Here is a 129,004-nt window from a genome sequence, read left to right on the forward strand (position 1 = left end):
TAATTATTTAGTTGATTTCTTGGCTAATTGTTTACTTGTTTAATTGATTTAATTATTTGTTAAATATGTTAATTGATTTAATTGTTTAAATAAAATTGTGTGTGATGATGTGTATTTATTTAGGAATTTAATTGTTTTATTTTAATATTTTTAGGGAATTGGATATGGATAGTAGTAATGGACCAACTAATTGGGCTCCATGGACTACTTGGATAAGGGGTTTAATGGGTACGGATAATTACCCATGTATATGTATATTTAATAAATAAATATATATATATATATATATATATATATATATATATATATATATATATATAAGGAAAGTCATATATATTTATATATTACATATAAAAAGGATTACACATAGATTATACGTACCATATATTTTAGTTACCTTTTTAGTATTTAGATTTTATTTTATTTTTATTATTAGTTTGGCTTGGATTGGAAAAAGGATTAGTGTTATTTTATTTGACTATAAATATATAATTATAGGGTTGTGAAAGAGGTTAGAAAATATATTACGTACTATATTTTAGAGAGAGAAAGAAGGAAGATGAAGGAAGAGAAAAGGAAGAAGGAGGTTAGGGTTTTTTATCTAATCCCTAAAGACAAGTTTTAATTCTTCTCTTCTCCTTTGATTCATACCTTATGCATGCTAGATTAATTCTAGGTTCTTTAAATAAATTAATTGAATCTAATTATATGAATTTATGTGGAAATTTCAGTTCATCTGTTTTAATAATGGGTTTGTATTAAATTTCATATTTTAATAAATTAAATTTGCATGAGTTGTATTATATTATGTGTTCTAATCATGAGTTGTAATATATATTATGGGGTGTTAGTCTGAAACAGTTTTATATTTTTTTGTGAAATCATAATTGTATTTTTCTTCATGTGCGTGGAACGAGGAATGACTTGTAGGATTAACATGAACCAAATTAGCATAAACCCATTTATGACCATGTACGAAATCTGGGAGTGTTTTATTCAATGCTGGGATTTAAACATGAATCCATTATTGTGAGGGAAATCAGAAGATTGTATGTATATGTATAGGCACGCTGAACGAGACAACTTTGTTTCCACGAATCAATTTTAGGAATAAGATGTGTGATGAATTCAAAACTAACTTTTCAGTGTAAAAGGTGCACGCCGAACGAGGCTTTAAGAATGCATTATATAGTTAAATTTGTAATTTAAATTTAGTTTCTTCCTAAGGCATACACAGTTGGTAGGAATAATCTTGTGTACATAAAAAAAAAAAAACAATAGTAATAATAATTAGTTATGCATTAAATATTTTTTAAATATTATTTTGATTAATGCTAGGATATTAAATTGATAATTGTTATTTTTGATTGATGAATCTAAATTTAAATATTTATTTAATTTAAATAGATTCATTAAGAGTTGGAATGCATGATTTAAGTTTACATGCTAAGTATGGAATTTGATTAAACTTTAAAAAAAAAAAAAATTAATTAATTAAATATTGTTGGATTACATTATTTTAATCAATTGTTTAGATTTAAATTAATTTAATCAGAACATGGAGATGTACAATTTAATTGAGATGTATGTTAATTTCTTGTGATGTAAATTAAATGCATGCTACTTAGAATTGATATTTTTGCTCAATTAAATGCAAAGGATGTGTATATGATTTATATCATATTTATTTTGATTGTTAGATGTAAATAACATTTATATTGTCCCTGGATTGGAAACTTTTATTTGATTATGGTATAGATTAATGCACCATTATGGGATGGGGGCATATTAGGGACGGATTAACTTACGAGTTAAGTCCTACCTATTTTTAATAAGGGAACGGATTAACCATAGTGTTAAGTCCTACTTATTCGTGTCAGGTCAACGGAATAGTTGGATGACATAGTATTGAAATAATAATTGGATAGTTTATTTTTGATGGTTGGATAGGACGGATTTTAAATATATAATTATACACCATGATATGAGCTTAAGTCTCAGGATCAGTGGTTAGGGTGCGTATATTGCCAGGGATGTGTAGCTAGATATAGCGTAGTTGTGTACCCTGGTAGGTCTAGGTACTCATGCCCACTATATGTGCGTTTTGCATGTTGCCTACTATTCAGGTTGAGACAACTCTATAGTCTAGTGAGGTTCCTTTAGTGTGTGTATATATCTATATATGGACTATTTAGTTATTGTTGAATTAATTAGGATGTGTACGTGTATCGGGTCTCTATTTGGGATGTAGTAGATTAGAACTTGTATGTGGGCCTGACCCACCATTATTTTTCAGGTGTTCGTCAGTTCCAGTCTTAGAGATTGTTCGTGCCGAGCAGAGACAGTCATTCATTCTTCCGACTCTACGTAGGACTCTTCTTCACTAGTAACTTATTATTTTTTTCGATTCAGTTATGTCAGTTAGGATATTATTAGGGGTCCACAGTATGGATTCCCGAGTTGTAGTTTAATTAATTACTGGTATCAGAAGATTGGAGGATTTTTATTATGGGATTTTAATCATTATTTATTTGAGGATTTTTAAATAAGAATTTATTATTTAGTTTTCCGTTCAGCTTATCTGTTTATTTTTAATTCATCTTGTATTCCAATGCTTGTTTAAATATTAATTGTTTGATATCCCTTGTATTCTGTGCTCGGACTTGATCACCCGTTGCTCTAGAATCGAGGGGTATCACAGTTGGTATCAGAGCACTCCAGGTTCAAGTGTCTCTAGGGATCTATCGTTTTAAGACTTCCGCGTAGCGTATTCTTTTATTTAGAGCCTAAGATTAGGATTCGTTGTATTCTTTACGGTTCGGTTAAATCGTACTAATGTCTGTCTTTCTATGTTAACAGAATGGTTAACGCTAGAAGAAGACGGGACAATCAGAGAAACAGGCAACGAAGGGAGGCGGCTCGTAGGCAGCGTCAGGAGGATGAGGGTCAGTTCTATGAGGAGCATGAGGAAGTTCAGCAGACTCGGGATCAGGGAGGAGATCCAGAGTTTCCTCCTCACATCAATGACCTTATTGCTCGGGCTATAGAAGCAGGGGTAACCGCTGCACTTCGGAATCAGCCTCAAGTACAGCCGGCACCGTTACCGGCACCGGTTGTTCGGATTGATACTTGGGAGAAGGCTAGGAGTTCTTTCACAAAGGGGAGCCCACCTGAGTTCACAGGCTCCACCGATGCGAGAGCAGCTCATCAGTGGAAACAGGACATCGAGCGACATCTTCGCTTGGTTCAGTGCACGGAGGTTCAGAAGCAGATGCTTGCTACTTTCAAGCTAGTTGGGGATGCACTACAGTGGTGGGAGTCAGTTACCACCGCAGCGGAGAGGATGGCATTGACTTACGATCAGTTCAGTGCACGCTTTGATGAAAAGTATTTCCCTTATGCAATCAGGGCAGCCATGAAGACTGAGTTTCTTAATCTGCAGCAGGGGAACATGACAGTAGCGGAGTATGAGCAGCAGTTCACACGCTTGTCTCTCTTTGCACCGGAGGAGGTGGATACAGAGGAGAAGAAGCGCAACAGTTTCGTCAAGGGACTGATGTGGTCTATCAAGAGAGCTATTACGGGTAGTCCAGCCTATACTACTTATGCTCAGGTGGTAGACGCCGCTCTACAGCAGTATCAGTTGACCGTGGATTTTAAACAGGCCAAGGGTGAGAAGCGGGGTGATCGAGACTCTACTAATCAGTCAGCTGAAAAAGGGAATGGGAACGGACACCGACAGAATGACAAGGGTAAATTCCAGGGACATCAGCCTTGGAAGAAGCACAAGGGTGGTTCAGATGCTCAGCAGAATGGGGCACCTATTCAGAGGCAGCAGAATGGGGGACCACAGGCAGGACAGGGTCAGCCACAGGCTAACCGACAGAGGAGGCCATTTGGTACTTTCCAGGGTAGTTGCTATACTTGTGGAGAGTATGGTCACACTTCCAGGCAATGTCCTACAGTAAGACAGGGACAGAGACAGGGACAACATGTGCAGCAGGGGCAGAGGGCACCAGTGCCTTTACCAGCTCCACAGGTTCCACGGATTCAGGGACAGACATATCCAGCTTTACCAGCGCCGCCGCAGCCTCAGGGACAGGCATCGCAGCAGTTACATTATGGCAGGGTGTACAACCTCATGCCACAGGATGTTCGGGCACCTCAGGCTATTGAGGGTAAGTTTCCTATTCATGGTTTACATGGACGTGTTTTATTTGATACGGGTGCTACACACTCATTTGTAGCTAGGACTTTTGTTGCTTTATCTGGGATGAGGACGAGGGTATGCACTAAACCTCAAGGTATTTCTACACCATTGGGCGATACAGCCATTTTATATGAGAGTGATGGGCCTGTGACACTAGATATTGGTAGACTCAGATTTCTAGCCAATCTATTGGTCCTGGACATGCACACTTATGACGTGATACTTGGGATGGATTGGTTATCGCATTACCATGCCCAAGTTAATTGTTATGATAGATCAGTTATTTTCACTATACCTGGTCAGGACATGTACGTCGTCGCTATGCCGCGTTCTAAGGGGATCACTAGCACCTATTTGTTTCATATGGAGGAGGAAACGGATGAGGGGACTACTGTATTATTGGATAACATACCAATTGTACAGGATTACCCGGATGTATTTCAGGAGATTCCAGGGTTGCCGCCTAGTCGCGAGATCGACTTTGTGATAGACTTAGCTCCAGGCACTACGCCTATTGCTAGGGCACCATATAGGATGGCACCAGTGGAGATGCGCGAGCTGAGGGATCAGATTCAGCAGCTACTCAGCCAGGGTTTCATTCGCAGGAGTACTTTACCCTGGGGAGCACCGGTTTTATTTGTGAAGAAGAAGGATGGTTCGCTCCGCTTGTGTATAGATTACAGGGAGTTGAACAAGGTTACTATTCGTAACAAGTATCCTTTGCCCAGGATTGATGACTTGTTTGATCAGTTGAAGGGAGCTACTTATTTCTCTAAGATTGATCTGCGGTCTGGATATCATCAACTTCGGGTTCGGGAGCAGGATGTCCCGAGGACAGCGTTTCTCACTAGATATGGATCTTATGAGTTTCGGGTGATGCCGTTCGGGTTGACTAATGCACCAGCGGTTTTCATGGATTTAATGAATAGAGTCTTCAGAGCTTACTTGGATCAATTTGTCATTGTCTTCATAGATGACATTTTGATTTACTCGAGGTCAGAGGACGATCATGCTAGACATCTTCGGATAGTCTTACAGACGCTTCGTGAGCATCAGTTGTATGCCAAGTTTGAGAAGTGTGAATTTTGGCAGCGGGAAGTGAAATTTCTGGGTCACGTGGTGTCAGAAAGGGGAATAGCGGTGGATCCAGCCAAGGTTTCAGCGGTGGTTGAGTGGGGACAGCCTACATCACCTACCGAGATTCGGAGTTTTCTCGGTTTGGCAGGTTATTATAGAAGGTTCATCCAGGGGTTCTCAAAGATAGCGGGACCACTCACTCATCTGACTAAGAAGGGTGTACAGTTCGTGTGGGATGAACATTGTCAAAAAGCTTTTGATGAACTGAAGACTAAGGTGACTTCTGCACCGGTTTTGTCTACCCCACAGAGCGGGATTGAGTATCTTGTCTACACAGATGCTTCTTTCCAGGGTCTGGGATGTGTCTTGATGCAGGAGAAGCGACCAATTTCGTATGGATCTCGGAAACTTAAGCCTCATGAGCTTAATTATCCAACACATGATTTGGAGTTGGCAGCGGTGGTCTTTGCCTTACGTATTTGGAGGCATTATCTGTCGGGTGAATCCTTCAGATTATTTAGTGATCACAAGAGTCTGCAGTACTTGTTCACTCAACGAGAACTGAATATGAGACAGCGCCGATGGTTGGAGTTTGTGAAAGATTATCATTTCTCTATCCAGTATCATCCAGGGAAAGCGAATGTGGTGGCAGATGCACTCAGTCGTCGACCTGTTGGTAGTCTTTCCACTCTGTTCATTACTGAGTGGAATGCGTTGAAGAGGGTGGATGAATTGTCGGATACTTTCTTGGATTCCATGGTAGTTACACCTTCTATCATTCACAAAGTTTTAAAGGCACAACTCACGGATCAGCAGTGCATTGATAAAGTTGCAGAGATAGCTTCCGGAGAGGTTCCATTCTACTATGTTGGGGCTGATGGAGGTTTGAGGTACAAGGGACGGTTAGTGGTACCTTCTGCTGATGAGTTGAGGAAGGATGTGATGACTGAGACTCACCACTCTGAGTTTTCGGTTCATCCTGGAGGTGACAAAATGTATCAGGATATGAAGCGGCAGTTTTGGTGGGCAGGTATGAAGAGGGACATTGCTCTATTTGTCTCACGATGTAGTACTTGTCAGATGGTCAAGATTGATCATCAGAGGCCGCCAGGAGCTCTACAGCCACTGCCGATACCGGAGTGGAAATGGGAGAGCATTTCTATGGATTTTGTAGAGGGATTACCTAACTCGTTTAAGAATCACAATTCCATTTGGGTCATCGTTGATAGGTTGACTAAATCTGCTCATTTTTTGCCTATTCGCACTGATTACACTTCGGAACAGTTGGCGAAACTTTACATTACAGAGATTGTGAAGTTGCATGGCATTCCGTTATCTATTATATCGGATAGGGATTCGAGCTTTGTATCAGGGTTTTGGAAGAGTTTTCAGCAGGCTTTGGGTACAGAGTTGCATCTTAGCACTGCTTATCATCCTCAAACTGATGGACAGACCGAGAGGGTTAATCAGATACTGGAGGATATGCTTCGTTCTTGTGTCCTTGACTTTAAGGGCCATTGGGAGGAGTATTTGTCACTTGTGGAGTTCGCATATAACAATAGTTTTCAGAAGACTATTGGTATGGCACCGTTTGAGGCATTATATGGACGACCATGTAGATCTCCTGTTTGTTGGATGGAGGTTGGCGAGAGTCGTTTTTTGGGTCCTGAGTTCATTAAGGATACTTCTGAGAAGATTGCTCTTATTAGGGATCGCATGCGCACTGCCCAGAGTAGGCAGAAGAGTTATGCGGATCGTCGTACTCGTGTTTTGGAGTTTCAGGTTGGGGATCAGGTTCTACTCCAAGTGTCTCCTATGAAAGGTTTAATGCGCTTTGGAAAGAAAGGGAAGTTATCACCACGGTTTGTGGGTCCATTCATGATTACCGATCGCGTGGGAGCTGTAGCTTATCGGTTGGCACTTCCGGATCATTTGGATCGCATCCACAACGTGTTTCATGTTTCCATGTTGCGGAAATTTCTGCGTGATGAGGATAGGTATCAGCACATAGATGTAGGTGAGATTGAGTTGCAACCGGATGCAACTTATGTGGAGCCACCGTGTCGCATTATAGACCGTAAGGATCATGTTCTTCGCAATAAAGTCATATCGTTAGTGCGTGTCCAGTGGAGTCACCATAATGAGGCTGAGTCTACTTGGGAGCAAGAGGATGTCGTTCGCTCACAGTTTCCAGATATAATGGAAGAAGGTAAGGGCGAATTCCGAGGACGGAATTCCTTTTGTTAGGGGGGAAGAATGTAATACCCCTGATTTTAAAAGGATAGTCTCGGTATTTTTAAAAAAAATTATTTTAATTGCATTTAATTATTTAGTTGATTTCTTGGCTAATTGTTTACTTGTTTAATTGATTTAATTATTTGTTAAATATGTTAATTGATTTAATTGTTTAAATAAAATTGTGTGTGATGATGTGTATTTATTTAGGAATTTAATTGTTTTATTTTAATATTTTTAGGGAATTGGATATGGATAGTAGTAATGGACCAACTAATTGGGCTCCATGGACTACTTGGATAAGGGGTTTAATGGGTACGGATAATTACCCATGTATATGTATATTTAATAAATAAATATATATATATATATATATATATATATATATATATATATATATATATATATATATATAAGGAAAGTCATATATATTTATATATTACATATAAAAAGGATTACACATAGATTATACGTACCATATATTTTAGTTACCTTTTTAGTATTTAGATTTTATTTTATTTTTATTATTAGTTTGGCTTGGATTGGAAAAAGGATTAGTGTTATTTTATTTGACTATAAATATATAATTATAGGGTTGTGAAAGAGGTTAGAAAATATATTACGTACTATATTTTAGAGAGAGAAAGAAGGAAGATGAAGGAAGAGAAAAGGAAGAAGGAGGTTAGGGTTTTTTATCTAATCCCTAAAGACAAGTTTTAATTCTTCTCTTCTCCTTTGATTCATACCTTATGCATGCTAGATTAATTCTAGGTTCTTTAAATAAATTAATTGAATCTAATTATATGAATTTATGTGGAAATTTCAGTTCATCTGTTTTAATAATGGGTTTGTATTAAATTTCATATTTTAATAAATTAAATTTGCATGAGTTGTATTATATTATGTGTTCTAATCATGAGTTGTAATATATATTATGGGGTGTTAGTCTGAAACAGTTTTATATTTTTTTGTGAAATCATAATTGTATTTTTCTTCATGTGCGTGGAACGAGGAATGACTTGTAGGATTAACATGAACCAAATTAGCATAAACCCATTTATGACCATGTACGAAATCTGGGAGTGTTTTATTCAATGCTGGGATTTAAACATGAATCCATTATTGTGAGGGAAATCAGAAGATTGTATGTATATGTATAGGCACGCTGAACGAGACAACTTTGTTTCCACGAATCAATTTTAGGAATAAGATGTGTGATGAATTCAAAACTAACTTTTCAGTGTAAAAGGTGCACGCCGAACGAGGCTTTAAGAATGCATTATATAGTTAAATTTGTAATTTAAATTTAGTTTCTTCCTAAGGCATACACAGTTGGTAGGAATAATCTTGTGTACATAAAAAAAAAAACAATAGTAATAATAATTAGTTATGCATTAAATATTTTTTAAATATTATTTTGATTAATGCTAGGATATTAAATTGATAATTGTTATTTTTGATTGATGAATCTAAATTTAAATATTTATTTAATTTAAATAGATTCATTAAGAGTTGGAATGCATGATTTAAGTTTACATGCTAAGTATGGAATTTGATTAAACTTTAAAAAAAAAAAAATTTAATTAATTAAATATTGTTGGATTACATTATTTTAATCAATTGTTTAGATTTAAATTAATTTAATCAGAACATGGAGATGTACAATTTAATTGAGATGTATGTTAATTTCTTGTGATGTAAATTAAATGCATGCTACTTAGAATTGATATTTTTGCTCAAGTAAATGCAAAGGATGTGTATATGATTTATATCATATTTATTTTGATTGTTAGATGTAAATAACATTTATATTGTCCCTGGATTGGAAATTTTTATTTGATTATGGTATAGATTAATGCACCATTATGGGATGGGGGCATATTAGGGACGGATTAACTTACGAGTTAAGTCCTACCTATTTTTAATAAGGGAACGGATTAACCATAGTGTTAAGTCCTACTTATTCGTGTCAGGTCAACGGAATAGTTGGATGACATAGTATTGAAATAATAATTGGATAGTTTATTTTTTATGGTTGGATAGGACGGATTTTAAATATATAATTATACACCATGATATGAGCTTAAGTCTCAGGATTAGTGGTTAGGGTGCGTATATTGCCAGGGATGTGTAGCTAGATATAGCGTAATTGTGTACCCTGGTAGGTCTAGGTACTCATGCCCACTATATGTGCGTTTTGCATGTTGCCTACTATTCAGGTTGAGACAACTCTATAGTCTAGTGAGGTTCCTTTAGTGTGTGTATATATCTATATATGGACTATTTAGTTATTGTTGAATTAATTAGGATGTGTACGTGTATCGGGTCTCTATTTGGGATGTAGTAGATTAGAACTTGTATGTGGGCCTGACCCACCATTATTTTTCAGGTATTCGTCAGTTCCAGTCTTAGAGATTGTTCGTGCCGAGCAAAGACAGTCATTCATTCTTCCGACTCTACGTAGGACTCTTCTTCATTAGTAACTTATTATTTTTTTCGATTCAGTTATGTCAGTTAGGATATTATTAGGGGTCCACAGTATGGATTCCCGAGTTGTAGTTTAATTAATTACTGGTATCAGAAGATTGGAGGATTTTTATTATGGGATTTTAATCATTATTTATTTGAGGATTTTTAAATAAGAATTTATTATTTAGTTTTCCTTTCAGCTTATCTGTTTATTTTTAATTCATCTTGTATTCCAATGCTTGTTTAAATATTAATTGTTTGATATCCCTTGTATTCTGTGCTCGGACTTGATCACCCGTGGCTCTAGAATCGAGGGGTATCACAATAATGGATACACACACATGTTCTGGTCTTTGAAGTTCTTGGTTAAAGATGATAACATGGGCTGAATGCATATTATTTTACAGGTTTTATGTTTTTTCTTTTAAAAATCTTTGTAATGACCTTTATCCTAGTTAGACATAATATTATCCATTTTTGGCCTCATTGGACAGTTTACTCTGTCTATTAAAAGAGCTATTATCCCCGGCACCTTGTATCAGAACCTGACTCAGCCAGAAGTGTGGTCAACGAGGACGTTGGCCCCAAAGGGGGTGATTGTGGCGACCTTGTGGGAGGGTGTGTGTGAGCATGTGCAGGTGACACCAGTAGACTATCACACTGGGCAACTTATAGGTGCACAATCCCACATCGTCTGGGTGTGGATGGAACAAGTACTATATGTAGATTTAACACTATTCTGTGACACACCGCATTTTAAAACCGTCATGGCCATGAACCCATCAGAACTCCTAGAATAGGTGACCCCTGGAAGTTTCTAATTCAAAAAGATAAAAACGGACAATATTGTGTCTAAGTAGAATGATGATAGTTGCAATCTTATAACAAATTTTATATTACTGAAAATGCATTCTATCACTGTTAAACACAATCCATAGCAAAAAAATGGAAAAAGGTTGCCAAATAGACACTTAAACAAGTAATAAACTACACTAGAGGATTTGGCAAGTCAAGTAAATTAAAATTTCTCCATTTATACAACATAAGGTTACCGATCAACAACCATATATGACGTGTCTTTAATCTGCAGAGAGTCCCAGTCCACCCCCAGAAAGGAAGAAGTAACAATAAGGTCGCACTTAAATCTTTTCCAGCCCAAGATTGCCTTACTTTATCTCTAATCCATGATACTAAAAAAAATGCCAATGAACATATCAAACATTGGAACAAAATCCATCGGCTGTAGCACTCGCACAAATTATTATCATCATTCTTCACTTCACACTTGTAGCAAAATTTGGTCCCACATCTATATATCATAATATTAAAATTAAAAATAAAAAATCAATTAGATTTGCTTCGCATCTTAATAATTTTCTTTTACTTGTAACAAATGTGGCATTGATTAAGTAGTTTTATACAACTCTTTTATAGGGCGGAAGGGGCGTGAACGGTAACCTTTTTTGAGAGTTAAAAATCAGAAAATAGTACAAAATTTTGTTTTGTTAAAAGTTGTAATACCCCTAATTTTAAAAGGATAGTCCTGGCATTTATTTAATTGTTTAATCTTTTATTTAAATTATTTTAATTGTGTGTTTCTTCCATGGTTATTTAAATTTATTTTTTTTTGTTTTAATTAATTGATTAAATTGTTTGGTTTTCTTTTATTACATTGTTTTAAATTAAATTATTTTATGATGTTTTATTTGACTTAATTGATAATGGGCTTTATTTAATTAAATTGGTTTAAAGTAGGATTGTGTTTTCTGTGTATTCACGTTTTAGCCGACACAGGTTTTAATTAACTTCTATGCGCCGGTTAGGATTTAGTTAGGGCTTGAATTAATTTAGGGTTTGGTAAAACTCTATAAATATATGGGTATACGTCTGCCTAGGGTTTTTGATAAACCCTACTCACCACCTTCAATAACAGAGTCACATAATAGAGTCATTCAGAGAGTTGTGAGGGCAGAGAAACAGAGAGGGAGCTTGTGTGGTTTACTGAAAGAAACTTTAGGAGATTAAGGGAGGGATTCAAGGAGGAGTTCTGGTCCTAACTAAGAGTGGTAGAGGTTGATAACAACAAGTTGACATTGCCGGAATTTATAGAGACGGTGAATTATAGTTTCAAATTTGAAACTGCAGGCAAGTCTCTGTTCTTCTCTCTTCCGTTAATTCGTGTTCTGTGCATGCCTAGTTAGACTCCAGGAATTAATCAAACATTAAAACAGATTCAACGAATGTTATAATTCATCTTGTATGCATGTTGAATCAGTATTTTGTTTCTATTGAGTTAATCTGTTTGATGTTGCTTAAAAGTTTTAACAGAAATCTTGTTGCTGATTATTTTTGCACTTGTGTTAAATTCCTGTTATGATTGGATATCTATATTTTAGTATTAGTTTGAGATATTTAAATGAACCCTATAATAAGTTCTTAAAACAGTAATGAAGATCACCAAATAAATCTGTTGTGGGTTGCTTAAAGTTTCAGACTAAGGTTTTGTAATCGTTGCTTTTAAACCTATGTTTTATGCATGCTATCATTGAATATCAGTGGTTTAATATGTACCTAGGACTGAGATTGAACCTAGAATCAGAATTAAAACACGTTACAGAGGCTCTGGTAATCACCGGAATTGGAGAAGACGAAGCTGGAACGGGCAACGGCGGCTAGGGGAAAAGTGAGCAGGCTCTCAAATATCTTAGAGCCGGCTCCAAACTTATTTGGAGGCGGCTCCAAGTGTCTTTGAGCCGGCTCTAAGTGGTTTAGAGCCGGCTCCAAAAGAAAAATAGAGCAGGCTCCAAATTTTAGAGCCTGCTCAATCTTAAAACGCACAGAATTGAAGTTTTAGGGACTTTTGGCTGAAATTGGTTTTTCTAAAATTATTTAAAGGCTACTGGATGTTGTAATTTAATGTTTAAGACTTGTAAAAATATTGGGAAACATGATTACAAGTAGGAATTGAGGATGGGATTAATCTAAGATTAAACAGTGAACCCGTGGGTGGATGATTTGAAAATTAATTTTTGTTGTCTACTATTTTTGGAACTTTATTTCTCTGCATGATGTGGATTTATAAATCATGTTTTGCAGCTGTGTTATAAGCATACTGTGGTATTGTTATATGTATGCTTAGTTGGGATCAACTGGTGTTAAAATCTGTTTTACATTGCATCAGTTATGGTACTGTTTGGAGAGGTAGACTGTGTAACTCTACTTTATCAATTTAACGGACTGTAATTGGGATTCTAAATCTTATATTGAATGCATAAGTTGGTTATATACATGTTAAACTATATTTATGCTAATTCTGGAGTATGGTTGATAAATACTTATTCCTGTTTTTGTCAACTTCGTTAACTGGAGGATTGAATGTACCGGTATGGGACGGTGACATACTAGGTATGGACTTGTTCAAACACTGAGTTCTACCTAACTTGGATTAAGGTATGGATTAATCATATAGGTTAAGTCCATCACCTACTTGTGTCATATCAATTGAGAATTGAATGACCTACTATGGTTTCAGGATGAATTTGTTATACATATATCAGACCACTACATAGATGGATGGTATTTTGTATTAGGAGGAGTACGAACTTTATATATATATTATATGGTGCCGTGGTATGAGCTTGAGTCTCATGACCATGGTTAGGGTGCGTATATTGCCTAAGATGGATAACTGGACATAGGTGTTGTTCCCTGGTAGGTCTAGGAACTCATGCCCACCTTCGGGTGCGTATTCGCATGTTGCCTTCTATTCAGGCTGAAACAGACCTACTGGACTAGCGAGCGTCCTATAGTGTATACTATATACATATATGGACTACTCTAGATATTATTGAGTCTTCCTAGGATGTATCTGCGTATCGGATTACTGTTTGGATTGTAGTAGATCAGGACTTGCATGTGGGCCTGACTCACTTCTTTATTTTTCAGGTGCTCGTCAGTTCCAGGGTTAGAGTTTGGACGTGCAGAGCAGATACAGCTATTCACTCCTTCGATTATGTAGGAATTTTCTCTATATTAGCTTTGGATTTTGTTTTTATTATTTCAGTATCGTTTGGAGAATTTAAATAAGGGGTCCAATGGATGGATTCCCGAGTTGTAAACTGATGGAGTTTTGGAGTTTGGGTTTAATGGATTTTAATAATTATAATATTTTGCGGATTCTGTTTTTAGTTCTTTTCAGCTTTAATTTCATTTCTTAATTCATTTTGTATTCCGTGTTCATTATAAATACTTTAATTGTTTGATATTCCCTCAGACTCGGGCCTGGGCCTGATCAACCCGTGTCTCGAATCCGAGGGGTATCACAAAAGTTTTGAAAATTATTTTATGAAAACTCGATTAAATATGTATATATATTGGCTCAAGTATAGAAAATACTCCTAAAATATGCTTACAGTGCCTATCACACCTCTCACGTACAAAAAACACCTCTAAAGTTTCAATTTGGTGCAAATAGGTCCCTCTAATAAATTTAAACCCTAAATTGACTAAATTACCCTTAAGAAACCATTTTATAAATATATAAAAATAAATAATTTTGTAAAATTACCGTAAATGACACTATTGGAGTATGCCCCTCTCGTGCAAAAAATACCCCTAAAATTTTAATATGGTGCAAATAGGTCCCTCTGACAAATTTAAATCCTAAGTTGACTATATTACCCGTCCTAAATAGGGACGGCGACGGGGACGGGTTTGGGCGGGTGTACAAGCCCCCGCCCCAGTAACCGTTTAGAAACTCCGCCCCCGTCCCCGCCCAAAACCGCAAAAACGAAGGGACTTTCCACCCCATCCCCGCCCCCATTTAACATTTTTACCCCCGCGGATACCCGCCCCGCCCCGTTTGAGACCAAATTTTCTCCTTCATTTAATTTTTTTATCAACTAAAATTTATATAATTATTGAAAAGATTCATTAAAAAATGGGTAATAAATAGTTACTTCAACATTAAAAACATTCTATAATAGCAATTTCATAAAAAATAACAAACCAAAACCAAAAAAGCCAAATTACATTGTTTCAAATTGGCTTCCAAAAGAGTTTTAATAATAATAATAATAATAATAATAATAATAAGATAGTTCATTACATAGTGGCAAAAAGTAATGAGAAAATTCAAATTTCAAAGCAATCTTCTCATAAATTTCTTCACGAGTCTCCATAGTTGCACAATTTCTTCAACATGGGTAGGCGCCGCTGAGAGTAATGATGTGAATGAGAGAGTTAAGAAAACCTACGGTTTCTAATAGGAAATAATAAATATATATAATAATCAAATAAGGGTAGTTGTGATACCCCTCGGATCCGAGACACGGGTTGATCAGGCCTAGGCCCAAACCCGAGGGATGTCAAATAATTAATATGTAACCGAACACAGAATACAAGATAAAATAAGAATTAAAAATAATAAGCTGAAAGAATCTAGAAATAAAATCCTTTATAATTAAATACTTAAAACCTGATAATCCAAAACTCCATAAGTTTACAACTCGGGAATCCATCTATTGGACCCCTTATTAAAAATCACCAAAAGATACTGAAAAACCATAAATATAAAATCCAAAACTAACATAGAGAAGATTCCTACATAATCGGAGGAATGAATAGCTGTATCTGCTTTGCACGTCCAAACTCTAACCCTGGAACTGACGAGCACCTGAAAAATAAAGAAGTGGGTCAGGCCCACATGCAAGTCCTGATCTACTACAATCCAAACAGTAATCCGATACGCAGATACATTCTAGGAAGACTCAACAATATCTAGAATAGTCCATATATGTATATAATACACACTATAGGACGCTCACTAGTCCAAAAAGGATTGTCTCAGCCTGAATAGAGATACAATGCAAATCGCACATACTGTGGTCATGTGTATCTAGACCTACCAGGGAACAACACCTCTGTCCAGCTATCCATCCTAGGCGATATAAGCACCCTAACCATGGTCATGAGACTCAAGCTCATACTACGGCACCATACAATATATATATAAAGTCCGTACTCCTCCTAATACAAAATACCATCCATCTGTGTAGTGGTCTGATATATGTATAACCAAACCATCCTGAAACCAAAGTAGGTCATTCAATTCTCAATTGATATGACACAAGTAGGTGATGGACTTAACCTATATGATTAATCCATACCTTAATCCATGTTGGATAGGACTTAGTATTTAATCTAGTCCATATCTAGTATGTCACCGTCCCATACCGGTGCATACCATCCTCCAGTTAATACGGTTGATAATACAGTATTAAATAGTCATCAACCAATCCCAAAGCAAGCACATATACAGTTCAACATATATATAACCAATTTATGCATCCAATATAAGAATTTGAATCCCAATTACAGTCCATTAGTATGGCAAAGTAAAACTGTACACTTAACTCCTCCGAACAGTGTCATAATAGATACAATTGATAACAGATTTAATCATCAGTTAATCCCCACTAAGCATGCATATTATTAAACAACAGTATGCTTATAACCCAGCTACAAAACATGATTTATAATTCCAAGACATGCAGAGAAACCAACTTACTAAAACAATGAGCACTTACCAATTTATGTTTAACCTTACTCCATACAGGTTTACTTTGAAACCTAAACTAATTCCATCTAAAATTCCTGGTTATAAGCTTGCTTCCCAATTCATATATAAGTCTTTAAGTAGTGTATTACATCATTCAGTAGCCTTGAAACAGTTTCAGAAACTCAGTCTCAGCCAAACAGTCCATTCCAACTCAGTATGCGCAAAAACTAAAGAGAGAGAAGGCTCTGAAACTTGGAGAGCCTTCTCCATTAAAGGGGAGTCGGCTCCCCACCCTTGGGAGCCGGCTCTAGGCTGTTGAGAGCCGGCTCTCAACCCCAGAGAGCCGGCTCTAGCTTTGTGGGAGGCGGTTCCCTCCTTTTGAGAGCCGTCTCTCACACCCTTAAGAGCCGTTTCCCCTGTATTGCTTGTCTTCTCCGACCCCGGTGGTTTCCAGACATTGAATACAGTTATATTACATGTATTAAGGTTCCATCCTCATCCCAGATTGATCACAAGGTAGAATTATACAACTTAGAATTTAATTAAACATCAACTTTTAAAGCAACGATAACAAGGTTCAACACTGAACTGTTAAAACAACTGAAACTGGATTTATTCAATGCTTCCATATTCTGATTAAACATGTTTAAAAGATGTAATTAAAACTTAGTTTAATCCCTGGAGTCTTCCTAAGCATGCACAGAACACAAATTAAAGGGATAGAGAAGAACAGAGACTTGCCTTTGAATTTCAGATTTGAAATTCTAATTCACCGTCTCTGTGTGATATGTTTGTGTCCTACACTGTAGTTCCCCACTACCACGCTCCTTCCTCCTTGAGTTGCTTTGCTAATCACCCAAGTTCACTCTGTGTTTCCCTTAAATCTTTCTCTCTGTATTCCCCCTATCTCACTGTATAAGTGAATATGGTGAATAGGGTTTTATTTGTAACCCTAAACCAACGTATAACAACATATATATAGACACTACAGAAACCCTAAGTCCATAAAGATATAACTCGGCCCATAGATAAACCTAGGTGATAATCAACGTCGGCTACCTATGTAAATTTAAACCTAACTTATAAACCTAACTTACGATAAGCAAGTAAATTCAAAAATGAAAACAATTAATTAATAACAATTCTATCAGGTAATTAAATCAAATAATACAATTTAAAGAAAATTAAAGCCAAATAAATAATTAAAACAATTAACTCAAATAATCACAATTAATGTAAATAATTCAAATAATTAATTAAATCAAACAAAACAAGTAAACCAAATAATTAATTCAAATAATACAAATAAGTCAAGTAAGTTAAATAATTAAAAAGTCAATTAAAATATAAATTAAATACCAGGACTATCCTTTGAAATTAGGGGTATTACATTCTTCCCCCCTAACAAAAGGAATTCCGTCCTCGGAATTCGCTCTTACTTTCTTCCAATATTTCAGGAAATTGCGAGCGAATGACATCCTCCCGTTCCCAAGTGGACTCAGCCTCATTGTGATGACTCCACTGAACACGTACCAAAGGAATATAGTCAACAATACGACATGGTGGCTCCAAATAAGTTGCATCCGGCTGCAACTCAATCTCCCCAACTTCGATATGCTGATATCGACCCTCATCGCGTTAAAATTTTCTCAACATGGAAACATGAAACACGTTGTGAACGCGATCCAAGTTATCCGGAAGTGCCAACCGATAAGCCACAGCTCCCACTCGATCCGTAATCATGAATGGACCGACAAACCGCGGAGACAACTTCCCTTTCTTCCCAAAGCGCATAACACCTTTCATAGGCAACACTTTGAGTAGAACCTGATATCCAACTCGAAACTCCAAAGCACGAGTACGCCAATCAGCATAACTCTTCTGTCTACTCTGAGCAGTACGCATGTGATCCTTAATAAGAGCAATCTTTTCAGAGGTATCCCTGATGAACTCAGGACCCAAGAATCGATTCTCTCCAACCTCCATCCAACAAACAGGTGATCGACACGGTCGACCGTACAATGCCTCAAATGGTGCCATACCAATAGTCTTCTGGAAACTATTGTTATAAGCAAACTCCACAAGTGGCAAATATTCCTCCCAGTGGCCCTTGAAATCCAGAACACACGACCGAAGCATATCTTCCATAATCTGATTCACCCTCTCAGTCTGTCCGTCAGTCTGAGGATGATAAGCAGTACTAAGGTGTAACTCCGTACCTAAAGCCTGTTAAAAACTCTTCCAAAATCCAGATACAAAGCTCGAATCCCTGTCCGATATAATAGACAATGGAATGCCATGTAGCTTCACAATCTCTAAAATGTAAAGCCTCGCCAACTGTTTCGAAGTGTAGTCAGTGCAAATAGGCAAGAAATGAGCTGACTTGGTCAACCTATCCATAATGACCCATATGGAATTATGCCCCTTGAAAGAATTTGGCAACCCTTCCACATAATCCATAGATATGCTCTCCCATTTCCACTTCGGAATTGGTAGTGACTGTAGAGCTCCTGGCAGCCTCTGATGATCAATCTTAACCATCTGACAAGTACTACATTGAGAAACAAAAAGTGCAATGTCCCTCTTCATACCTGCCCACCAAAACTGCCTCTTCATATCCTGATACATCTTATCGCCTCCTGGATGAACAGAGAACTCAGAGTGATGAGTCTCAGTCATCACATCCTTTCTCAAATTATCAGCAGAAGGTACCACTAACCGTCCCTTGTACCTTAAACCTCCATCAGCCCCAACATAGTAGAATGCAACCTCTCCGGAAACTATCTCTGCAACCTTGTCAATGCACTGCTGATCCGTGAGTTGTGCTTGTAAAACCTTGCGAATGATGGAAGGTGTAACCACCATGCAAGCCATAAAAGCATCCGATAACTCATCCACACTCTTCAAAGCATTCCACTCAGTAATGAATAGAGCAGAAAGACTACCAACAGGTCGGCGACTGAGTGCATCCGCCACCACATTCACTTTCCCTGGATGGTACTGTATAGAAAAATGATAGTCTTTTACAAACTCCAACCACCTGCGCTATTTCATATTCAGCTCCCGCTGAGTGAACAAGTACTACAGACTCTTGTAATCATTGAATAATCTGAAGGACTCACCCAACAGATAATGCCTCCAAATACGCAAGGCAAAGACCACTGCTGCCAACTCCAAATCATGTGTTGGATAATTAAGCTCATGAGGCTTAAGTTTCCGAGATCCATAAGAAATCGGTTGCTCCTCCTGCATCAATACACATCCAAGACCCTGCAACGAAGCATCCGTGTAAATAAAATACTCTATCCCGCTCTGCGGAGTAACCAAAACCGGTGCAGAAGTCAGCTTCCTTTTCAGCTCATCAAAAGCTCGCTGACAGTGTTCATCCCACACGAACTGTACACCCTTCTTGGTCAGATGAGTGAGTGGTCCTGCTATCTTGGAAAACCCCTGGATGAATCTCCTGTAATATCCTGCCAGACCGAGAAAACTCTGAATCTCAGTAGGTGATGTAAGCTGTCCCCACTCAACCACCGCTGAAACCTTGGCCGGATCCACTGCTATCCTCTTTTCTGACACCACGTGACCCAGAAATTTCACCTCCCGCTGCCAATAATACACACTTCTCGAACTTGGCATATAACTGGTGCTCACAAAGCGTCTGCAAGACTATGCGAAGATGTCTAGCATGATCGTCTGCCAACCGAGAATAGATCAAGATATCATCAATAAAGACAATAACAAACTGATCCAAATAAGCCCAGAAGACTTTATTCATTAAGTCCATGAATACTGCAGGTGCATTAGTCGTCCCAAACGGCATAACACGAAACTCATAAGAACCATATCTCGTGAGAAAAGCTGTCTTAGGAACATCCTGCTCCCTAAACCTCAGCTGATGATACCCAGAACGCAGATCAATCTTGGAGAAGTATGTGGCTTCCCTTAACTGATCAAACAAGTCATCAATCTTGGGCAAAGGATACTTGTTACGAATCGTAACCTTGTTCAACTCCCTGTAATCTATACACAGACGAAGCGAACTATCCTTCTTCTTCACAAACAAAACCGGTGCTCCCCAAGGTGATGTACTCCTACGAATAAAACCCTGGCTGAGTAACTGCTGAATTTGATCCCTCAGCTCTCTCATCTCCACCGGTGCCATCCTATAGGGTGCCCTAGCAATAGGCGCAGTGCCTAGAGCTAAGTCTATCACAAATTCAATCTCTCGACTAGGTGGCAACCCTGGAATCTCCTGAAATACATCCGGGAAATCCTGTACCATCGGTATGTTATCCAATGACACAATAATCCTCTTCTCATTTTCCTCCTCCACATGGAACAAATAGGTGCTACCGCCCCCTTACGTGGCATAGCTACTACATACATATCCTGACCAGGTATGGTAAAAATAATAGATCTATCAAAACAATCAACTTGGGCATAGTAGTGAGACAACCAATCCATCCCAAGTATCACATCATAAGTGTGCATGTCCAGGACCAATAGATTGGCTAGAAATCTGAGTCTGCCAATATCTAGTGTCACAGGCCCATCACTCTCATGTATAATAGCTGTATCACCCAATGGTGTAGAAATACCCTGAGGTCTAGTGCATACCCTCGTCATCATCCCAGATAAAGCAACAAAAGTCCTAACTACAAATGAGTGTGTAGCGCCTGTATCAAATAAAACACGTCCATGCAAACCATGAATAGGAAACTTACCCTCAATAGTCTGAGGTGCCTGCACATCCTGTGGCATGGGGTTATACACCCTGCCATAGTGCAACTGCTGTGGTGCCTGTCCCTGAGTCTGCGGCGGTGCCGGTAAAGCCAAATGTATCTGTCCCTGAATCCGTGGAACCTGTGGAGCTGGGAGAGGCACTGGCGCCCTCTGTCCCTACTGCACATACTGTCCCTGTCCCTGTCCTGCTTTAGGACACTGCCTGGTGGTATGACCATACTCTCCACAAGTGTAACAACTACCATGGAAAGTACCAAATGGCCTCCTCTGTCGGTTAGCCTGTGGCTGACCCTGTCCTGCCTGCGGTCCCCCATTCTGTTGACGCTGAATAGGTACCACATCCTTGGAAGCATCTGAACCACCCTTGTGCTTCTTCCAAGGCTGCTGTCCTTGGAATCTGCCCTTGTCGTTCTGTCGGTGTCCATTCCCATTCCTTTTCTCAGTTGACTGGTTAGCATAGTCTCAGTCACCCCGCTTCTTACCCTTGGCCTGTTTAATGTCCACTGTTGACTGGTACTGCTGTAGCGCGGCGTCTACCACCTGAGCATAGGTAGTATAGGCTGGACTACCTGTAATAGCTCTCTTGATAGACCACATCAGCCCCTTGACAAAACTGTTGCGTTTCTTCTCTTCTGTATCCACCTCCTCTGGTGCAAAGAGAGACAAGCGTGTGAACTGCTGCTCATACTCCGCCACTGTCATGTTTCCCTGCTGCAGACTTAGAAACTCGGTCTTCATAGCTGCCCTGATTGCATAGGAAAAATATTTCCCGTCAAAGCGAGCACTGAACTCATCATAAGTCAATGTCATCCTCTCCTCTGAGGTGGTAACTGACTCCCACCACTGTAGTGCATCCCCAACTAGCTTGAAGGTAGTAAGCATTTGCTTCTGCACCTCCGTGCACTGAACCAAACGAAGATGACGCTCAATGTCCTGTTTCTACTAGTGAGCTGCTCTCGCATCGGTGGAGCCTGAGAACACAGGTGGACTCCCCTTTGTGAAAGAGCTCCTAGCCTTTCCCCAAGAATCTGTTTGAACCACTGGTGCTGGTAGTGGTGCCGGCTGTACCTGAGGTTGATTCCGAAGTGCAGCTATTACCCCTGCCTCTATAGCCCGAGCAATAAGGTCATTAAGGTGAGGAGGAAACTTTGGATTTCCTCCCTGATCCCCAGTCTGCTGAACTTCCTCCTGCTTCTCATAAAACTGACCTTCATCCTCCTGACGCTGCCTACGGGCCGCTTCCCTTAGTTGCCGATTGTTCCGTCTGGTTCTTGCGTTAGCCATTCTGTCAACACAGAAAGACAGACATCAGCACGATTAAACCGAACCGTAAAGAATACAATGAATCCTAAACTTAAGCTCTAAACAATAGAGAACGCTACGCGGAAGTCTTATACGATAGAATTCTAGAGACACTTGAACCTGAAGTGCTCTAATACCAACTGTGATACCCCTCGGATCCGAGACACGGGTTGATCAGGCCCAGGCCCAAACCCGAGGGATGTCAAACAATTAATATGTAACCGAACACAGAATACAAGATAAAATAAGAATTAAAAATAATAAGCTAAAAGAATCTAGAAATAAAATCCTTTATAATTAAATACTTAAAACCTGATAATCCAAAACTCCATAAGTTTACAACTCGGGAATCCATCCATTGGACCCCTTATTAAAAATCACCAAAAGATACTGAAAAACCATAAATATAAAATCCAAAACTAACATAGAGAAGATTCCTACATAATCGGAGGAATGAATAACTGTATCTGCTTTGCACGTCCAAACTCTACCCCTGGAACTGACGAGCACTTGAAAAATAAAGAAGTGGGTCAGGCCCACATGCAAGTCCTGATCTACTACAATCCAAACAGTAATCCGATACGCAGATACATTCTAGGAAGACTCAACAATATCTAGAATAGTCCATATATGTATATAGTACACACTATAGGACGCTCACTAGTCCAAAAAGGATTGTCTCAGCCTGAATAGAAATACCATGCAAATCGCACATACTGTGGTCATGTGTATCTAGACCTACCAGGGAACAACACCTCTGTCCAGCTATCCATCCTAGGCGATATACGCACCCTAACCATGGTCATGAGACTCAAGCTCATACCACGGCACCATACAATATATATATAAAGTCCGTACTCCTCCTAATACAAAATACCATCCATCTGTGTAGTGGTCTGATATATGTATAACCAAGCCATCCTGAAACCAAAGTAGGTCATTCAATTCTCAATTGATATGACACAAGTAGGTGATGGACTTAATCCATACCTTAATCCATGTTGGATAGGACTTAGTATTTAATTTAGTTCATATCTAGTATGTCACCGTCCCATACCGGTACATAACATCATCCAGTTAATACGGTTGATAATATAGTATTAAATAGTCATCAACCAATCCCAAAGCAAGCACATATACAGTTCAACATATATATAACCAATTTATGCATCCAATATAAGAATTTGAATCCTAATTACAGTCCATTAGTATGGCAAAGTAAAACTGTACACTTAACTCCTCCGAACAGTGTCATAATAGATACAATTGATAACAGATTTAATCATCAGTTAATCCCCACTAAGCATGCATATTATTAAACAACAGTATGCTTATAACCCAACTACAAAACATGATTTATAATTCCAAGACATGCAGAGAAACCAACTTACTAAAACAATGAGCAATTACCAATTTATGTTTAACCTTACTCCATACAGGTTTACTTTGAAACCTAGACTAATTCCATCCAAAATTCCTGGTTATAAGCTTGCTTCCCAATTCATATATAAGTCTTTAAGTAGTGTATTACATCATTCAGTAGCCTTAAAACAGTTTCAGAAACTCAGTCTCAGCCAAACAGTCCATTCCAACTCAGTATGCGCAAAAACTAAAGAGAGAGAAGGCTCTGAAACTTGGAGAGCCTTCTCCATTAAAGGGGAGCCGGCTCCCCACCCTTGGGAGCCGGCTCTAGGCTGTTGAGAGCCGGCTCTCAACCCCAGAGAGCCGGCTCTAGCTTTGTGGGAGGCGGTTCCCTCCTTTTGAGAGCCGTCTCTCACACCCTTAAGAGCCGTTTCCCCTGTATTGCTTGTCTTCTCCGACCCCGGTGGTTTCCAGACATTGAATACAGTTATATTACATGTATTAAGGTTTCATCCTCATCCCAGATTGATCACAAGGTAGAATTATACAACTTAGAATTTAATTAAACATCAACTTTTAAAGCAACGATAACAAGGTTCAACACTGAACTGTTAAAACAACTGAAACTGGATTTATTCAATGCTTCCATATTCTGATTAAACATGTTTAAAATATGTAATTAAAACTTAGTTTAATCCCTGGAGTCTTCCTAAGCATGCACAGAACACAAATTAAAGGGATAGAGAAGAACAGAGACTTGCCTTTGAATTTCAGATTTGAAATTCTAATTTACCGTCTCTGTGTGATATGTTTGTGTCCTACACTGTAGTTTCCCACTACCACGCTCCTTCCTCCTTGAGTTGCTTTGCTAATCACCCAAGTTCACTCTGTGTTTCCCTTAAATCTTTCTCTCTGTATTCCCCCTATCTCACTGTATAAGTGAATATGGTGAATAGGGTTTTATTTGTAACCCTAAACCAACGTATAACAACATATATATAGACACTACAGAAACCCTAAGTCCATAAAGATATAACTCGGCCCATAGATAAACCTAGGTTATAATCAACGTCGGCTACCCATGTAAATTTAAACCTAACTTATAAACCTAACTTACGATAAGCAAGTAAATTCAAAAATGAAAACAATTAATTAATAACAATTCTATCAGGTAATTAAATCAAATAATACAATTTAAAGAAAATTAAAGCCAAATAAATAATTAAAACAATTAACTCAAATAATCATAATTAATGTAAATAATTCAAATAATTAATTAAATCAAAGAAAACAAGTAAACCAAATAATTAATTCAAATAATACAAATAAGTCAAGTAAGTCAAATAATTAAAAAGTCAATTAAAACATAAATTAAATACCAGGACTATCCTTTTGAAATTAGGGGTATTATAGTAGTTAAGTAATTTTTATATCTAAACAGGGCGAGTCGGGGCGGGGCGACCTCCCTCCGCCCCCGCACCAAACCTGCGCGGGTTTTTGATATATCAAACCATCCCCGCCCAAGTTAGCTAAATGGTCCCCCAAAACTGCCAAAAACGTGCGGGGTGGGGCGGGTAACTGCAGGGGTGGGTCAAATTGACATCCCTATTACTAAATCATTTTATAAAATATATAAAAATAAATAATTTTATAAAATGACCGAAAATGACACTATTAGAGGACGCCGACAATAGACAAGTAAAGATACAAATATAAAATAAAAGTAAAAGTATAAAAATAAGTAAAGATAAAAATAAAAAATAAAAACAAAATGCAAACTAAAGAAAACAAAAAAATTTTCAAACTCCGAAAACCAGTGCACACTGATATTGAGATTTTATTTTATTTTATTTTTTAACAGTGTTGGTACAAAAAAAAAAATTTAATAAAAAAGAGTAAACTGAAATTTCAAAAAATTCAAATCCTTATTATACAAATTCTGAAAGTTTTTGAAAAAAAATGTTTAGAGTTATATATAAAGAAAAAAAATTCAACATATATATATATATAAGGTAATGTGCACATAACATTCTTGTACTATGATATTAGTAGTATATATACTCTCTTGGGCATTTTTTTAAAAGTAAAAGGGCAAAACAGGTATTACAACACTAATTTATGTCAGAGGGGGTATTTTTGCACAATGTGAAAAAATTATGGGTGTTCTTTGCACACTTTTTCAAATAAGGGATAAAAGTGTTATACGGAGTATACTTTAGGGGTGGTTTTTACGCTTGTTCCACATATATGTGTGTGTGTGTTTTTTGAGTGAACAAATTAACCGGGTTCAAAGATGAAACCCTAAATTACTCTAATATTATGTTTGATGACACTAAATTGGATTTTGAAATCGGACAAAATTTAATATAAATTTTGAACTAAATTCTCTTAAATTTCAAGTACAAAGCTGAAACAATACACATTATACATGTAGAGAGAAAGTACCTGCAACAAAGAGTATCGCAACCATAAATACGTGCAACACAATGGCCGCAATGGGGACATCTTTTCCCATTGCTACCCTCCAGAAGCACGCCAAATTGAACATCATTACTATCTCTCAGCTCTAGGCTCTTGTCGCATCGATAGCCAAAGTGCCATGGAATCTTGCAGTGGAAACAAAATAGCCTCTTGCAATTGGGACACTCTGATCTCTCAATAATTCCTCCACACTCGTTCACAACCACAGCCGAGCAATTCGGATTGGGGCAGTAACATCTTTCAAACCCTAGAACCATCGAGTCGCAGAGCATATTGTACCATACTTATCTTTCACGTGTTTAAGGCAATTCAAATAATAATTGTCCATATACCAATGGGCACTAGTCTAAACCAGACAAACTCTCATTCTTAAAAAATAGATTCAGTATTCGAGTCAAATATAATAAGTGTGTACGTGTTTACTTAAACTTTTAAAAAGAAAAATAAAAAATTTACCTTCACACCTTAAGCATGATTCCCCAAATTGCTAAGTAGGAAAAATACCTAACAGTATAACACTAGTTTAGTTAAACACTTCAATGTTCCCGTGTTCTAAATATTTGAACTTTTTATAGAATAATTCACATACTCAATTATGACCATACATTTGTCAAAAAATGAGTCCATCCTATTATTTGGATGACTATGATCATATCACACTTATTCTTGCCCTTAATTCTATTTGTGAGGTTTATGAATTATCCTCCTTTGCTAACGTCTTACAAGATGGTTACTGCAAAAAATAATAATAATAATAATAATAAAAGGGTTAGCTATTTATAGTTGACACTTGAAGATTTTACTGGGCGTGTTTGATCCAGCATTTTAAGAACATGATTGAAATTTTTTATTTAAAAAAATACAAAAATCCGCTTACTTAATATAATGGTGTTACCGTGTTCAACTGCTCCCTATGAGCAAGGACTAGAGAGTAAGTATACTCACTTTTAATTTTAATCTCAGGATTTAATCCTATATCAATTAGTTAATAATATTTTTCTTTTTATATTTTAAGAAACTTACTCTCTCTTTTTTCTTTTCTTTTTTTAACAAAAAAAAAAATGTTTAAGTTAAACTAAATCAATTTACCGTTCCTTCTTTAGAAAAAGAAAAACCTCTCAAACAAATTAATTAAGTCTCATCCTTTCAACCATAGAAGGTTAACAAACAAAATTCACACAAAGTATATTTGGAAAATTTAGGCAACTGATATGAATAAAAGCAATTACATGGAAGGCTTTCGGCCAAACAGCCCAGTGTACTGGGTCATAAAAGAAAGCGATCAAAGGCGTAACAAGGGACAAGCCCAGTCAAAATCAAAACAAATAATCGCAATTGACGACTGATGCACTAATAATGGTATTCATGTCCTTGGTCATTCGAGGTAGAGACTGAAGTTTTATGAGAATGTAATCAAACAAGTATATATTCAATCAACATTACAGACTCCTTATTTATCAAAAATAGAAAAACAGCATAGACTCGTTCTATTCAAGCCAAATAAACATTGTCACACACTTCACAACAACATATACTCAGAAACATGAGTAATGATAGGAGGTTAGACAGTCAGACAAATTTGACTAATTTTACATGAATAGAGGTTGTCGTCAGAAATATTGATGACATTATAATGACATTAGCCCTCACTTGATCACGTAAACCAGCCAGAGTTGTCTGACTTCCAGACTCCAAATCATTATTCTACAAACATAGATCGTCTACTTCTTACATGAATTAAATGAAGTAGTAGGGAGCAATAAACACATTAGCCTTAGTCCCTCTCCCTCCCTTACTCCTGATAAACAGAAACATTTGGCCGTGGTTCAAAATCTTTGACAAATGACTTCTCCTCTTTCAAACCAGCATCATCTTGGTAAACTGAGACATTTGGCCTTGGCTCGAAATTTTTAACAAATGACTTCTCCTCTTTCGAACTAACATGGTAAACTGAGACATTAGGCCTTGGCTCGAAGTCTTTCACGAAAGATTTATCTTCTGTGAGCTTAGTAGCATCATCGCGGTAGACTGTGGCACTTGGTTTTGGTTCAAAGTCTTTAACAAAAGCTGTAAGTTTAGTGTCATCGCGGTAGACTCTGACACTTGGTTGTGGTTCAAAGTCCTTAACAAATGACTCTTCTTTTTCATGACAGTCGACAGTTCTCTGCTTGTTGGAGAGGGGCAAAGCTGAATCCTTAGAGACGAGGCCTTGAATTGTTTCCGGCATTGCCTGGTCTTGCATAACGCTCTGCCAGTATTCACCAAGGTCTTTTCTTGCATCTATAGCCGCGGCAAACTGATCAAGGAGGAAAAAAAAAAATGAATTAGACATTTATACACACACACACACACACATATATATATAATTGATCAGATTAAACCATATTCTAAAGTTGTTCAAGTTCTCCATGTTCATTAATGTGTGACTCAAGACTAGTTGATTAGCCTGAATTCAAGTTGGCTTAGAGGATTTCTTAAAAAAAAAAAAATTGATTAATTTAGTGATAAACAAGAAAAGATATAAACATATATGTGTGTGTATGTATGTGTATATATATATCTGTATATATGAGGTATGCATGTTCTACTTCTGCATAAGAGAAATGGTTACGCTTACGTACCAGAACAAGTGAGAAGAGAATGAAGAAAGCAAAAGATGATTCCATGTCTTAACACTATAGAGAGATACGTACTCTAAACTTGTCAATGCATAGAAGCTCTGTAAACACTTCATATTTATAGTAAATCAGTAGTACACGCTGGTTTTGGACTATGGTCAATAGGAGAAATTATTGGTACCTGACTATACAAATAATATGGCCCCACATCCAACGAGTATTCACAAGAAAAATAATGAATATTTATGGAATGCGACACTATAGTACCCTTGGAATAATCAATATATATATATATATTTTGGATCAATTAATTAGTGTAGATGCTGTCCAATTTTCACAATTTGAATGTTTAAAGAATAAAGTTATAGAGAGTTACTTCACTGATTTTTTCTTTTTTACTGTTACGTTGAAATATTTATTAAATGATTCATAACAACTTTTATTGCAAATTTAAAAATTAGTTTAAAGTTGAAACATCTTTGTAGCTCTGTGCCAACAACTCCTTCAAAATTTTGTGAGACCTATGCCAAATTTTCTAATGCGAGGCCCTTTTGTACATAAAGTTTTATACGATGAAATTAAAAAAAATATATGAGTGTAAAATTTATATTAAAATCAAACGATAAGCACATAAAATATATTAAGGTTGAAAACATACAAAGCAAAAATCGGTCTTGGTGTTTTATAAAAAGCACAAACTAATTTACATTAAAAAATTTTAAAAATATTAAACACTCCTTAGTCACAAAAATCAAAATTTAATTTCGTATCAAAGTAAATGTGACCGTCTTACATTTTGAGATGCAAAATTATAAATTAAAGTTTTCCAATCACGATCATAATTTTGTTGTTTGAACTAAGTTGAGTTAAAGTTTTAATTGTTTGAACTGGACTTAACTATCATGTATCTCAAAACTAATGGTACCCTTGGAATACTCAATAATTTTTTTGATCAATTAAGTGTCGATGCTCTCCAATTTTCACAATTTGAAAGTTTTTATTGAAAGAATTAAACATTATCTAGAGTTACTACACAAAAATTTTCTTAGTATTTAAGTGATTCATTGAAATATTTATTAAATGATTCATAACAACTTTTATTGCAAATTTAAAAATTAGTTTAAAATTGAAGCATCTTTGTAGCTGCCAACAACACCCACTAGATAATATAAAATGATGGTACGAGATCTCATTATAGGAGGCAAAGCTAATCAATTATTTTGTTTTCTAGTATATAATAACAATAATGGCGTGGTCTTGTTCTTGTATTCTTTTATGATATTATTCTTCGAATCTTATTGGAATGCAATCCTTATCCTGCAAAATAAAGCAAGAAACTGCAAGGTTCACGGACCAATAAAATTTGAGATCAAACCCAAAATTATACATGCCTTTTATAATATTTTTTTTTGAATTATTTTTGTTTTTTGATATTTGATAAAGGTTTAGGTTTTTTTTTTTTCTTTAAATGGAGAAAAGTTTTATATAGATATGAAAAATAAAATACAAAAATTCTTAGGGTTATAAAGTTTGATAAAGGTCTAGGTTGATATTGAGTTCGAGTTCGGACGGAGGGTGTAAAATAACTTGTCCAAAATTAATTAATAAGTTATTTTTGTTAAATTTTAATTTATTTTTTTCTTCATAAATATTTTACCACAACTAAAAAATATTTTATAAAAAATATGTTACATTCAAACAAACATAAGCTAAATAAAGAAATAATTAGAACTTCTCACATACGCTCTAACCAATATTAGCATTAAGAGGGGTTTTTTTTTTTTTATTCATGTTAAGCTTTGGGCAACTACCCTAATTTTGTAAAAATGAAGCAGGTTGTCACCTGGTTTTGGTAGAAAAATTGAAAACAATATGCTCGAGTAACTATAGACAAATCTCATCATCTATTTTGATTTCAAGGGTTGTGTACCAAATCTATAATTTTATTCCAAGGTTGTTTTCATCTATTTTGGTGACATTTGTAAGTATGGTTAAATTTAAAGGTTGTGCCTTTAGAGGCATAGCTGTTGGCAAAGATGCGGAATACAAGTCCTTGATGTTTTGCTTTTGAATCGCATTCTTGATTTGAATGATTTGTGTAATGTGTATTGTGAAGTCGATACACGTTCTCTAAACGTAATATTAAAAAAATATATAAAATAAATATAAAAAAAAAGATTCAAAGGCTGCAACATGATGACATTTATGTCATTTCAATCAATGAGAGCAAACTTCCAAATTATAGATTTGGCACAAAAATGCATCAGTAAGTTTTAAAAGCAGTAATTCTCTTGTTTTTTTTTTACTGTGTTTGGTCTAAATAATCATTTTCCTATATATATATTTTTTTTAACAAAGACCAAATTATGATTAGAAGAAACCTACAGTAAAGTTCTATCTGATAATTTTAATTAAAAGTGGTTCTCTATTGAAGTTGTTTTTGTAGGTAGTGAGGAAACGTAACAGTACTTGACAATTGACATGCTTCCAATTGGAAAGCATGAGATGAACATAACAAAGAAATACAAAATAAGAATTATGAGGTAACATAATAATATGTACCCAATTATAAAAGAAAAAAGAAACCTTCTGAAAAAGTTAGGATTAAATGGGACCTCTTGAAGTAGTAGGTCTACATTGAAATGTAGTATTTATTTTTGGTAAAATAGAAATTTTATTTTTTATTTTATTTTTTTATTCCTTGGATTGTCAAAAATCTCCCTGGAATTTACACATATAGAACAGCAACAAAAAAATAATTTTAGAGCTTTGAAAGTTTCTACATACTTTGTCCCCACTAAATTGGTTAATTAGACCTTGTTCTGTATCTGGAGGGAGGAAAGCAGAATCTGAAAGGAGTCTCAAGAAAAAGAAGATGAGTCTTAGATTTGCATCTTGGAGCATCTTCCTTCATATACTGCTTGTGATGGTAATCTCTAATATCTATGACCTCATTGAAATTCATGGTAATGATTTTTATTCATACGTAATAAATATATGTATATATATAGAGAGAGAGAATAATATCAATGAGAGAAAATGGAAAAACTTTAAGAGAGAGAGAGAGAGAATGAAAGAGTAATTGTTTTTTGTTTTTTTTTCCATTCAAGTGTGTTCACGAGTAGGACATAGGCATAGCCTTTTATAGGCTCAAATTTTAGCTTCCTCTGCACGCCACCAAGGATGTCTTCCCGAGTAAGCTTCAAAATGTGATCATATTTGAGGACCCCACACATTTATAAATATACATACATTATAACAGTAGTAGTTGTTATTCTTATTTGATCAAAATTGGATGGGAATGGGATGGTATTGAATTTTAATGAAAATTTGGAAATTCTTTAATCCTTGGTATATAATGGAACTGTCTTAAATTATTCAGCTTTTCGAGCAATATTTTGCAGATTTTTTTATTTTTTTATTTTTTTTATTATTTTTTTTTTTTCGGTTTGTCTTCAAACTTATAAAGAAAAATTAATTCTTTTCCACACTTCATTGGCTAATCACTAACTATTTTGGAGTGTGTTAATGGAAGTGGAGCAAGAGAGGCTTTGAAATATCCCATGGATGATTATGGCATCGCGGAAGGGACTAATTTCTTACAACTCCATAACTTGCTAAGTAGGAAAAATACCTAAGATTATTAAAATAACACTAGTTTAGTTAAACACCTTCAATGTTCCTGTGTTCTTAATATTTGTACTTTTTTATAGAATATTTCGCATTCTCAATTATGACCATACATTTGTCAAGAAATGAGTTCATCGTATTATTTGGATGACTATGATCATATCACACTTATTCTTGCCCTTAATTCTATTTGTGAGGTTTATGAATTATCCTCCTTTGCTAACGTCTAACAAGATGGTTACTGCAAAAAAATAAAAAAAATAATAATAATACAAGAAGGTTACTGCAAAATAATAATAATAATAATAATACAAGAAGGTTACTGCAAAAATAATAATAATAATAATAATAATAGTACAAGAAGGTTAGCTATTTTTTCATTTTTAGTTGACACTAGAGGATTTACCAGGCCTGTTTGATCCAGCATTTTAAGACCGTGATTGAATTTTTTTATTAAAAAAAGTACAAAAATCCATTTACTTAATATAGTGGTATTCTGTGTAAGAGCAGGGATTAGGGAGTAAAAATACTCGTTTTTAATCCTGCATCAATTACAGTAGTTAATAATATTTTTCTTTTTATATTTTAAGTAACTTGCTCTCTCTTTTTTTTTTTTTTTAAAAAAAATGTTAAAGGAAGTTAAACTAAATCAATTTAGATTCTTTAGAAAAAAAACCTCTTCGTTCTACCATACAAGTTAATTTAGAAATTTGCGAAGCATAAAAAATAAAAAATAAAAATAAAAAATAAAATAATAAAAAAAAGGTTCATTCTCATCCGTTCAACCATAGAAGGCTAATGAACAAAAATTCACAGAAAGTATATTTGGAAAATTTAAGCAACTGATATGAATAAAAGCAATTACATGGAGGGCCAAACAGCCCAGTGTACTGGGTCACAAAAGAAAGCCCAATGATCAAAGGCGTAACAAGGGACAAGCCCAGTAAAAATCAAAACAAATAATCGCAATTAACGATTTGATTAACCGATAATGGTAAGTATTAGTGCATCTTCCGATGATAAGCCCTAGCCAGTAAGAAGTACGTTAACTCATAAATGGTACAAACCTTACGAAGCAAGTTTTGAGCTGAATTTCTCTTCCATCATATGCTAATCCACTAGATTAAGGCCTCCCAATTGATAATTGAGGTTGGGTATCCAGTATCCTCTCCTATAATTAGGTCTATTTTGCATTTCATATTTAAATAAATAGAGCACAAGACATCTGTGGCCAAACTATTTATTTACTCACATACCTTTTAGGAGGAGTGTGTGACATATAATTATTATATATTCATTTTTCTGACACAGACATGAAGGATAAGAGTCTTGATGTTATAAATATATACTTGTAAAATATACACTCGATAATAGGAGTCTGAACATTTTATGCTATAAAACAGTTGGTGGTTAACATAGGATTTAAAAAATAAAAGTATAAATTAGAATCAACACTTAATTATTACTACGATTACATTCAAAAACAGATAAAGGTAAGCTATTATGAGGACGTTGTCACTTGAATTCATGTCCTTAGTCAATCGAGGTAGAGACAGAAGTTTTACGAGAATGTAATCAAACAAGTATGTATTCAATCAACATAACAGACTCCTTATTTACCAAAAATTGAAAAACAGCATAGATTCATTTTATTCAAGCCAAATAAACATTGTCACACACTTCACAACAACATATATTCGAAAACATGAGTAATGATAGGGAGTCAGATAGTCGAACAATTTCGATTAATTTTACATGAATAGAGACTGTCGTCAAAAATATTAATGACATCATAATAACATTAGCCCTCACTTGATCAAGTAAACCAACCAGAGTTGTCCGACTTCTGAACTCCAAATCATTATCCCACAAACATAAATCATCTACTTCTTACATGGCTTAAATGAAGTAGTAGGGAGCAATAAACACATTAGCCTTTGTCCCTCTCCCTACCTTACTCCTGATAAACAGAAACATTTGGCCGTGGTTCAAAATCTTTAACAAATGACTTCTCCTCCTCCAAACCAGCATCATCATGATAAACTTAGACATTAGGCCTTGGCTCGAAATCTTTAACAAATGACTTCTCCACTTTCAGACTAACATCATCCTGGTAAATTGAGACATTAGGCCTTGGCTCGAAGTTTTCACGAAAGATTTGTCTTCTGTGAGCTTAGTAGAATCATCGCGGTAGACTGTGGCACTTGGTTGTGGTTCAAAGTTCTTAACAAAAGCTGCAAGTTTAGTGTCATCATGGTAGACTGTGGCACTTGATTTTGGTTCGAAGTCTTTAACAAAAGCTGTAAGTTTAGTGTCGTCGCAGTAGACTGTGGCACTTGGTTGGGATTCAAAGTCCTTAACAAATGACTCTTCTTTTTCATGACAGTCAGTTCTGTGCTTATTGGAGCTAGAGAGGCAACGCTGAATCCTTAGAGATAGGCCTTGAATTGCTTCCGGCATTGCCTGGTCTTGCATAACGCTCTGCCAGTATTCACCAGGGTCTTTTCTTGCATCTATAGCTGCAGCAAACTGATCAAGGAGGGAAAAAAAAAAAAATGAATTAGACATTTATATATACATATATATAATTGATCAGGTTAAACCATATTCTAAAGTTGTTCAAGTTGTTCATGTTCATTAATGTGTGACCCAAGGCTCAAGTTGATTAGCCCGAATTCAAGTTGGCTTAGAGGATTTCTTTAAAAAAAAAAAAGAAAATGATTAATTTAGTGATAAACAAGAAAGAGATATAAACATATATATATTTCGTATGCATGTGTGTATATTAGTATATATATATATATGTATATATGAGCCATGCATGTTCTACTGCATAAGAGAAATGGTTATGCTTACCAGGACAAGTGAGAAGAGAATGAAGAAAGCAAAAGATGATTCCATGTGTTAACACTATAGAGAAACTCTCAACTTGTCAATGCATAGAAGCTCCATACTATTTATAGTAAATTACTAGTACATGTCAAATAAATTTTGTGGTATAATTGAAACCTTAAGATTCACGCTGGTTTTGGATTATGGTCACTAGGAGAAATTATTTGTACCTGACGATACAAATTATTGAGTATTATTGGGTACCCTTGGAATACTCAATAATGTTTTTTGATCAGTTAAGTGTAGGTGCTCTCCAATTTTCACAATTTGAAAGTTTTTTTTTGAAAAGAATACAGTTAAAGAGAGTTATTTCACGGAATTTTTCTTATTTAACTGTTGTGTTGAAATATTTATTAAATGAATTATAACAACACTTTTTGCAAATTTGAAATTTAGTTTACCCTTTATAAATAAGGTTTCACACAAGTAAAAAATGTATATGAGTGCGAAATTTACATTAAAATCAAACGATAAGCACATAAAATATATTGAGGTTGAAAATACACAAAGTATAAAATCAGTCTTGGTGCTTTATAAAGCGTACAAACCAATTTACATTAAAAAAATTTAAAATATTCAACACGACTTAGTCACAAAAATCAAAATTCAATTTCGTATAAAAGTAAATGTAACCATCTTACATTTCACGGTCATAATTTTGTTGTTTGAACTAAGTTGAGTTAAAAATTTAATTGTTACACGTGATCCCAAAACTAATGGTACCCTTAGAGTACCCAATAATTTTTTGATCAATTAAGTGTCATTGCAAAATGAGGACATTTATGTCCTTTCAAACAATGAGGGCACACTTTTAAAAATTAAAAAATTATTGTGAGACCAACGTGGGTCCCACAAAAATGCATCTGATTTATTATTATTATTATTATTTTCACACACATCATACTAGTACACCTGCTTTGCTCTTTTGGATATTTGAACTCTAACTATCCACTTTGAAAGATAAAAGAGATACCATTGAATCACAAGATCTTTGATCATCAATAAGTTATAAAAGCAGTAAATCTCTTGTTTTTAATGTGTTTGGTCTGAATAATCATTTTTCTATATTTTTATTTATTTTTAACAAAGACCAAATTATGATTAGAAACCTACAATAAAGTTCTATCTGATAATTTTAATTAAAAGTGGTTCTATATTGAAGTAGTTTTTGTATGTAGTGAGGAAACTTATCAGTACTTGACAGGCTTCCAATTGGAAAGCATGAGATGAACATAACAAATAAATACAAAATAAGAATTGTGAGGTAACATAATATGTACCCAATTATAAAAGAAAAAAGAAACCTTCTGGAAAAGTTAGGCTGGTCTACATAGAAATGTAGTATTTATTTTTGGCAAAATAGATTTATTTTATTTATTTATTTATTTTTATTCCTTGGAAGGCCTTTTGCTTTTGCTCAATGACCCTTTGAAAGTTTCTATATAGTTGTCAGTTGTCCCCATTAAATTGGTTAATTAGACCTTGTTCTATATCTAGAGGTTGGAAAACAGAACCTGTAATGTTTATATATATATTAAAGTTAAAAGTTTTTTTAAAAGTTGGTGGGCCCCACCAATAAATTAAAACACCACAAAAGGCCATAAGGCCATTTCGCAGATCATTAACTTCTCTCTCTCTGTTGCATCATTCTCACCTCAGCAGTTTTTTTTTTTTTTTTTTACAAGTTCAAGACTTGATCTAGCTTCACTCAATTGGAATTTGGTAGAACATTGTGAAGCAAAGTTGGAGAGCTCATCGAAGCCTTCAATTTGATAGGAGCCAATCATCATTTGGTGCACTCTAGGGAGTTCGAAATTCTAGAGTTCTTGGGCTTAAAATTGGGGGTTTTGCATCTAAGTGAGGTAGGGGTGTTCTAATCTACAATTTCTTGGCCTTTGGTGAATTTTTTTCGTTAAATTTGATCATAAGCATGCTAAATTTTAATTACTTAGCTTGTTGTTGTTGTAGTTATATGTAATTACAATGATAATTGTGTTCCATGTATTATTTGAGTTCATATGCATGTCTATTTTCATTATGGTAAATGAGCATGCTTAGTGTTCGATGTGTTGTATGTTCCATGATTATTTATTTATTATCTTGAAGAAGAAAAAAAATGGGTGCTATGGTTATAAATAAATAAATAAAGGAAATAAATGTTTAGAAATTTTCATTAAATTGTGATAATGATGTAAATGAAAATGTGTGAAAACATATAGTTAAATTGATGATTTGAAGCATGATGCATTCATGCATCTATTGGGAAAGAGAAAGGGGGATAAATATTTGTTGGAACAAATAAAATTGTTTTGGGATTTTTTTTTTCTAAAAGTGTTGCGAAAACCGGACGCCTAGGAGGCGCCTAGTGGTCCGTGATGTTAGTGTAGTCTAGAAAGGAATGTAGTTGAGTTAACTAGGCCGGATGCAACGCCTTGGAGGTGCCTTGTGGTCGTGGATAATTAACCAACCTTCCTTTCGTGACGCCTTAGAGGTGCCTTGGGTCGGATTACATTAACGATTTGGTTGTTGAAACGGAATTGTTTCGGAAATGGGGAGTGGCATAGGCATGACATTGCACTTCATGGTACATGTGAAAAATTTGTGATTGGATGTTATTTATACTATGCTTGTCGTTGTGATTGAGATTATGCTTTCCCCATGGTATGACCCTGTCCCTTTTTATCCATTCTTTGTGTGGGATTCACGGGAATATAAGAAGTGTGTCTTAGACACTTCCTACTGAGCTTATGCTCACCCCATTATTTTTAACATCTTTCAGGACATGGAAAAGATGTGGCGGACGACGATCCACCACGATTTTAGACGAGCGCGGAGACCTATTTTATTTTTGCTATTTTTTGTATTAAAACTCTCTAATATTTTATAAATGTAATATTAACTAACTCGTAAAACTTTAGTTTAATTAGTATAATATTGTAAGTTATGAACTTTTAATTCTAGCTACATTTTATGGACTGTAATGATGCAACTTAAGTGGGTTCCATGTTTGATGAGATGGAAGAACGGGATTTATGCATGTATGTAGTCATTTTAAAAATGTGATATAATATCTGTATTGTGCGTTGGGACATGATATGTTATTTTTGAGGCCCAGTAAGGCTATTGCATCTATTTATGTATTTCAACAGGTTGTAGAGGGACCTTTTCTACAGAGGTCATGCCGAAATTTTTATAGATTTTATTATCATTATTTTGGTATCTTTTCAGGTCGTTACAGAACCTGAAAGGAGTCTTAAGAAAAAGAAGATGTTTCTTAGATTTGCTTCTTGGACCACCTTCCCTCATATACTGTTTGTGATGTGTGATACCCCTCGGATCCCAGACACGGGTTGATCAGGCCCAGGCCTAAACCCAAGGGAATATCAAAGAATTAAAGTATTTTAAAACGAACACAGATGACAAAAAGAACAATAAAGATAGAATAAAATTGAAAGAAACATTAATTATAAAATCCTCCATGTACAACTGAAAATTGAAACTCCAATCCTCCAAAACTTCAAAGTTACAACTTGGGAATCCACTGATGGACCCCTAACTAAAAGTTCAACTGAGAATGAAACTGAAAATAGATAATACTAGAAACATTGAGCGAAGTCCTACGTAATCAGATGAAAGTGAGACTGTCCTCGACAAGCACGATCAAGCTCTAAGGCTGGAACCGTCTTGTACCTGAAAAGAATAATAAAGGAGTGGGTCAGACCCACGAGCAAGTTCTAATCTAACTGCAATCCATACAGTGACCCGATACGCAGATACACCGTAGACACCTCACAATATCTATCTAGTCCATACGTATAAATATATCCACACTAAGGGACATTCACTAGTCTATAATAGGGGTCTCCACCTGAATAGAAGGCAACATGCGAATACGCACCCAAAGGTGGGCATGAATACCTAGACCTAACAGGGTACACCTCAACCTATTATAACCAGCTATGCATCCCCTGCATATACGCACCCTAACCAACGAGTCTGAGACTCAAGCTCAACTCGTGGTACCATAAACATATATATAAAGTCTGTCCAAATCTAGGGTAAGCAGTTCAACTATTTATTAAACTAACCTACAATAAACCAACTAGTTAGTCACTCAACTTATTCAGTGGATATGACTTAACTACCATCCGTTAATCCAGGAAGTCATCCAACTTGGTTACAGCTGATCTGACTTAGCCACAATTAGGATTCGATATCTTTCAATCCATCCCATTAATCCATTAGGTTAGGTTTATGCATTTTGAGCTAAACTGTCCCTAGTATGTCACCGTCCCATACCGGTACATACAATCCTCCATATCCATGTAAATTACAACATATATAATAGTTCAATAATTTACAGTCCAAAAACCACCATCCAATACTTGCAGAAGGAATCTTAACAATCTAGCAAACAAAATCCAGTAATAATCCATGTAATTGCATCGGAGAATAAACTATTCTAACAATTAACATCCAACACATGCATAGTTCAAATTTAATAAAAACAATGACCCTATCATGTATTTAAAATTAGTTTTATAATAATATTATAGTCCAATAAATCGCTAAATTAAACTAAGCGATCTAGTTCCCTCCATCCGGTAACAGAATACTAAGTCATATACTTATACTGTGTTGTAACCTTTAGCACAGAGCCCCCACTATGCCACAAGTCCAATATATTACTTTAAAAGACTTCATCGTGCATCAAAAATAAATTTAAAATCATTTTATAGCACCCTAAACCATCAGATTAAAATTAATCAACAAATCTCCTTCCAGCCGTTAACTGTACGCAAAGTTGTCAAATAGCGTACTGTTAATTCCATTTAAACTAAGGGGTAAATTTATGCAATTCAAGACCTTAGTTACAAGTTAAAATTATTATTTTACACCCAACTAAAATTTTAAAACTGATTAATAACCCAGATTGCCCAAACAGTGAACATAGTACGTAGAAAAACTTAAAAAAAATTAAAATAAACCAAAAATAACAAAGGAGCCTGCTCCAGAATTTGGAGCAGGCTCTTTTCCAGCCTAGAGCCGGCTCTAGGACTTCTTAGAGCCGGCTCTACTTTGTTGTGGGAGCCGGCTCCCACTTCCATGGAGCCGGCTCTCACCTCCTTTGAGAGCCTTGTCCCCGTTGCTTTGTTTCAGTCCGTCCGCTCCTTCTCTGATCAAATCCAACCACTCTGTTGGTCTCTAAAACTAATCTTAGGACTCGTAATTTAGTCTAGAAGCATTCCCAAGATTGTTTACAATAGTTTTGCAAACAATTACAGAGTTTAATCAAGCCATTTAAACTAGCATAGTTGAAGAACAATACTGAAACTAAATTGCGACATCAGTTTTATCCCAACCCCTCTGTTCTTCCTCCAATTTTAAATTTGAAGTCTTAAATTATATCTATTATCCAATCAGACCTCGGTTGATTTCAGTAAGATTCAAAATAAAAATTAAATCAGTGAGACGTTACGCCAAAACAGAGTCAAGAAAACATACGTGCTATAATTGTTTTGTAAATAAATTTCACAGATAAAACGATCAAGTAAAACATATATAAAACATGCATGGTTCAGTTTAAGGCCAATTAATCTCCTAGAGATGTCCAAGTGCACAGAACACAAATCAAAGGGAAGGAGGAAGATAAGAACTTGCCTTTGAGTTTCAGACTTGAAACTCTAAATTCCCAGTTCTGTATTACCTGTTCAATTTCCCCACTGCTGTTCCACAAACCCACGTTCCTTCTACCTTGCTTCCACCTATCATTCCTCTCCTATCTCTCTCTATTCTCCCTCTGTATCCCACGGTCTCTGTTGTGTTTACAGAAATTACGTTTAATTCTTTTCAAACCCTAAACCACCGTGACACACATACTTATAGGCTTAGTGATTAAACCCTAATCCATGTAACCTTAAAGCCAGAGCCCATCTCGGCCCATAAACCGACCTAAGATAAATACCTACGTCGGCCACCTTATGTAAAATTGCAACCCTAAATTCACGTAAAGAACCAGAAAACTAAATTCCCTTAAATTTAAATTTCCATTAAATAAAATTGATTAAACAATTAAATAAACACAATTAAATAAATAAATAAAATTATATAAACAGTTACCAAAAACATATTAAGTAACATGACTGATTAAACAAATAAACCATTAAGCAATTAATTAAACCAAATAATGCACATACAACCAATTTAAACAAATGAAATAAAATAAAGAAAAATGCAATACAATAAATATTAAAAATGCCGAGACTATCCTTTTAAAATTAGGGGTATTACATGATGGTAATCTCTAATATCTATTACCTCATTTGAAATTCATGACGATGGTGATTTTTATTGGTATAGTTGTCACTTGGCAGTAGTAGTAGTTGTTACTTATTATTGTTTGATCAAAATTGGATGGGATGGTATTGAATTTCAATGGAAATTTGGAAATTCTTTAATCCTTGATATATAATGGAACTGTCTTAAATTATGCAGCTTTTCGAGCAATATTTTGCAGATCTTTTTTTCGGGTTGTCTTCAAACTTATAAAGAAAAACTAATTCTTTTCGACACTTCATTGGTTCAACCATGCTAATTACTTACTATTTTGCAGTGTGATCATGGAAGTGGAGCAAGAGAGGCTTTGAAATATCCCATGGATGATGATGGCATCGAGGAAGGGACTAATGTCTTACAACTTCATATTGATTTTGAAATCGAAAAAAATTTAATATAAATTTTGAACTAAATTCTCTTCGATCCCAAATACAACGCTAAAACAACACATATTACATATGTGAAGAGAAAGTACTCGCAACCATCAATTCGCGCAACACAATGGCCGCAATAGGGACATCTCTTCCAGTTGCTACTCTCCATAAGCGCGCCAAACTGAACATCATTACTATCATTACTATCTCTCCGCTCTCGTCGCATCGTTAGCCGAAGTGCCATGGAATCTTGCAGTGGAAACAGAACAGCCTCTTGCAATTGGGACACTCTGATCTCTCAAGAGTCCCTCCACACTCGTTCACAACCAGAGTCGAGCTATAGCAATTCGGATTGGGGCAGTAACATCTTTCAAACCCTAGAACCATCGAGTCGCAGAGCATATGGCACCATACTTGTCTTTGACATGTTTAAGGCAATTCAAATAATAATTGTCCATATACCAATAAGCACTACTCTAAATGATATAAAGCCTCTTTCTCAAAAATAGATCAGTGTTCGAGTCAAATATAATGAGTGTGTAGTGTGTACGCTATGACTTGAACTTTTAAAAAGTAAAATAATAAATTTATCTTCGCACCTTAAGCATGATTCCCCAAATTGCTAGGTATGAAAAATACCTAACATTATTAAAATAACACCACTTTAGTTAAACACTTCAATGTTCCCGTATTCTAAATATTTGTACTTTTTATAGAATATTTTGCATTCTCAATTATGACCATACATTTGTCAAGAAATGAGTCCATCGTATTATTTGGATGGCTATGATCATATCACACTTATTCTTGCCCTTAATTCAATTCGTGAGGTTTATGAATTATCCTCCTTTGCTAATGTCTTACAAGATGGTTACTGCAAAAAAATAAAAATAAAAAATACAAGAAGGTTTAGCTATTTTTTCATTTTCAGATGACGCTTGAAGATTTACCGGGCCTGTTTGATCCAGCATTTTAAGAACGTGATTGAAATTTTTTATTAAAAAAAATACAAAAATTCGTTTAGTTAAAACTAAGTAATAAGTAGTATATTCACTTTTAATCTTAATCTTAGAATTTAATCCTACTTCAAATAGTTAATCAGATTTATCTTTTTATATTTTAAATAACTTATTCTTTTTTTTTTTTTTTTTTTTTTAACCAAAAAAAAAAAAGTTAAAAAAAGTTAAACTAAATCAATTTGGTTAGACTTTTCATCTATACTAATTACCGTTCCTTCTTTAGAAAAAAAACACAAACTAGTCGTTCCATCATACAAGTTAATTAAGAAATTTGCAAAGATATATATATATATATATATATATATATATCATTCCCATCCGTTCAGCGAGGCTAACAAACAAAATTCACAAAGTAAAAAAAAAAAAAAAAAAAGTTTTTTTTTCGAAAATTTAAGTAACCAATATAAATGAAAGTACGAAATTACATGGAGGGCCTTCAGCCAAACAGCCCTACTGGGTCACAAAAGAAAGCCCAACTAAGGCGTAACAAGGGATAAGCCCAATCCAAAATTAAAACAAATAATCGCAATTAACGGTTGGATTAACTATTAATGGTGGGTATTTGTGCATCTTACGATGATAAGCCCTAGCCAATAAGAAGTACGACAACTTTCAACCTCAGTCCAGTGGTATCGGTGGTAGATGGCAGAGAGATTCCAATCATTTAGGTTGTGTATTAAAGTTGGACAATCTTGAAGGAAGCTCAATTTGAGAGTTGAAGTGATGGTGGAGCACATGCGACGATTTCTCCCCTCTAAAGATCCGGTTATTTCATTCTTCCCATGTATGATACACCATAGACGAGAGACATACCTTACAAAATAAGTTTTGAACTGAATTGAAATACAAAATTAACATTTGTCCTTGATGAGTCTCCATTGCAACACCATTTAGTTTTGTGCCATAGAGGTTGGGTATCTAGTATCCTCTCCTATAATTAGGTCTATTTCGTATTTTATATTTAAATAGAGTACAAACATTTGTGACCAAAGTATTTATTTACTCACATACCTTTTGGGGGAAGAGTGTGACTTTACATGTTTCGTGACATAGGTCATTAGCTTGAATCTTATATTTTTACCACATAATTATTATATATTCATTTGTCTGACAGAGACAAGAAGATAGGAGTCTTGATGTTATAAATATATACTTGTAAATATACACTTAATAATAGGAGTCTGAACATATTAAGCTTTAAAATAGTTGGTGGTTAAGATAGGATTTTAAAATTAAGAGTAAAAATTAGCATCAACACTTAATTATGATAGGATTACAGTCAAAAACAGATAAAAGTAAGCTATTATGATGAAAGTAAGCTATTATGATGACGTTGTCACTTGAATTCATGTCCTTAGTCATTAGAGGTAGAGACAGAAGTTTTATGAGAATGTAATCAAACAAATATATATTCAATCAACATTATAGACTCCTTATTTACCAAAAAGAGAAAAACAACATAGCACAAACTCATTTTATTCAAACCAAATAAACATGTCACACACTTCACAACAACATATACTTAGAAACACGAGTAATGATAAAGAGTTAGACATTCGACTACTTTTATATGAATAAAGGCTAAGGTCATAACAAATGATTTATCCTCTTTCAGACCGTGTAAAGCACAAAGGGATTAGGCCTTGGTTCGAAATCTTTAACAAATGACTTATCCTCTTTTAGACGAGCATCATCAATGTAAAACAGGAAGGGATTAGGCTTTGGTTCGAAATCTTTAACAAATGACTTATCCTCTTTCAGACCAGCATCATCAGTGTAAAACAGGAAGGGATTAGGCCTTGGCTCGAAATCTTTAACAAATGACTTATCCTCTTTCAGACCAGCATCATCAGTGTAAGCCAGGAAGGGATTAGGCCTTGTGTCACGGGCTTATAGTTTCAGCATCACTCTAGCTGCTCCCGTGCGGCACCAAGATGTTGCTTCCACTCTCGCAAGTACTTGGTCAGCCTAATTCCCGTGCACACCTTAGCCAACACACTCCCCTCGTGCGCTTACTAGTGTTGTAGTTGCACTCGCCCTCTCCTCACTTGGCTTGCACACTCACACACACTAAGACACTTAAGTTGGCAAGGAAAGAACACTTTTATTACTTCAAAGAATGCTTTGTACAAGGCTAGCACTCAAGCTCTCTACAAGGCTCTCAAGACTCACTCTAGGACTTGTTCCCTACAAAATGAAGTCCTACCTCTATTTATAGGCATCCCCATCCCTAATGGACGGCTAGGATGCATTCTAACCAATGGTGGAGATTGATTATCTAGAATCTTCTCCCACCTTCTTCACACTTCCATACTTATCGACTAGTATCTACAACATTCTAGAATTCTCCATACTACTCCACAAAACTCTGGAGAACTCTAGAACCTTCCACACACTTCTACACATTTCTACACATATCTAGAATCTTCCACATAACTCTAGACTATTCCGGAAGACTCTAGAAACTCCACTTGCCATGCAGTTGCCATGCAGCGTCCTCCTCAGCGTCTGCGTGTCGCCTGCGTGGCACAACCTCCATAGGCGGGGCGTGACATTCTCCCCCACCCATTTCCGTGACGCCCTCGTCACGGTTTCTTCAGCTGACCCAGCCTCTCGCAGGTCATCAGCACTTGCGCATATGTCCTTGGCCCAAACGTACGAGCGCCCTTTGGGAGATGTGAAGTCCTCACGAGCTCCATCGTGTTGACTGCCACCTCTGGACTCTCCTTCCTGCCCACGAACGGCACCATACATGCGGCCTTACCTTCCTCACCTCCAAGTATCATAAACGCACCAAGGCATGGTAGTGGCGCGGCGTTGTTCCTGTCCATGAACTCCAGCCCCAGCACCATGTCGTGGTCGTCCATCTCCGCAACTTGGAAGTCAGCCTTGCCCTTCCATCCTTGCATGCATAGCTCCACCTCCTTGCACACTCTACTCACGCGTGCCTCCTCGGAGTTGACGGCCTTGATCCAGCCCTCCGTCTTGCGCATCTCCAAGCCAAGTCGTTGCGCCTCCTCCGGGGTAATGAAGTTGTGTGTAGCACCCGTGTCTACCAACGCTTGCACGGCTTTGCCACCAACTTGCGCATCCACATAGCGAACCCCAGCTACCTTCTTTGCCTTGCCCTTCTTCTTGGTGTCATGCGCCATGCTACTCAGCATCTGCATTGCCCCCATGCACCTGTCTTCGTCGCTGCCCGTATCGTCCACCTTACCCTTGCCCTTATCTTTCACAAGGGCGCTCATGGTCTTCTTGTTGGGGCAATGTCGCAATATGTGCGGCCCTTCGCACAAGTAGCACTTCGGCTCCCACTTACCCTTATCGCGGCGCTCCCATTTGCCACTAGCCTTGGACCTCTCTCCACGGTCCTTGCCCTTATCATGGCGTGGGCGTCTCTCCTCATCGCTGTGCTCATCATCACTGGACTTGGGCGAGCCCCGTTTCTTGAAGCGCTGGTCTCCCCCACCTTTGCCGTGGTCCCTCCTGGGAGACGTGGCCCTCTTGTCATCGCGCCTAAAGTCTTCAAGGCGCTCCGCTATAGCCATTGCGGATGCCAAGTCTCTAGGCTCCCTCCTTCTCAGCTCTGTGGCTACCCAAGACTGCAACCCATCAATGAACAAGCACACGCGTTGCCACTCCGACATCTCTGGGATCTCCAACATCAAGTTGGAGTACTCCTTCACATACTCCCTTATGCTGCCCTTCTGCTTCAGGCGCCTTAGGTTGATCATGGCGAGGTCCTCAACGCACTCAGGGTAAAACTGCCTCTTGAGCTGCCTCTTGAACTCCTCCCATGTATCAACTGCTCTTGCGCCCCTACCGGTGAAGCGCTGCCTCCACCATAGAGCGGCAGTGTCCGTGAGGTACATAGTGCCTGTCTGCACCTTCTCCTCATCATCCTCGATCTCCATGCACTCGAAGTACCGCTCCATGTGCCAGAAGAAGTTGTCAATCTGGCGCGCATTCCTTGCCCCATCGTACTCCTTGGGCTCCGGCGCCTTCTTCTTCCTTGGCTTCACCACGACCTCGCGCGCCTGAGAGAACTCCTTCTTGCACTCGGCAATCTCCATGCGCAAGTCGTCTACCTGATCATGCAAGTCCCTTTCTTTCTCTTGCGCCTTGTTGGCGATGCCATCAATCAGCTCGTAGAGCTCCGCCATCCTTCTCTCGAGCCTATTAAACTTAGTCTCCGTGTAGACCAAGTGTGTGGCAAGCTTCTCCTCCAAGCTCTGCTCTAAGATGTGGACTTGGTGGTCTCCTCCGCTAGCCATGTCTACTCCAACAAAGCTCCCTTGACGAACCTGGCTCTGATACCAACTGTCACGGGCTTAGAGTTTCAGCACCACTCTAGCTGCTCCCGTGCGGCACCAAGATGTTGCTTCCACTCTCGCAAGTACTTGGTCAGCCTAATTCCCGTGCACACCTTAGCCAACACACTCCCCTCGTGCGCTTACTAGTGTTGTAGTTGCACTCGCCCTCTCCTCACTTGGCTTGCACACTCACACACACTAAGACACTTAAGTTGGCAAGGAAAGAACACTTCTATTACTTCAAAGAATGCTTTGTACAAGGCTAGCACTCAAGCTCTCTACAAGGCTCTCAAGACTCACTCTAGGACTTGTTCCCTACAAAATGAAGTCCTACCTCTATTTATAGGCATCCCCATCCCTAATGGACGGCTAGGATGCATTCTAACCAACGGTGGAGATTGATTATCTAGAATCTTCTCCCACCTTCTTCACACTTCCATACTTATCTTCTAGTATCTACAACATTCTAGAATTCTCCATACTACTCCACAAAACTCTGGAGAACTCTAGAACCTTCCACACACTTCTACACATTTCTACACATATCTAGAATCTTCCACATAACTCTAGACTATTCCGGAAGACTCTAGAAACTCCACTTGCCATGCAGTTGCCATGCAGCGTCCTCCTCAGCGTCTGCGCGTCGCCTGCGTGGCACAACCTCCATAGGCGGGGCGTGACACTTGGCTCGAAATCTTTAACCAATGACTTATCCTCTTTCAAACCAGCGTCATCAGTGTAAGCCAGGAAGGGATTAGGCCTTGGCTCCAAGTCTTTCACGAAAGATTTATCTTTTGTGAGCTTAGTAGCATCATCGCGGTAGACTGTGGCACTTGGTTTTGGTTCAAAATCTTTAACAGAAGTTCTAAGTTTAGTGTCGTCGCGGTAGACTGTAGCACTTGGTTGTGGTTCAAAGTCCTTAGCAAATGACTCTTCTTTTTCATGACAGTCGACAGTTTTCTGCTTGTTCGAGAGAGGCAACGCTGAATCCTTAGAGACGAGGCCTTGAATTGCTTCCGGCATTGCCTGGTCTTGCATAATGCTCTGCCAGTATTCACCAGGGTCTTTTCTTGCATCTATAGCTGCAGCAAACTGATCAAGGAGGAAAAAAAATGAATTAAACATTTATATATATATATAATTGATCTGGTTCAATCATATTCTAAAGTTGTTCAAGTTCTTCATGTTCATTCGTGTGTGACTCAAGGCTCAAGTTGATTAGCCTGAATTCAAGGTGGCTTAGAGGATTTCTTAAAAATAAAATAAAAATGATTAATTTAGTGATAGACAAGAAAAGATATAAACATATATATATATATATATATATATATATATATATGTTTGTATGTGTGTGTGTGTGTGTATATATATATATATATGTATGTATGTATGTATGAGCTATGCGTGTTCTACTTCTGCATAAGAGAAATGGTTATGCTTATATACCAGGACAAGTGAGGAGAATGAAGAAAGCAAAAGATGATTCCATGTCTTAAAAACACTATAGAGAAACTCTCAACTTCTCAATGCATAGAAGTGTTGGGAAACGTGCGAGTTTTAAAAACTTTTCGAGGGATTTAAATTCATAGATCTTGATTCATTACATAGAGACAAGTTTTACGCAAAAATAAAATATGATGTATCATTCAATTAACAGATTGAATACTTACATCAAAGGTCTGAGTAAACCTTTAAAACTTTCCTCTAAAGTGAATGTTCTCACTTATTGTAGATCCCTTAGCAAGATGCCTTCTCCTTGGATCTCCATCTTCTTGGTAATTATTTTGCCTTTAGGAATCACTCATATGCCCCCATGAATGACCTTGGAAAACTAGGCTTGTGGGAGCCTCCATTAGATGAGAACATAAACCCTAATTTTATAGAGAGAGAAAATTTATTCCTTTTTCCTTCTCATAAAAAACACCCCATAAAATATACATAGACCATGTATATTTATAGGCAACATAAAAATAAAGAAAAGGAAACAACAAATCCTTCTCCATCTCTAATTCATATGTCTCAAATCTAATATGATTCCAATATCAAGTTGGGCTATGAGTGAGAATCCATTGGGCCTATTATTTTATTGGCTACAATGAATTAATAATTGGCCCGGTCCATGGACCCAATTCAATTAATTCATAAATTAATTTCTACTCCACTAAAAGAAATTAATTGAACTCCAATTAAATAATAAATAACCTCTAAGTCAATATTGCACTTTGACCCCTCTATGCATAATTAATTATCGGATAAATATAGCCATCAATCCGACTACTTAATTAATATATTTATTTTGGTACCTTTGATTATTTCTGGCTCGATCACAATAAAACATTTGTTTGACAAAAATAATAATTTAAATAAATAAATATATAATAAATCATTTTGTCTAAAAACACACGAAGGCCTTCGAATTTACTTTGTGATCAACCATAATCAATACAAAATAAATACAAGTAGCAATGATGCAAATATTGAAAATATAACCCTCTAACTATTAATTACATAACTACCCAAAGTGTCGGTCTAAGGATCCCGAAGAATCCGCCGAACAAATCAAAGTAATTATTAATTAATAAAAGAGTCTATACTTTTCTCATGCTTAAGAGTCAAATGCCATGACGGTGATAGGGAGTAATTGCATACGACGGCTCTCGCAATATATCTCAACCTAACGCGGATCCAGTTCAAGTCTTAATTAATTATGAGTCCATCCATAATTACCGACTATGAACAATTTATAATTACTATTTATATATCATGCATTGATTGTCATCACATACATATATATAAATATTTCTTGTAATTAACTGGACACTATCAATTTCATAGTGAATTGAAACATAATACATTGAATTCACCAATTATATAAATCATAAATATTTCAGATATGTCAGGAACATATGTCAATACAATCCAGATAGGAATTTGCTATGCCAGGGCATATAAATCCCAACAGCTCCCACTTGCCCTCATAGCCAATTCAAATTGCACCTAACTCCAATGTTATCCAGATGATGATCAAAATTATTGATCAATGACACATTTGATAATGGATCAACAAAGTTGTGTTCCAATGCAATGTTTTAACTACAAGTGCATTTTCTTGCCGGACAATATCATGTCGAACATGATACTTCCTCTCAGTGTATCTTGTTCCTCTATGGAACCTTGGGTCATTGGTTTGGACTACTTCTGCATTATTGTCACAATATAGCTCGATAGGCAGGCTAGTATGCTCCACAACCTCTAAATCAGTGAGATCAAACCAATAGGCTTATATTGCCACCTTTAAGGCTGCAATATGTTCCACCTGCAGGTTTGAGTCAACAGTTGAAATCTGCTTGACAATCTACCAACTGATTTCCCTTCCATTAAGTGAACATACACTAAGTCATGAACCTCATAGTATCTACTTCTGATTGAAAATCAGAACTAGCATACCTGACTAGGACCATATCATCACATCCATAAATGAGTATGATATCATTGATTCTCCTTAGGTACTTAATGATATTTTTCACAATAGACCAGTTGTCAAGTCCAGTATTGGACTGATCTCTACTGACTATCCCTACCATGTAGCGGATGTCCTGTTTGGTATAGACCATGGCATATATGAGACTCTCATATGCCGAAACATATTGTTCCAGTCTCATTTGCTCAATCTCCTCTGCTAGTCTTGAAAAACTACTTACTAGAGAGAGCGATCCATATCAATAAAGCAAGAACTCATTCTTTGAGTTATGCATACCAAACCTGGTCAAAACTTTATCAATGTAGGATTATTAAGATAAGCCTATTTTCCTTTTAACCTGATCTTGCAAAAGCTTGATCCTAGGAATATAGCTTACATCTTGAAAATCCTTCATTTAAAAGTAATTGAACAACTACCTTATAATTGATGACAAAACTTCCACGTCATTATAAATGAGTAGGATGTCATCAATATATAGAATTAAGAAAAATAATAACATTCCCTTGTACACTCATGATTTATTCACTAAGAAATCTTCTGGTATCTTTTTGTAGATTAACTTGCCTTCCATAGGAATCACCCTACTAGAAAGTTCTACAAGATCCCAGAATTTATTAGAATACATAGATTCCAACTCTGATTTCATAGTAACTCACCAAAACGATCTGTATCCACATCGGTTCACGCTTCCGTGTAGCTTACTGGGTCCAACTCATGTTTAACAGGGATGTCCATAATGGTCTCACCTAAAAACATGATTCTGTCGAATTGGATGATAATCCTCCCACTACATCAATGTACCGATGCAAGAATCTGTGTATTAGATAATGCTAACGCATCAATAGGGAATTCATATATTATTCTCAATCTCTATAATAAGTGTGTTCACATGTGGTACATCTGGTACTCACCCCATATTCTCTAACATTATGCTACTAGGTATGTGATTCATAATATGATTCTCCTATAGATAAACAGTGAGTGAAAACAATCAACTTTTATCTTTGAGATCATAAAATAATCCATCCTAGTGACATTTAGAGTAGCTATCAAATCTAGCATGCCTATGATCTGATTCCAACTTACTTGTCCATATCAAACGCACGTGTGCAAGACTACCCCATATGTGCATATGATTCAAACTAATATTTAGTCAAAAACACAGCTCAACGGTATCCTTGAGACAGACTAAGATGGAATGCAGTTCATAATGCGCATCGATGTCATTAACGCTAAACTCTTAAATGAAAGAGATAATGTGGCATTACTGATCATAGATCTAACCATGTTAAGTGGAATTATGTTATTCCTATTTGACACCTAAATACATTTAGCGTCAATTGCGGAAAACTGGTACACAACACCCTCATTGACCATATAGTCTTTGCAGTATCCCAAGAAATACTCATATCCTCGATCGGATCGAAGTATCTTGATAAGTTTACCTAACCTGTGTTCCACATCAGTCTTAACCTTCTCAGAAAATACCAAGAGTTTAAGACTTGTGTTGCATCAGATAAACTTATCCAAAACGTGAGTAATCTTGCTTGGATGTTCATAAGACCACACATGTCAGTGTGTACCGACTCCAATTGTCCTTTATGTCTATTTCATCTGGCTGATTAAGCCCTAAGAGTTATCTATCCTTCAAAACAGGGTTCACAAGTTTGGTTTAGGCTCCCCTGCCTCACTAGGTAATTAACCTTCTTTGACCAATCTTTGACTCTTATTTTGATTGATAACAACCCAAAAATAGACATTAAAAATACAATGAGTCAGGAATAACAATTTTTCTCTTAACATTCAATCTAGAAGATGCAACATTAGTTTTTACATCCTGCAAATCTTAAGAGTTTATGATTATAGTATATTAACCATCTTTTAATGCACCAGAAGCAATCGCATATCTATTCAATTTTATAAAATTAGTTTTACAAAATAACAACACAGTTTTTATAAACCAAAAGTGAAATAAGAATGAGATTGCGTTTCACTTCTGTGCATAAAGATAGTTCTCTAATACTAATATCCTCATACTCTCTAATTTCAGATGTAATACTCCCACTGACTTAACTACAACCTTGGCATCAGGTCAAAAGATAAATATATATCCATATCATCAAGGCTTCTGGATTCCTGAAATCCTTACAATAAATTGCAAACATGTTTAGTGGCTCCAGAATCTATCCATCGGGAATTAATAGATACAACCACATAACATGGCTCAATGATTAAATATATATTTTCCTATGCCATGTCATTGCTTAGACAGTTTGTCCTTTAGTGTCTTAGTTAGCAACAAAAGAAACAGTTTTCTTTGCCCTTAACATACACTGCCTTATTCCCTTTAACCTTTTAGATATCTATGTTTTGTGCTAGCCTAGTCCTATTATCATCCTTCTTCTTTGCTTTGCCCATCCACTTGGGCCTAGAAGAAGATGGTATAGACTAGGTTAGATTGATAGGAACGCCCATACTCTTGATTATCCCTTCATCTGTTACCAATTCTATAAGAATATCAGCGAGTGTGAACTCAAACTGATTCCTTATTTAGTTCACTCTAACAGAGTCGAATGAGTTTGGTAACAAGGCAATAATCATGTCAACTTGAAACTTACCACCCAAGTCAGCCTTATTGATCTCCAGCTAATTTTTAAATAATAAACAATCATTTTCCAAAATTTGATTTCAAACTGGAGTTCATGAGGCTACCTTGATGGTATTTAAATTTGACACAGTACTTAGGCATATGCTCTATCTAATCTCACCAAAATATCTCATTGACATTTAATATGATGCTTGAAGAAAATAAAATAATACAAATGTTAGCTTTGGAGTATATTCGAGCTAAATTCTAGAATATTGCACCAAGTCATATCATTTGCCTTATCTAATTTATTAAAAGCATTAATGTCAAATTTGGTATCTCAAAGTAAAAGAGATAGGTATAGGAGTAATAAACACATTTTGTACCCTTACGTTGTGAATAAAATATCTAAGTTCATTTTCCAGTCATTATAAATAAGGTCCAATATCATAGAATATGTAAGCAAGCACATAAACTAGATTAGACATAATTTATCTGAATATAAATGCATTCATACAATATGCAAGGTGAATTATTAATACTGTCATGCATATTTAAAATTAAAATGAGTTTGTTAACCACATAATATAATAAATCTCAATTGAACAAGAGATCATTATCATTATTGGTGAACAATCCCTTTTAATTAATGCGGGTCCCTCAACTCTGTAGCAAAATAAATCAACCAATCAATATGTCAATAACTTATCCTGTTGGAGGAGTTCATTATTACTATTGTTGAGATTCATTTACTATTAGGTGAGCACTTCCATTAAAATAGTATGTGGGTCCCTTAACCACTGCATGAAAAATCGGATAACCAATACACCAATAACTTATTCGGTTGGCGAAGTTCATTATTGCTATTGGCGGGCAAATCCCATCATCTCCATATCTCTTAAGACAATGCCTTGTCTATCTATATGAAATGACTCCCGATTATGTTTAGCCTTTCTAAAATCACCTAGTGTAGACCACTCCGTTGGGGAGCTAACACTATTGATTTTAGATTGAGTGTATAACATTATTAATGCTCTAATGAAAAATAAAACATTAAATATGTTGTCATTATAATCTAGACTCTTTAAATCATGCGTAGGGCCTTATTTTTAAAGATCTAATTACAATGAACATTTAATATTTTTATTTTCATGAGACAACCATTCTTGTAATATTAAGACTCTTCAAATCATGCGTGGGGCCTTATTTTTGAAGATCTAATTACAATGGTTTTAATAACGAAGGCCATGGGGTAATGTATAAAAATCCCCGCTCCCACTCAATTTTTAGTCATTAATAATTAGGGTTTTCATTTTATTCATTTACATGATATAATGCATGCAAAACGTCTTGATTTTAATCCAATTAAATTTAGAAAATATTTGGACTTTAAACGATTCACTAATATTTAACTTGAGGCACACTTCAAAAATAATTTATAAAAATAATTTTTCGTTTCCCAATAAGTGCCCTCTAATTAATTAGTAATCAAATCCAATTAATTTTCATAATTTAACTAATATAAATCAAGCCATTTAAATAAATATCATGGATCCAATGCATGAACAATAATAATTAGCAATTAATTATTTCATGCATCACATACAACAATAAATGACAGATAAAGCAAATTAAATGGCCAATGGATTCAGCTTTTAACATTTAATTACTCTAAGTATTGCGCGAGGATCTTCCATCAGCTTGCAAACACCCGCAGGAGGTTGATACGCGCTAGGAGAAGCAAAACACTGCTTGGAACGCGACTGGAGGGCCCCACACGCGCTCACACGCGCCTGGGGCATGCTGCAGGTGAAGCCACGCGCCCCCACGCGCTGGCACGCGCCTGGGGCGCGTGGGACGCGTGGGACGCGCCTCCAGGCGCCTGCACGCGCATGGAGGCCATACACACTTGGCTGGCGCGTGCAATGCACGCGCCAGCATATGTCACCTCCTGGCGCGTATTCCTCACGCGCCAGGCTCACCCCACCGCTGCCACACCTGATTCTAGCCTCCTTCGACGTCTCTTCTCGCCGCCGGTGATGCTCCGGCCACCGGAAAAACGCCGAAAAATCCAGAAAAATTAATAAAAATTTTCAGAAATTAAATTAGGCCTTAAAAAATTCCAGAAAAATTCCGAAAAATTGCTAAAAAATCCCAGAAAATTTCTGAAGCCTAATTTAACCTTCTTGGACCTTCTTGAAGCTTCATAGCATCCTTTGATGAATATTACATGGCTTTAAAAATATTTACAACTTGAAATACAATGGAAAAAATAAATTACATCATTGAACTTTCAAACGGCTAAATCAAAGCCTTAATTACATTCATTCAAAGATAAAATTACATGTAATATTCCTATAAGCTTCATCCATGGCCCAACCATACATCATCATTCATTCACAATTATTCATACATCATCATGTATCAATATATATCAACATATTAAATCATACATCAACATATATCAATAAAAATATATATGAATATAATTTTGGATCCATGAATGATGATTTTCATAAAATCATGATCTCTAGTAATGAATCAAACCATGTGCTCTGATACCACTGTTGGGAAACGTGCGAGTTTTAAAAACTTTTCGAGGGATTTAAATTCATAGATCTTGATTCATTACATAGAGACAAGTTTTACGCAAAAATAAAATATGATGTATCATTCAATTAACAGATTGAATACTTACATCAAAGGTCTGAGTAAACCTTTAAAACTTTCCTCTAAAGTGAATGTTCTCACTTATTGTAGATCCCTTAGCAAGATGCCTTCTCCTTGGATCTCCATCTTCTTGGTAATTATTTTGCCTTTAGGAATCACTCATATGCCCCCATGAATGACCTTGGAAAACTAGGCTTGTGGGAGCCTCCATTAGATGAGAACATAAACCCTAATTTTATAGAGAGAGAAAATTTATTCCTTTTTCCTTCTCATAAAAAACACCCCATAAAATATACATAGACCATGTATATTTATAGGCAACATAAAAATAAAGAAAAGGAAACAACAAATCCTTCTCCATCTCTAATTCATATGTCTCAAATCTAATATGATTCCAATATCAAGTTGGGCTATGAGTGAGAATCCATTGGGCCTATTATTTTATTGGCTACAATGAATTAATAATTGGCCCGGTCCATGGACCCAATTCAATTAATTCATAAATTAATTTCTACTCCACTAAAAGAAATTAATTGAACTCCAATTAAATAATAAATAACCTCTAAGTCAATATTGCACTTTGACCCCTCTATGCATAATTAATTATCGGATAAATATAGCCATCAATCCGACTACTTAATTAATATATTTATTTTGGTACCTTTGATTATTTCTGGCTCGATCACAATAAAACATTTGTTTGACAAAAATAATAATTTAAATAAATAAATATATAATAAATCATTTTGTCTAAAAACACACGAAGGCCTTCGAATTTACTTTGTGATCAACCATAATCAATACAAAATAAATACAAGTAGCAATGATGCAAATATTGAAAATATAACCCTCTAACTATTAATTACATAACTACCCAAAGTGTCGGTCTAAGGATCCCGAAGAATCCGCCGAACAAATCAAAGTAATTATTAATTAATAAAAGAGTCTATACTTTTCTCATGCTTAAGAGTCAAATGCCATGACGGTGATAGGGAGTAATTGCATACGACGGCTCTCGCAATATATCTCAACCTAACGCGGATCCAGTTCAAGTCTTAATTAATTATGAGTCCATCCATAATTACCGACTATGAACAATTTATAATTACTATTTATATATCATGCATTGATTGTCATCACATACATATATATAAATATTTCTTGTAATTAACTGGACACTATCAATTTCATAGTGAATTGAAACATAATACATTGAATTCACCAATTATATAAATCATAAATATTTCAGATATGTCAGGAACATATGTCAATACAATCCAGATAGGAATTTGCTATGCCAGGGCATATAAATCCCAACAAGAAGCTCTATAAACACTTCCTATTTATAGTAAATTACTAGTACATGTCAAATAAATTTCCTGTGTATAATTGAAACCTTAAGGTTCACGCTGGTTTTGGACTATGGTCAGTAGGAGAAATTATTCATATCTTTACACGACAAATAGCTATTTAATATACCTTTGGCCATTTCTTTCTACTAAATATCATCATATGCATAACCAATACACCAGAAAAAACAATAGTATATGCTACATGTGATACATGTATTTACTTTCATTTTTTCATATTATTTTTTTCAATTGTGCAGCATCAAGTACACACACTAATCCATTTAGTAATATACACAGCTCTTATTATGCAAGCTATGTTCATATATATACACACATTTCGAATAAGACGTGTTTAAACTATTTGAAGTCAAATTTGGAATCCATTTTTATATTCTCTTTCAGTTAGCAATAGCGTTGTTGCAAAAAGTTTAAAGAGCTCCTGCCTATAAGGACACTATTCTTATTAGGGGTGAGCAAAAAATCTGTCAATCCACCAACCTGATCCGATCCGTACGGATCGAATCGGATTACTAGACCCACGAATCGATGGCGGATTTTAAAAAATTGAATCCGTAGTTCATGGATCGGATCACGGATTAGGCTGTCAAAAATCCGATCCGATCCGTAAGTGTTTTTTCGAATAATTTGGATAACTACTGTCCTTTTGGTTATGCAATATTTTACAGTTTGATTATTCTTGTTATTATGCATTTAAATTGGGTTAATCTATGTTCTATTATACGCTTTTGTAATTGGATATGAAATTGGTAAAAAATTAAAAATAGATTAATTTGGATAATTCAGTCCACAGATTGGATCCGATCCGTGAATTCACGGATCCGATCCGATCCGTGAACTAACGGATTGGTGACGGATTCAAAATTCTCTAATCGTTGTGAGCAGATCGGATTAGACCTATTTTTAGGAATTTGGGAGAGAGAATTAATTAAGAAAAAATCTTTTGCAATAAGAAAACAAATCAAACTTTATTCTTTCTCCTCTCCATGTTCTCACTTTCTCTTTCTTGGTTAACAAATCAAATCTTACTCGTGATATTATGCAAGCCAATAGTGTTGATAGTATTCTTAGACAATAATTTCCAAAGAAGACAATTAAAACACCATTCCACCCACCTCCTTTTTCAGATCCATCGTAATTTCTTCTTCATCAAAAGATAATGGAAACGACTCAATCTATTTAAGGATCTTTTGATTCATAACTTAAAGAAAATCAAACCTTCAAGAAAACAAAGCCTCACCTATCTTCGGTAATCCGAATTGATGGTATAGAGAGAGAAACCATGAATAAAATGCCGATGGAGAGACTATTTGACTGAAAGACAAATGGTTAACTAAGAGAGAAGAAGAGACAAATTCTTTGAAGGTTAAGAGAGAACGTGAAGAGAATTTAGAAAAAAAAGTTTGATTTGTTTCCTTATTACAAATGATTCTTTCTTAATTAATTCTCAATCTCAAATTCTTAAAAATAATAGTGTGATTTATAAGCGGGAGTTCTTTAGACTTTTTGCGCCTCGCAACAGCATTACTCATAACAATAATGACATGTTCTTGTTCTTTTCTTCTTTTATGATATTATTTTTCCGATCTTATTGGTATTGAATCCTTATCCTGCTAAGTATGGCAAGATTCTGCAAGGTTCACGTGCCAATAAAATTTGAGATCAAACCCAAAATTATACTCATGCCTATTATAATATTTCCTTTGAATTATTTTTATTTTTTAATATTTGACAAAAGTCTAGGTCAATATTTAGGTTGAGTCCGGATGGGACCGTGTAAAATAATTTGTCAAAAATTAATGAGTAAATTGTTTTTTTTGTTAGATTTTAATATATATTTTTTTTCGTAAATATTTTATGGCAACTAAACACCAAAAAATAAAAAAATAAATTATGAAAAATATTATACTTTCGAATAAACGGAGTCTAAGTAAAAAAATAAGTGAAGCTTCTCACATATGCTCTATAACCAATATTAGCATTAAGAGGATTTTTTTTATTTTTTTTTTTTATTTTTAAGTCTTGTTAAGCTTCGGGCGACTATCCTAATGTCTTAAAGATGAAGCGGGTTGTTACGAAGTTTTGTAGAAAAATTAACACAACATGCTCGAGTACCTATAGACAAATCTCATCATCTATTTTGATTTAACATTTTGTAAATTTTTGAAATTTAGTTTAAAGTTGAAACATCTTTGTAGCTCTGTGCCAACAACTTCCACTAGCATATTTTCAAAATTTTTAGAGATCTTAGACGAATTTTCAAATGCGAGGCCTTTATACATAAAGTTTCACACAAGGAAAAAAAAGGTATATGAGTGCAAAATTTACATTAAAATCAGACGATAAGCACATAAAATATATTAAGATTGAAAACATACAAAACGAAAATCAGTCTTGGTACTTTATAAAGAGTACAAACTAATTTATATTAAAATTTAAAAATTTTAAAAATATTCAACACGACATATTCACAAAAATCAAAATTCAACTTCATATCAAAGTAAATGTGATCGTCTTACATTTTGAGATGCAAAATTATAAATTAAAGTACTCTAATCATGGTCATAATTTTGTTGTTTGAACTAAACTGAGTTTAAAATTTAATTGTTTGAATTGAATTTAACTATCATGCACACCTGATCCCGAAACTAATTGTACCCTTGAAATACCCAATAATTTTTTTAATCAATTAAGTGTCGGTGCTCTCCAATTTTCACAATTTGAAAGTTTTTATTGAAAGAATTAAACATTATCTAGAGTTACTTTACTAAAATTTTCTTATTTAACTGTTGCGTTGAAATATTTGTTAAATGATTCATAACAACTTTTATTACAAATTTAAAAATTAGTTTAAAGTTGAAACATCTTTGTTGCGGCCAACATCTCCCACTGAATAATATAAAATGATGGAACGTGATCTTCATTATAGGAGGCAAACCAAATCAATTATTTTGTTTTCTAGTATATAATAACAGTAATGGCGTGTTCTTGTTCTTGTCTTCTTTTATATGCAATCCTTATCCTGCAAAATAAAGTAAGAAACTGCAAGGTTCACGGACCAATAAAAAATCTCATCACCATCTATTTTGATTTAACATTTAGATTTGGTGACCAAATCTATAATTTTATTCCAATGTCTTTTTTTTTTCTTTTTTCGGAAGTTGATTTTATTCCAATGTTGTTTTCATCTATTTTGGTGACATTTTATAGTGTGGTTAAATCCAAAGGCGTGATGACATTTATGTCTTTTCAATCAATGAGAGCACACTTTTAAAAATTAAAAAAATAATAATGTTGTAATAATAGAGCAGCAACAGACAAAAATAATAATAATAAAATTTCTTTGAAGAAGGCCTTTTACTTTGTCATAGATTTATATTCTTATACACTGATTGCTCAATGACCCTTTGAAAGTTTCTATATACTTGTCATGAGTTGTCCCCATTAAATTGGTTAATTAGACCTTGTTCTGTATCTAGAGGTTGCAAAACAGAACGAGTCTCAACAAAAAAGAAGATGTTTCTTAGATTTGCTTCTTGGATCATCTTCCTTCATATACTGCTTGTGATGGTAATCTCTAGTATCTATGACCTCATTGAAATTTGCTATAGTTGTCACTAGGCATTAGTAGTTGTTATTGATCAAAATTGGATGGGATGGTATTGAATTTCAATGAAAATTTGGAAATTCTCTAAATCAACTGTCTTAAATTATTCAGCTTTTCGACCAAGATTTTGCAGATCTTTTTTTCGGTTTGTCTTCAAACTTATAAAGAAAAACCGATTCTTTTCGACACTTCCTTGGTTCAACCATGCTAATTACCAACTATTTTGCAGTGTGATCATGGAAGTGGAGCAAGAGAGGCTTTGAAATATCCCATGGATGATGATGGCATCGCGGAAGGGACTAATGCCTTGCGACTCCATGGCATGGATGGTGATCATGACAAGGATGGTGATCATGTTCACAAAGCCTCACAACAACATGCCATGGAAGATCATGTTCAAGTTCATGATCATAAGCATAATGGTGATGTCCATGGTCATCCATCATCCCACATGGATCACATGGACCCTTCATTGATTGTGTTCTTCATTTTGGATGATCTAAAGGTGGGGAAAATAATGCCCATCTTCTTTCCCAATAAAGACCTCTCCTCTTCACCTCACTTCTTGCCCAAAGAAGAAGCTGATTCCATTCCTTTCTCGCTGCAAGAACTTCCCGAACTTCTTCAACTCTTCTCCTTTTCTCGAGGATCTCCTCAAGCCAAAGCCATGGAAGATACACTTAGACAATGTGAGATTGAGCCCATGAAAGGAGAGGTCAAGCACTGTGCTACCTCATTAGAGTCCATGCTTGACTTCACGCGTGCCATTTTCGGATTGGAGAGTCAATTCAAAGTTCTGTCAACTACCCACCTCACAAAAACGAATTCCAATACCCTTGTACAAAACTATACTGTTTTGGAGGTGCCTCGAGAGTTCTCAGCTCCGAAAATGGTGGCATGTCACACCATGCCTTATTCTTATGCAGTGTTCTACTGTCATAGCCAAGTGAGTGAAAGTAGGGTGTTTCAGGTTTCACTAGGGGGTGAAAATGGAGATAAAGTGGAAGCTGTTGCTGTTTGTCACTTGGATACCTCTCAATGGAGTCGTAATCATGTTTCCTTTCGTGTGCTGGGAATCGAACCGGGGACCTCCCCGGTGTGCCATTTCTTTCCGTGGGATAATCTTGTTTGGGTTCCATTGCCTACCTCAATAGTTCAATCTAGCTAGCTACCTAGCTATGTAGTCTTATTGTAACCTTTGAAGTCCTACTACTTGATCTAGCATGAACTCATGCTTATCTGTGTAAATTTTTCAATAATGTTAAAAAAAAATAATAATAATCTTGTGTGAATTTTGTTTCTGTAATTGAGGATGCATACTATGAAATAGTGGAGACTCACCTCGTGCCTTGTTGGCCATATCAAGTTTTTCCCCTGTTTGGAGAATTTTAGGGCTTCCAGAAGTACTTTTCCAATGAACCTTTCTACCATAACCCACTAAATCTATTTTGATTATTAGAGAAAACAAAGGATTTGGGAGTTGAAATTTGTATTGTAAGATTCACAAGTGACACCAAATTGCTGTTAATTCATGTTAAAAAAAACCCTTCCATAGTCTTCTATTTTTTCTTTTTTTTTTTCTGTCTCTGAAAGAACCAAAGCCCTGAAATAGTTTATGCACCAAACCACTCTAGGTTTGAGTATAAAAATATGCAACCATCCATTTTGTGCATGAATCATGCATAAAACCTTTCATTTTCCTAGCATACTATTCTACTGATTAATTGGTAAGTAGAATACCAGAGTATTATTAGTTGGTTCTTTATGATTTCTATGGCAGAAAGATAGCTGTTTGAGAGTTGCAGTTGCAAATCAGTGAAATCAACACAAAAAATTAGGGTAAGAAAAAGAAGAAGAAGATATATGAAACTAGAATGGCAAATCAATGGAAGTGAAAATCGAACAAGAGATCCTCCATGGAAGTATTTGTTTTCATGTATATTTTTGGTTGTTGAGCGCAGAGAGAGAGAGAGGTGATTGATGTTCTTCTTTGAAGATGTGGGTTTGAATACGCAGTGTCTGGTGGTTAGTGTTTATTTAGTTCCCACATCAGAAAGATAGAAAATGAGTTAGTGGAGAAAGGCCTATATAAATGAGTGAAAGTTCAATGGCCAACATACTTACCTGGACGGGGTCAATGGACGATCAACAAGGCCCATGGCCTAGGTTGGCGGCCTCCATTGCACTTAGGAGGGGCGCCCGCCTAAGGTCTGTCCAAGTGGCAGAGCCTACGTCATAATTTGTGGTAGTGGGGGCCTGCGTTCGCGCGGCCCCTGCCCAATTTTCAAAACCCAAGTCTTTTGACGGCCCACAATTTTGGGCTTGGTAAAGAGGCCTTGGTCCTCTCTGCCTAGCACATTAGAGTTCAGGGTTTGAGCTCGAATATCTTCAGTTCCTCAAAAAGATGATTGTATCACATCAAAATTAAAAAGTAAGCTCTAATTTCTCAAATGGGCGGCAAATAAAATTTTTGAAAAAACCAATTATCCATATTAGGTTAGACTTTGTATTATTCAAATTATTATTTTAACTAAATTTGAAGTATTTTCCTTCACTCATGATTGGTTTGACAAAAAATAAAAAAAGATCCCCCGCATTATCATGACTGGTTTTTGCGTATTCGGGTGCTCCTATTTGACCGATTGGCATCTGTTCGTTCTTGCCATTCTTCCTTTAGGCCTTAATCCATTCCCTCATCGCACAGGTCGTTCCGTATGTGACGCCTAGCTTCCTATTCATTTCCGGGTCGCGGGACCCACCTATTTCACTTCTTGATGCTCAGATGCGTGAAGTGGTGAAGCCTTCATTCAGAAGCGAAAAACGAATCTGCTCCTGAAGTCACTTCTTCTGATCTTTCTCCGCGCGAGTCACCTGCGGTTCTTGGAAAGAAAAGAAAGAATATATATAAAAGGAATGAAGGAAATAATTGATATTATGGTCTTTAAGAGAAAATTGAGATAATTAAATATTGGGCCAGTTAACCAACTGCCCTTTGATTATTGGAATGGGCTTCAAGAACTGGGCTTAAATATGATGAGATGACGGTGCAATAGTCCACATTTAAACGGTCCACCCAATACCCAGAAGCAAAACTAGTATCTGAGCTCTTCGAGTCCATCAATCGCCTCAGAACCTCTCTCTCTCTGCCCCTCTCTGTGAAATGGTAGCATCAGCTATCTCACCGTCTTTAAGTGTCTCTCTCCCTTCTAGGCACAGAGCTTCGCCGCTTTCCTTATTTTCTCACAGGTAATCAGATACCTTTCTCTTTCTCTCTCTCTATATATGGTTTGGTTTAATTTTATTTGTTCACGAATTTTAATGTTAGCATTATCTTTAATTATTGTTCTTAATAACTCGTAATGTTTACTTTGCACAGATTATCAACGAGATCAGTAGTATGTGCCTTGCCGAGTCCTTACAGTGATTCCTCAGCTATTGGTACTTTTCCAATTTAGTTTTACAATTTTGAAACTAATTTTAATATTTATTTATATTTTGTGCTATAATTATAGAATAAATTACTAAAAATGAAAACTTGGAATTCAGCTAATGACTTGCTGCTCACTTGGAGCTCAAATTGATTTAATCACTGTTCTACTGAGTTTTGATACCCTAATTAGGCTAAAATTGATTCGGATAATGTATTAATTTGAGTCGACTCTTTCCTAGTTCTGAAATCTGGTACATAATGATAATCTTTTCCCCCAATCACTATTGTCATAAACTAGATCCATCTGCACATATAATATTCATTGGTGTATTTGTGTTTTGTAATTATATGTGCTCGTCTGGAGATAGTAATTATTAAATTGAATGTTATGTTGTTACCAGGATTATCTAGTAAAAGATGTGGACTGCCTTTAAAGCACAACGAACAGGATTTCCGTGCTACTACTAAACCAAGGTTTATAGATTCTCTCATTATATGCCTTTGAATATTACTTGCACACACATTGCATAGTTACTTGTTAATGTTTTTATAAAGATTATGCATATTAGCATTGATGTATTCAGTAACTTTTAGACTTTTTTGCCTTTCTATTATCTTCAAAGACTGGTTGGGATTTACGGATCAATTTGGGAAATTCGAATGCTAAGTTCTGACATAGTTCAACCAAGATGGTCAAACCCAGATTGTGATTAAAATCATTAAAGTACTCCATCACTTTGATCTTCTAGTCCAACTGCCTAAATAACATAAAGGTTGATTAATAGTCTTAATAGAAGATAGATTTATATAAGATGAATGTCAAAATTCTGGTTATCAATTTTCTTCTTTTTTTTAAATATATATAAATAAACAAGAAGATGAATTTCAAAGCTCTATAGAAATTTCAAAAAAAAAAAAAAAAAAAAAAAAAAAAAAAAAAAAAAATCAATAAAACTGAAAAACAAATAGATAGACGGCATAATACTGTTTGGAGCCAAAATTGTGCACTACCTTTCATCTGCTTTGTCCTAGTTTCAGAAAACTGGTTCAGCCCTGGATTTAAGCACGACTAGGTAGGGCCAAAGGCTTAAAAGTTAAAACTAATGTTATACTTCAATTAACTTTGTGTTCAAATTCTTTAAATATAGCATGATGAGCTCTCACCTTCCGAAAGAACAACTGTTATGTCAACAATGTTTAAAATGGTGATTGTTTTAAAATTCAACTTTGACTTGCACTACACCCGCCAAAGAGGTTAGACTGGGCATGTTGGAAAATTATAAGCTTTGAGAGTTTGCCCCAAAAGATAATCTACACACTTAGCTTTCAAAGGTTTAAAACCATGTTACTTATTTATTTATTTTTTTGAAATTGAGGAGGATGTACATATTGATTGTTCTTTGAAAATTTAATCTTGGGTTACCATCTAAGCACAAAAAATTGGAATTTTGGAAGACAAATGAGAAACAGAGAAGATTGTGCACTACCTTTCATCTGCTTTGTCCTGCTTTTAGAAAGCTGGTTCAGCCCTGGATTTAAGCACAACTAGGTAGGGCCAAAGGCTCAAAACTAATGTTATACTTAAATTAACTTTTTGTTCAAATTCTTCAAGTATAGCATGATGAGCTATCACCTTCCGAAAGAACAACTGTTTTGCCAACGAAGTTTAAGATGGTGATTGTTCTAAAATTCAACTTTGACTTACGCCACACTTGCAAAAGAGGTTAGACTGGGCATTTTGGAAAACTATAAGCTTGAGATTTTGCCCCAAAAGATAATATACAAACTTATCTTTCAGAGGCTTAAAACCATGTTGCTTATTATTTATTTATTTATTTTGTAAATGAGGAGAATGTACATATTGATTGTTCTTTGAAAATTTTAATCTTGGGTTACCGTCTAAGCACAGAAAATTGGAATTTTGAAAGACAAATGAGAAACAGAGAAGATTTTGCAGGCTGTTATACAAACTGGAAAGTGAGGCTGGGGTTATAGAATATCCATTGAAGTGCTTGTTTGAGTACTTAATTTGGTGTTATACCTTGTGAACATTATTAGGGCATAAATTTGATGAATATCAAGGTATATTGGTGCTTTCTTTGTAGTTGCCTTTGGTTTGCAAAAGAATTTTGCTAAAATAATTCATTTGACACAGGATGACACGGCACTTCTGAAAATGATATAATTATAATAGGATGTGTACTGAAGATAGAAAGGAATTAGGTTTAGAGGGAAACACTGCAGTATGCTTTATATTATGTATTTAAGTATTCTATGCATTGTCACAAAATCAATTACACACTTGCAGGCATCCAACGTTTCATGGTCCATCTTGTTTCAGATGCCTGATATATTTTTTATTTCTTTCAGTGATGTGATATATTTTTTAGTTCTTCAGTGATTACCATTCTGTATTACCAAGGCTCAGTAGAATAACAAGTTTGTGAACATTTCATTTTGTAAATAGTTATGGTGCAACAATAGAAGCCAAAAGGGGGAATCCACCCATGATGCCAGCTGTCATGACTCCAGGAGGTCCTTTGGATCTTTCGACTGTTTTATTTAGGAATCGCATTATCTTTATTGGGCAGCCAATCAACGCACAAGTGGCTCAACGAGTTATATCACAACTTGTGACACTGGCAACTATTGATGAGGATGCAGATATTCTGGTGTAGTATATTTTGATATATTTTAAACTTTTTCACTTTTTTAGTTTAGATATTGAGGATACAACTCAATGGGAAGCTGTACTCTTGAAAATTATGACCATCTCTTTTACTATGTCAGGTTTATCTGAACTGCCCTGGTGGGAGCACCTACTCTGTGTTGGCAATTTATGACTGCATGTCTTGGGTGAGGGTGCAAAATTTGTTCGTTTAATTGGGTTATATTAGATTTTTATTCCGTACAGAACAACATTTAGTTTCAACTGCACATTTGTTGTAAATGTAAATGTTGGGGGGATGTGATGTAAACCTTAGTGCAAAATTTCATCAATTATTTGTCTGAATTTTTCCCTCTTTGTGTTAGGATGTGTATTCTACAATTTTTTTTTTTTTCTTTTTAGTGGGTGAATGCGGTTGGATATAGCATAACAAGTATACAAGTTCAAATATTGTAAAAGCTTCAATAATGTGTTGCGTGTATCTGTCCCTGGAGGAATGATTTAGGTTGCTCAAGATTTTGACGGAACTTCCCAAAGGCAAAGTTAGTTTGCTGGGTGGGTGGGTTGGTGTGGGGGTGCTGTTGGAAGGGTGGGTAGATTTGTCGTTAGAGATCAGAAGTTCATCAGCACAGTTTACGACATATATGATAGGAATTCTTAAATGCCATCACTGATATCTACAGGGATGCCATGTATGTGTAAAACTTTTTTTTTGATAAGTACCATGTATATGTAAAACTTACTTCAAATTGTCATGGTTATTATTTGGTTATGAATTCTATTGGGACCCATGCAAGATCTCCTTAACAAAGTTGAAGGAAAAGGCTGATTATTGGAAAGACAACTAAAGGAAGAATTAGTAAATATGAAGAAGACACAAAAATTAGCCCCTTTTTCTCAAATAAAATAATTGGTGTTATCATACGTAGATGAGGTTCAGGTGGTTCCCGTAGTTACACGTACACCACTTGTAGATCTATTCCTATTTCTACCATTATTGTGTGTAAACCTAGGAGGTTAAGCACATCTTCTCTTATGTGACTGGAATTTCCATTATCATTCAAAGATAGAAATTTCGTGATTCTGTGCATTAAACTTGAAATTCATTCTCCTTTTGTTTTTTCATTGTATATCCTTTTAATTCTACTCTTTGCTGTTATTTACAAACCTTCTTTAGCTTTCAGATAAAGCCTAAGGTTGGCACAGTATGTTTTGGAGTTGCTGCAAGCCAAGGAGCAATTCTTCTTGCTGGTGGAGAAAAAGGAATGCGGTATGCAATGCCAAATGCACGTATTATGATCCATCAACCACAGAGTGGATGTGGGGTATGTGCTGACTCTTTGATATGGGTTACTGTGTCTTTTGAAAGTAGGCCTGTAAATGAGTCAAATTCATTATGGACATGATTAAACTGAATTACAATCCAAGTATGTAGTCAAATATGCCAAGGAATCCTAAATAATTGAATCATCTTTTAATTCAATATAGTTTGAAATTCCGAAATTGATTCTATTTTGAGACAAACATAAGTGAATATACTTTAAATAATAAATCAATACCATATTTACATAATATCTTATTAGATATTAAATTATCCCCACAAAATAATATATGAATTATATAATTAAAATTAAATTATATACATAAACTCATTTGCACTCATATTGTAATTGGATTGAATACCAATGGATTTAGTTTGATATGATTATATTTAGATTTCCTAAGTTGATCAAATTTTAGCCTAGTTGATAGACTTATTTGGATGATGAATCTTTTGGAAGGGTAGGAAGAATGAAAGCATCCATAATCCATTTTGCAACTTGAATGTAAGGTGTTGAGGTCTTTTTTGACAAAATACTATTGCATTCTCATTTTTGTGGAGAAGTCTTTAACGCCCTTTATTTTAAATCTAGTATTTGTATCCCAATTTCAGTGCGCATTTGTCATTAATAACCAATATACTTTTCCAAAATTTGTGTCACATTTCTTGAATATACCAGATTTTATCACATGTACGTGATATTGAGTTATCTTGAATAAATTGTTGTCTTGAATGAACAGCAAAATACTGGAACACTCACAAATTGTATCTTGAATGAATTGTTACAGTTATTTCAAAATGGCACAAGCTTTTTTCAACCTTGCTATGTTTCATCCACTTAAATTCAAGTTGGGGTTTGCCTGGCTTTGTTTTTTTAAGGTTTTTTTTTTATATATTTATTTATTTTTATGCTTGTAGGGTCACGTGGAGGATGTGAGGCGCCAAGTGAACGAAGCAGTTCAATCTCGCCATGTTAGTATCTCTTCCCATTTAGTTTCATTGCATTAAATTGCCTTTAATGCAATTTAACTGACGTATTTTCTCTAGTATATTCCCAATTGGAATCAAACTTGTAAAATGTGATTTTGAATTTCTTTCAACTTTATCGACAGAACTGATAAATCAAATTGTTCTTTTATTTGCTTTAATTATTGAACATTGCACGATTGAACTGAAATTTAATTTTTACATGAGCAATCCCGGAAAGTTAAATGAAACCTACATTGCAGAGGAATAAACACTCTATGTGGCATTATGGAAAGTCATATCTATGATTTGGTGATGAAACTTCTATAAAATAAATCCAAAAAATTGTTATTTTATTTGCTTTAATTATTGAACATTGCAAGATTGAACTGAAATTTTATTTTTACATAAGCAATCCTGGAAAGTTAAACGAAACCTACATTGCAGAGGAATAAACACTTTATGTGGTATTATGGAAAGTCATATCTGTGATTTGGTGATGAAACTTCTATAAAATAAATCCAAAAAATTAAGGATCGTGGCTGTTATGCCTCATCCTTAAACGCTTTCACAGCAAAACATTGGATATCATTAGAACACATTGGATGTTTACATCCCCCTGTATTAATATTTTTTTTTTATAATACTTCACTATAGTCACATTTGTTAGGATACAGATCTCTTCCAAGAGCAATGGTACCTGCTTTTGGCTTGGTGGTATCTGCTCCGCCTCCCCAAACCAGGTTGAGGGTTCAAGCCTCACTTTTGAGGCAAAAAGCGTGTGAGTTGTTTACCGAACCAAAAAAAGAAAAATGATCCTCCTATTCAGGACTCTATTTTCAGTTAAAAAGATAATATCAAAAGACCTGGGTCCTCGCTGTTGTGCAAGGTTGTTTATTATGCTATTGTTAAATTGATGGTATCCATTACTGTAAAAGTTACATTAAACAGGAAGAATCAGGCTGTATGACTGAGCTATTTCCGAGATAAAGGCATAACAAAATTAAATATAAGGAAATCAGTTTCCAACAATTTTCATTATTGAGTTTTTAAAATATCTCGCGCAATACCCAGGGGTTCTTGGATTTGGATGAATTTTATGTTCTGCTGGCTGATTTTTCCAGTTTCCTTGACAGCTTTTGCTTTGTGACTTGCATATTTAGAACTTTTGATCTATATGCACTAGTGCAAATTTATCTAGCATCTACATTTGTGTGATCCTACTTGTCTCGACGATTTGGTGCAGAAAATTGATAAAATGTATGCTACTTTCACTGGCCAACCTCTCGAAAAAGTGCAACAGTACACTGAGAGGGATCGTTTCTTGTCTGTTTCGGAGGTAATGTTACTCCATCCTCTCTTATCCGGTCTGAACTTACACACCATTTCACAAATGCATTATGGAAATCCACCCTTTTACCACATTTTTGCAGGCTATGGAGTTTGGTCTCATTGATGGGGTCTTGGAAACAGAATACTAGGCTCAAAATCATCCGCCAGAGTTAATTGTTTTTATAACTTCATTCATCAGATTGTTCAGGCAATTCTCCATTGAGGATTTAGAATCGTGATGTTGCAGATGATGTCCTCAACTAGACCCTACCAATTCTAAAAACTTACTTGATTATAAGGTTTCCTCTGTAGATTCAGATGTAATACTGCATGTGGTGTTAGTGACCTAAATGTGAATGCTTATTACTGAATTTGATGTACAAACTTGGGATTTTAGGCTTTGCTCCATCTGTTGAAGTGTGGTTTTAGTATTTTCCTGTTTTTTGATGTGTTTTGGTTTTAGAAACAATTTGTTCACGAACTTGAGAATATACTAATTACTGAATACGAGGCAATTTGTAATCGGTGATTGTTCTTGTATCCATGTTGTTTGATATTTTCTTTCTCATAGTTTTAATCACGTATCACTGAATTTTTTAGATTTTAAGACTCCTGGATATTGAGGTTTCTTTGTTCTCCTTTAACCATATGTTCATGGATTTATTTAGTAATTCAATGATGTTTTAAGATCATATATGTTTTTTTGCCGCCTTTTTACTCTTATCTCGACTCTTGAGTATGACGCCTATTTACCAATCTTTTAAACTTTACTCTATACTATAGTATTAGTTGATTGGCCTTTTTGGGTTTGTCACTTTCTTTGAAATTTTCAACGTCTTTACATTTTCTCTGTATCTGATTATCAAGACAAGAATTGTTATATTACATTTTCTCTGTATTTCATTATCAAGACTAGAATTTTTATATTTTATTCTTTCTGGTTTCTAAATAAATTTATGGTTAAATGGGTATAATTCTATCTCTAAAATGATTTTTTAATTTTTCAATATTCTTTCATGGGATTTAGTTATTCTGTGAATTAAAATTTTTACCGTCTGTTTGATTTAGTTATCAGAAAATAGTTTTTTTTTTTTTTAATATAAAGTTTGGTCTGTTTTAATTCAACATTTTACTCCAACTAAAATTGAATAATTTTTATTTTATCTAAGCAGTTGAGAGTCACAACACCTTTTTAGTTCAATTTTCCTAAAATAATTTTTAGAAAACTATTAATCCAACGAATTTTGATATTATTCTCTATTTTTAAATTCTTTATAAACAAAAAAAATAAACCAAGCAACCTCAAATTTTCTAACGTCATTTGAGGGTCCATCAGTTATTTGTATATTAATCTATACAACATCTACATCTCCAGATATTTCTTTGCATTCAACCTTGATTTTTTTTTTTTTTGGGCAAACTGTTTTATTTATCATGCCTACCATTCATATCTGGAGGCCCATGAACTCAAGTGACTCTCTCCTGAGATGACACAATTCCGAGTTTCAACATTTTTTACAACATTTTTTTAGCTCCACGTATTTCTATATTTTTATCTTAGCAAAAATATGTTTTAATGATATTTTCCCTTCTTTCAAAATAAAATTTTGAGTCTCCCTAAAACATCTTGCAAGTTATTTACCAATACAAAATAATAATATAGGAATTAAAAATAATAAAAAACAAAATTAAATCTTTATCATTAAATTAAGAAAATATTTTAACAAATTTGCGAAGAAATCTATCTTCCCTGCTACCATTTCAGAATTGACTACCATAGTAAAAAAATGTGCAGAAATATTCCTTCAATAATAGTTTTACTGTTAGTCTTTATAATTTAAATGCACCCTCAACTATTACTTTCTCAATATTTATAGTATTTTTTCTCATAACACAAGATAACATATATGGTTGAAATTATTACATAAAAGCATTGAAATTACTGCACTCTCCCCCACCTAGAACTTGTTGGTTAAAAATGACACCATCACTTCTATATATAGGCCTCGTATATATTAATATTTAGTAATTCTAAAAAATTTCACTCTTTGAGATGGTTCCAAACTCTTTTATAATATTTATAATCTCTCTAACATTTTAGAATCTTCAGTTTTTTATGTAATACTGCATATAATTGTATGATACTCTAAAACCTCATTGTACTAATATCATGGAAACATCATGCAAAGTTCTCAACCTCTTTGCAAATAGGCAGGGTGACATGAGAGTGTAAATAGAAAAGAAAAAAAGTACAAAATCTGTTTTTGTCAAGCACAATTACATTATAAAACATCAAAATAGTTCTCATCTTTTTCAATTTGTTTTTTAAATTAAATTATATAATAATTATTGATGTAAAAAGATAAAATAACACACCTTGAAAAATGATAACTCTCACTCACATCAAATCAGTCAAAATAAATATTGTTTAACGAAAATATCTCATTTTAATTTTTATAAAAAAGAAAACTACCTATACTTCAAAAATTAAAATGACTATTTAGCCTATCATAGATGATGGACCCTACCAACATGTCCATTCCATTACTTGGCTTTGAAGACCAAAATCTACTATTACAAGTTCCCATTAAAACTCCATCTTTCTTCTTCTTTGGCAAAACGCCAAAAAGATTCATTTACTGTCTTCGGACCAAACTTGAGAGGATGTTTAGGCTTCAAATCTGGGGTGTCAGAACATTTTACCCAAAAATCAAATATGAACAAAGATTTTAATTGTAAATCCGAGTAGTTCATGTCAAAAAAATGAAGTTTCTGCTGCCACCCCTTTATCCAAAATTCTGGACAAATGATTTTGAACTTATGTACTCTATTGCATTGTTGTAAAATATGTAGGAAATTATAAAATGAAAAAAAGATCAATTTTTTTTATTATTTTCTAGCCTATGGTTAAAATTAAAAAATGAATTACCAATTCTTAGAAAATGGTTGAATTATTTTTAGCCTTCACAAAACATCTGGGAAAGGAATTCATGGCGCCAAAAATCAGGAGCAAGTTGGGCAATTGTGAGAAATGCTTTCAATTTAATGGCACAAACAACAATTTTGAAAAGAAAAACTTCATCTGCCAGATAATGGAACTCGAGCACAACAAATTGTCCAATATTACCATATGCTATCCATGACTGAGTCCTAATGTAGCAACCCATTTATCAATAAGACAATGAGTTCAGCATAAAGCAATTCAAAGATTTAGGTAAAAAAAACTATGCTCAAAGATTCAGGTAAAAAAACTATGCTCTTTAATTTTAAACTAGAACCACAATGCGCTCGCGCACGCGCGCACACACATACAGACAGAGATTAGTTATTACAGGCCAAACACAGCTGTTTACAAATAGTTAATAAATCAGGAACTTCATCTGATAAATATTTGGACTCAAACATTTCCTTGTACTCTATTATATGTTATACCCGCATCCACCAGGACCACCACATGCATTTGCTCATTTACCTGATGGAACCAATAAATAATAGAACAATTCAAACCAGCTTGGTTGAAATTTAGATTATAAAATTTACTTTTAAATATATTGATAATACTTCATAAAACACAAAAATCATGAGCAACTAAACTTTCAAACAAAAAAAAAAACGAGAAATAACAAATCTTTTTTTGGAAATAAATAAGTCCTCATTCTTTCTTAATATTCAGAGCTAGGTTCAGATCACTTGCCTTCACTAACCACACACTGTATATATCCTAACTACCAACGAGATATAATATTTTTTTTCAATCAAATCAAAAGACGAAAGATGGTACCATAAATACACAAATAAAAAATCAATTGACAGTATAAAATGATTCTATTAAAAGGAGTAGATGTTTGACTATGAATGATTAAAGAAAATAATGGTTGCAAATAAAACAGACGTTCTAATTCTTCACCTCTTAATATTATAGTCTTTAAACATCATTGTGATCTCCTACAAGGCTTTTATCAAAGCCCTAGTTCACTTACACAGGGTTCTATACAGGGATCTAAGAAAATAACGATTATGAGAATATTAGGGCATACATACCGTAGTTTTGGCGCACCATTGTGAACTTGCATATGGCTTTTAGTAGAGAACCATATTTCATGGACTTCAGTGGTCCCACATGTCTGTAACACATAAGAAAGCCGAAATTCAGTTCCCAAAACACCATGTAGTTCACAATGAAGATGCACGTCAACCACTGCAATCCCTTAATTCATAAAATGAAGAGAGAGGGAATAAATAATCAAAACAAACTAAATATATTCAAACTGATGCTGAAGCAATCTCTTTTAGAACTCATTATTGCTTCTGAAGTATTAATGCATATATGAGAAAGTATATAACTAATTTAATCACTCTGTTGAGAAAAACAACTCACACAATCTCAGTGTACCGAATTCTCCATGCAGGGAACCCCAGGTGGCATCTTGCCTGCCCATAAACTAATAGGAGGTCAGGATCCGGGCCTCCAGAACCTAATAATACATGAACATCAATAACCAAATGGTTAAATATAAAAGAACTCTGCTGAAAAATGATCTGTAGTCCAATGAGTAGATCTGAGAAGGAATAGAAAAAATAAATAAACCAACCAACAGCTCTTAGTGCCTCAGCCACGTGAGATTCTGTTAAGATTGGCTTTTCCTGATCTCCACCCAAGTAATACTTCCCAAAAAGCAGGCTAGCTGCTTTGGCCACTGCTTCCTTTCCGTCAGAGAATGAAGCAAATTCCAGAGATAATTGGCTTTTATCAAGAAGCGGATCATTTCTGGTAGTGTCCTGCATGAAATGGATGCAAAAATGGGTGACAAGGAGAATAAAAAACAACGCTAAGGTGGTTTAAGAGCATAATAATGTCAATATCTTATATAACCAGAACAGAACACGATAAACAAAGCTAACTAACATAGTTACATATATTTTTAAGAAAATGCGTGGAGTGTAAACATCATCTAGAAACAACTAACAAGAAATGAGAAATGAATGAAGTCCAGCCTAGACAAATAACAAATATGGCTGGTGCAAGAAGCCTAAAATATTACTCTGACCTGAAGAACATAAATTTTTCCAAATTAATTAGCTATAATCTAACACAAGGATGGCTGGATCACCGGTACTAAATGCATGAAAAGCCTCTCCACATGTAAGAAACTCCTGTATATGAACAGTGGTGATTGGAGATACAGAAACTGTAAATCTAGAATTAGAATATGATACCTCAGATAACTTAGCATTACTCAATCTCTCCAAGATAGCTTCCTTGGATTTCTTCAGAACTCCTACAGCAGCAAAAAGTACAATGAATCATACTTGTTACACAAATTTGTTGCACACACGTCTTTATGATTCAAGGAAGAGATAGCACAAAAAGCACCACCATAACTCAGTTTCACCAAGGCGCAGTACCTTCAGTATCATACAGGCAGACATGCTTCACACCAATAGCTGCCAGCCAATGCAATAGTTCAGTAACTTTTGCTGTGTCGTGAGCTTCTTCACTGTCTACAACAATCGCCAGGTACCGGACTTTGCCGATGTTGAGGGCTTTGTATCTCTTTAATAAACCAGCAGAGATGAGGTAACTTTCAAGAGCATGAGCTATACCCGCTAAGAAGTACCATAAGCTGATGATAAAGTGTATGATGTGCCAGAGTATCAGAAGCCCAGTATTGCCGATCTGCAAAAAACTTTAAAGACAAGATGAGCATCTAATTTGAACTTTTGAAAAGTATGTGTTTTGGATGTCTTATTCGACACAGATGCAATGTGCCAAAGCTTATCCCTCCTAGTCAAAAGTGGCCCGATGACTAACAATAGATTAGAAACTCCAAATGGCACAGAAATATCAGGTTGTGCAGCTCTTCATACCAAAATCACCAAGTTTATCTCATATCCAATTTATGGAAGAATTGAATGATTTGAGCCATGGGTTCTTTCCCCAATGGCACTGGAACGAAATAATTATATGATATACAAAAAAATCCTATTCCACTATATGTATGGCAGAATCCATCTTATCCTCTTCAAGATCTATGATTACCTACCAGCTGCAAAAAGTGGTTAACAATAAAGAGTTTGAAGAAATTTGCATTAATTGCCCAATAGACCATTGCATGGCCCAAGTCAATGGAGGACGACCTATGACTGATATCATCAATGGAGTAGACCCGTGATTTTTAAAAATGGCTCCATCATTGATTTGCTGCACCTCCATTCTTAAAGTGGTGGTATTGTCAACTGCTTTGGACAATTAAAAAACGAATGATTGCAGTTCCATCAGACATCCTATGCCTCCTAATATAAGCTAATATCATCCTAACAGAAGCCAACAATATTAGTATAGATTTGAACGTCATAAGGATGGCATCAACTAACAATAATAAGCCACCGGATTCTGCAATACACTCAACCAATTGGGATCCATAAAAAATAAAAATATACTAATTAGAGTGTGCTCCAAAATTTGATTGGGCAAAGATAATATATCTTTACAGTAATGAAAAATTCATTTCAGTCCAATAAAAAAGAATTATCAACAAATCAATGATAACAAAAAATAAACTTAAAAGTACTTACTTGCGCAGTCCAGTAAAGAACTTTCTGCATTTCATCTCCTAAATCCATTATTCTACAAAAAAAAAAAAATTTAAAAGATAGGTAAAAATAAAAATATATACCATCATACCTAATTCAACCACCCAAGTAAAAAATAATCATCCAAATATCCTTATGAACAATTGCAGAACTATGTTTATACTCCACACGGTATGATATGTAGATGCATAGATACATACATACATGTATTATTAAGTTGAAAGAAGGCAAAAATTATGGATTTTAGGATCTAACTTTGATTCTATCAAGTCAGTCGCCATAATTATATGTGACATCAATTTTAGCTTCTTTGATCTGAAAAGAGCCTAAAACAAACACGGACAGAAAAACAGCAAGAGCCTATTGAGGGCATGCTTCAGATATGCATAGCATTAGCCAGAAGTGGGGAAAAAAAGTTTATGCATCTGAACATCACAGAAAATTTAGAGCAAGTGACATAACAAGAATGAAACAAAACCTGAATATAATATCCAAAAGAGGGATAAAAAAAATTTACTGAAACCAAGCAGAAAACTTTGGAGGAAATTGAGAGAAATAGCTGATCAACATACTTGTCTTTCTTATCGGCTCTATGAGGCATTTGGTCTGTGTGATTGTTAGGTTCAAATTATTGTAAGCTTTTATATATAGTGCATCTTCCTCTACCCCTAAGAATTGGAATATGGATGTAGGCTCCACCAAATCCATTGAATGGACTAATGAGAGAGTATTTACAACAAGCAATGCTTTCGGATGCGAAAACAATGTTTGTTGGGTAACTCCTGGTAACTTCTAGGATCCTCTAACAGGTGTCTTTTCATGTATGTTGTGTAGTGGAACAGGTTCATTTCTGGAAATTAATGGATTTTAGAGCCTCACTGGTCATGTAAAATCTCGGACCCATCAGATGTTGACTGATAAAAGAGTATTTGAACACACAATTCTGATTGATTCTCATGTTCCATACGTGCTATTGATAATAAGAATTTCACTTTTCTCAATGGGATTTTTTATTTCAACTGATAAAAGAGCATTTGGACACTCAATTCTGATTTATTCTCATCTTACGTACCTGCTATTGATAATAAAATTTTCATTTTTCTCAATGGGAATTTTTATTTCATTTAAAATGGTATAATCTCAAAACAAGGGTATCTTCTTCTTGATTCTAAGGGGTGGTTTTTCTATTGCTAGTTTTTGCCAAAGGTCACACCCAAATAAAAAAATAAATAAAAATAATAACAGTTTTAAGGATATGTGTGACCTTGTCCTCCAATCAATGTATTGTTAGAGTGAAATAAAACATGTACAATTTCAAGGCACAAAACAGCAAATTCGATCCAAGAAAAGAAAAAAAAACAGTGTGTGTAGTATCTGTGTGTATGAGTTGTCATATTTCTTCAACAAAATAAAAAAGAGGAAGATATGGATCTCTGAAACAAACCTTAAACGGCATGTGGTGATGAGGTGCAATGGACGGCAAGGTGAAGGTGAGCTTGCGACTGGTGCAGAGCAACTAGGGTTTCAACATTCAATCCTCACTTTTCAAATTGTAACTAGTAGTATTACTTTTTATATACATGAACCGGCGGTTACTCATATTAGAGAGAGTTGGATTAGGAGAGATGATGTGAACAGTTAGCTGGTTCATAAGAATTCCATGAGTAGTGCCATTCAAAGTAGCAACGCTATTAATCCTGCCACTGTAGGGAGCATATGCCGGACCACTCGCAAGTTTCATGTGCCGCTGCAGTAAGGGGTGCAAGTTGGGCTTGCCCAACTCAAGCCCGACCCAGCCCGATCTCGGGTTCTACCGGGCCAGCCTAAGCACAACATTGACCTCGGGTCAGTTCGGGTCAAGCCCAGTTCTGAAATTTTGGGGTCTGGCAGGTTTTCGTTGTTGTTATTGTTTGTTTTTTTTTTTTTTTTTTTAAGGTAATTCAGTGCCCAAAAATAATAAATAAATAAACAAAATTTATTTGGCCAGAAATTTAGAAATCAAAGGAAGTTTTACCTCTTTTTAAAAAATAAATAAATAGGAAGAAACGATATTAAGATTTATCTTCTATATACATATATATCAAACAAAATGCCATTGAAATGGGTCCTTTAATTTTTCTGGGTACTGGTAGTACCGTTAATGCTTATCCCTCCCTCTTCAATCTCCCAACAACCAAAGCCTTGATTTAAGCAAACCTTCTATCTTTTTTTTTTTCGCTTCAGACATCACATGAATTTAGAGAGAGAAGGAAGGAGAGAAACTTTGCATGCCAAATTTTTATATTAGGAGTGCGTGATGGAGTGATTGCAAAGCAGCAAAGGTGAAGTGGGAGGTTGAGCAACAACCACCACAACAGGTGGTGGCCTTCAATGCTTTGAATCAGTCTGCAATATTGCTAATAGAAAACAGAAGAAGTGTTTTTGGGCTAGGGGCGGCAAGGAGGGGAGGCAGCGGCGACGGCAAGGAAGGGAGGTGGCGGCGGCGACGGCGACGGCAAGATGAGGAGGCGGTGACTGAAGGAGATATTAGGTTTTAGGTATTAAATAAATAAATAAATCGGGTTTGGGTTGAACTCGAGCCCAACCCGAAATGCCTCGGGCTGAATAATCTCAGCCCGCGTCCAACCCAAAATTGAAATAAGTGAACTCGAGCCCGTCAAATTTTGAGTTGGGCCAAGCTGAGCCTGCCGAACTTGCACCCTTACACTACACCAGAAATTTCTTGGGCACTGCAGGTAGCGGTTATTAAATGCCCGGATACTCGCAAGTTCGCAACAACTCACTTTATTATGAGAGTTTTAAAAGAAAAATATATGTTTTATAAAAATCCTATCATGTGTCATTGTACCATAAATTTATTGGGCACCGAGGTAACGGTTATTAAATTTTCGCTACTCACAAGTTCACAACAACTCAGTTTATTACGAGAGCTTTAAAAGTAAAAAATATGTTTTGTAAAAATCCTATCATGCGCCACTGTACCAAAAATTTATTGGGCTCCACTAGTAGTGGTTATTAAATGCCCTGCCACTCGCTAATTTACAACAACCCATTTTATTAAGAAAGTTTTAAAAGAAAAAATATGTTTTGTAAAAATCCTATCATGTGCCACGGTCCCAGAATTTTATTGGCCACCATGGGTAGCGGTTATTAAATGCCATTCCACTTGCAAGTTCATAACAACCCATTCTATTTCGAGAGTTTTAAAAGAAAAAATATGTTTTGTAAAAATCATATCATGTGCCATTGTACCAGAAATTTATTGGGCACCGCATGTAGCGGTTCGCAACAACCCATTTTATTTCAAGAGTTTTAAAAATATATATATGTTTTGTAAAAATCCTATCATGTGTCACTGTACCATAAATTTATTGGGCACCGTGGGTAGTGGTTATTAAATATCTGGCTATTCGCAAGTTCGCAACAACCCATTTTATTAAGAGAGTTTTAAAAGAAAAAAAATATGTTTTGTAAAAATCCAATCAAGTGCCACTATACCAGAAATTTATTGGGCGCCGCGAGTAACGATTATTAAATGCCCAGCCACTCGCAAGTTCGCAACAATCCATTTTACTACGAGAGTTTTAAAAGAAAAAATATATTTTGTAAAAATCCTATCATGTGCCACTATACCATATATTTATTGGGCACCGCGGGTAGTAGTTATTAGATGCCCCACCACATGCTTACGCACACCTGCCCACGAGGTCGCTACATGTCATAGAGATTAAAGTCCAACATCAGAGACGTTCTCACCTTAAATATGTTGCGTCTAATGGTTGGCCTTTTATCTCGATGCATGTGGGAAGGGGGATTGTATGCACCCGGTGCAATTGGAGAAAAGTGAAGTGCGAATATCCCCTCCCATACACATATATATATACATATATGTTATAGTATTAAGTAATATATGTTTAGTATATTATCAGATTGGTTATTATAGATTAACCATAATTCATATTTTGTTGGTTTAGTTAACAGAGAAAAATGGAGTGCGACTATCACCTCCCTAAAAATAAATTTTATTTGTCTTCTAAAAAATAATAATTTATTCAATGGAGATAATAAAAAATAAAAAAATAAAAAAAAATAATCTTATTTTTTTTCCTTTATTTTTTATTTTTGGAACTTGACAAAAGAGATCATTTTTTTAATGGTTACTTTTTTTTTTTTTGTTTTGGTCCTGTTAAAAGTGACAATTTATTAAACATAATTTTATTTTTGTCCCAAAAAAAAATTAAAAATGTTTTATTTTTTATTTGGTCAAGAGAGACCTAAAATATTAAAGATTAGAGATAAGGAGATGAAATTGAAAAGACAATTATTTCATTTAAAAAGTAATAATTATGTATTTGTAAAATTGAGGTTAAAATTATTATTTCATTTAAGATTATAATGTAAACGTTAAAAAGTGAAGTACAAATATCACCTCCTACCCATATAATATTTACATATTATTAAAATGTTGTTTATAATTAATTTTTTTCTTCATCTCATATCTATGTGCCTGCAGGAAATATCTCACTTCTATTATTAGAAAACAAGGTCACACAAATGAAATGGAAAGGATAATAAAATGGTAAAAGTAGGGAACATACTAAATGCAAAGTAGTCCGGACCCTAGACTTTAATATTTGTAGAATGGTCGTCACAATCATCATTCCTAAAAATGAGTCCCACAAAAAGGGAGTCTCTAACATCCTCTTTTTGTGTGCATTATTAATTATAGAAAAGCAGGAAAATAGGAAGAACTAAATGGTCCATCTTTGTTATATTAAACTTATTTTTTTATTATTATTTGATTTTTTAATTATTAAATTAGTAAGAATAAGAACTTTTCCTAAGGAAATTATCGAGAAAAAAAAAAAAAAAGAACTTTTCTTAAGGTATCAAAAAAATTCTAGAAGTATCCACATCATTTAAAATTTTATTTATTCCACCGCCAATGTAGTACCTACAATTTACTCAAAGTGCCCAATAATTTCTGGCTTGTTGGGCACTTTATTGGTAACTTTCTGATCAGAAATTTAATGCGAGAAGGAAAACTGATGAAGATTCTAAATTTATTTATTGAAAATTTGTTATTTTGAATTTATTGCAAACAACCACACAATTTTGACTTATGGAACATTTGAAGTCTACACACGTGGACACACCGGCTGGTCCCTCAATCCCAACAAAAAAAGAAAAAGGAAGGGGAATCTTAGGCAGTGATTTTGGTTAATACTAAAAATAATTGTTTTGTTATAAAAATTTGTTTTGGATAGAAATTGAATTCACGATTAGTAACGAAAATTTATTTTAGTTTATTAAAATACACAATATCTTTAATTTAGAGATATGAATTTGTGCAAAAAAAAAAATATAATATGTTATGAATTATTCCAAATTAATATTAACGGTCAAAAACATGATATGAGCTCAAATTTGAGGACTGATATAAAAAAAACATTCTAACAGACAATGATATACATGGTCCAAAGGGGAAAAAACAAAAATGCAAAAGACATGAGATAAAAGAAGGATGAAATGATTTCCATCATTTTTTGTTTCCCACTCAAATTAAATAATATAAAATTTGAAGAGGAGTAATGTTACGATTCGATACCCAATCAATTTTGAAAATTCTTTTAGTAGATTACTTTAGCTAATCATGCATGTCTTCCTAGATGAAATATATATATACATTTTGTGTATAATCAATATTAGTAAATAGTTTTGAGTTTAGAATGAACTAAAATATGGAGGACGAGAAATTACAACGTAATGTTATTTGGATAGACAACATATATTAACTTTTCAGATATATATTGACTTTTCAAGATGAGGAGTTTTTTTTCGTGTAGTTGCAGATATAGTTGATTAATTGTTTGTTATGGTTTATGCTGTTAAAATCCCACTATAATCAAATTATATTGCAATAATGAATGTTAATGAAGGTCGAAAGTGGTTTTGTGGACACAATAATCCTACAATCCTTGGTTTTTTAGTAAGAAGGATATGCATAATCCTTACCATTTCAGTACCAGTAACCCAAAATGGTTTTATTTGAAGTCTCTCCAGGACTGAAAAAACATATTCCAATAACATGGTAGGAATTGACTGGCAACTAAAATCTTTTAATAAGACGAATAGGTATGTAGTTGAAGTTATAAATGAAAAAATGATTCTCAGGCAGAAATTATTTAGCTGAACGCTGAGTTATTCGTCGCCACTTAGATGCATTTTGATACAGTCACATGGATCTCACACGAATGCATGGCATGTCCACAAGTAATTTGGTTAGGGTTTTCGGTAAACAAAAACTCTTACACAACAATCAGTTAAATAAAATATCTCTTATTTTAAAGTATTTATATGAATAATTGCTAAATTATAGAACTTTTAACTGAATAAAATTCATGAACAATTTTGACTTCATATGTTAAAAGCTTGATTCAGTTTGTTCTTCAAGTGATTGGAGTCGTCAAGTTGCTGGGGCGGAGCCACCAGGATTTTAGTTAAGGGGGAGGCGCTGTGTTAAGAAAAAACAAATTATTTAAAGTAGTAGAATGGAAAAAAGAAAAAGAAAAAAAAATGTAAAAAAAAAAATGACAACTTAAAAAAGAAAAAAATTTAAATTTAATTTAACAATAAAAAAGATAATTTTTAAAATTAATAATTTTAGAGGGACATTATATATATATATATATATATATATATATAATAAAAAACTACCATATATATATATATATATTGGGCGAGCCAGGGACAAGTGCCCTTATGTTACAAGTGAAACTTGTCTCACATTAAATTTGGATGGGGATTGAAATGTGTATAAATAGGTAGGTATGCAGCATTTTCCAATAATTTGAGCTTTTGGATAAATGGACAAGCGCCCATCTGTTATAGTTAGTATCAGAGGCAGACCCAATATTTAATTGTGTGACTTAAGATGTGACCACAACGAGGGCGTTGGAGTTAGGTAAAGGCCCACCCATTACACTTGGACTCCACCCTTTCAAGTTTCACAAAATGAATTCATTTGGGCTAGTCCACCCATGCGTGTGTATAATATTTATAATTTTTTTTTTCTAGCTAAATAATGTATTTCTTATTGATAAAAACTAGTCGATATTTCTGCATAATTACATATTCGTGAACAATCTAAGTTGAGTACAGTTTCTACCACCCATCTTGGTCAACAGTACATGTCTCATACAAACTCACCCGAGTCGAATCAACCCTATATAAATACAATATTGAATACTCCGTACAATATTGAAATTGTGACGGAAAAGTAGAGGGGTTAAAACAAAACATCTGAGAGAGGCGCGAGATTGTGCCCCAAGTCCAATTCAGACACAGCGTAATGGCAGAACACAAGAACAGCGACGTAACAAGACGGCAACGAACCGTATGAAAAACCACTACACCCATCGTCCTTGTAAACCCTAAATACCTCATTCTCTCTCTGTATAATTATATATACATATATATATATATATATATCTACACTATACTTTTATATATGTATATATTATATTTCTCTCCCTAGATTTTGAGTTTCACAGCGAAGCTTTAATCGGAGAGATTGTTTCTCTCTCTAGATTTCGCATGTTATCGAAATGGAAGCATTGATCGAGCTCTTTGACTTGATTGTTTAGGGCCATGTACCTTGGAAAAAAGATTGTTGACATATTTTCTTTCTTTTCTATTTTTTTTTTCTTTGTGCCTGCTTTCTCTTTCTAGATTTGGCATTGGATTGACATGGAGGCTTTGATCGAGCTCTGCGACTTGGTTGCACAGAACCCCGTGCAATTCGCCGAGAAACTTGCGTGGATGTGCGGCAGATGCCCTCAGCCGGAGTCTCTCCTTGCCGGATCTCCTAGGGTTTCGCGGTCTCAGCTCAATGCAGTGCTCGCCGTCGCTAGATTTCTTTCCAAATGCCCTAATCACAGCGATCTCCGTCCCAATTCGGTGGTGCTGGAGTTTCTCCGTTCTATTCCGGCGTCTTTCAGTCAATCTTTCTGGCCGCAGGCCTTCGGAAAGGACTCGATTGCTTCGTTTTTTGGTGAATTCTTGGGTTACGTCTCCAAGGCTTCGGAATTGTCGTCGGATTTTGCTGCCGACGTTTCGGGATTCATGGGACAGATTGTGATCTCAGCTGTAGTCAATGTGAGTGGAGACTTGTCCATTTCTACGGCTTTCTTGAGTGCTCTGTCACAGAATTTTCCACCCATTGTTCCTTCTGACGCCGATAAATTGGTTTTGTGTCTGCTCGATCACTTTGTGAGTTACGTTCCGAATTCGCCAAGGGAGTTTGTTTCGGCAACCCCGGAGGCTTCATCTTCTCAGAGTTCGCCGCTCACTGCTGGTCATCATCATTCTACCAGTGCAGGGAATGAAGCGAGTAATGTCTCTGGTTCCTCAAGAAGTGATGGTTCGAGGATTGCTGATGACGCCGCCACCACTGCATCCTCGAAGGGATCAGTGATGAATGGGGTTAGTATTGCGGGGAAGAGCAACATTGATCAATTGGTTATGAATATTGGGTTCAATGATGGAGGCGGAGGTGGAGGCGCATCGAAATACCGGCAACAGGTTGCTGCTTTTGAGGAGGAGTCTGTGGAGAACCTTGAGAAACAGGAAATTGCATTCAACTTGATTGGGCACATCTTGAGTAAAGTCCACATTGATCCCAAACTTTTGGAGCAGGTCAGAAATATTGCGAAGGAGCAGCTCCAATCAATGTCCGTTTTTCTAAAGGTAAAGTTTATGTGCATCTATAATATCTGATTTTGTTATGTGGTTACTAAGAAAGAAAATTAACTTCTTGGAGAGAAGGGATAAAAGGAAGTGCTGGTTCAATCGTTGGCTTTTGTGGGCAGATAAGGAAGCGTGACTGGACAGAACAGGGGCTGCTATTAAGAGCTAGAATCAATACAAAATTGTCTGTTTTTCAAGCAGCAGCTAGGTTAAAAATAAAAAGTCTTCGAACCCTTGACTCAGATGGAAAGTCATCAAAGAAGTTGTTGCAAATGGCTCTTGCGTTGTTGATAGATGCTGCCGAAGCATGTTTAGTTTCAGTCTGGCGAAAGTTGAGAGTTTGTGAAGAGCTCTTTAGTTCCTTGCTTGCAGGAATTGCTCAAATTGCAGTAACTCGAGGAGGCCAGCTACTACGGGTTCTTCTCATTCGTCTTAAACCCCTTGTTCTTACTACATGTGTGCAGGTACATTTATTAAGTACTCCTGGACTGGCTTCTCTATCCTAGACACATTGTGATAATTTGTTTTTGCACAATAATTTCCAAACAGGCCGACACTTGGGGCAGCAGTCAGGGAGCAATGTTTGAGAGTGTCTTGAAGACAACCTGTGAGATAATTGAATATGGCTGGAGCAAGGACCGGTCACCTGTGGACACTTTTATTATGGGATTGGCTACAAGTATTCGTGAACGAAATGATTATGAGGAAGAGGTTTGTATATTTTGTATGTTATCAAATTACAAAACACATGCACACTTACTTGCAAATGCCATGCGCACACCCCATTTTTTTTGTGTTTGTGAATGCACACGGATGCTTAGTCAGCCAATAAGTTCCATATGTTTGGTATAATTTTATTTGGTAATATATATTTTTTTCCTAGTTGGTACTCACACACACTTGTCTCTTCTGAGACTTGAACCCCCGACCTCCCTTTGGGAAGTAAGAAGCTAATACCGCTAGGCCACTGGTCGTTGGTTATTGAAATTGGCACAGGTATATATTGAAATTGTCCATAAGGACCATAACTGATATAACTACTTTTCTGAAGTCAACATTTGGAGTGCAGTGTGTATTTCATACTGGTCTTTTACTCTTGCAAGAATTATTGATATCAATAGTCTTGTTTAGGTTGTTGTTCAGTGCCAGTTCTTACACAAAACACAAGTTTAGTTAGGCCTTAAGTGTCTAACAAAGGCCATCACCTGCTACTAGTCCTGCCAATATAGGGTGCTAAGATTGAGAGTGATAGGTTGGGTGCAAACCTAACCTTGGTTTAAGGTTTTGAAGAATGGGCAGGGGCTTCTCTAATCAACACTTCCTTTTCATGAATGTGGTGGATGTTTTTGTTAAAATATCTTAGAAAGTGATACATTGTATCATGTTATGGATTTTGAGATTGACTAGAGTAGAGTGCAAGTTTGTTGTTTATTTGTTGACTACACTAAAGCTTTTCCCAATGGTTACCGAAGTAAAAACTTTAATCACAGCTTTTCACCTGTTAGTATCAATAAGAATAGGAAGTCTATCAGTGAGATTGAAATTTGATTTGTCTTTGTGCTTGAGTTGTAGGCTGTGGTATTAGTAGTTGGTCTCTCATGTGTTTTAGTCTTTTCTTTGGAGTTAATATTTATGAATGCTAAATTATTGAGGCTGGCCAGGTGGTAGAATGTGCATGTTACCTTTGTTGGTTCAAATTACTTGACTCAGTTGGTTACAGTTGAAATTCTTACCTACAGTTGGTTCAAATTCCAGTGAAGATAGCACTAATAGGTTGAGAACCTGCTATCTGCTTCAGTCAGGGTATGGGGACAAGAGAGAGTTTAGTGATTTGGTCAATAGTTTGTCATCTGAGGTAGAACATGGGCCTGCATTTGTATAATGTGAGTTCTGCTACTTCGATTTTTAACCCTCAAGATCACATTGGTCTTCCGAATAGACATTCTATAACAGGAGATTAGATTATATGTGGATCTTTGATTTGGGTAATAGTCCATTGTTCTTTGCAATTCCATAATGAAGCTAATTCTAGTTTCCGGGGGTCCTCCTTAGTGGCCCATTTAGTCAAAATTTAGTTTGGATACTTAATTTATAGTGCTCTCTTAAAAAAAATGTTGAATATTAAGTTAATTTTGAATATTTGTTTCTTTCTATTTTCTTTTGTTTCCTTTATATATATATATATATTTATTGCTGTTGTACTCCATTTTGTGCTTATATGCCCTTACATTTCAGGATGGGAAAGAGAAGCAAGCAGTCCCCGTTGTGCAGCTTAATGTTATACGCTTGCTGGCTGATTTGAATGTTTCTGTTAACAAGCCTGAAGTGGTAGACATGATATTGCCACTATTTATTGAAAGCTTGGAAGAGGGTGATGCTTCAACTCCTGGCTTATTGCGACTCCGGGTATGAAACTCTCTCTTCGGAGCATGTATTTTTTGTATATTTATAATATATCCATCCTCTCGTGCACTTCGATCCTTTGTCACTTGAATATATACACACACACCCACACACACACTATTGAAATGGTTGTTGCTCGCATTTATTATGTGCCATTGTCTCTCAACTTATTTTTATTGAATTACTTCAGCTTCTTGATGCTGTTTCTCGCATGGCGAGTCTAGGCTTTGAAAAGTCCTATCGTGAAACTGTTGTTCTGATGACTAGAAGCTACTTGAGTAAACTTTCCAGTATTGGATCTGCTGAGAGTAAAACCCTGGCACCAGAAGCTAATACAGAACGTGTTGAGGTATGTTCTACCTCTTAACATGTGAACAATATGAGATATTATCAATTTTGGTGAAAATTCATTCTATTAAATGGATGCTCACTGGTTCAATCACATTCTAGACAATTCCTGCAGGATTTCTACTGATTGCGAGAGGACTTGGCAGTACCAAATTGCGGTCAGACTATCGTCACCGCTTGCTATCTTTGTGCTCAGATGTAGGCTTGGCGGCAGAGTCTAAAAGTGGAAGGTAGAACTCTGCTCCTAATATATTGGATTATGGAATGTCATAATTTAATATTGGATTGTATGGTACCATTTTACTTTCTGCAGCAACTTTTTTCCTCATTCGATGTATTTGACTATGTGCTAAGAGTTTTCATAACATTTACTGGAAACATTTGCAGGAGTGGAGCAGATTTTCTTGGGCCTCTACTTCCTGCTGTTGCTGAAATATGTTCAGATTTTGATCCTACAGTAGATGTGGAACCTTCACTTCTTAAATTATTCCGCAACTTGTGGTTCTACATTGCTCTTTTTGGGTTAGCACCTCCTATACAGAAAACTCAGGTTCCAATGAAGTCAGTTTCCACTATGCTGAATAGTGTTGGGAGCATGGGTACAATTGCCCTTCAAGCTGTGGCTGGACCATACATGTGGAGTGCACAGTGGTCTTCTGCTGTTCTACGCATTTCCCAAGGAACCCCACCCCTTGTGAGTTGATATAAAATAGCTTAAATGATTATGTTTCACATTTGATTTAATCATTTATTTATTTATTTTTTCCCCCTATGTCCCCTATCTCTATGAATATGAAGGAATTATTCCATTATTGCTCACTAATAATAGTGGAATCAATGGCGCAGAGTCAAAACAAGATTCTGACCCAACACTTTTTTATGAACCAATCCAATAAATCTACTTCTAATAAATTCCTATACGATTTCTAATTGGGAAAGATTAAACACAAGCAAAATACGCAATGACCTCTCAAGGGAATGTTACTAATGGAACATGTAGGAATAATAGAGACTATTCTTTTTTGTTTTTTTTGTTGACCTTTATAAGTAAAAGGAAAGGCTTGGGATTGAGCTAAATGCTGCTTGTTAATAAATTAGAATTGCTCAGCCAGACTGCATTTATTGATGTCCTACCTATATATATATACTTCATGATATATTGTTTCTGCAATTAATATTAGCTTCATTGAGTGCTTTTGAAGGAGCATACTAGAAAAGTTGTACTTCGTTTGTAGTTTAAATTGCTGCTCTACTAGTCTTAAGCAGGAAGTGGAGCTGCTATGTAATACAAATTTAATTTGCATTGAAGCCTTTTAAGCTTAGATTCGTTTCCCCTTTTTTTCTCCTGAAAGTTATTTTTTTCCCCTCCTGAAAGTTGGTCTGTGGTTTGTTAGGCAAGTTGTTCTATTCTTGTTGGGTGCTAAACACAAGCACTTTATTTATATATATATTTTTTCAAAAGAGAAAACTTGGAATCCGTCATCAGGATTATCTACCTTTTGACATTTAAATTCTTCATTTTATGAATACTGGCGTTTTGTTGTGCATTCTAATATGTGCTGTATCTTTCCATTTAGTTACTTAAATATATATTTTTCCATTTAAAACACTAAACTATTCAACATTTCTAAAACTTTCCATTTCTTCCTTTCTTACATGTATATGCAAAGTTTTCTTAAGACTCAAAATATAGAAGCATCTAGGGATTCATACAGTTTCTTTTCCCATGCTTAGGCTTGGGAGACCCAATCACCTAATCGATGGCAACTTTGTGATACTGGTGAAGGGTTGTATTACTTGTATGTTTAGATGATTTTTTGAATCAATTGTGGGTTTCAGTGTGGATACAAACATGTTGATGTACCTAAGTCAGCAATATACACAAGCAAACAGACTTAAGATACGAGGAAAAATATATAATTTTGATTAATTGTGTAAATACTGATTCAATTGGTTGAAGTAGTTTCAATTGAAGACAAAATGAGAGAAAATCAATTAAGATAGTTGGGCTATGTGCAACATAGAACAATATCTGCACCACCAATGAGTAAAAAGAAAGTAGCTTTACTTTAGGCAATGCTAGATGAAGCAGAAGATCAGAACTGATTTGGGTTTGGAGATTAAGGAAAGATATTGTAGTGTGTTGTTTAACCAAGATTATGGTCTTAGATAGAGGTGAATAGTGAAATAGGATTTATGTAGCTGATCCCAAATAGTGGGAAGAAGGCTTTGTGGATTGGGTTGACCAACAATCTAAAAGATACCAAGACACATGGCAAACACATAAATATCAATTTCTTGATTTCCTTTATACAAAAGCTTCAGCATAACAATCAAGCAAAATCTCACAGAAGAAATTAAAGTAAAGCCTAAACAAATTGAAAAAGAAAACAGATAACTAGAGAGAAAAACACAATTTAGTTGCCTAATTGTCTAAGCAATTTAGTTGAATAGATTATGTGATGTTGTGGCCTGAATTTTATTTTGGCCTGGGTTACGTTGTGATCCAGTTTTGAATCTTTTGATCCGTTTTCTCTTGTCGGTTTTGGACCTGAATATAAAATTCTCTTATCGCCCTATGAGGGCGTTTAGAATTTTTGGGGTGTGTAATGAGAGAACACTGAAAACTGCAGGAAATAGTGAGGGAGAGAGAGAGAGCACTAGGGTTTGGGGGCCGAAACTTGTAATCTACAGTTTTTTGCGCAGTGATATCTTTCGGATATTCACTGTGGACGTAGGCTTTGCCGAACCATCTAAATCTTTGTGTTTTTTGTGTGTGACGTGTTTTCTTTTCTGCCGTGATTCTTGGTTTGTTTCAGAATGGACAAAGAATAGGCAGGAAAATAGAGTTCTTCCTCTTTCTTGTTTTGAAAAGGAAAGAAGAAAAGACAAGTTAAGAAGAATAAAGCAAAATAGAGATTTTTTTGAAGTTTTGAGCCATACCTTTGAAATTTAGAGATGGATTGTCTCTACTTTTGGGGTCTTTGTTTTTTATTTTATTTTATTTTACTGAAATTAGGCTAAAGAGTTGGGCTTTATATTTAAAATAATTAAATTTATTTGTCTAAATGGGTTGTAGGCTCAAAAAAATCCTGAACAACAACAAAGCAACACGATTTAGTAGGATCGGCAAGATCGCATGGTCCTATACGATTCTACAAATCCTATTGCAATCCTACTTCCCAAAATATTTCATGTGCTCGGATCGATTTAGCAATTTGGAATTGTAGGATCGTAAGATTCTATGATCGCGATGGGATTTTAACAAACCATGTAAAGGACACACATGATTGAGTCGTGATGATAATAAAAACAATTGCTAAAGGACTAGTTAATTTCCATTATTGTATGCTTACAATTTCCAAGTAGTATAGGCTTGCAATAACTAAACTAAAATATTCTTTTTGCTTAGTTATTGATGAAATGAGAAGGCACATTCAGGATGAGGTTCTTGGTATAGTTATATGAAACTGAACTAAGGGATGAATGCTTTATTAGAGGTTTGAGGAAAAACTTGAAATAGTATGGTTCCAGATAAGTAAGAGAAGAACTGAATACATTGGAATGCAACTTTATCAAAACTAGAAAGTGAGATACAGTGAAAATTGATGGTCAAGAGATACCAACAAGGGAGTTGATTTGTTATGTATGCTTGATTATTCACAGAGGGAAGGTTAAAATGGGTGTTGCTAATAGAATTAAAGAAGGATGTTTAAGCGGATGAGTGCTTTAAGCATATTGTGTGATTAACATATAACTCTCGATTAAAAGGGAATGTTGGCAATTTAGAGCATGAACGTGTCCTGAACGTGGATATTGAGATGGATGTGTGGTAAGATTGTAAAGGATAATTTATAATGAATACATTTGTGAACCAGGGGATGTAACACACGTCGAAAATATAATGAGGCGAAATTGACTAAAATCTATAATTGCATCAGTGAGAAACAATGACTTGGGAAAGGAGAAAACCAAAATTATTGTAGCTTGAGATAATATGGAAACATATGATAGCGTGTGGTTTAATAAAAGTCATTATCTTAGATAGAATGTGACATAAGGTTCATATAGGAAACCCCAAGTAATTAGGATAACCTTTTGAACTGAGTCGGTTAACTTTGGTTGAGTGTTTGGTCATGTCTGAGGCATATTTAGCAGGTTTTCTAAGAGTCTGGCCTGTGTGGAGGTGTGTCATGTCCATTGTTGCCACATGTATCCTTAACGTGTGTGAGCCACAAATGTTGTCAGCAATGTGAGCTGATTTTTTTTTTTTTTTAATCTGATATATCACATCTTTAATATTATTACAATTATTAGAGTGAGGTGGTTTTATCTTTGTCTAATTGTTAAACTAATTCTAAAGATATTATTGTTTGTACAAGTCAAGATATAACTTAAAATTTTAGAACAATATGTACCTTTCCAGGTTGTTAGCTCTGTGAAATGGCTTGAAGATGAGTTGGAGCTGAATGCTCTTCATAACCCTGGTAGTCGTCGAGCTGAAGGCAATGAAAAAGCTGCTGTTACCCAAAAAACTGCTCTTTCGGCTGCTTTAGGAGGGCGAGTTGAGGTTGCAGTGATGAGCTCAATTTCAGGTTCAATGAAATCCTAACTATTTTTTGCGGAACTATGTGAATTCTTTTTATTGCTTGCAAGTCAACAATTGTTGGCTATTATGGCTACAGATTTTGAGCAAACTAGGAGTTTTGGACTCTGCTTGGTAGATGGACTTCACTTAGTTATTGAAATAAGAGTTCTAGGTATATGCATTTGATGTGTGAAATATTATCTTCTGCTACTTCTGACTTCTTCAGGTGTTAAGGCAACTTATCTGCTTGCGGTTGCTTTTCTGGAGATTATTCGATTCAGCAGTAATGGTGGAATCCTTAATGGTGGCACTAGTTTGACTGCTTCTAGAAGTGCTTTCAACTGTGTCTTCGAATATTTGAAAACTCCAAACCTTGTGCCTGCTGTCTTCCAGTGTTTGACTGCAATTGTCCACCGGGCTTTTGAAACAGCAGTTTGGTGGCTGGTATGTTTTCTTTTCATATAAGCCTTGTTAAGCAACACCGTCGTCTTTTATCATGTTCTCACTTAAGTACAAGAGGCATGTCTTAGAAGATTATAGTATCTCATATTGTCAAAAGCATGAAGATGTACGACGACGATGATTTGGCTAGATTGTTTTATCTGTTGAAATTTAATAATTATTTAAGCTGAACAAACTTCTCGTTTCATTGCATTTGAAGTTTTCATCTCTAATATGAGATCTTTATTATCAATAATTCAATACCCGCCTAGCTTGATTGAATACTGTTACCACCCTACTACCCTGCCGGATGGCTTTCCTGAATCCTGACATGGAGTTAATAAAATTTGCCTTCTGTATATGACAATAATGATAATTTTTTTTTTGAACCATTCAGGTCATTCATCATTGTACAGCACTGTAATTCCCAAATCTTAAGTAAAGCTATATTAAGATAAAAATCAACCTGAAATAGCATGCCTTTCAACTTGGTTAGATTGAGTCACTCATCAAAAAAAAAAAAATTTTAATGGCTTGAGTCACTCAACAGCTTGCGTGGAATCACAGTCCTTTTGTGGAGGAATTTCTTAACACACCAACATTATTTGTAAGGAATATGATATTAAAAAGAGTCCAGATCTCATTTTATTTTATGTGTATAAAGAAGTGCATTAAAGAAATTAAAAAAATATATAAAAAAGTAATGAATGAATCAAATTCTTTTTCTTATCTATTTTTTTTTTTTTGGAATAAAGTATATAAATAGATCCATTTAAATAAGTCAACAAACTTGAAACTTTAAAATTTCACCAAAGATCTGGATAATGAGCTGACTGGCCTTTGCGAGATAGCTTGATGAGCTTTGATGGATTTTTGTTATGTGCTGATGGGTTGGGCTGATGGGTCTGGAATTGAGAATTCAGGATCTCTGAGTTTCTTGCTACAGGCTACCTAAATAAATTTTGTACTGGTCACATCCTTGTTTTTCATCTTTGGTCTTTTCAAATTACTATACCAATTATACTTATCAAAAAAAAAAAATACTATACCAATTATATAAACAAAATTAAGCCCTAAGTAATTTACTAATTGAAGTACTCTGTGTTTGCCTAGGTGAGCATGAAAGTTCATAAAAGTTCATGTGTAATTTTTATATAGCGTAACATTATAAAAGGTCGACACCTGGATGAATCTCAAGCACTATTACTTCCTATTTGAGAAGGTGGGAGTTAGATAGGGAATACGTGAACGACTACCTTGGGTTTGCCCAGATGTTGCAATCAATATCTGGAAGCAACCTAATAATATATTGTTACGTTTTAATTGGCTGGCTGCTAGAGACTTGCCAGAAATTTAAAAATAAGTGCTTGAAGGGTTATATTAATTTATTTTGATCTTTCCCAGTTTACTCAGGGTGGTTTCTTCTTAAACTTGGCATGCTATGCCAAGTGAAACTGATTTCTGTTTTTCTGTACCACTTGAGTGTGATTTGTTAAAGGGCACTTGACGTGTATAATTTTATTCTGGGAATGATATTGAGCCAATGGAAAGAAAGCCATGAAGCACGGACACGGACATGAGGCATGGGTATGATATGACATAGACCCGGCGATACGGCAAATTTTTAAAAAATAGGACACAGACATAGACACGAACATGTCAAGGATATGGCAATAAAATTATTATATATAAAAAATTAACTTTTGTTCAATTTATCATATATATATATATATATATATATTCATAGAAATAACCCTTTTAAATTAGGCCCACCAAATAGTCTATATTTCTTTTACAAAAGTCACAATTTTTGTAGCCTAGCCAAAAAAGAGGTAGTAAACTAAGATAGGGTTGTAATCTTATCAATTTTCTTTGGATCACGTCTCTTTGAATCCCTGTTTTATAGCTGTTCCTCTCTCTCCTCCCCTATCTCTTCACCTTTCTCTCTCTTCAAGTCTTCATCTCTACTTCGTAGAGTCTTCTGGCCCCCCCTGTTCGGGCCAATCTTCTGTTTTCCCCTCCATCTCTTCACAATTTATATCTCTTTATCTTTTTGAATGTATATATACATATTCTTTGGACATATATATATATGATACCCACATCAAATATCAAACGAATCTGCCTCTATCTTCATCTTCTTCCTCTCTCTTTAGAAAAAGAAAAATCTGAACGGCGCGTCCCGGCCTATCCTCTGCGTATCCCAGCATGTCCTCCTGTTTCCAAAAAAAATACATATATATATATTTAAAGAAGGATACTTCTGGGGAGTGCCAGACACGTGTTGACACTAGTACGTCTTGTGCTTTAGAGAAAGAAAATAAGCAGACATTTTTTAATGGTCTCAAAGCATCTGTAGTGTTAATGGATGATCATCTAGTTATTCATATTGCATTTTTTATGTTTAAATGTAAAAAATTCTTGTTGGTTCTAGGTCTTGAGTTTTCATAAAGCATGGACCTCTTTCATCCACCTAAAGTAGCACATATCTAGTGTTTTGTGATAAATTCTTGGCGCAACATATGTGACAGATAGTTTGACTTATTTTATATGTAACGGTTACTGAAAAAGAAAAAAAATTACAATTGTCTTCTATGGAAGTTTTGAACTCTACGAAAATAGTTTTGTTTTACCCCCCTGTACAATGTTAGTTTGCAAATCTCTTGCTTTCTAGACTTGTGGAGAGCCTTAATGATCCTGAGAACTGGGTGCAGGAAGATAGAATATCTGAGACGGGCAATGAAGCTGAAATTAGACAGTCTACTCTTTCTGCCCATGCATGTTTTCTCATAAAAAGTTTGTCCCAGAGGGAGGAGCACATACGGGATATCTCTGTCAACTTGTTGACTCAACTTAGAGATAGGTTTCCACAGGTAAACAATCGTTGGTAATTAATTACATTCTCTATTAGTTACAATATCAATTTTTTTTCCTTATCTTGTTTTCTGTTTTCTGTTTTTAATTTTTGATTTTGATTTTGATTTTACTTTTTCATTTTTTATTTAAACTTCATTCTATGTTCCTGACTGTGCTAAGTATGCCTAAAAAAAGGAGTACATGTTTGCAGATTTTGTGGAATTCTTCTTGTTTGGATTCTTTGCTGTTTTCAGTGCATCATGACCCAGCTTCAGCTCTTGTCAATGATCCTGCTTGGATAGCTAACGTTCGTTCTTTGTACCAAAAGATTGTTCGGGAATGGATCATTATTTCACTATCATATGCTCCATGCACTAGTCAGGGTCTTCTACAGGTTTGTCAACTCTCATTGTTGATGTCAATATGAGGTCTTTCAATTGTTTCACTGGCCTCTTTTCTTCTCAGTTCTGCCAAGATTTCAATAGTATGGTAATCATTATTGGGTATTTTATATTAATTGTCTTGTATTGAGAAGTATACTTCTCAGTTTGACATTAGAAATGTGGTATCTGTATCCCACTTTTTCCCACAAAGATGGAGCTGTTGGATGTTTACTTGTAGTCGGTTTGTCAGAGGAAGGTCTTTTTTTTATTTTTATTTTATATATATATCTTATGGATATTCACTTTATGAAGAACTATAGATTTAATTCTCACATGCACTTTTACCAGCTCGTGTTTTCATAATATGTGAATGATATAAGTAGATATGTAGCCATTGCCATTCCTTGGGGAACCTGGATATTGTTCATGTGGCCTACCCTGTTTATATGGGAATAAGGAATGAATGATGATGATAGTTGTGATGATGATGAGTGTGCCCCTAGAACACGTGTCGCACTCATCATACTTTGGATACTAGACATGCCTCCAACGAAAATTGAGATGATAGTTTTGGCTTGCTAGCCCACTTCCTAATTAATGTTCACCACCTATCTAATCCACCTGGTCAGATGGTCAGCCAAGTGCTCCATGTGATTGTACACCTATAGATAGGGGACATGTCTACCACACTGCAAACAGAGAAGAACAAGGACTTTGCTTGTGTTCCTTAGTTTGGAGTCTTAGACCCCTGGGCCCATATTGCATCTCTCTCTAGATTGCCTTAGTGTGACCTCAATTTATCTGGGTCCCTACTTATGTGTGCTTTCCTTGGCAGAACCTACTCTACTATCTACAATACACATTATATTGGCCTTTTAAATGCTCAAATAATGTCAAATGGTTCTCTATACTTGTACTTAGTGCCTTCTCCCCACCTTTCCTTTTCAAATGCTTGTGTTCGTGACCTATTTCAAGCTTCTGCTATCACTTTAATAGTACTATAGGTTACTATTTTGACCCATATGATACCTACTGTTATATTTCTATAATTTTATATAATGTTTTGCCATCTTCTTCTTCTCTTTTTATTTGTTTTAATGTGTTGGTTGGGGACCCATGCAAAACTCTTCCCCCTAGTTTTCTAATATTACTAGCTTATTATTTTGGTACATCTATATCCCATGGTTATTTACTTTTATTTTTATCTATTATTCTATCACATGCTGATATACTTTAATTTCTTTGCATTCCTTGTTCCAAATTGTATACTTTAGGAAAAGCTTTGTAAAGCAAACACTTGGCAGAGAGCACAGCCCGCAACTGATGTGGTTTCTCTTTTATCTGAGATAAGGATTGGTACGGGTAAGAGTGATAATTGGACTGGCACACGAACTGCAAATATTCCTGCAGTTATTGCTGCTGCTGCTGCTGCATCTGGAGCAAACTTAAAATTGACAGATGCATTCAACTTAGAGGTACTTAGTACTGGTATAGTCAGTGCAACAGCTAAGTGTAACCATGCTGGAGAAATTGCTGGCATGAGAAGGTTATATAACAGCCTTGGTGGACTTGAACCTGGCACTGCACCAACAGGCTTTGGGATCGGTCTCAGCCTTCAAAAGTTGAGATCTGGAGCGTCTCCTCCACAACCACCAGAAAGTGATTCATTTAATGAGCTTTTGCTTACCAAATTTGTGGGTCTACTTCAACAATATGTCAATATTGCAGAGAAAGGTTTGGAAGTGGATAAGTCATCATTTCGTGAAACTTGCTCCCAGGCGACTGCTTTGCTTCTTTCAAATCTGGTAAACATGCATCTTTCTTCGTATCTTTATTTATTTATTTTTAGTTCTATAGAATTTATTGCTGCTCCGTTTTCTTTTTGTATTTAGTATGTTGTGATAATCTTTTCCAGGGTTCAGATTCGAAATCAAATGTAGAATGCTTCTCACAACTGCTACGTCTTCTTTGTTGGTGTCCGGCTTACATTTCTACACCTGATGCAATGGAGACTGGTGTTTTTATTTGGACGTGGTTAGTTTCTGCTGCTCCTGAATTGGGGTCTTTTATCCTTGCTGAGCTTGTTGATGCATGGTTGTGGACAATCGATACCAAACGTGGACTCTTTGCATCTGATGTGAGGTTTTCTGGACCTGCCGCAAAATTGAGGCCCCACCTTGCACCCGGGGAGCCAGAGGCGCAGCCTGAAAAGGATCCAGTTGAACAAATAATTGCTCATAAACTTTGGCTAGGTTTTTTTATTGATCGGTTTGAGGTAAGGACTTTTATATCTTTTAACACCCCTCTCTCTCTCTCTGCTGGATTTTGTTCTGTTACATTGTTAAACATAATAATATTGCAGACTAATTCTGCATATCATTTTGAAGTTACGGAGTTTAGGCATTTTATAATAATGGTCTTTGATTTATAAGCGGTCATAATTTTTACTGCCTTTTCTCCCCCTTTGCAACCTCCCAAAGTTAATTCTGAGGTTCAGAATAGTGATATATCCTGTTAGCCAATGACACCTTGTGAGACTGACACTGGGAGGATTTATGTTAACTTTGGTGTGGTAAACGCAAGCCCCATTGAGGTGATAAGGAAGAGAAGCAAACTTTGAAGTCACACATCAAAGCGCTACTTAAAGAAAAAACAAAAAACAAGTTGTCTTCCATTTGATTTTCAATAGTCTTCATGTTCTTTATTTTCTTTTTTCTCGATTTAATTTATAGCAGTTATTATAATTTAGCTTCAAAATTTTAAAGCAACCTTATTGTAACTTTATTAAATGTACCGATGACATTATGCTAACTAAGAATAACTGATGCAACCGTATCCTTGTTTTACAAAAAAAATATGAGATCAACTTGTACTTCAGGTTACTGGTTGGGAAGAACCCTTGCCCAAAATTCCGCTTGAATCAAGCTTTAATATTTAAACTAATCCCATGTTCTCAACTAAATTGTCCATGCCCATCAAAATTTTGGGTGGGATATGGGTTGCTCGGGTTAGGCCCACCCAAGTCCCACACCCTACCATATCGTGGGACACATGAAAAAGATAGTTAGCATCAAAAGTCAGCTTGGTTATATGATACAAGTTCAGAATTTTTTTCATATGCCTTAACAAAATTTTTCAAATTAAACCTTACAAACCAGATATTCTTATTTTTTTCTAACAAAGTTGATTTCTTTTAGAACTTCTTTTGATCGAGAAAGTTCAAGTGGTTGGTCCCATTATATTACTGTAATATGGTGGGTACGGGGTATAATTGTCTAAAAAAGTTTGTTGGAAAGATCTTTTGATAATCTTATGGGTGTCAATTACCACTCTAGGACTCCCCTCCCTTCTGCCAGTCATATTGCAGCAGTCCTTCAGCGTTAATATCCACCTCCTACCTTTTTCACCGATTACTTCTAGTTCTGTTTACTATTAACTTTGGCGCTTGCAGAGTTTGTTGGAGCTTTGTCTGGCCAACATTTACAAAAAGGAAGATAGGATTGGCTGGCCTGCTTGTGACATATTCCTGTTTAGTGATGAACTGGATAAGTTATTACAGAAATTCAACTGCTTCCTTTGATTGTGTGCAATCAATGAAATTCTCAGTTGTGTTGATGAGTATCAGTTTTTACCGCTCTATAAGTTATTTGTTTTTCTCTTGGTTTAGTGTTAGCATTGGATCGATCCGTAAGTGGATTTGGGTATAAAATCACAAGGAAAAAATGTGACGGACTGGATTTCTCGAGTCACTTGACTCAAGGGCTTGATTTCTAGCTTCACAGTCAAGACATATTTGATTACCATTTGACAAACTTGGTAAAATTAGTTTAAAATTATCTTAGATGACAGAGAGACAATCATTTCTATCTAGACCTAAATTTTCTCCAGTTGTCATTTAGAATGTTTTTATCTTGGTACTGCTGCTTCAATATTTTCACTTCCATTTTTCTCTTTGGGCTATCATATCATACCAGTAAAAAAAGATTCTTCTCAACTACAACTAGCATTCAATTTTCTGGTTCTATTAAGGTTGTTGAGTGGTGCTTTCTTCTCTAAAGTCATTCTTCTGTTGTGTAGGTGGTGCGACATGATAGTGTTGAGCAACTCTTACTTCTTGGTCGGATGCTACAAGGGACCACAAAATTTCCCTGCCACTTTTCACGGCATCCGGCTGCTACTGGAACCTTTTTTACCCTCATGCTTCTTGGGCTCAAGTTCTGCTCATGCCAGTCCCAGGGTAATCTGCAAAATTTCAAAACTGGTCTTCAGCTGCTGGAAGACCGGATTTATCGGTAATCATGACTTACCTTTTACTTCCAATTACTTTCTTTCTTGTCACTGTTTTCTATGAGCTTATTTGCTTCTATCTGGTGTACCTGGCGCTCCTGTGTTAGCATGTTGTAATTGTAATTGTATCTCATTTCATTTCCCCATCATGATTTGTAGCCTTATTTACGTAGGATGATATTGTTTTCTCGCCCTTTTAGCTGTGTTCTCCCCTCTTAAAGCATGTTTGCCCAAGCTGAAATTTCTTGCTTGTTGGATTATGTTTATAATTTGAAGTGCAGCCTGTCGAACTTCTTACATTACTCACCCCAAATACTGATGTACACACACATGTCAATGTATCCAACTATATTTTTGCTTGCATAAAGTTGACACATGTATGCATGTAAGCTTGCAATTATAATTAATATATATATATATAATGTAACCATGAAAGCATGTTCTGGAACTTTTGATATAGGTTCAAGGGGTCATTTACATCGCCTTTTAATTGTGCCGTTCAATTTGTTGGATTGAAATAGGAACTTAATGTGTGATTTTTGAGTCATACATCCCTTATTCAGAAATTCATAGATAAGTAGGGGTATTAGTTACATCTATGTCCTTTTGTGGAGCATTATAGAGTCTATATTTAGAGTGAGTTTATCAGTCTGGAATTCGAATGTTTCAAGGGTGGTTCGGATCTGTTCTGATGCGGAAAATATCCTGCTCCGATAATTCAGGATTCATTCAAAACCTTTCGGAACTCTGATATGACAATCTGATCCCAAAGTATTGACTAAATATTAAATTAGAAATAAATAAACTTTTATGAAATGAAAACAGTTTACTTGAGTTCTTGAATTAGTCTTGTTCAGTGGAAACTATTATTTATTTATTTTTTGGAAGAAGATGGAACATGTTCATTCTCAAATTTTATTAATCTAATGGTTGATGTTGAATTATTAACCAGATTGAATATATTTATGTACAATGTTACATTAAAATATTGATTTTCAATCAATCAGATGTATTAAATTTAAGGCTGATCTGTTATTGGATATTGGGTTTGGATCTTCATCAGATTAACAGATAGGATCCTCTTATGGGATCCATGCAATCATATCTGATTTGGATCAAAATCAATCCATGAGTAGCTATAATGCTTTTATGGCCTAGCATGCCTTTTTGAAAACCGTAGATCGGTTAAGCGTGTATTGATGATGGTTCAGAGTGATTAAGTAGCCATAGATGTGTGAAATAGTCACCTAATAACATTAGTTCTCAATGCGAGGTATTTTTATATTTTTTTTGTCCATAGACATTATTCATCTTTGGAACTAAGGTTTCTAATGTTGTTAGTGGGCCTTTTTCTGGTCTTGTCCTGTTTGACCGTAATTTCCTGTTTCTGCATCATGGTTTCTTGAGGAGTTGCACTGAAGCTTACAGTTGCATTTATTGCTTCTATGTTTAACTTGAATTTCTGAAATTTTAGTGTTGCATTTGAGGACTGAAAGATGTTTTTGTGCATTGCAGGACCTCTTTAGGCTGGTTTTCTCACGAGCCTGAATGGTTTGATACAGGCAACGTAAACTTTGCCCTGAGTGAGGCTCAATCTGTTTCTGTATTTGTCCATCATCTTTTAAATGATCGAATGGATACTTCTCAATCCGATTCAAGAGGACAGGGACGTGAAAACGGGAGCTCTTTGAGTGATTTGGTAAGATAATTATACTTGCAGCAAATGCAATCTATAGTCTAGAATGATTCTGAGATGTGGTTCTCTTCATAAAATGAGTTAATGCTTTGCCAATTATGAAACATTTGGCTTTATCTGTATCCTTTTGGAGTAGGATTCTGCTTGCTGTTTGTGCAGTTTGTCCATGAAATTATATTATTATCTGCAGAAGGATCTATATCACCCTGTCTGGGGCCAGATGGAGAACTATGCTGTCGGAAGGGAAAAGCGGAAACAATTGCTTTTGATGCTATGCCAGCATGAGGCTGATAGGCTTGAAGTTTGGGCACAACCTTTTAACTCGAAGTAATTCTTTTCAATTTGCTGAACTTATATACCATGTTTGTCAAAAAAATAAAAAAAATGTTTTTCTTTTTTGGTAAAGGGTAGTGATAACATTTTGGTGTTCATTTTTTGCAATTGTGTTCACATATAATTTCAGGGAAAGTTCATATCGACCTAAAATTGGCGTAGAGAAATGGATTGAATATGCCAGGACTGCCTTTTCTGTTGATCCTCGGATTGCTTTATCCTTGTCCTCAAGGTTCCCAACAAATTCTTCTTTAAAGGCAGAAGTAACCCAACTGGTTCAGGTGTGCACTTCCCATATTAATTAGCTGGAGTTGTAAGTGGAAAAGAACTGGAACTTTAATATTCGACTAAAGACTAGAACAAAGGAAATAATATTTTGGGGTGAAAGTAAATTCTTATAAAGGAAATTTGCACTTCCCATTTTAATTAGCTGGAGTTGTAAGTGGAAAAGAACTGGAACTTTAAACTATTCGACTAAAGACTAGAACAAAGGAAATAATATTTTGGGGTGAAAGTAAATTCTTATAAAGGAAATTTGCAAACATTCTGTTGTTAATGAGCAAAATATATAAATCTATAAACATATCGGAGAGCTTATGAAAATGGATATGATGCGTGACGCATGGCCATTGCATCTGAACATTGGGCTGGATGGACTGGGCCAATTTATTGAGCGGGGTGTAAGCCTTACCTGAACTCAACCCAAATTACTTGGCCCAAGCTCAGCAGAAGCAGTTTTCATGCATTTGGGCTAGGTTCATCCTAGTCCAAGGCTACACAATCCATGTGCAATTTAGGGTAATAGAATTGTGTCTTATCATTGAAATCATATTTGTTACGATGTACAAACCTAATTAAGAATTTTCTTATAGTTCATTCTGTTATGGTGAAAAAGTAACTAAAGTCGTTACATTCTCTATCATACATTATCTGCGAGACACAATATTCATTAATAGGTTAGAAAATATATAATATATCCTATCTTAACTTCCTTTTAAATACCTCAGTTGGGCCTTGGCTGGCCAGCGTGTTCTTCAGGCGTACACCTGCCCAATCAAATGTACAGCCTTAATTCTAAGTCGACTACTTTAGTCTATTTTGACCATTATACTGAAAATTCAAATGGAAGGTATCAAGATATTTGAATTGTCGCATGTTTATCGAGCTTGGATTATAATCTTGCCAATCTGGTTCTTAATCTAATTTGTCAATATGAAAGTAACACGCGCCATCCATAGAACTGTTTCTATAGGATAAACAATCATACTAGTAATTTTTATTATAATGCAATTTACCTGCTCCCTGTACTATTTATATTATTGTTGTTATTATTAAAATGTACTTCATGGGGGTATTGTTCTCCAAGCTGTCTTTAGTTTTGTGTGTGTTCTGCTTGCAGTCACATATATTGGAGATCCGCTGCATACCTGAGGCACTACCTTATTTTGTTACACCAAAGGCCGTAGATGAAAATTCAGCGCTTTTGCAACAATTGCCACACTGGGCTGCTTGTTCAATCACGCAGGCGCTTGAGTTTCTTACCCCATCATATAAGGGTCATCCACGTGTTATGGCTTACGTTCTTAGAGTTTTGGAGTCATATCCTCCTGAGCGAGTTACTTTCTTCATGCCACAGCTAGTGCAGGCTCTGCGCTATGACGAAGGGGTGAGTGGTCTCATTGTCATGTAAATGTGTATTATGTGTATATCTCTTGCATACAACAGTATGAACATGAGGAATTCGAAGCTGATGAATTGAGCCTAATTTGGACATTGGATGGGTTTGGACAATAGAAACATGTTCCACCTTGAACTGTAACATGTTTACGTAAATTCTCTTCTGAGGAGGTTTTTCTGTCACTTCTCTGAGTGTGATTAAACCAAATGATAGAATATAACTTCATGTGTACAGCGAAAACTTCTTTGATAACGTTAATTATATGTTCATCATGTCTTATTCTATTTCTGTCAGCCAAATCCAACCCCATCAGCGTTACCAGACCCAAACTAATCTAAGCTAAGCTTTCTTTTGAGTCTTTGGTTGTTTTGAGCTTTTGGAGAATGTTCACTTTCTGGGTTGACCTCTAACCTGACCCCACCACTTGAATTGCAGGCATTGGAATTTAAAACTACCATTGTGCATACTGCATGTTACTACTTTAAAGTAATCTTGTGTTTATTTGATGGATGCTTTCTTAATTTGCAGCGTTTAGTAGAAGGGTACTTGCTTAGAGCTGCTCAAAGAAGTGATATATTTGCTCACATTCTGATATGGCATCTGCAGGTGGAAAATCTCTGTTAATTTATCATAAAAAATAGCTATGTTTTCTTAATATACTGGGGAAATATAATGTAGTCTCTAAGGTTCCATGTGCTTTTGACATGGAATGTTCTTTTGCTTTCTTATGATTGACTAATTATGTTTAAGAATTGCAGGGGGAGACGTTTGTACCAGAACCAGGGAAAGATGCGGCCGTTGTAAAGGTATATCCAACCATAAAAAATTTCACTTTTTTATCCAATAATTGGATAAATTTTAGACATCTTGTGTATGTAATTTTTGGGGATGAAGCTAAGTGATAGTTCATCATAGGCCCAAAAAAGTGGAAAAGCTAGTTATTGGTACTTTAGACTTCCATAAATTTTTTGCAGTTCTATAGCCAAGTCTGAGTTCATTTTGATGCTAAAAGCTTTGTTTTTCACGCAGTTTAACTGAAGCTGGTAAAAAAAAAAACACACAATAGTGAAACTCGAAGAAGCACTAAACCAATGGTGCTGGAGGGAGTGGGGGACTTAAATTTGTTAGTGTTCTAGGTTAATATATGCTTAGATGCTTTTTTGGCACATTTTGCATGTGGTCTTGTGCTTAGCCATACTCTTTTTAAAATTAACAAAAAGAAAAAGTAAATGAACTAAAACAGAATAAAAACTAAAAAGGTTACTTGGCTGCAGAAGAAAGCAGTTCTCATTTCAAAACCCAGGCACTGTTTGATTTAATTGTGATACCATTATTTGAAGTCCTTCCGATATCCCATCACCATTTATGCCACCACTAATGTTACCCTGGGACCTGTTTCCGTTTAACAAAAAGAACCCAACAAGACCAAATTACCTGACAATCCACTGCAAAACTTTGCACTACAGCACCACCACAGTTTGCATGATCTTGCATCTTTAATTTTATTTAATCATTAGAAATGTTTTGTGTTCAAGTTTTCCCGACAGTGTAGCAATCCATGCTTAGTCAGTGTTTTGCATTCTACTTGTTATTTTCAGAATAGTTCGTTTCAAGAACTATTACCCATTGTTAGGCAACGGATCATTGATGGTTTCACTTCCAAAGCCCTTGACGTGTTTCAAAGAGAATTTGATTTCTTTGACAAAGTCACATCTATATCTGGTGTACTCTTTCCGCTTCCGAAGGAGGAAAGACGGGCTGGCATCCGGAGGTATTATTCTATCTTGCAAATGTATAAGCTGAAACAAGTGTTGTTACATAAAAATGCGGTTGTGACAGATGAATTCTTATTTTTCTTGTTGAAATAGGGAGTTGGAGAAAATTGAAGTGGAAGGAGAAGATCTTTATCTGCCTACTGCTCCTAATAAACTTGTCAGGGGCATTCGGGTTGATAGTGGAATTCCCTTACAGTCAGCGGCTAAAGTTCCTATTATGATCACGTTTAATGTGGTGGATAGAGATGGGGATCACAATGTTACAAAGCCTCAAGCTTGCATTTTCAAGGTAAATGCTCTCAATTAGTTATTGTGCTTTGTGATCCATTTTGTGGAGCTGAACCTTGAAATATAAAAAATTATGTCAAACCTTGGTGGATTTTGAATCCAATGAACTTTTCTTCTCCTCCTCCTCCTCCTCCTCCTCCTCCTCCTCCTCCCTCTCTCTCTCTCAAACCAGTCACTGCCATGTTGCCTACCTGACAAGTTACCAAAATTATGTTCCTGCCATTTTGGCAGCCATAACTTAACTTGATTCTGTCTATTCTAGGTTGGAGATGATTGTAGACAAGATGTTCTTGCTTTACAAGTGATTTCCCTTCTTAAGGACATATTTGAAGCAGTGGGACTTAAGCTCTATTTGTTTCCTTATGGAGTTCTCCCAACGGGCCCAGAGCGCGGGATAATCGAGGTGAGCTTGTATCTACTATCACTAAATTAAGGCGTTTGTGCATGGTTTTCTTTTATAGTTATGTATATATCAGATGTTAAGGTTGCCACTTGGGTGGATCGGGTAGGTTGAGGTGTTAGTCGAAGCTCAATGCAGGTATCATACCTTCAACCCACACCCAACCCAACCCAACCCAACAGATACAAAGTAATTTTTTACTGGATTGTTTGCTATCCAACCAAAGTATTCCATTCCCTTCTTTTTTCTTTTTCTTTTTGCTGTCCTACCAAATAACGCACATACCCATTGTGCTCCTATGGAGACTTCAACCCTTAATCTCCCAATTTGGGAGGTTAGAAAAGTACCACTAGGCTTAGTCCTCGGATTTATATTCCATGGTTTTGCTCAAGTTTATATGTATACACAAACGCACAAACATATACATGCAATGATATGCATATATATAAGAAGACAAGCTTAAGAGAGAATTGTCAGGGTTTGTCCTTTACTAATTCAATTCGCTAACTTACTGTAATTCTTTTCCTCTTAGTGGAGATTGTTTAAACATATTTAAAGCTGATTGGTCAATTTTTAAATGTGTGCGCGTGTTTTTTTAAAAATTTTCTTATCCAATTCTTCGGCAGAGTTGGTGATAAATTGAAATGGCCTCATTTTCTTGACTTTCTATTTTTGTTTCTGAAGAAGGCAATTGACCCCTTACGGCAAACACGAAAAAAGAAAAAAGAAATCAGAAATGCTTGTTAGTTGGGTGTCTTGGGTCCGAATGCCAATTTATCGATGCAAAAATTTGTATGTAATTTGAATTGGCCACCTAATCATTACGAACTCAATTCATTATTGTGGGATAGGGATGTGTAACCAAAGGAAAGAGATCTTTGTGATGAAAAAAAGTGTGTGCTTGTTCTTTAATGAGATGCATCTGCACATACAGCTTGCAAAGTTGACCTGATTCACCTAGGCGGTCAACACTGAACCCCTATGTTCTTTGCATTTTGATTGTCATAGGGTAAGCCATCGGTGGGAATGAATTGTCTATCTTTTAAATTTGAAATCGTTCTCCTCTTTATTGGTGGACACGGTGGTGTATATTATTATTTTTCCATAATTTTCTCCTCTTTCAATCAAATCATTCTGCTATTGATGTCACATGGTGGGCGTTGAAGTGGCAGTGTGAACCAATGGACCAAGAAATGGCCTGTTCTGTGGTTGAACTTGTGTTCTTCTTCTTGAGATCTGTTCAAATGCATCATATGTGTTATGTCTGGACAGTCATTGGTTTCTCACATTTTCTGAGCAAAACTCTTCCTCGTGACACTGATATGGTGGGTGGTGGTTTTCGAAATTTCCATGGAATCAATTCAAGGAGGCCATTGCTTGGTGCATTGGTAAAAGCTTGGAGTAGAAGCGTGAGAACACAAGTTTGAGTTTGAGGGCAGCGTAAATAATGGCAAGGGCAGGGTTTTTAATCCACAACCCCCTCATTTAATGAGGATCAACACTATGTAACGGTATGTTCTGTGGAATCAAGGTCAAGTGTTGACACTTGGAACAAGAGAAGTTGTAGTTTTGCTTTTGATGTCTTACTCCATTCATTAGACTATACATTTCGAGTTGTCCATTTTAATAATGATAGCCTTATCAGTTCCCATAAATTGTATGAGAGATGGCCTGTTATGTGGGAAAGGTTAAGTGTTGCGCTTGTTAGAAGAGAAATGAGCTGCTGGTACAACTCATGCAAGTATTAGTTTTCCTTTTGATATGCCGGACTCATTCATTCATTAGTATATAGATTTTTGGTTGTCCAGTATAGATATCAATCATATCATTCCCTCATCTATTCCTATCAACTAATTTACACTACCTTATCCAACAATCAAATATCATTACCATTTCTGTAAGATCTATCAACATCGAGCTTTGCTCTTTTATGGGTGTAAATTTATGCCAAGGTCTTATTAACAATTCTTATTTTTAAAAACTCCATTTAATATTGTAATTAATGTATTCTTCTCTTAAAAATCTCAAGTGACATTTTTCATTCTGCACAGGTTGTGCCAAATACACGGAGCAGAAGTCAAATGGGTGAAACCACTGATGGTGGTTTATATGAGATTTTTCAACAGGACTACGGACCTGTTGGTTCTCCCAGTTTCGAAGCTGCTCGTGAGAACTTCATCATTAGCAGTGCTGGATATGCAGTTGCCAGTCTATTACTTCAGCCAAAGGATAGACACAACGGGAATCTTTTGTTTGACAAGTTTGTTCTCTACTTTTTGCATGACTATTGAAGTAATTGCAGACTGATGACTGGAGCAACTAAATTTAACTTGGTTTTTAGTGTAAAAAAATAACTCTGATTTGCTATGTTGCCTGTGAATATTATTTAAAACCAACTTTTTATTGACGACTTCCACTAACACAATATGTTGGAAATATCTAAAATTGTTTTTATAAAGAGAATACTGATTAAAAGTACTTGTAACATTAATATCATTTTTAATCCTTATCAGGGTAGATATTATTAGGGAAAGTTTAAATATATATTGTCTGATATTAAATGACACAAGGGAAAAATGACTAATGGTGGTGACCTGAATGTATATATTTTTGCAGTTTGGGTAGGCTTGTACATATTGATTTTGGTTTCATCCTGGAAACTTCGCCTGGAGGAAATATGCGGTTTGAAAGCGCGCACTTTAAGTTGAGTCACGAGATGACTCAATTACTTGATCCATCAGGGGCGATGAAGAGTGACACTTGGCACAATTTTGTAAGGTTAGACAATATTCATTTTTATGGTTAGTTCTTTTTTTTTCCCCCTCCTTTTCTGTTTCTCAATAAACATTTTCTAGGTCTAAACTTTGACTGTTTAGTTTTACATATTTCCGGTCTTGGTCATTAAGCATTTTCTAGGTCTGATCTTGATTGCTTTGTTTTACGTTGTGTTCACAGATTGTGTGTAAAGGGTTACCTTAATGCTCGTCGCCATATGGATGGGATTATTAATACGGTGCATTTGATGGTAGATAGTGGATTACCTTGCTTCAGCAGGGGTGATCCCATTGGAAATCTTCGCAAGAGATTTCATCCGGAGATGAGCGAACGTGAGGCAGCCAACTTCATGATCCGCACGTGCACGGATGCCTACAACAAGTGGACCACCGCTGGTTACGACTTGATCCAATATTTGCAGCAGGGAATCGAGAAGTAAAGGAACTATTTAAGGTTGGGTTTGTCTTCAGATGTATATCATGCATGATTGCTTGTAATTTTATAGTTGTTGGTGTTTCATACACCACAGCTGTAATTTTTCCGAGGGATTACCGCGATTGTAGTGCAGAGAGGTGGTTTTGTAAAATCGGAAAACACTGAAGAAATGAGTTGTTTGTAGGTGAGCAGTGGGATTCCTCGTGAGATTTGTAAAAATATAGTGTGTAGGGCCATTTATCAATGAAATTCGCATTTTGTTGCAGTGATGCTCACTCTTCTATTTTGTTGTAGTGATGCTCACTCATGTATTTACATCGACCTCAAATAGTTGGATTAAGGCATATTGAGTTGGGGTGGAGTTTTATATTTATTTCTTCCCCAAACCCTTTGGTTTCACTGGGTGGCGTGAAATGCTCAATTTAAGAGATGTTGCTTGTCAAGGGTACTAGGAAAAGTTGGAAGGCCATTATCCATTACTTACAAGTGCTCCGGTCTCAGCATGATACTTACTCCGTAAAATATTTTTCTTTTTCAGGTAAAATGTATATATTTTTTATTTTTTGGTCAGGGGACATGTAAAATAACGAAAATTGATGAGTAGGTTATTTTTGTTAAAATTTAATATTTTTTTCTTTCTAAATATTCTACGACAACTAGAAAATAAAAATAAAAAATATTTTATATCGAAACAAACGGAGCTTGGTATAGTAGAGATGGAATAATTTGTTAAAAATCGTTAGAGTTTAATATTTTTTTCTTTATAAATATATTATGACAACCAAAATAATAAAAAAATATTTTTAAAAAAGTATTTTACATTCAAACAATCATCTATGACGCAATGCTCTTTAGGCTTTGTCGTTAATTGAAAGCTGGCTGATTTGGTTCTCAAAAGGATACAAAAAAGTTTTATGGTTAAGAAATGGCTTTCGTCGCCAATATGCCCTTGCCCGAATTCTTTATCCACCATGTCACTCATTTTTCAAAGTATTTTAGTCGCTATAATTATTTTATTTGTCGCTACAGACGACACCTACCATTTTTTTGGACGAATTATTTTCGGCTCTACTTGTTTAAGCGTAAAATATTTACGGACAAAAAAAAATATTACAACCTAACAAAAATAATTTATTCATCAAATTTTGGTAAGCTATTTTACATGTCTCACCCAATGGATTCAACCTCGACTTAAAACTTTAACAAACACCGAAAAAATATATTATATATATATAAATATTTTATCTGAATTTTTTTTTTTTCTTTTCGAGAAAGATAGTTTACGTCGAAATAACTGAGTTCATCCTAATATCCTTGGGCTAAGCGACGAGCAAAAGAATTGTACCGGCCCAACCTTACAAAGATTCGTCCTTCATCGAACAAAAGAATCGTACCGGCCCAAGTCTATATCGTTAATAGGCCTTGTAGAAAGTAAACCCCAATTTTGGGTGACAAAAATAAAACCCATTTACAGCCCCATTAAACGAGTCAGGGACTGCATTCAGTCGAGAGAAGCATCGAAAATGGAGGGCAATGTCCGGAGTCAAATGGACTCTCTTTCTCGTCGCCAATCGCTGCAACATGAACCGAATCACCCTCTTCACTCGGTAAGAAATCATGGGTTGCAAATTTTTTTTTTCTTTCTATGATATAAATATTGATTAGCTTTACCGATATATACATGTATATATATATATATATACACAGTAGTTCATATTTCTGTATGTGTATGATTTTAGGCCTGGATTAAAGTTGGGCAAGTGAAAGATGTTGAGTCATGGCCTGTAATCATAGGGGGTATGGTGCTGGATATACACGCCACTCCTTCTAGACCTGCAAATCCGAGGACCACCACTCCTGGCAAGGTATGTTATATTCCTCATTTTCCTTTTATTTATATTCAAAATATATATGTGTAAGTAAATGTGTATAATGTGTATATATGTGTATATGTTGAATATAAATAAAAGGAATTTGTATGATGTGTACTATGGAGGACTTATTTCAATAGCATATTCCTGATTAAGTCTGTGATATCATGAGGGAGCTCTCACTGTGAGCTTGCACACGGTTGAGGGGGCAAGCTCACAGTTAGTGCTAATGACCATGATGACTTGCCCATTTTGCCGAAGAGTTTGTATTCATTAGTTCATATGAATTTCTTTTTGAAAACATCTATCTTCTTGGTGATAATATGCTCAACATGGGATGTGGATGGAGACTTTTTTAGATGGTGCATGGAGAATGTTTCGGTATTGTTCATATAACTGTTTTGCGGATTAAGGGAATAATAAACTACTGCATTTCAAGAGGAGCTACCATGATTTGGTGAACAGCAGGCACAATATTAGTTATCCTTGGATATCAGATTATTTTAATTAGTCAAACCATAAGCTAATGAAAGTGTGGGATTGGAAATACTGAATCAGTGGGGGCAGAACCTTGTGTTTAGTTAGAAAGGTTCAATATTATGTCTGAAAAAAGTCGTAACTGTTTCCACTGGATGTGTTGTTTTAGAATTCTTTTTTCAAATCTTGTACTCTTTAACTGATTTTTTTCAGGGTCCAAAATTTGTTTGAACCGTTTAATTGGTGTGATGTATTTTAAAGCTAAAGGGTAACAGAATAACAGGACCGAGTATGAGTAGAAGTCATTTTGCTGTTTATGGAAATTTAGTATGCAGGTGCTCACTGTAACATCTTGTTAATGACAAAAAACTGTCAATGTCTCTTTGAACCTCTGCAAGCATTATGAGATATTGTGGGCACTTCAAAAACACCCACTCTTGTAATTATTTACCATCTGTGGTGCTTCTGTTATATCATTAGAAGATCTCATTACTAGATATTCCTATATGTATGTTATTGTCAAGTTTTCATTAAGTTTTCTCCATAACATAGAGGCAGGTGTAGATTCCATTGACTGTCAGATGAATCAATATACTTCTTCACAGATCTCATTTGCCTATTAAATGGGGTTCTCTATTCAGGTCCACTATATATTAGGAGGTGTAGCAAGGAATGTTGCTGAGTGCATGTCAAAGCTTGGAACAAAGCCTTACATGATTAGTGCTGTGGGACTTGACATGGCAGGTGAATATTTTTATTAGATGCATGCTGCCCTTGATTACAGATATAATTCTTGTGATTCTTTGGGAAAAGGTTGCATCACTGGAAGATATGAAAAGTTTTATCAAAATTTATTAAATTTGCGAGTAAGAAAATTTGTGCCTGGTCTAGAAGTAAAAGTCAATGCGCTTTGAAGCTAGAAGAGTATTGTCACAAGATTTTTGGACTAATTGTTTTTTTCCCTTGATAATTAGCAATAATAATTGAACCTTCAACCCCATTCCTGCTTTTAGATGTCATGCCTGCAGTTCTCCATCATGCTGCTACAATGGCTTTGGCATTTTTGGTCTAGAATTGTTACTACTAAAACAAGTGGTTGGCATACTTACTGAGTATAATAATCATATGAACCCCATTCCTGGTTTTGTTGCTCTAATTAGATAGGCTGATAATTATGTAAATGAATTTTCAAATACCATTTTGTTCATCTAATTTTGTCTGAACATGCATGCGCTCAACATATACGTATAGGCATCTAATTTAGTTTATCCATTGATTCTTACATGCAAACATTACATTTGGTTATATAAGAATCCAGTCCATTATCTGGCCTGTAGTCAGGATCTATGGCTAGGCTTTGTGAATTTCCTTATAATTTGGAGCATGATGCACAGTATTTGGTTCTTATAGGAGCAAGCCAATAAACAGAATACAATTGGCTAAACTGACAATGCTCTCTCTCTCTCTCTCTATATATATATATATATATATATATATATATATATATATAGGTAATTTGCTGTTAGAGCACTGGAAATCTGCTGGATTATCCACAGAAGGTAGTATTTTTTATCTTTTAAACCTATTGTTGATCTGTGATAATATTAGTTTGAAGATTTGCTTGGTTGTGTGGCCAGATGCATGAATTTTTTCTCTCTCCATAATTCCATAATTTGAGAATTAAAGCAACAACCACATTTTTATTAATTTCGAAATGGCTCCGCTCTGCTGGTGGTGAAATTTTGATGGAAGCACTGATTAGGAATAGAGAGTGAAGCATGTACAATTTTGGACTTAATTGTACTAATTCAGAATTTCACTCTCTATTTGGACCTATTTGATATTCACATATAATTTATGCGCTGAAGATTTTATAGAGGTGTGGGAAAGGAAAAGTATACTTGCAATCTGACAACAGCCGCAGGTTGCAGTTTTTCTTTTCTTTGCCCATGTCTTATCCTTTATCTAATGGTAAATTAATGACAAAGTATGGTAACATTCATTTGTTTTCTCTGTACCTGACGATTAAAGTATCACTAGAAAACATACCATTCTAACATTACCTTACTATTCTCTTGGATTAGGCATTCAAAGGCGCCAAGATATTGAGACTGCTGTAGTTTGTAACATCTTTGATGTTAAAGGAGAGTTGGCAGCTGCTGTTGCTTGTGTGGAAGCAATTGTAAGTTTTTCTCTAACACATTAAGCTGTTGCATCATGGATTTGAACAAATTTGCCAACTTTAAGTGTTTGTTTGATGGCCTAACACAGGAACAATTTCTCACACCTGAATGGATTACACAATTCAACTGCAACATATGTTCTGCTCCAGTATTGATGGTTGATGCTAACTTAAGTCCTCCTGCTCTGGAAACATCTTGCCGAAGTACACATTACTTTCATATTTACATTAAGCCCCTCCCCTTTGTTCCCTTCTCATATAGTTTACTTATGTTGTGCTTTCTATGCAAGGGTTTTAGGTTAGTTTATGTAGGCGTGTAGCAAGTTCCAACTCAGGCAAGAACTCTGTGATTTTTTGATGGATGATTATGAGAGAGTTTATGGCCTTAACTCAATACAATGAAGTCATCCCCCAATTATGTGGATTGGGTACTTGAATTATGTTTCTCCATATCGTCGTATATTTCTTTACCATGTCAATCCATATTAGTTTTGATTTTCCCTTTCCTATACTACCTCAATGGTCTAGAATAACCCAATATCATGTATAAATGCGGTTGGAGAGGTCTGTATTGTTATGATTATGATTTACAATGTTGCTATACTACATGGTTGATTTACAAAATGTGAAAAAGTAGGGCTCATTTGGCAATTGTTTCTGTTTTGCGTAACCGTTTTCATCCAAAACAGAAACAACGTTTTGTTGTGGTATGTGTTCATTTGTGATTGGAAACATGTTTGGTAACTTAAAATTTGTTCCAAGATTTTTGGAAGCAAAAACATGGAATCTTTTTTGGTAAAAAAAAAATTGTGTGATTGAGTAACAAAATGGCTAGTCAAAAGGGCCTGCTACAGTGTTTTGGTACTGTTCACCACTACGGTGCCAAACACACTAGGAAACACCAATTTGGGCCTCTTTTCAGCAAAAAATGGGTACTATTCAAATGGCAACAACTAGTTACCAAACGTGTTACGGTGTTTTGCTTTGCTACAGTACCCCACCCACAACATAAAACAAGCAACAAAAACACTTGCCAAACAGGCCCGTACTGATCTTTAGTCACTGCAACGACAAACAGTGGAAAAGGTCTGGCATCATTTAATTATAGTTCTCTGATACACAGCCTTAATTTTTTATTTTCTCGAGTCACTGTCACATGCTTTTTGAAGTGTACGTGCTTGTGATTTTTTCTTCATGTTTTTTCATTCTAGTTATTCACCAAAATTCCAAACTTGTGAAGTTATTTATTCATATATTTATTTCTTCCATCTTTACACTTTGTGATAAATTAAATATAGGATTATGAATTGATTTTAACAATAACTGCTGCTTCCTTTAATGCTCTTTTATTTATTTGTTCATATGTTTATTGGCTTAAAATTTTTCCCCCAGTGGCAGTAGAATATGGCATTCCTGCTTGGTTTGAGCCTGTATCAGTTGCAAAATCCAGAAGAGTTGCTTCAGTTGTTAAGTATGTGAGTGATAAGATTTTCTCATATAAATAGTAAACCTGTGATATTCTCGTGAAGATAGGTATTTTCCATCTTTTTTACACAAAAGGTCTTCAAGCTCCGCTCGCTAGTGGATCTTACTACCTTGATAATTGGCACGAGAATTTTTCTTTTTTTTGGAGAGATGACATTCAGACTCCTAGAAAAACCTTAAGACAGGTTGCTTCTTGGTTTAAGAAAGTAAAGTAGGGTGCATCAGCATATCAATCTCCCTTTTTATTTTTCAATTTGAAACCACTTCAAAAAGGTATAGTGAAAAGGACTCCAGATCTTTTAGCAATATAACCACTATGTTGTACAAGCCATGTTTATAAATGTCTGCTACTGATCTAAAGGTTTTATCAGGTAACTTTTGCCTCACCTAATGAAGATGAACTTATTGCTATGGCAAATTCACTGTCGGGTGGAGACATCTTTGGTCCAATTCAAAGAGATAATAACAAAACTGACCGTTCAACAGAATCTTTGTTCCGAATGCTTAAGCTGGCAATTTGGGTTTTGCTAGAGAAAGGAATTAAAGTATTAGTCGTGACTCTTGGATCAGATGGGGTGTTCTTATGTTCTAAAGGAGGGCCTGGATTTCTAAAAAATGGTTTCATGAGAATCAAACCCCATGGTTTTGGCAGACAACTATATAATGTTGTGAATTCAAGCTGCCCTCCAAATCGGTTTTCTGGTACTTCAAAGTTTGAGGGAAGATCTAATCTCTTTGCTTTGCATTTTCCTGCACTTTCTGCATCAGTTGTAAAGCTTACAGGGGCTGGTGATTGTTTGGTCGGTGGGACACTAGCTTCTATTTCTGCGGGCTTAGATGTTATGCAAAGTGTGGCAGTTGGTATTGCAGCAGCCAAAGCCGCTGTTGAGGTGGAGAGTAATGTGCCTGTTGGCTATAGTCTTTCCAAAATTGCAGGTCAGATTATGAAGTTTATTTGCATTTTTCAGCAATTCGTATGAATAATTCAAGTAATTGTGGGTGGAATTTTTTGTTAAGAGAAGAATATACGTGTGTGTGTGTGTTTTTTTTTTTTTTTTTTTTTTTTTTTTTCTTTAGGCATGTAATGTATAATGATTGCATTTAGAGGCCCCAGTAGGTACTTTGTATTGCATTAAAAACTGGCATTGATTCACTGAACAAAAATATCTTAAATATTACCCATATTTACTTTAAATCCTAAATATGATACTCAATATTTCTTGGGGTTATTCTTCAAAATGCTATGGAAATGAAATGGATTCACATCACATGTTATACATAGAAGACAACAGAACAATTTTGTTTCAAAGGGCCTTTAAAATGCTCCATTGGCATGCCGATTAATCAAGCTGTACACAAGTATGCTATTTAGAGTGATAAAGCTGTACACAAGTATGCTATTTAGAGTGATAATGTTTGATTCTTCTCAACAAGGCTGAAAATATTGATTAATGGAAATTTCTTTTATGCAGATGATGCAAGGTCTGCATACTTCGCTGCCAGAGTCGTATTCTGTCAATCAATGTTATAAATCTTGGAAACCTGGTTCAAGTGTAAAAATAGTTGAACCGATCTGAGTGTACTGTGTGTGGCATTTTTCTAAAAGATTAAATAAAATTCATGTTGATTGTGAATAATATTGATCCCTTTCTTGATTGCTTGCTTGCTTTTGTTGTGGTTGTGATTGTCATTAATGATTCCAGAATGTATGAGTCCTAGGAGAGGAGTGTCATACTTTGTGTCTAGCCAATACGAGTAATAATTTGCTTCTTGGTGAATAAGTTGGATCTTGCAGTTTCAAGGCCAATTTTTTTTGCTTTCTTTAATTTGGTTCTCATTTTGGATTGAATCGTCTTTTGCTTCTCAGGACATCCACAGAAACCTCGGTTTCCTCAAAGCCTCTCATCCTGTGCCATTTTGAGGCCAAGATGTCCTGTGCAAAGCTCGGCAACACCTGTGAGCAGATTCTGAATTTCAGCAAAATAGCATAAGTTTAACGATCTGAAAGTAATTGCGTGTTTAAAAGGAGTGAAAAAAAAAAAAAAAAAAAAAAAAAAAACCCTATTTACCTAATCCTTTTGCACTGAAAAAAGGGGAAGAAGGAAAAAAACTATTTACCTAATCATTTTGCTAATATGAAGTATAAGGTATAAACTACAACATCATACGGCTAAAAAAAAAATTACCTTAAGTAAATGGATGTGAAGAAAGAAAAAAAGCTATGTTATAGTTATTTTTCCCCAGTGAAGTTGTTCTTATAAGTTTTTGAGAATTATTTTCAAAAAGTAAAAAATTGAACTAAATAAGTCTAAAATTACGATCAAGTTGTTCTATAAATTTTTGTGGAACTATTTTTAACACAATAAGTCCAAAATTATTCAAACGCTGCCTGTTGTGCACAAACATGCACATTGGTATGAAGTTATTGCCAGTTGTACTTGATGCTTTCAGGCTTGTACCTTCATATTGGAGTAAACAAAAAAAATGGGGCGACTTCACAAAGCAAGGCTTTTGCATGACACAATTGCGGATTCTTTTATAACGAGAATGGATTGTGAACAAAATATCAGAGTTTAGAGTATTTTTTATCTATTAATTAGTTTAAAGTTATGACTGAGTATTGTACTTTCTTAAAACTTGTTTTCTTTATTATTATTATTTTTTAATAAAAATATGTTAATATGACAAATTTTAAACTTCATGAATATAATAAAATTAGGTTTCACATTATTTATTTATGTATAATAGATTTTTAATCACGTGTCTATGTATATATAAATATATATAGGTTTCCAAAGATGGGTTTTATATTTGAACTATATGTGTCTTGGACTTGGACTTGGACTCTAAGTTTCCTAAATTGAAAACGACTCCTTGTTTCTTTTTTGGAAATAAACTTTCCAACCTAACTTCACATGCATGCGCACAGTGTATTGTTAACAGAATTCCTAGCCTTTTGTTTTCTGTCTTGCAGAAGCATAACCTTCAACTTAAATACTCAAACTGCAGAAACTATTTTGATTATCTTTGCAGGGTCTCTTTGCACAACGACTGAAGCCTAAACACATGACAATGATGACCAACAAAACCCATATGGTCATCCCACTAAAAGATGAAAAACATCATCAGATTCATTACCAGATTGGTCTGGACTTCCACCTGAATTGGGGGAATCAATCCTTGTCCGATTGTCTGTCACAAAAGCCCGAATATCATCATCAGAGTCTCCACTGTTTGATTAACCGCTCATGCTTCCTGGTCCAGATCAAGACAATAAAAACAGTCATTGCTTATACAATTTGCAAAGAATAAGGTCTACAAGCAGATGATGAATATCCCAAAGGACTTGGGTTCTAGTAGTAATTGTGTTGGATCATCTCATGGGTGGCTGATATTTTTGGATCAAGAAGCATTCCCATACATCTTCAGTCCATTCTTGGAGGATCGGATTCAACTTCCTCTTTTTTACAAAACAAGCATTGATTGTTTCATTGTCTCGAATATTAAGAAAGTTATACTGTCATCAGACCCAAGTCACAGTGGCAACAACTACTAGGTTGTAGTAATATATGGTGTAATTGATTCAAAGCTTGCCTTTAGGAAGTGTGGAGACAGTGAATGAACTGCTTTCCATGGTGCACATCAACCCTATTGTGATATCATATTCTACAATGATCATATTTTTGCTTTAAGTTAAACATGGGCAATTGAAATTTGAGATTTCAATAATTCTATGCCTAAAAAAAAGATGGACATTGATCCTATTTTTCCTAAGAAAAAAGTGGAATTCGAAAATTCTCTTGGAGATGATCTTTATACTATTCGACATTAAATGGTGGAATCAAAGGGCGATCTTTTGCTATTATGAGGTACATTAGAATTATGTTCGCTAGGATGGTGTAGTTCTTCATGAAGCAGATCTTCTTAGTGAAGAGAACCAATACTGGATTTGCCCTTGCATGGCAAAGCTCTTTCACATTTACATGTTGTATTTCAGTCAGAAAAAATGGGTAGAACTGGAAGCATTAGGCGATGATCGCATGTTGTTTTTGGGTGGAAATCAATCAGTGTCATTTTCAGTAAAGGGTTTTCTATGTTGTAAAAGGAATTCAATTTACTTTATGGATGAGCACTATTGGAATCAAATGGGTGAACATGACATATATGGTCATGACACATGCAGGTTTAACGTGTAAAATCAGAGTATAGAACTGATTAATGAAGGTGGTGAAATGTGCAATTTGTATATATTTTTTTTATTAATATTTTAAAAAAAAAAAATTCAACAATAAAAATTTGTTAATATGACAATTTTTAAACTCCATGAATATAATAAAACTAGGTTTCACATTGTTTATTTATGTATAATAGATTTTTAATCACGTGCATAACACGTGCTTTTTCCTAGTATATATAAATATATATAAGTTTCCAAAGATGGGTTTTATATTTGAACTTTCTGTGTCTTGGACTTGGACACCAAGTTTCCTAAAATGTAAATAACTTTTTGTTTCTTTTTTGCAAATGTACTTCTCAACCTAACTTCATCCGCGTGCGCGCACAGTGTATTGTTAACAGAATCCCTAACCTTTTGTTTTTTGTCTCGCAGAACCCTAACATTTTGTTTTGTGTCTCGCAAAAGCATAATCTTCAACTTGAATACTCAAATTTTAGAAACTATTTTGATTATCTCTATAGGGTCTCTCTGCACAACGATTGAAGCCTAGACATAGACACATGACAATGATGGCTAACAAAACCAATTTGGCTCATCCCGCCAAAAAGAAAAAAAATATATCATCATATTCATCACCAGATTGGTTTGGACTTTTATCTGAATTAGGGGAATGAATCCTGAACCGATTGTCTATCACAGAAGCCCGAATATCATCACTAGAGTCTCCACTATTTGATCAACCATTGCTCATGCTTCCTGGTCCAGATCAAGACAATAAAAATAGCCGTTGCTTATACAATCTTGAAAAGAATAAGGTCTACAAGCAGCTGATAAATATCCCAGAAGACTTGGGTTCTAGGACAACCCTCTCAATGTATATAATAAAACTAGGTTTTACATCGTTTATTTATGTATAATTTTTTTTTAATCACATGCATTGCACATGTTTTTTCCTAGTATATATAAATATATATAGGTTTCCAAAGATGGGCTTTATATTTGAACTCCCTTGTCTTGAACTTGGATTCCAAGTTTCCTAAATTGAAAACAACTGTTTATTTCTTTTTTGGACATGAACTTCCCAACCTAATTTCATACGTGGGCGCACATAGTGTATTGTTAAAAGAATCCTTAGCCTTCCTTTTGTTTCCTGTTTTGCATAAGCATAACCCTAACACTAGCCTTTTGTTTTATATCTTACAGAACTTTAACTTTTGTTTTCTGTCTCGCAGAACCCTAGCCTTTTTTTTTTTTTTTTTTTTTTTTTTTTTCTGTTTCGCAGAACCTTAGCCTTTAACTTAAATACTTAAACTTCAGAAACTATTTTGATTATCTCTGTAGGGTCTCTTTGCACAATGATTGAAGCCTAGACACATGACAATGATGACCAATAATACCTATCTGGGCCATTCCGCTAAAAGAAGAAAAATATCGTTAGATTCATCACCAGATTGGTTTGGACTTCTATCTGAATTGGGGGGATCAATCCTGAACCGATTGTCTATCACATAAGCTCGAATATCATCACCAGAGTCTCTATTATTTGATCAACCATTACTCATGTCTCCTGGTCCATATCAAGACAATAAAAACAGTCGTTGCTTATACAATCTTGCAAAGAATAAGGTCTACAAGCAGCTGATGAATATCCCAGAGGACTTGGGTTTTAGTGGTAATTGCGTTTGATCATCTCATGGGTGGCTGATATTTTTAGATCAAGAAGCATTCCCATACATCTTCAGTCCATTCTTGGAGGATCGGATTCAACTTCCTTTTTTTTTGCAAAACAAACATTGATTGTTTCATTGTCCCGGATATTAAGAAAGCTATATTGTTATCAGACCCAAGTCATAATGGCAACAACTACTGGGTTGTAGTAATATATGGTGTAATTGATTCAAAGCTTGCCTTTTGGAAGTGTGGAGATAGTGAATGGACTGCTTTCCATGGTGCACATCAACCTTATTGTGATATCATAACCTACAATGATCATATTTTTGCTTTAAGTGAAACATGGGCAGTTGAAATTTGGGATTTCAATAAATCTATGCCTAAAAAAAATATGGACATTGATCATATTTTTCCTAAGAAAAAAGTGGAATTCGAAAATTCTCTTGGAGATGATCTCTATACAATTCGACGTTATATGGTGGAATTAAAGGGCGATTTTTTGCTATTATGAGGTACATTGGGAATTATGTTTGATGGGACGGTGTAATTCTTCATGAGGCAGATCTTCTTGATGAAGAAAACCAATACTGGATTTACCCTTACATGACAAAGTTATTTCACGTTTACAAAGTGTATTTCAGTTAGAAAAAATGGGTATACTTGGAAGCATTAGGCGATGATTGCATGTTTTTTTTAGGTGGGTCAGTGTCACTCTCAGCAAAGGGTTTTTCATATTATGAAGGGAATTCAATTTACTTCACGGATGAGTACTATTGGAACAAATGGGTGAGCATGACATATATGGTCATGACACAGGCAGGTTTGACATGGAAAATCGGAATATAGAATTGATTAATGAGGTGGTGATATGTGTAATTAGGGGTTTTTTTTTTTATTAATATTTTTGTTTTAAAAAAATCAATAATAAAAATTTGTTAATATGACAAATTTTAAACTCCATGAATATAATAAAACTAGGTTTCCATTGCTTATTTATGTATAATAGATTTTAAATCACGTGCATAACACGTGCTTTGTCCTAGTATATATAAATATATATTTGTTTCCAAAGATAGGTTTTATATTTGAACTCCCTGTGTTTTGGACTTGGACTCCAACTTTCTTAAAGTGTAAACAACTCTTTGTTTCTTTTTTGGAAATGAACTTCTTAACCTGACTTCATACCTGCACGCGCACAGTGTATTGTTAACAGAATCCTTATCCTTTTGTTTTTTGTCTTGCAGAACCCTAGTCTTTTGTTTTCTGTTTCGCAGAAGCATAACGTTTAACTTAAATATTCAAACTTTAAAAACTATTTTGATTATCTCTACAGGGTCTCTTTGCACAACGATTGAAGCCTAGACACATGACAATGATGGCCAACAAACCCATCTGGGTCATCCCGCCAGAAGGAAAAAAACATCATCATATTCATCACCAGATTGGTATGGACTTTCATCTGAATTGGGGGAATCAATCCTGAACCGATTGTCTATTACAGAAGCCTGAATATCATCACTATAGTCTCCACTGTTTGATCAACTATTGCTCACGCTTCCTGGTCCAGATCAAGACAATAAAAACAGTTGTTGCTTATACAATCTCGTAAAGAATAAGGTCGACAAACAACTGATGAATATCCCAAAAGACTTGGGTTATTGGACAACCCTCTCCATGTATATAATAAAACTAGGTTTTACATTGTTTATTTATGTATAATAGATTTTTAATCATGTGCATTGCACGTGCTTTTTCCTGATATAATATAGGTTTCCAAAGATGGGTTTTATGTTTGAATTCCCTGTGTCTTGGATTTGGACTCCAAGTTTTCTAAATTGAAAACAACTATTTGTTTCCTTTTTGGACATAAACTTCCCAACCTAAATTCATATGTGCGCACGCACAGTGTATTGTTAAAAGAATCACTAACCTTTTGTTTTCTGTCTCACAGAAGCATAACCTTCAACTTAAATACTTAAACTTCAGAAACTATTTTGATTATCTTTGCAGGGTCTCTTTGCACAACGATTGAAGCCTGGACACATGAAAATGATGGCCAACAAAACCCATCTGGGTCATCTCGCTAAAAGAAAAAAAATATCTTCAGATCATCACCAGATTAGTTTGGATTTCTATCTGAATTGGGGGAATCAATCCTGAACCGATTGTCTACCACAGATGCCCGAATATCATCACCAGAGTCTCCACTGTTTGATCAACCATTACTTATGCTTCCTGGTCCAGATCAAGACAATAAAAATAGTGGCTGATTATATAATCTTGCAAAGAATAAGGTCTACGAGCAGATGATGAATATCCTAGAAGACTTGGGTTTTAGGGGTAATTGTGTTGGATCATCTCATATAGGTGGCTGATATTTTTGGATCAAGAAGCATTCCTATACATCTTCAGTCCATTCTTAGAGGATCGGCTTCAACTTCCTCTTTTTTGGCAAAATAAGGATTGATTGTTTCATTGTCCCGGATATTAAGAAAGCTATACTCTTATCACACCCAAGTCACAGTGGCAACAACTACTGAGTTGTAGTAATATATGGTGTAATTGATTTAAAGCTTACCTTTTGGAATTGTGGAAATAGTGAATGGACTGCCCTCATGGTGCACATTAAACTTATTGTGATATTATTGAAGAGAACCAATACTGGATTTGCCCTTGCATGACAAAGTTATTTCAGGTTTACAAGCTGTATTTCAGTGAGAAAAAATTGGTAGAATTGGAAGCATTAGGCGATGATCGCATGTTGTTTTTGGGTGGGAATCAATTAGTGTCACTGTCAGCAAAGGGTTTTCCATGTTGTAAAGGGAGCTCAATTTACTTCATGGATGAGTACTATTGGAATCAAATGGGTGAGCATGACATATATGGTCATGACACATGGATAATCAGAGTATAAAACTATGAAGGTGAAGATGATCTGCAAAAAATTGAACGAACACCAATTTGGGTTGTTCCTAATTAGCATACTTTTTTCTTCTTATTTTTGTTTTCTTATGAATTATTATTTTGTGTATTAATACTGGAGGTGAAATTTTGAATTGCATATATATGTTTTTTATTTTGATTTAATCAGTAAGAACTTGGGTTTTTTTATCTATTTGGCTATATGTAAATCTGTTCATACTTGTATCTTCAATCTTATACTACAAGCTGGTGGGCACAACTAGTTTTACTTGATTGATATAGGTCAATATATGCTTGAAGATGGTTCTCCATTTTATTTTTTTTTAACAAAAACTATACAAATGCATTCGAAAAAAGGATCCACCACCTTCTATCATATTCAAACCATATTGATTTAACTCTTCGGGGGTGTTCAATATAACACAATCTCCCTTTCTATAATTTATTAGAAAATTGTTTGGCATATGAAATAACCGACTCAATCAAATATCACTCTTAATGGGTGTCAACTTTTTTTCTTTCAGCAAGTAAATGGATAACTAAATAAAGAATCTCACTCTTGCGAGGCTTCATTGATGATTTTTCAATACTTAAGTGCCTTCTAATCATTAATCGGCCTTACGAACGTATAAAATTTGACAACTTCAAGTATGTAACAAAGTTAGAAAACGACACCTTAACAACCAAAAAGTGAAAAAACAAACAAGGTATCCCCATCAACTGCTAGCTTCAATGGGTCTGCATAACGATCTTAGTCAAAATAAATTATATGCTGATTTTGGTGTTGCCTTCAGGTGTCTTAACAATACCAAAATTATATTTGTCGAGAATTTGATTGGACTGGGATCCTCTAAGTTAAAATCTCTCTACATTATCTTAAGTTGAATTGTTATGATTTTAACATGTGTCATTTCACCTAAATCTAGTGCTGATAGCTCCACATAATTTAGTGATAAAAAAGGCTTGAAACGATAATGTTTTGAGGAAAAAAAACTATTTTAGGTTTCCAACCACTCACCTCTCTTTACCAGTATTATTGGTTTTATTTATTTATTATTTTTATTTTTTTCCGTTTTATCTTATGCAACTAGATTCACCGATTTCTTCACCTTTCATTGTTTTTCCTCTATTCTAATTCTTTTTTTATCTTTAAACCTGAACTTTGTTGTGATACCCTTGATTTCAGAACACTGGTTAATCAAATCCGCGCACAAAATCAGGGAATATAAAAACAATTAAAGTATTTCAAACAAGCAGTACAAAAAGAAAATAAAAAAAATAAATAACTCGCTGAAGGAAAATCTATTAAATAATAAATTCATTAATAATTCTCCAATAGTCAAACAACACACAACAATCATCATATCAATCACGAAATATAATTTAATTAAAACAAGACAGTTAATCTAAGCACTCAATTTAAATCAAACAAATTATTTCAAAATAAAATAAAATAAATTAATCCCAATTAATAAATCTTTTAAAATATCGGTATATTACATTTGCTCCTTCTAATTTCCTCCCACTGGACATCAAGTTAGGTTGTTCAATTTTTTTTTTTTTTTTTTTTTTTTTTTTTTTTTTTTTTTTCCCTTTATTATCTAAATCAATGAGATAATTGTGTTATTTTGAATATATGTTTGTTGATTACAACAAGTTGGTAACTGCATTTGATTCCGTCTAAGTGCAAATTATTCAATCTAAACTGAAAATTAGGGTTTAAACTCACCAATGATCCCCAAAAATTTGCAAACTTCACCACTAATCCATGAAGAACCTACTAGTTTCAGGCATAAGAGACCAAAAAAAATGGAGAGTTGAAGAAGTTTTAGCATTCTTTAACTACGTCTCTCTGTTCATCGGTTAAACAACTTTTGTTTTTAATTTTTAATTTGCTGATGTGGTGCATTATGAGTCATAAATCTTTGATAAAGACCACATATCAAAGTTTCTAAGATTTAATTTAGAATAATATAGAGAAGTTTAAACTTAGAGGATCCTGGTCCAATTTGACTTGGTTCTTTATTACCAACTAGTGGAGAGGAATGTCCTTTTAAAACTTAATTAACTCATATGATCAGTTAATGGTGAATTTAGCATAAAATCAGCATATCAATTAGCTTTGCATCTTAAACCTTCAAAAGATTCTAGTATTAGGGTCGGTGTAAGTTACATTAACCAAGATAAGAAACAACAGTGGGTTACCGTATGGAATCTTAAAGTAAATTCTAATGTGAAACATTTTATTTGGAGAAGCATGCATGATCAAGCAACGGTGCTGGAAAATTTGATGAGGAGAAAGGTGGTGATATGCGCAATTTGTGGGTTGGAACCTAAGTCTTGTTCACATGTTGAGTAAGTGTTACGTGAAATAAATAAATATATAAGATTCCAAAGGTACAATCTTTCTTATTGTACTTCACATGTTGTGTAAGTGTCACCTGAACTAAATAAATATGAAAAATACTCAAGTCCTGTAGATAGATTTGGTCCTCCAAGCTGAATTGACTAATAAAAAATTACACCTCTGTTAAATTTTAAAAGATACAAAGCATGATGATACCCATTTAGTTCGGATTAAACCGGACAGATCCATTTCTTTTTTGTTTCCCTCTCATCCCATGTATGCAAGTCTCCATTTCTTTTTGTTTCTCCTTGCTCTCATTTGCATCTCTCTCACATCATGCTCCCATGTTCTTAGATGGTGCCTCACCACATACTGCAAAGACTAATGAAGAATGATGGAGATAATGCCAATTTGTAGAATAGTAATGGAGGTTTGGCAGCAACCCTCCCTGGGGAATCTATCTCTAGTGCCATATATTGAAGTCCATCGCCGCCCCATCTGTCTCCCAAACCCCCCACCTCACTGTCCCCCAAATCGCCGCCCCCGGAATCTCCCCCACCTCACCGTCCCCCAAATCGCCTCCGTCCTGGATCCAAGCATTGTTCAGGAAACAAAAGGTTTATTCAGAAGAAAAGGCAGAATAAAGAAAGATCCAAACCCAAATGGAGGAGGAGATGATAATGATGAGAAGCCCAGAAAATCCCTCTAGTGACTCCATTTCCGATCAACCCATCACCACCACTTCCACTTGCCCAACCTTGAAGCTGCAGTACTATAATCCATTTTATT

The 129,004-nt window shown here is 35.3% G+C and overlaps 6 protein-coding genes, 1 non-coding gene and 1 pseudogene across 14 annotated transcripts; 5 read left to right on the plus strand and 3 right to left on the minus strand.

Annotated features, from left to right (window-relative positions):
- Window positions 1-27,984: 27,984 nt before the first annotated feature.
- On the minus strand, window positions 27,985-28,773 carry LOC132285838 (organ-specific protein S2-like). Its single transcript, XM_059788069.1, has one exon. It carries the CDS (start codon window positions 28,771-28,773, stop codon window positions 28,234-28,236), a length of 540 nt encoding a protein of 179 aa, XP_059644052.1. The 3' UTR covers window positions 27,985-28,233.
- Window positions 28,774-34,640: 5,867 nt separating this feature from the next.
- Window positions 34,641-35,590, minus strand: LOC132295733 (organ-specific protein P4-like; annotated as a pseudogene).
- A 26,019-nt stretch (window positions 35,591-61,609) lies between these two features.
- On the plus strand, window positions 61,610-62,506 carry LOC132295734 (BURP domain-containing protein BNM2A-like). The gene has a single exon (XM_059794025.1). The coding sequence runs from the start codon at window positions 61,610-61,612 to the stop codon at window positions 62,504-62,506; it is 897 nt and encodes a 298-aa protein (XP_059650008.1).
- Window positions 62,507-63,454: 948 nt separating this feature from the next.
- On the plus strand, window positions 63,455-63,615 carry LOC132297561 (U1 spliceosomal RNA). Its single transcript, XR_009479266.1, has one exon. It is a non-coding gene; the product is annotated as a U1 spliceosomal RNA (small nuclear RNA).
- Window positions 63,616-64,421: 806 nt separating this feature from the next.
- On the plus strand, window positions 64,422-71,595 carry LOC132294008 (ATP-dependent Clp protease proteolytic subunit 6, chloroplastic). Its single transcript, XM_059791711.1, has 9 exons — window positions 64,422-64,584; window positions 64,715-64,776; window positions 65,170-65,242; window positions 67,236-67,440; window positions 67,559-67,624; window positions 68,621-68,761; window positions 69,676-69,729; window positions 70,970-71,062; window positions 71,157-71,595. The coding sequence occupies exons 1-9, from the start codon at window positions 64,499-64,501 to the stop codon at window positions 71,202-71,204; spliced, it is 828 nt and encodes a 275-aa protein (XP_059647694.1). The 5' UTR covers window positions 64,422-64,498; the 3' UTR covers window positions 71,205-71,595.
- A 2,697-nt stretch (window positions 71,596-74,292) lies between these two features.
- Window positions 74,293-79,333, minus strand: LOC132294009 (uncharacterized). 5 transcript variants are annotated; one of them, XM_059791715.1, is made up of 8 exons: window positions 79,094-79,333; window positions 77,632-77,683; window positions 76,462-76,732; window positions 76,273-76,334; window positions 75,648-75,834; window positions 75,434-75,530; window positions 75,097-75,179; window positions 74,293-74,527 (listed from the first exon to the last, which is right to left on the minus strand). In XM_059791715.1, exons 2-8 carry the CDS (start codon window positions 77,677-77,679, stop codon window positions 74,520-74,522), a joined length of 756 nt encoding a protein of 251 aa, XP_059647698.1. In that variant the 5' UTR covers window positions 77,680-77,683; window positions 79,094-79,333; the 3' UTR covers window positions 74,293-74,519. The 5 variants fall into 5 exon arrangements, with proteins under 5 accessions (XP_059647698.1, XP_059647697.1, XP_059647695.1 ...); XM_059791714.1 differs by lacking the exon at window positions 79,094-79,333 and adding an exon at window positions 78,222-78,301; XM_059791712.1 differs by lacking the exon at window positions 79,094-79,333 and adding an exon at window positions 78,167-78,226.
- Window positions 79,334-84,902: 5,569 nt separating this feature from the next.
- Window positions 84,903-111,450, plus strand: LOC132294010 (phosphatidylinositol 4-kinase alpha 1). 2 transcript variants are annotated; one of them, XM_059791717.1, is made up of 27 exons: window positions 84,903-85,075; window positions 85,381-86,397; window positions 86,520-86,861; window positions 86,947-87,108; window positions 88,633-88,803; window positions 88,991-89,149; window positions 89,251-89,378; window positions 89,536-89,842; window positions 93,575-93,743; window positions 93,963-94,180; window positions 96,892-97,050; window positions 97,245-97,427; window positions 98,691-99,221; window positions 99,332-99,691; window positions 101,494-101,708; window positions 103,219-103,402; window positions 103,590-103,726; window positions 103,863-104,013; window positions 105,132-105,398; window positions 105,939-106,016; window positions 106,169-106,216; window positions 107,009-107,181; window positions 107,279-107,474; window positions 107,736-107,876; window positions 109,925-110,133; window positions 110,490-110,651; window positions 110,829-111,450. In XM_059791717.1, exons 2-27 carry the CDS (start codon window positions 85,399-85,401, stop codon window positions 111,085-111,087), a joined length of 6,108 nt encoding a protein of 2,035 aa, XP_059647700.1. In that variant the 5' UTR covers window positions 84,903-85,075; window positions 85,381-85,398; the 3' UTR covers window positions 111,088-111,450. The 2 variants fall into 2 exon arrangements, with proteins under 2 accessions (XP_059647700.1, XP_059647701.1); XM_059791718.1 differs by lacking the exon at window positions 84,903-85,075 and having other exon boundaries at window positions 85,160-86,397.
- A 1,109-nt stretch (window positions 111,451-112,559) lies between these two features.
- On the plus strand, window positions 112,560-120,796 carry LOC132294011 (pseudouridine kinase). 3 transcript variants are annotated; one of them, XM_059791719.1, is made up of 10 exons: window positions 112,560-112,690; window positions 112,823-112,948; window positions 114,073-114,175; window positions 114,943-114,990; window positions 115,516-115,613; window positions 115,703-115,817; window positions 117,006-117,088; window positions 117,470-118,034; window positions 118,966-119,054; window positions 120,132-120,796. In XM_059791719.1, exons 1-10 carry the CDS (start codon window positions 112,607-112,609, stop codon window positions 120,408-120,410), a joined length of 1,590 nt encoding a protein of 529 aa, XP_059647702.1. In that variant the 5' UTR covers window positions 112,560-112,606; the 3' UTR covers window positions 120,411-120,796. The 3 variants fall into 3 exon arrangements, with proteins under 3 accessions (XP_059647702.1, XP_059647703.1, XP_059647704.1); XM_059791720.1 differs by lacking the exon at window positions 114,943-114,990; XM_059791721.1 differs by lacking the exons at window positions 118,966-119,054; window positions 120,132-120,796 and adding an exon at window positions 118,571-118,735 and having other exon boundaries at window positions 112,561-112,690.
- Window positions 120,797-129,004: the final 8,208 nt, after the last annotated feature.

Source organism: Cornus florida, unplaced genomic scaffold (genome assembly GCF_030987335.1).
Source record: "Cornus florida cultivar Cherokee Brave unplaced genomic scaffold, ASM3098733v1 CherokeeBrave_3.0.0_Hap2_Chr02, whole genome shotgun sequence".
NCBI classification, from domain to species: domain Eukaryota; kingdom Viridiplantae; phylum Streptophyta; class Magnoliopsida; order Cornales; family Cornaceae; genus Cornus; species Cornus florida.

Bases quoted from the DNA above. Each gene is read 5' to 3' on its own strand.
- LOC132294009 (XM_059791712.1), bottom strand. From the start codon at position 78,219: ATGTTGATCAGCTATTTCTCTCAATTTCCTCCAAAGTTTTCTGCTTGG. The intron at 76,335-76,461 runs GTACTGCGCCTT...TTGCTGCTGTAG, and splicing joins CTGCCTGTATGATACTGAAG to GAGTTCTGAAGAAATCCAAG. The intron at 75,835-76,272 runs GTATCATATTCT...CATTTCATGCAG, and splicing joins GTAATGCTAAGTTATCTGAG to GACACTACCAGAAATGATCC.
- LOC132294010 (XM_059791717.1), top strand. From the start codon at position 85,399: ATGGAGGCTTTGATCGAGCTCTGCGACTTGGTTGCACAGAACCCCGTG. The intron at 86,398-86,519 runs GTAAAGTTTATG...TTTTGTGGGCAG, and splicing joins CAATGTCCGTTTTTCTAAAG to ATAAGGAAGCGTGACTGGAC. The intron at 94,181-96,891 runs GTATGTTTTCTT...AACTGGGTGCAG, and splicing joins AAACAGCAGTTTGGTGGCTG to GAAGATAGAATATCTGAGAC.
- LOC132295734 (XM_059794025.1), top strand. From the start codon at position 61,610: ATGGATGATGATGGCATCGCGGAAGGGACTAATGCCTTGCGACTCCAT.
- LOC132285838 (XM_059788069.1), bottom strand. From the start codon at position 28,773: ATGTCTAATTCATTTTTTTTTTTCCTCCTTGATCAGTTTGCCGCGGCT.
- LOC132294011 (XM_059791719.1), top strand. From the start codon at position 112,607: ATGGAGGGCAATGTCCGGAGTCAAATGGACTCTCTTTCTCGTCGCCAA. The intron at 112,949-114,072 runs GTATGTTATATT...TTCTCTATTCAG, and splicing joins GGACCACCACTCCTGGCAAG to GTCCACTATATATTAGGAGG. The intron at 118,035-118,965 runs GTCAGATTATGA...TTTGCTTCTCAG, and splicing joins TAGTCTTTCCAAAATTGCAG to GACATCCACAGAAACCTCGG.
- LOC132294008 (XM_059791711.1), top strand. From the start codon at position 64,499: ATGGTAGCATCAGCTATCTCACCGTCTTTAAGTGTCTCTCTCCCTTCT. The intron at 64,777-65,169 runs GTACTTTTCCAA...TGTTGTTACCAG, and splicing joins CAGTGATTCCTCAGCTATTG to GATTATCTAGTAAAAGATGT. The intron at 71,063-71,156 runs GTAATGTTACTC...ACATTTTTGCAG, and splicing joins GTTTCTTGTCTGTTTCGGAG to GCTATGGAGTTTGGTCTCAT.